This window comes from Juglans regia, chromosome 14, assembly GCF_001411555.2.
Source record: "Juglans regia cultivar Chandler chromosome 14, Walnut 2.0, whole genome shotgun sequence".
In the NCBI taxonomy this organism is placed as follows: domain Eukaryota; kingdom Viridiplantae; phylum Streptophyta; class Magnoliopsida; order Fagales; family Juglandaceae; genus Juglans; species Juglans regia.
In genome coordinates, this window is record NC_049914.1 from 18,294,450 (window position 1) to 18,438,628 (window position 144,179).

Genomic DNA, 144,179 nt, shown 5'->3' on the forward strand with positions numbered 1-144,179 from the left:
AATTGACCACATCACTCAAGATTCATTGTATAAGCATAAGCCAAAATCTTTAGAAGTGTCAAATAGAAGTTGATGAAAGAATAAAATACTAGATATGGAATAACTAGCAGCGGAAATAAAATAGCACATACCTTCTGCCATATGCCTTTTTATTGCCGTACCGATGGTGTACATAGGCCCTTTATTTATAGGCTAGGCTAGGGAACCTCTAACAGAGTTAGAATTGAACCAATCAAGGAATATGAATTATCCATTACTAGTTGTTCATTATAAATAAAACTCTTAACACTCAAGTTTAATTGAATTAAACTTGTTAACAACCTGTGGCATATGGGTCACTCTAAATAGAATTCTAACATTCTCCCACTTGACCCTCATGTCACACAAATTTCTATATAAGGTGATAGAAAAACAAATATGGCCAAACATTGTTTATTCCAACTAATTATAGAATACTGCCACTCAGATAAAGAATATTATACATGAATCATGGCAGTAAAGCCCCTTATAAAGTTAACCCATCCCTTCCATGTATCATATGTACAATACCCCTTAAATAAGTATCATATGAGCAAACAACTTTATGAATGAACTTCCAATAAGTTATTCGGGTCCTATTTTACATTATCCCCATTGATAAAAACAATATGCGCAAACCACTTTATTCTCTAAAATAAAACCAAAATGAATACTATATGTCTATAAACCAGATAAAGAGAAACTAAATATAAAATAAATTGATAAGTCCCATATTGTCCACATGACCATTGAACTGCAGTACTGGTAAACCTTTGGTCATGGGATCTGCAATCATCAACTCAGTACTTCTGTGCTCAATAAACACCTCATTCCTTTTAATGCTCTCTCTAACACTGAGGTACTTGATGTCGATATGCTTACTTCTGCTACTGCTTTTATTGTTCTTGGAGAAGAAAACTGTAACAGTGCTATCGCATAAGATCTTTAGTGGCCTTTCTACTAAATCAACAATCTTAAGACCACTGAGGAAATTCCTCAACCATAATACCTGTGTAGTAGCTTAATAGCATGCTATGAATTTTGCCTCCATAGTAGACGTAGCAACAATAGTTTGCTTATAACTTTTCCAGGATATAGCACCCCTAGCAAGTAGAAAAAATATATCCTGAAGTAGATTTTCTAGTGTCTACACATTTGACAAAATCCGAGTCTAAATAACCAACCATCTCAATTTGCATATCCCTCTTCTTTAAGCTGTGCGTTTTGCTTCCCCTCAACGACGTCGTTTAGAGTTCGCCCCTTCACTTCAACACCTATAGCTTCAGTTTTCATTCATCTCCCAATTATGTGTCTTTCAGTTAGCCCCTTTCTCTCTAGGGCTTCTAACAAGTCCTTCCCCTTTTACAACACCTTGCCCACAAGGTGTTGAAATTGTTGTTGTAGTTTCCACAAAACTTCCCATGTGTTATCTTCAACAGTTGTCCCAGCCCATTTAACAAGAACCTCGGTCACTGCCTTATTGCCGTGCTTCCTCATGTGTCGATCCACGATTACTTCATGTTCCGGTGAGACCTCACCATGTGTATCTACGGGAGGTAAACTGGCCAAAGGTTGGGTCTGAGTTCCTTTCTCTTAAAGCATGAGATGTGGAAGGTAGGGTGAGTTTTTTAAGTTACTTGTAGTTTGAGACAATATGCAACTGATCCTATTTTTTATTCCATAAAACTGTGGGGAGAGTTTCATGTTTTTGCGATGGACGACGGAATGCTGCCGATAAGGTTGCAAGCGGAGGTACACCCACTCACCCACTTCAAAACTCCTCTCAGTTCTGTGTTTATCTGCTTGATGCTTCATTCTATTTCTAGCTACCTCTAGGTTTTCTTTCAATATCTTGAGAATTTGGTCTCTTGTCTTCAATAACTGATCAACTGTGTTGTTGGCTGAGGTCTTCGGGACATAGGATAGTAGCCGGGGTGGGGGGTAACCATACAAGGCCTCGAATGGGGTAAACTTAGTTGTTGTGTGATACGTGGTATTGTACTACCACTCGGCAAATGATATCCACTGAGTCCACTTTTGTGGCTTCATTCCTGCTTAACACCGTAAATAGCCCTCCACACACGTTTGTTTAACCATCCAACTAAGGGTGGTATTCAGAACTATGATTTAGAGTTGTTCCCTGTAATGAAAACAAGTCTTTCCAAAAGGAACTTACAAAGATAGGATCTCGGTCAGTGACAATTGTCTGAGGTAAGCCATGAAATTTAAAAACATTGGTAAGAAATAAATTGGCCATGACAGAAGCGGTGTAGGGATGAAACAAAGTAATGAAATGACCAAATTTAGTCAACCTGTCAATAGCCACAAGAATAACATTTTGGCCATGAAACATAGGAAGTCCCTCTATAAAATCTATATATATGTTCGTCCATGCCTGTTAGGGATGGGCAATGGTTGTAGAAGTCTAGCTGGGCTTAGCAAGTGTCACACTCCCAGACTAGTTGTTTGATATCTTTTTTCATCCCTTGCCAATAAAAGTCTCGCTTGGCCATTTGATACGTCTTAAGGTAATCTGAATGGCCCCCAAATGGATGGTTATGAATATAATGCATCACCTTATTCTTAAACAAGGAACAGGGCACAATCACAATCCTCCCCTTCTTCAAAAGTAGACACTGATTTTCTCGATACCCTTTAGGTGCAAGTCTGTCCCCTCTTAGTTTCTCAAGGATTTCCTTTACTTCAGCTGACCCCTCATAAAATTCCTTCAACTCAGCCACCATTCGGGATTTGGAAAGGAAATCATGGCCAAATAGCCATCAATCATGGTCTCTTCTTCCATCTTTCGTGATAATGCATCGACAACGACATTTTCCTTACCCTTTTTCAATGAGATTGTAAAGTCATACCCCAATAATTTGCTAACCCACTTTTGTTGAGCAACCGTTCCCATCTTTTGTTCCAACAAGAATTTTAAGGCTTGCTGGTCCATTTTCACCACAAAAGATTGCCCCAAAATGTAAGGTCTCCACTTCCTTACCGCTGTCACTAAGGCCAACAACTCATTCTCATAGGTCGAGAGAAGGAGAGCCTTACCCTTAAGGGCCTTGCTCAAATAAGCAAGAGGCTATCCCGATTGCATCAATATTGCACCAACACTCCTTCCACTCGCATCACATTCAATAACAAACGGTTCTGAAAAATTTGGCAGTCTAGGTACGAGAGGGTTTGCCACTGCTGTTTTCAACTCCATAAAGGCCCTCATAGCCTCTTCGTTCCACACAAAAGCATGTTTTTTTTAGTAAATTTGTCAATGGTGAAGCTATCACCCCATAACCCTTGATGAACTTACGGTAGTACCCCGTCAAGCCTAAAAAGCCTTGTAGGGATTTCACAGAAACTAGGACATGCCAATCTAACATCACTGCCACCTTACCCGGGTCTGCCATTACACCCTTGTCACTTATAACATGTCCCAAATAATCCACTTTCGACACTCCAAACTTACATTTTGACAATTTCGCGTCAACTGCTTTGTTTGCAATATTTCCAGCACTATTGTCAAATGCTCCATGTGAGCTACCCAGCTCTTACTATATATTAGTATATCATAAAAAAAATACTAAGATGAACCTTCTCAACTAAGGCCTAAACACATCATTCATCAAGCCTTGAAAGGTTGACAGGGCATTGGTTAGCCTGAAAGCTATCACAAGGAACTCATAGTGCCCATCATGTGTCCTAAAGGCTGTTTTTGCCATGTCCTTGGGTACCATCTTGATTTGGTAGTATTAGGGGTAGGTAGTGGGGCCTCGCCCCTGCTGCCACGCCCCCCGTCTGCCCCACCCCATGTGGCAGGGCAGATCCCCTCGTCAGCTAGATGTGGGGGATGGGTGGCCTCACCCACATCTGGCACCCAGAGCAGGGGTGGGGCTGGGGCGAGATAAGGGTGGCTGCCCCGCCCCCGCTTATATATATATAAATAAAATTATGTATATATAAGTATTTATATATATATATATAAATCCCAAGCATGAAATAATGTCATTTTATGCCTAGGTTTTTTTTACTTAATAACAAATGACGCAATTTGGATATAGACAAAACGACGTCGTTTCATCATCTGTTAAGATTCTAAAAAGCCCCCTCCCACGACATAGCCCCTTCTCAGTTTTTGAATCTCTCTCTCTCTCTCTCTCTCTCTCTCTCTCTGTGCACGTAGCCTTCCATCTCCGTCTCCATCACCAAAGGTAAGAATCTTCGTTAAAGTTTTGATTTTTTGTTGATTTATGGTTCCAATCCGAATTAATTTAGCTTGATATTCTTATGGCTTGACGTTCTTATGGCTTCCAAATAGAAGTAACACTTGATTTCCATAAACATGTCTAGTTTATGCAATATTTTCAATCTTTGATGTTGCTCAGCATTTTAGATGCATTATGTTTTCAAACTTCGCAGTCTCATAAAACTGGCAATAGGACTTATTTGAACAACCATTATGTGTATTGTGTAGTCCTCAACCAAAACAATAGTATTTTCTGAATGGTTTTTTTTTTTTTTGAGTTCAACTTCAACTGGAACAATATTTTTTTTTCTTTTTGATTAATTTCATTTTGCAACTCAAAATTATCACTTTTTCATTTTTATCAAATTACAGTACTCCCAGTCTCCAAATTATCAAAACCAAAGAACTACTAATTTCTTCCAATTTGTACCATCTAATTTCTAATTGATCTGTTAACTGTAATACTCAATCGAGCACTTAATTATATTTCTTGTATTACTAGATTTTAATTACATGACATGTAGTATAAAAATTGAGTACTATATCATTTGTATTCGAAGAGCACGATGAAGTACTTTCATTAACATAATTAATGTTTGGATGTTAAGTTTGGCATGTTGCTATGTTTGTTATAATTTCAAATTTGTTGTTTGCTTGAGTTCATGGATATTCCGGTAGATTCTAGTGCGAGCTTCCCTTTCCAGGCCCAGGGTACCCCTACCTCTACTCCTACTCCTACTCCTGGCTCAACACCTACCTCTACGGAACCTTGCCCCATCCCTAAGCCCAACAAGAAACCTGCTTCCATAGCTTGGTCTCATTTCACCAAACTAGAGGGTGGTGACCAATGTTTTGAATACCGTACCAGACGCTGTACCGATCAAGGCACTGGAACAAAATATTTCGGTACCGGTACCATTTCGGGATAGCGTTTTGAGATAACATTTCGGAATAGTCGATATATAAATAAATTATATATAAAAATTATATTCTAAAATAATAGTCTATACATAAATAAATTATATTTAAATACATATATATAAATTATAAATAGTTTAGTCTGAATTGAGGGTTAAAAAATAAGCTTGTAGTTTAAAAAAACTAAAAAAAAAAAAAAAACACTGGCCGAAATATCGGCCGGTACGTCCGGTACTGGCCGGTATGAAATAGATATAGTACCTATATCGGCTGGACGGCCGGTATGAAAAATTTCGATCGTACCGGCCAGTACGGAACGAAATTCAAAACTATGGTGGTGACCCCAATAACCTCCAAGCCAAGTGTAACAACAGTGGAAAAATCTATGGATGCCACTATAGGAAACATGGTATCTCATAATTAAAGGTGCACTTAGAAGAGCAATGTAAAAAAAGTACAATATTAAGATCATTACAAGAGAAGAGCCAATCTAGACTAGAAATTGGACTTAAAAAAATGGCCGATAAGAGTAGTGGGGGTGCAACGTTGAGGGGGTGTACTAGGTATGATCATGATGAGTGTAGGAGACACCTAACTCCCATGGTCATCATGGATGAGCTACATTTTCAAGTTATTGATGTGAAAGGGTTCTAAGCATATTCTCACTATTTGGAACCAAGGTTTACTCTTCTTTCTCGCCACACGGTGGCAAAGGATGTAAAAAAATATTATTTTTCTGAAAAAGAGAAGTTAGGGGGTCAATTGGTGGGTCAATTTGTTTGCCTCGCCACTGATACTTGGACATCAGTCTAAAATTTTAATTATATGTCTTAACTATGTATTTTGTTGATGGTAACTGGACATTGCACAAGAAAATTAAAAAATTTTGTCGAATCACTGATCATAAGGGTGAGACAATTGGGAGGGCCTTGAAGGCCTCAATAAAGGAGTGAGGGTTGACACGAGTTGTTACAGTCATAGTTGATAATACCACGTCTGATGATGTCGCATTGGGATATCTTAAGACCTATCTTAGAGAGGCAAATAAGATAATCATGGGTGGTGAGTGTCTGCATGTGAGATATGCGGCACATATTTTGAATCTTATTCTCACTGATGTTTGAAGGATCTTCATGACTCGATTGCTCAGTTTAGGACTGCTGTGAGATGGGTGAGATCTTCTCCTTTGAGATTAGAGAAATTCAAAATTGTTGCGAGGTCTGCGGGCCTAACATCCAAGAAGGGCCTTTGTATTGATATGTCTACACGTTGGAACTCAACATTTTTTATGTTGGAGGCGGCCCAAGAATATAAGTTGGCATTTGCATTATTGGGTGATGAAGACATCCAATATGTAAAATATTTTGATGATTGGGAAGTTGTATCTATTTTCGTAAATTTTTTTAGGCTTTTCTACGAGGTCACCACGACACTATCTGACACTTTGTACCCTACATCACATCAATTTTGTCAGCAAATATGTAGGATAAAAAAAGAATTAGATGACATAATTGCTGGTGGTCACATTAGGCTGTGGGAGATGGCACTGATTATGAGGTCAAAGTACAACAAGTATTGGGGAGATTTCATTAGGGCTAATATTCAGTTATATGTAGCTGTTGTCTTTGATCCTTAGTTTAAGGAGGATGACATGGTATTTGGATTGGAAATTGTGTATGGGCAAGCATGGGTGGAACATATTGTAGTAAGCGTTAGGGAAACCCTTGGTAAATTATTTGATGAGTTTACCATCTTGCGGGGTGGTAATATTGCGGTACTTACACCTACCCCCCACTAGTTCCAGAAGTCGAGGTTGGAAAAAATATAGATTGGACTGGGGTGAGAGGTTGGAGCAGACCCCTTTCGTCCGAAGTTCTATAGAGGCTCAATCAGAGATAGACAAATACTTGGCAGCGGAGCTTCAACCATTTTCACGAGAGGTTGATATATTAAGTTGGTGGAATGTAAATGTCGTGAAGTATCCCATCTTTGGAGAGATAGTCCAGTTTTTTGGCCATCTCTATTAGCATTGTAGCCTCAGAATCGGCCTTTAGCACCGAAGGGCGAGTATTGGATTCATTCCGGATTTCATTAGCTCCTACTACTGTGGAGGCTTTGATTTGCACGCAGAATTAGATCACGGAGATTCCAATTCATATTCCAAATGTTCTTGACTATGAGGAGGCCGACGTCAAGGAGGATGGTGGTGATCAGCCTAGATCTGGTAATCGTGGGACTTGAATTTTATTTTCTTATTTTAATTAATTTATTTTCGTTTAATCGGTATTAATTTCAAATTTAATTGTTACAGTGATACATGAGACGGTGTCTACGACTACCTCTGATGCAGTATGACTTTGTGTGTATTGGACCCACCATTGCCATGGTTTGCACAATTTGTCCCTTAATTGTGTTTTGCATTTATAATTTTATATAATATTTTAGTATCTAATTATTTTGTTTGTATGTTTTTTAACTTTTATATTCTCAATATACATATGCCGAATCCTAATTCTAAGGACCCAATGATCTATGCTCATCTTCATCCCAATGACCTAATTTCATCTTAGTTAGTACTTTTAATATTTAATATTTTAAATTTTTGTTTATTGTTTACAATTTTATAATTCTAATTTGTTTTATTTTTAACTTATTAATATTGCAGGTTTGATAACTTTTATGATTTTGATTCTCTGTCTCACAACAATCGACACAACTCAGTTTCAGTGAACTCACTGCCAGGGGCGGACCTACATTGATGTAAGTATATGATTTTTTAAAGATGTCGTAATATAAAGATAATTTGCACGACAAAACATTTTCAAAAATCTTACTTAGTACTTAGTTGTCTAGGTTTCTTTTAATTTTTCAACAATTTTTCATATTCACACTTATTTTTTGTCATTAATAAAATATCACATTCTCATTTTTTTCACATCTCATAAGAGGCAAGAAAAATCTTGGTCTCTTTTTACAAGCTATTTGGTAAATCTTACAATCTCATTTTTCCTATTTACTTACACTTTTTATTTCAAGTCTTCCACTAGCTAATTTATTAATTTGGATTAGTTTTGTTAGTAAGTACATGTGTACTACCATCGAATTAACAATAAGGAGTGAAGGCAAAGATAAAACCACATACCTATTTCTTAATTTTTATCGTTTGTTTCAACAAGTCTCATATACCTATTTCTATCTTCATTTTTATCGTTCACTTGAGTCCGATGAAGCTCAAGTAAAAGGTTCAAATTGGTGGCTTGAATAATTTAGTTATTCCTAGATAACTAGCTTATATGGATAATGTTAAATGTTAGTGACACACTTTGCTACATTAAATATTAGTTACTGTTCACTCTATATACGATACACTTTGCTAATCGCCCCCCCCCCTCCTCCGGCCAACCAAATTCTAGTTCCGCCTCAGTGGTACTACCACAACCCTTTCTTTCCCATGTGCCATCTTCATCTGATCAAATGAAGTTTGATCTTAAATTTGCATATATGAGCAACCAAAGTTTGCCTCTAAATTGAGCTCAGATTTTCTCACTCATAGGGTTTCCCATGATACCCATCAATGCCCCTTCATGGGCATATGCCCGACCCCCATTCCAAACAAGAGTCGATCTTATTTTTGCCCATATGTGTTAGTATTTTTAATAATTTCTTTTCTTTCCTTTGGCTTTTGTAGCCGTTGGTTAACGGGCTTGTCTTTATTATGGCCTTCAGTTTTACTTTATTGTTTTTGATTGTTAAGCCCTTATTACATCTGGACGTTGGCGCCATTAATTCTTTTCCCCGTTATGTCCATTACGTCCATAGTCATTCTTTGTCCCATTTATATATATTTGTTTGATCTCTTGGTACGGGTGTGGCATATACTTGAAAAAAAGTGAGATAAGAAAAATAAACCTAGAGAGTATATATTTTTTAGAGTATTTCCAGATAAAAGAAATGTGTTCTTTTGGTAGAGCTTTGAGCTCAACCACTTGTGCAGAGTTAGTTTTGGCTATACGACGATCAGTTGGACTGTTGTATCCTAGAGGAGTCAAGTCAAGAAGAGTTCTGATGTACCGGTTAATTTGAGACTTCGTATACCGCAGAGGGCTTGAATCTCCTTAAAGAGAACAATATTTCCATACCTCAGTCCAAACTGGTTTCGTTTGAATGTTAATTTCATTGTAATTTTTATTATATTATTGTATATTTCACTAAAAATATGAACCATGATTGCCCCTTCGTGCGTGTGCCCCATCCTCATGCAAAAGCAGCCAATCTTATTTTCACACATGAATGGACAAAGTTAGCCAACAATTTAAGTGCACTCAAAGAGGTTTTGAATCTTGATAGAACGTACCACCAAGGCTCCATACGTATATATGCTGCATCCCCATACCGAATGAAGTTGGTCCTATTTTTGCATGTGTGAGTAAAGTTTGTCTGCTTGTCGTCAAATTATGCATCAAGTTTTTCGCTCAAAGGTGTTCCAATCGTACCATCATGCATATGCTGTATCCCAATCAAAAGGAATCATTCTATTTTTTACACATAAGAACGAGCAATGTGATCAGTTGCAAAATTGAGTTCGACTTTTTTGGATCAAAGGTATTTCGATAGTACCAGGGCTACTGCATGCATAGGCTCCATTGTCATGCCAAGTGGAGTCGATCTAGTTGAGTTTTTAGCTCGAAGGTATTTCCGATGGTACAACGATATTGTCCTCCTTCTCTATGGATACGCCCATCCCAATCCATGCAGAAATGGTCCAATTCATTTTTTACAATGTGTATACATAAAATATTGGGTTGTGAAAGAAATGGGTCAAATTATCATTATTGACAAATAGCGTGAAAGGTCTTAACACATGATTGCATGCACGGCACACGCTAAAGAGTATGTGAGGCAGCACCATGCAATTAAACATGTTGAAATATTTGAAAAATACACAAGTGGTGAGTTGACATAGAAAAACGAGTTCAGTGAAAAAACCTTTAGTGTATTTATAAAGTAAAGTATATAAGTTTTGCATACTCTTTCTAAAAGAAGAAATTAATACACGTTTAGGACCATATGAGAAAACTGTTTCTAATAGTGAATCCTACTTAAAAAAAAAAAACTGCACAAAACTTGCAGACCCTAAAATTTTATCAACTATTAATCGTACTAAAATTGAACATAGATACAAGGAGAGCCTTCAGATTCCACTGACCTCACAGCAGGTTGGAAACAAATTTGGAAACTGAATGTGGAAGGGAAAGTTAAAATATTTCTATGGAAGTTAGGCCAAGACATAACACCTATTAGGGTGAATCTGGTTAAGAAGCAGATCAATGTGGATAGACTATGTCCAATATGTGGAAGGGAAGATGAGACGTCTGTACACATCAGGGGCGGCTCAATACAAATTGAGGCCTAAGGCTAAATTTAAGTGATCCATTCGTAAAAATATAAATTATTATATGGAATAATTTTTAAAATTTTTAATAAAATAAGATTTTTTGAATTTATATTTAATACAACATCGTAAAATGAGGCCTCAATGCAAATTTAACCTCAATTTAGCAAGATCTTAAAAAAATTATTTAAAATATAAATAATTCATTGTATTAAATATTAGATTTAGTATTATGAGGCCTTGCACATTAAAAAATATAAAAATTATTTAAAATTTTATTTAATACAATGGTTTTTATTTTTATTTTTTTCAACATTTAAAAAAATACCTCATTTTTATTTTTAGAGGCCTTAATAGAGTAAGGGCCTTAGGCAATGACCTAAATGGCCTTGCCATTGAGCCGGCCCTGGTACACATTGTATGGAGTTGCCCTGCAACATTAGATGTGTGGTCTGGAATTGGTAGTCCAATACAGAAATGGGGGTGTCATGAAGTTAGATTTATGGACTTGTGGCAAAAGCTAAATGAACTGTTATGTCCAGAAGATCTAAGTGTCGTGGCATATGGTATGAGACTACTCTGGTTGAGAAGAAATTCACTCTTTGAAGACAAATTTGAGCATCCAAGAATAATTATGCACAAGGCCAGAAAATGTCAACAGGATTTTAGTGCTGCATAGGAACAACTCAATGCTAAAAGGTACCAACATGCATCTGCTCAAGTTGTCAGTCAGTGGAAAACACCAAATGGTTTCATGTGTAAGGCCAATTGGGATGTGGCACTGGATTTACAGAGAAAGAAGATTAGCTTGGGGATCATAGTCAAGAATAGTGAGGGGGATTGTCTAGCTATGTTATGCTCAACTTTGAAGGGTTTGATACAACCAGTAATTGCAGAGGCTGTGGCTTTGAGGAAGGCTTGTGAATTTTTGTGTTGATTTGAGAGTGTCACAAGTTATCTTAGAAGGGGATTGTCAATTGGTGGTCAAACATGTCAATTGTAAGGAGAACATAGATACCAGCTATGGCAGTATCATTGCAGACATTCAGAGTTTGATGTCTGAGAGGCCTCCATGGATCAGCATTTGTTTTACCTATAGAGAAGCTAATTCTATAGCACACATGTTAGCAAAGTTGGCTTTGTCTTTAAATGAGGATCGAGTTTGGATAGAAGAAGTCCTGTTCAAGTACACAGTTATGTAATGGCTGAAAAGTTTTGTAACGACTCTGAGTTCAATGAATGAACGAAAAAGTGAATGGTTTTGATTGAAAAAAAAAAAAAGACGTGAGAATGCGTGCTGCTAGGTTTTTGTAGGTGACAAATCCGATAACTTGAATTAATTGATTAGTGACTTCAAAATCGATTCTCTGGAATACAAAAAGAGATTGTTGGAGAACACGCCAAACTAGCAATTATCAATTATCTTAAAAGCTATATATATATATATACATACATATATATATATATATAATTATCTAATATTTTAAGACCCTCCATCATGTAGACTAAAGTGTTTTTAATCATTATAATTAGGTGAATGTTTATTTGTTAGTATAGTGGACATGAACTAGTATTTCTAAGTGTAAATTGTTATTGAAAACAGTACATCTAAAAAAGAAATTGGATAAATTTATCTAAAGCTCACGATCAACTTATAAAACCCAAATCATGATACAATTTCCAACGTAATTTAGGTAGTGTAGTACGTTTACATACAATGGTGGTTTGGAAGTCTAGCGAGTGGCTCTCCCTCACCAAAAAATCAGTGAAATCTTTAGCATAATCACTAGAACAAGTAAGAATCTCTGCGCTCATTTAGACCAGGACCAACATAATATCACAAATACGGTAGATGTTGAATGGCATTACGGAGGCTTGAAGGATTGCTACAACAGTTCCCCCACACCAGTTGGACGCATCTACCCTAATCTGTCTAGAGATTACTCCTTCAAGAATGCACACCCTCTGATAATAACGAACACAAAAGGACCAGCACTTTGCACATATAGATCCCCTATCTACTGCTCATCACAACTGGCATGTGATTGCAATCATCCGAGTAATACTCGTTATAATTAAGATATGCCCAAAAACAGGAGAGCCCAAACTCCCCATGTTTAGGTGACTTCAGATAACAAAGATGCAACTCATTGAGATTTTTGTTGAATGTTTGCTTTATGGCAAGCACCTGCAAACAGAAGGTCAAATGACTGTTTCTTAACAAAAGCTCAAAAAACACTTGACAGAAAACCAAAGTCGTTTCAATATTATGCATATTTTCCAAATTCATGACAAATAATGAATTCAATGTCACGAAGATGCATTGGTTCATTGTGGTAAGGATTGAGATGTGTATCACTGTTTATGCCGTTAGCATGCATGCACAAAGAAATGCATCAAACATGTGTTTAGCTACTCCATGGAGCAAGAGCTCTCTCTCTAATTCAGCAGCCTTATCCGTAGCTCTCTCATTGAAACCCTCGCTCTTGCCCAAAAAGTCAAGCTTGGAAGAGAGGGAGAAGCCCCACAGAACCCTCCCCTCTCTCATGGGGGCACTTGAGCCCCACGCACCACCACTTTCTCCTTTGCTTCTCTTTTTAACTATTTTTTCTTTGTTTTTGTCGATTTTTGAGTGTTTTCTCAGGGAACTTGGAGAATAAATCTGCACCAGGCCACCATCGAAAACCACCCTTGTGCCCACCAGGGAGATAACCAACAACCTGGCTGGCCCATCGGGCCTCCCAGTCAGATGCCTTTTTTGACCTGCGCATGTGCCACCCACACGCACTGTCAAGTTCCTCCACACTTAGCGGCCTTTTGTGTCCTGCTTTTCCATGAATGTCATGCTCCTTTTTCCGGCAACTTGAGTCTGGTGGTCTACAACATATACTTCAATTGGGATCTTCCAGAGTGCACTTCACAATAATCCCACACTGGATTGTGAAAAAAGAAAAAACCCAAGCGGTGGCATCTTCTTGGCTCCATGCCAAGAAACATGAGGCCGACTTTTCTTGGTCATTTCCTATTTGTTTGTTTCATATTTCTTGCTCTGTATTAACTTGTTTGGGGTGTTTGTTGGGATTTCCCTCAGCCATCATCTGTACCATCTTTTAGTTTAATGTTATAATTTATCTTGTCCAAAAAAGAATCCATCCAACAAGCACTTATTAGCCGAAATGGGATAAGACATGCTTAAGAACTAGCAGGGTTTCCCTGTCAATCACGAGTTCTGGGTAATATGGCGAGTGCGAGTGCGCCACCAAATTGGATGGAACTCGATTGTCCGCATGAATGAAGGAAATTATTCCCCTTCATTTATGAACCCTTAGCATTTTCAAAGCACTCAGAGCTGGATATTTAATACCGGAACAACTAAAGGATTTCCAAAATGCTAAGCGTTAATTCCTTAGCATCCTCGTCATTTAAGTAAGTTTAGTAGTGTTAGCACTATACGAATATCGCTAATGCACTAGTGGTACTGCAAAATTTATAACAGAAAATGGGTGGATTAAACACTTAGGCATGCTTTGGAATATCAAAGAAAAATACATGATTTTTCATATCTACACTTTCAAAAGAATCCAACAATGTTTAATGATGAACATAAATAGTCATGTGAGATGTGAAATATTCGACATTTTGATTTAAGCAGCCATATCAGAACATAACCAGCATAACTAATGATGGCAAATGCTTATTTTAGCAAGAGAGAGAGAGAGAGGTTACATGGTGATTAAAACAGATTGCAGTTCATGTTGTGTGCACAATATTTTCAACAAAGATGTGAGAATCACCTGGGATATATTGATTCTAGAAAATGTACCCAACAAATCTTCTTGATCCATCCCAACACCACATATGCCTCCTGTAAGACAAGACCGGAAATCCAGTGCACACTGCAAAATGTTTTCAATTATGCTGGCTACATGCCGTGTTTCATCAGAGAGGAAACATCTGCAAAGATTATTCACATCGTTACATGACATTCAAGCACACTTCAATTGTCCAGGATCCAAACATAAAATAAAAATCAATGCAGTAGAAAGAAAAAATAAGATTCATTTGGTAACTAGTTATGAAGCAAAAACATAATTGTCAGATTGAGCAAAAGACTTCACCCATGCAGAAAGCACTGTTGAGCTAGATGTCCAACCTAGGGAGACATGTGGGCAAGAAATAAAGATAGTAGTGGCATGCAGATGTTTCATTAAACTTCAGCACCCTCAAGCTCAGCACATCCAAAATATCTTATTCTTAAATTACAAAGGGGGTGTGATCATACCAGCACAATCGCACCGGATCCCATTAGAACTCCGCAATTAAGCGTGTTTTGGCGAGAGTAGTACTAGGATGGGTGACCTCCTGGGAAGTCCTCATGTTGCACCCCTTGTTTTTAAAAAAATAAAAATAAAATACGAGAGAGAAGACAAGCCGCCACCATGCAACCACCCGAGACCGGCGAGTGACCCATCACCACCGACACAAACAAGGTCGACGGGCCTCGACGACCCCACTGAGGACCGTCCGGCCTAGGTCCTGGCACCAACGACCTGATTTTTTTTGCAAGTTCATTCTATGAGAAGACATCGACCACCTGCGAGTGACACCTCACCACCAGCCCAGACAAGGTCGACGGGCCCCGGCGAACTCGCTGAGGGCCGTCTGGCATAGGTCCTAGCGCCGGCGACCTGGTTTTTTCGCATGTTTTCTCTCTGATTCTCGGAGACAACGTCAACAACTAGCGAGTGACTTCTCACCACCGGCCCAGACAAGGTTGACGGGCTCCGGTGACTCTTGTGAGGGCCATTCGACGTCGGTCCCCCTCCAATCTGGTGTCTATTATATCCTTGAGATGACGACTAGGTTCTGATATGTTTTTCTGATTTTTTCCTGACTGTCATGCCTAGTATGGGTTATCCTATGAAGTTGGTCATAGAATCTAAATCCTTTACACTGGTGAAGGAGGGAAGCATGTTGGTCATTACTAAAAGGAGTTGAAGGGTGATTTCTAAGTTGGTTCTGGGTTCAACAACAGTACAGTGGCTGGCTAAGGCCATGGATGCGTGCACAAAGGATGAGAAACAGGATGTTTTCTCCACTATCCGGGAAGGTAGTCGCAGTTTCATGGCGCATCACTACTCGAATGCTTGAGGACGTTATATGGCGGTGGAGGAGTATGGTGGTGGTGGTAGGAGGAGTTTTATTTTCTTCCTGAGGAGGGGGGCAATGGCTGGAGAAGGATGGGGGAGGTGCTGTGTGATTTTTCCTTTGGGAGTGATGGCTTGGAAGGACAAAGAGGTGCTGCCGAACATGGCTCTGTTAGGGAGTCATGTCCAACTCAGTGGCAGAGGGGCTGTAGCAGACATGTAGGTGGCGTGGAAGAGAAGGAGAACTTGGAGGTGAATCATAAATCTTATGCGGCAGCTCTAAAGACGCATGCTTTGGGGGTTCAGAGTGAGGGGGGGTCTGCCAATCACGCTGCAGAACAAGCTTGTCGAGATGCACATTTCTTTAAAGGAGATGAAAATCCAACTTGTCGAGTTGAAGGCAGCGATAGCTTTCTTGTCTACGAAAATAAACCTGCTTTCAGTGGAGGCAACAGGATTGTAAGAAACAAGATAGGCCCGAATCCTTTAAACTCAGATAAAGGAAAATGGAAAATCGGATTCGGCCTTGTCCCTATAAGTTTATAACCAGATCCAAGAGAGTATGGTGGGTCAAAAGGAAATCTGGGTTATTTGAAACGGGGTCTACATCAGGCATCAGCGTAGAGACATCATTAATGGAATCGCTAATGGAATCGTCTCATGTAACACAAGATAGACCAATAGTCAGTATTACACCCTTGGTCCCTGAAGAAACTATGGCTCCCTCGTTAGAGTTGAAGGAAAATAGTGTACTGCCAATGTCTGAAGGAGATGTAGGATCCACTATCACCCCAGAGGTAAAGGAACTTGTTGTCACCTCAGAATCTCCAATGGGGACCCTGATACCATTGGAGAGAACCAATGGAGTTGCTGGAGAACTAATAGGTTTGGCATTGGTGCCTTGTGTAGAGGAATGTCTAGAGTCGGGAGTGCTATTGGATACTGCGTCTGGGGATAATGTTGCTCCCCTGGTCTCTCTTCCTCCAATAACGAATTGTATTCTGCCTAAAGTTAACAAGATTTAGCAGTTCGTAGGAATTTCACATGGACGATGTGAAGACCAATTTAAAGAATTAATCATTGCGATTGAGGCAAGTCACGCGCTTGAAACCAAATCAAGTTTCAAGAAAAGCAAGCAGTTACATCGTCTTTCTTGGGCAATCAACTACGATGCTAAGGGTGATAGCTCAACTAGAGGGAAGTCTAAAGGGAGGGCATTGTGAAGACGGGGGAAACAAGGGGTTGAAGTTGGGTTTTCGGGTAGAATTTTAGTTCTACGGGAAACAAGGGGTTGGGGTCGGGCTTGGTGTATTTTGGGTTGTTTTTCACGGGCTTTTTAGGTCATTAAGGGTTTCTACTATGGGCAATGTGTTTTCTTGTATCCATTCAGTGTACTTGGTTACTCCTTTTGATATATATAATATTTTTACTTATAAAAAAAAATTGCAAAGGACTTTGAGATATCCCATGCACAAAGGCGCGGGGGGGGAGGGTGGGTGCCAGGCTAGGCTTTGGCCTTGCCCGAGTTTCACCCGCCCGCTCGGCCCATATATATATTATATTAAAAATAAATAAATTTTATAATGAAACGATGTCGTTTCTTTTTAGGGTAAATTCTCCCCCTGGCGTCTCAAACCCTATTTCTTCTTTTATTTGTTCTTCTCTCTCATTTCCTCTGTTCTTCTTTCTGGATTTCTCCTTTCTCTCCTCTCTTCTCTCTCCTTTCTCTTATCCTCCCTATTCTCTTCTTATTCTCCTCCTGCTCTTCACCCAACTTCTCTATCCGTTGTCGTGGGTCACAACCAAGCTGCAATCTACAAAGGAAAGACCATGGCTTGGTTGTGGGTTTCTAAGACCAAAGACCGCGGTCGCTACTGTGGATCTGTAAGTTAAAGACCCATGGGGAGTCTTATGGCCCACGGCCGCAGCCATACCCGTGGGGTAGTGCACAGATCTGAAGATCTATTCGATTTGTGCAATTTTCCTGATGTATATGCTATTTTGTTGGATTTTTTTTGTAAAAAATGTGTTGTTTGATGGGGCGGCTAGACAGTGGTGGCGTCAATCCGCACGGTTGGCAAGCAGATGCGGACAATCACCCTGCCTAGGTGTGGACAGGGTGTTGGGGTTGATTTAGGAGACGTTTGGATTCAAAGCTCATCTCAACTCATCTCATTACTATTTATTACTATTCAGAAACTTTAACTCACAAATCTCACTACTATTCACAACTCATCTCACTTCTATTCACAATCCATCTCAACTCATCTTCGAATCCAAACGTCTCCTTAGTCACCCCGCCCAGGCAAGGATGGGGTGCGGGATGGGTGGCTAAGCCCGTATAGGGCTGGTAGCACCCCCAGGATTTTCTTTCTTAATGATGTGTTCAAAGCCAGTGTGGATGGCAACAAGTAGATTGGTGTTATTTAGCCTCTATAAGGGCTTCAAGGGAGCTTTGATCATGTGGGATAAAATGGCGGTGGAGAAACTTGTGGAGTGATTGAGGGAATATATGTGGGCTTGTTCCTTCAAGAATAGCAAAAATAGTTTGTGTTCCTTGGAATTTTGCAACTGTATATGGGCCCAATTTTGATTGCAAAAGAAGGTTTTTGTGGCAATTAGCTAGACTGAGTAGTCGTGGAAGATGTGTCCATGTATTTGCAACTTGGCTTGCTTCCCAAGTGAAAGCTCAAGTGAAGCTCATCCTTGTCCCAACTCCTACGATGTAGACATTTCCTATCTTTATTTTTGGTCAAGGTCTATGGAATATCTCCTTGATAAGTGGAACATTTATGCTGTCAACCAATCGAGACTCCCTCTTACTCTAGATCAATAGATTGCTTGTATAGCTGGAGTGAGAATCTCAGTTGCTAGATTTGAGTAAAGAGGCTGCCCCAACTTTGCTCAGGCCAATTCCACATAATGCTTGATGGTGGAGGTATTCATGATGATAAAAGATACTTCAAGTTCGAAAATACGTGGCCAAAGGCTGAAGGCTTTGTTGAAAGGGTTAGAAAGGACCCCTAGCTTTGTGGATAAGTCTCTTATAGAAGATCTGCAAGACTGCAAGCAATCAATAGTGTGTACGATGTGAGGGATTTGTGTTGAAAACAAATATGAGGAATGACCAAGTAAAAAATGATATGGAGCGGGCTACATTTCAGAGGTGTTGGAGGTAGAAATCAAGGGCTCTTTGGTTAACAGCAGGTGAGAAGTGCACAAAGTTTTCCATCAAGTGACTGGTTTGAATCCCAATAATCTATTGAGATGCTATGGGTTGATGAATCAATATCTAGTCTCAATCTCTATCAATAAATCTAAGATTCAAAGTAAAATTGTATAGTTCTATGAGGGACTGTTTTTTGAACAGCTTGCTTTGGAGGCTCAGCTTAATGGCCTAGCTTTTGATTCCACTGGGGAGGAGGCCTGGTGGCTTAAGGAGGTTCTTAAAGTTGTGTAAGCTTTAAATGGTGAAAAGGCACAGGACCCGGATGGTTCTCTTTGGATTTCTTTCAAGTATGTTCACATGTGATTAAAGGAGATATTATGCAGGTGCCAATCTTCATGCCAATTGTAAGTTTTAAAAGTCTTAACGCTATCTTTATTGCTCTCGTTGAAATGAAGGGTTGTGGAGGTTAAAGAATACATAGCTATTACTTTAGTGAGTAGGGTTTACAAGATCATCTCTAAAGTACTTGTCAGCAGGTCGCATATGGCATTTGAGAAAATCATCTCACAGCCCTAGAATGCATTTGCCGAAGGAAGGAAAATTTTAGACTCATGCTTATTACTAACGAGGGCATATATTGTAGCTTTTGATCCAAAGAACCAATGCTCAACAAGTAGACATTGTGAAGGCTTATGATCATCTCAAGTGGGAGTTCTTTTTATACTTGTTGAGAAGATGTGGTATTAGACAGGAATAGCGAAATTAGATTATTTCAATTGTATTTCTATGGTGCGCTTTCCCGTTTTGCTATATGGAACTTCTTAGGTTTCTTTAGCAGCTCCTGTGACTTGCAACATAGAGAGAGATCCTATCTCTCATTTGGAAGATGATTAGGTACTCCTGGAGTACGATGACATGGTACTCTTGACCTATCACAATATGCCACATAAGCAAAATTGCTAATGTAAGAATTAATTTTAAGTCTTTGGGGAGAGATGGTGTAATTGGGTTGAGTTTTGAATCTCTAAAGTTCGCTTCTCTATCTTGGTGAATGGTTCACTAGTGGGTTTCTTTGATTCCTCCCATGGTTTGAGACAGGGGGACCCACTCTCTCCACTACTATTTATATTCGTCATGGAAGCTCTCAACAAGATGATTGTGGGCCTTGTGGAAGGTGGTTTTCTCTATGGTTTCCTGGTGGGGAATGGTGATTATGGTTCTATTGATATTTCTCACTTGCTTTTTGCAAATGATAGTCTCATCTTTTGTGGAACAAATCTCAGGCATATCCAATCTTAGATGGCTCTACTTCTTTGTTTTAAAACTGTCTCGGGGTTGAGAGTTAATCTCTCAAAGTCTGAATTGGTGCTGGTGGGGGCTGTCCTTGAAGCGGTGAATCTAGCCTCTCTCTTGGGATGTAAGGTATCTTCTTTACCCCTGAAGTATCTTGGCTTACCATTGGGTGCATCCTTTAAATCAGAGAGGATTTAGAATGTTGTGGTTGAAATGGAGCGTAGATTGGCTTATTAGAAGAGGTTGTATTTGTCTAAAGGTGGTAGGCTCGCTTTGATTAAAAGTACTCTTTCTAACCTACCCACCTATTTCTTGTATTTGTTCCCGCCCCCCACAAACGTTGCCAACCGTATTGAGAAGTTACAACGTGACTTTTTGTGGAGTGGGTTGGGGGAAGTGTTCAAATTTCATCTGGTAAATTGGTCAATATGTTTGTATTCCAATTTTTTGGGGTGGATTGGAGATTAGTAACTTGAGGAAGTTCAACCAAGCTTTATTGGGTAAATGGTTGAGGCGGTACCAACACAAAAGGGGGGCCCTATGAAAGTCTATTATAGATTCAAAGTTTGGGCAGGCTTGGCGACGATGGTGCTCAAATTAGGGTGTCTGTACTTCAGGAGTACCTAATAATGGGAGTACCACGTGTTTGTACTTCGAGAGTACCTAATAATTACTCATCTCCTTTGCTTTTTGTGGTTGTTAAAGCGACGCTCAGCAGACTGTTATCTGCATTGGTGATTTTTTCTATTAGGATCTTCTATAGGCCTAGGAACTCTAGTGTCATACTCATCAGATCTCTTTTATGGAAACACTTTTCCTTGTTTGTTTGTTCAGGTTGGTAATGTTACAAACGTGGATAGTTTGGCTGATATTTTGGTGTGCAAGGCGTCCTATTTACCAATGAAGTACCTTGGCATCCTTTAAGGGGTCACTTTCAGGCCAAGACAACTTTGGATGGTGTTATGGAGAAGATTTAGCATTCGTTGATTGCTAGAAGATGAGTATAAATCCAATGATGGAATGATCACTTTGATCAAGAACAATTCCTTCTTTGTCTATGGATGGCATGTCACCCTTTTAGCTTCCTTCTAGTATGGTAACCGCCTAGAGAAGTTGGAACAAGACTTCCTTCGGAGAGGGTTAGGCGAAGAGATTCAATTTCATCTAGTAAGATGGGCCAATATATGTTCTTTAATCTCTTAGAGTGGATTGGGAGTTTGGAACCGACTCTAAACAGCCAATATATGTTCTTTGATGGAATGATCATCACTTTGATCAAGAACACTTTCTTATTTATCTATGGATGACATGTCTCTTTTTTAGCTTCCTTCTAGTGTGGCTAACCACCGAAGTTGGAACAAGACTTCCTTCGGAGAGGGTTAGGTGAAGAGGTTAAATTTCGTCTAAAGATGGGCCAATATATGTTCTTTGATCTCTTAGGGTGGGTTGGGAGCTTGGTACCAACTCTTGTTTAGTCATGCACTCTTGGGAAAAAGACTTGGGCACTATCAAGATCAGACACACCTTGTGGAGAGCTGTAGTAGATAAATAAATACAGATGTTTGAGGGGTGGGTGGTGTTCTAGAGAGGTAAAAGGGCCTTGGGGTCAGAATTATGGAAAAACAAAAGAAAGGTTGGTAAAAATTGTCCAAGTATTCTAAATATGGCATTGGGGAAGTGATGTAGGATGGAAATTTAGAAAACACTAGAAGAGGAAGAAATAGCGGAAGAGAAGAAGCCAGAAAATTAATAGAAGAAGAAGAAGACAAAGAAAAGATGGAAGACGGCGGCAGCCTCAATTGATTAATCTCCAAAACTGAACTCTGATAAGCATTTAAATAGGAAAAATAACACAAACCCTAAATAAACCTTAGAAAGTCTATGGGCTAAGCCCAAGCCCATTAATATAAACCCAAATAAAACATAAGTAAAATGACCAAAATAACAATAATAAAAGATGTCCTCATCAACACTCCCGGGGTGGGAAAAACTCAACTCCGTTGAGTTAATAAAACCAATAAGGTTGCAATCAATCACCCAACCATAAGCTAAGTGGTTAAGCAAGCTTCTTCCGACGCCCATAAACTTGTGTGAGTGGAGGCTTGAATCTGGTTTCCCCGAAACGGGTGGATGGTGACCCGGGCAAAGGAAAATCTTGCTGACTCTGATAAAACTCCAATATATCTGGATCAAGCTGATGAAGTGTCTCTCTAGGAATCCAATACAGTCGGAATTAGGTCGATCTACCCAACGAACAAGGAAACGTTGAACCTCTCCATCATTGGCCAACACAATCTGGTCATCTAAAATAGCATCAATTTTATCTTTGTGTGCTATGATAGATGGTATTGGAGTAGGAGTGACAGAAAGGTCACGGTCAAGGTCCACAGATGGAGGTAGAAGAGGATCATTGGAGGGATTGAAATGACCTTTGTAAGCAACTAAGTCCTCAACATTGAAGTAGGGTGGCAACTAAAATGTGATAGAAGATCAATGCCATAGGTATTTGGACCAACACGCTTTAAAATTTCAAAAGGACAAGCACTACATGCCTGCAATTTGGAAGCGGATCCAGGTGGACGCTATTCCGGTCTAATTTGGATCATAACATAATCCCCAATCTTAAATCATGTCGTTTATGCAAATCAGCTCGAAGTTTATATGATGCATAACTGGTCTCAAGTTATTTATTGATCTCAATATGCAAGTCATGAAGATGTTGAACAAATGCCTCAACTGACACAAACACATTAGCATGTGGAGACATGGGAATAAGGTCTACAGGCTTCCTAGGCTTATAGCCATGAACAACTTCAGAGGGACTCATACTTATAGACCGATTCACAGAACTGTTATATGCAATCTGAGCTATAGGGAGGATCAAATCCCAATTCCTAAGATTTTCCTGTACCAGACATCTTAATAAGTTGCCAAGACTATGGTTAACAATTTCAGTTTGACCATCCGTCTGAGGGTGGTGAGCAATGTAGAATTTCAATTTAGTGCCAATCATATGCCATAGGATTCTCCAAAAATGACTAGTGAAACAAGCATTCCTATCTGAAACAATAGTCTTAGGAAGACCATACAACTTGACAATCTCATTAAAGTACAACCTAGCGACCTTTGATGCATTTGAAGTTTTGCTACAAGGGATAAAGTGAGCCATTTTCGAGAAACGGTCCAATACAACAAAAATAGAATCATGCTTCTTTGGAATGCGTGGAAGTCCCAACACAAAATCCATACTGACGTCTTGCCATGGACAACTAGGGACGGGAAGGGGTGTGTAGAGACTAATATTTTGTCGCTTTTGTGGCCAATTGACAGGTGTTATAGGTGCTAACTATCTTAGCCACATCTTTCTTCAAGCTAGACCAATAGAATTGACATTCAATCTCTTCTATGGTCTTATCACGTCCAAAATGTCCGGCCAAACCTCCGGCATGAATTTCCCAAACTATAAAGTCCCGAGCTAAAGTCCGAGGGATGCACAACTTATTGGTTCTAAAAAGATAACCAACTTCCAGTCGGAAACCATCAATGGTATCCGACTGCCCACTTTGCAAAGAGAGAAAAATATCCCTAAAATCAGGACAAGACTCATACTCTTCCTCAAGTCTTTCAAAACCTATGACCTTGACATTCATGATAGACAAAAGGGAGATGCGGCGGCTCAAGGCATTAGCTGCTTGGTTCTCAACACCTTTCCTATGCTTCAAAACAAAAGAATAAGCCTGCAAATATTCAACCCAACGGCCATGCCTAGAATTCAATATTTTCTAGTAGTTAAGGTAGCAGAGGGTCTCATGGTCCAAATAAAGAACAAACTCCTAGTGCAACAAATAATGGTGCCAATAGCGCAAAGCCTACACAACTGCATACAGTTCTTTATCATAAGTAGAGTACCATTGTTTGGTATCATTTAACTTCTCACTAAAATAAGCAACATGGTGGCGTTCCTGGCTAATGACTCCACCTATTTCTACCCCTGAGACGTTACACTCGACCTCAAAAACTTTGGAAAAGTCAAGAAGCCGCATGACAAGAGCTTCCGTCATTCGCTTCTTGACTAACTTAAAAGCCTTAGCCACTTCCGGTGTCCAACAAAACTCTCCTCTCTTCTGCACTCTGTGATTGGAGCCATAATTGTGCTAAACCCCTTAATGGAGCGACGATGAAAGGTAACTAGGCCATAAAAACTCCAGACATCATGTATAGTCTTGGGCTCTGGCCAACCAACAATGGCCTAAATCTTTGTGGAGTCAGCAGATACTCCTGTAGAGGATACAATGAATCCTAGGAAGACAACTCGATCGGTGAAGAAAGAACATTTCTTCACATTAGCATACAGACTTGTTTCACAAAGGGTAGAACAAACCTGTGTGAGATGATCTAGATGTTGTTACCTAGTTTTACTGTAAACAAGAATATCATCAAAGGAGAGGACAATGAACTTACCCATGAAAGGCTGAAGAGCTTGTGTCATCACTCTCATAAAAGTACTCAGGACATTGGTTAGTCCAAAAGGCATGACCAACCACTCATAAAGACCATCCTTCGTCTTGAAGGCAGTTTTCCACTCATCACCTGGGCGAATTAATGATACTTCATTGTGATCCTATTAATGACACGACTATCAATGCTTATCCTCCAAGAGCCATCTTTCTTAGGAGTCAAAAGGGTAGGAACTGCACAAGGGCTCAAACTCTCATGGATAAATCCTTTGTGAAGGAGTTCATCCACTTGCCTATGGAGCTCAGCATGTTCAGTGAGATTCATCCTATAATGAGGCAAGTTTGGAAGAGATGCTCTTGGGACAAGATCTATGACATGTTGAATATTCCGTAAAGGTGGTAAGTGGTCAGGGAGGTCTTTAAGGAAGACATCCCGAAACTTCTAAAGAAATGACTCGGCCTCAGCAGGGGCCACTATTGGAGATTCTGACAGAACATCCATAACAACCACAACAAACACAACAGAATCACCCATGAGTGTATGTTCAAACTCCGGAGGGTTAATGATATTTAACCCTTTCCGTTCCACAATTTTCTTTACTTGCTGTGAGCCAACAGGTGTTGGAGGTAAAGGATTAAGACGAATCTTCTTTCCATTAAACACAAAGGAACATGAATTGGATCGACCACGAATGGTCACATCCAAATCGAACAACCAAGGCCTACCAAGAATGACATGACCAACATCCATAGGAATGACGTCACACCATATACGATCCTTATACTCTAGAAACTGGATGGGCACCAAACAACGCTCTTTTACAGCTATGGAAGAAGTATCAACGCAAGAGACACTATACGGCTGAGGTGAGGAATTGGCTTCAACCCAAGACTTGACACAGTAGCCACAGAAACCGCGTTAATGCAACTACCACTATCCACAATGATTTTACAACCTTTATCATTGATTTTGATATAAGTATGAAAAATGGCATGGCGATGCCAATCATCAGCATCTTTGGGCTGGGTAAAGGTATAACGAAAACACTTAATCGGGGTGTCGAGAACAAGGGGCATAGAACCTAGATCCACTGGAAGGGTCCAGATACAACCTAAGAAGGTATCCTGATCATCACCCAAATCACCAAACTCTTCAAGCTTAGGTTCATAGACTTGAACCTCTAACGGCTCATCAAGAACACCCTCATGTTCCTCAATGACCAAGGCTCGACTAGGACAATTGGAGGAAATGTGGCCAAAACCCTTACAGTTGAAGCATTGCAAGCGGGAGAAAGTCCTAGGAATTTCAGGACCTTTACCCTTATTTTCCCGTACGGGAGGAACATCAGATGGGGGAGGCCCTAGGAGAGACTTATGGGGAAAAGTGGATGCTGGGGTGATGAACGGGCGGTTGTCTCCATGCTTTCCATACAGAGTCCTGGTAACCGACTCATAGTCTCGAACTAAAGAATAAGCGTGGTCAAGAGTAGTGACACCTCGATGGACAAGATCGTGCCTAAGATCATCTTTTAGGCCTTGTCTAAACCTACTCAAAGTCATGGTCTCATCCTCAACTACATGACATCTCAATTCATTTAGAATTCATCAAGTTGAGTGACATACTCAGTCACTGGCCGATTGTCCTGTGTAAGGGCATTCCATTGGTCCAACGAATTACCCCTATAAGATTGGGGTAAGTACTTCTCTTGAAGGCAACATTTCATTTCATTTCATCCCAACTCCCAACAGGAAGCGTATGGTGCCTCTCAAGAAGATCTTCTACACTTTCTTGGGCAGTGTCAGTTAATTTCAAGCTGGCGAATTGAACTCTCCGATCCTCAGGAACCCCATACCAAATAAAGAAACGATCCATATCCTTAATCCATGAAGTAAAAACTTGAGGATCTAAGCAACCATCAAAAGTAGGGGCATCTAACTTGATGTTTCTAAATAAGTGCTCTTCATGATGAGTAGGAGACTGAGTACCTTGACGGTAATAGTCTCGTCCTCGCTCACGACAATAATCCCTATCCCCACGATCACGTCTAAAGTGTTGTCAACCACCTCGTCGACGACGATGATCTCCATTATGGGACGCTTCAGAGTTGTTAGATGAATGAGGGGGATCCTCAAAATTGTTCAACCTAGCAGCTAGGTCCCTGTTCTCCTCACGAGTAGCAGCCATCTCAGTTTGGACAGCCGCTAATTGAGTCTGTAAATGCTGCTGTTTAGTGGCTAGTTGAGCTAATTGTCAGGTGAGGGCATCAAATTGGGAAGGGTCCATGGTAAAGGTACTAGAACTAGGGGTGACAAGACGACCACTACACAATTGCATGCAATGCAACATCCGCTAAATGAAGTACAATGGAGATATCAATGAACAATAAATGCAAGCAATGAAAATATCAACCTAAGCAATTTTTTTTTTTTTTTGGGATTAAGTAAATCGAAATACGGCAAGCAACTAATGTTGATATTTAAAATAACAAAGCAAAGACCAAATACCAATCAAGAAAATCCCATCACGTATGATTGATTTTTTTTTCTTTTTTTGGAAAAATAATGAAAAGACGAAAAGCAAAGGTACAGACTATGAAAATGATAAAATGAACTTATCAAAAAAAAAAAAAAATGATAAAATGAGAATACAAAATCCAAGGATTAAATAAATTGAGTCGTAGAAATGTGGGGTAAAATTAACCACGGAGACTAAATCAGCAAAAAGGATCCAATCAAGTGGATTTGGAAAAATTACTACGAGTAAGAGCAGCACATACAAAACAATTGATACAATTTTAAAATAAACCTATAGTATAAAACCAAAGAGAAATAGGAAACAGTGACTCCCTTTGGTCGTTGAAAAGAAACGCTTCTGATGGTGCACCCGAAGTTACAGTTCCTTTTCTTTTATTTTTTCTCTCTTTTTTTTTTTTTCCTGATTGTGTTTCCGGCACTGGGTATTTCGGCACCTCCCAAATCATAGCAAGGTCTCTTCTCAAACACTGGGTATTTCGGCACCTCTCAAATCATTTACGGCGCTTCTCAAGGTCTCAAATCACAGCAAATCTTTGGGTATTTTGGAAGAGTATTTCAGCAATAAAGGTGCAGAGAGACAAACAGATGGAGAGAGGTAAGAGAGAGAGGAGGTGGAAGGAGACGAGGGAGACGACAAGACGGGTGGCCGAATAAAATGTTTATGTCGACGGAAGGGACAAAAATGTGAGAGATCGAGGGAGAAGAAACACATACTTCAGGGGGAGGGGTTGTTGCCCAGAGGTGTTGGCGGTTTCTGGTAATTTTCGGCAGTCTAACTTGGTGGTTTTCGGCAAGGTATGAGAAGAAGATGAAGCGATTTTCAGCACTGGGTGTTTTCTCGGCGTGGTCTGGTCTGGGTTTGGAGGAAGAAGATGAAACGGGTTGGGATTGAAGGGAGTTCTTCGGTGGAGATGGATTTCGTGGATTGCAGAAGATGACGAGCAAAAAAAAATAGGGACCGAAATTAATCTATTGTTTGAGAAAACAATAGAACCGGCTCTTGATACCAAATATGATGTAGGATGGAAATTTAGAAAACACTGGAAGAGGAAGAAGTAGCAGAAGAGAAGAAAGAAGCCGGAAAATTAATAGAAGAAGAAGACAGAGAAAAGATGGAAGACGGCGGCAGCCTCAATTGATTAATCTCCAAAACTGAACTCTGATGTTCCATTACAAGCATATAAATAGGAAAAATAACATAAACACTAAATAAACCTTAGAAAGTCTGTGGGCTAAAGCCCAAGCCCATTAATACAAACCCAAATAAAGCATAAGTAAAATGACCAAAATAACAATAATAAAAGATGTCCTCATCAGGAAGGATTCAAGATTTAATTCTAGTTGGATAGGTGGTGTGGAGATAGGACTCCATCAAAGCTTTTCCTAGATGTCTATAGTATTGTTTGTGCAAAGGATGCTTCTGTGGCAAAACATTTGGAGATATTTAACGATTGGATGTTATTTAATCAATTGTACTCAACTAGTTTGAGATGAGAGGCAAAAATAAGCTTTTTTGTCCTGCTACGAGAGGGACGTTTACTATTCATTATTTCTATAATGTCCTTGTTCCCCATCATGACAACCCTTTTACTTGGAAATTTTGGTGACCATAATCCCTTGGACTTTGGAGAACTGTGTTTATAGCCTGGACAACCTCTATAGGGAAGACTATCATCATGGATAATCTAAGGAAAAGACATTTTGATTGATTGATACTCCATGTGTAAAGCAGTGAAGAATCCATTAATCATCTTCTACTCCATAGTGAGAATGCCAGTGCTTTGTGGAGTGACTTCTTCAGCCAGATTGCTTTGCCCTTGGCCATGCCCAGAAGAATAGTGAACCCCATTTTTACCCTCAAAAAGGGTTTGATGGCAGCTTACAAATTGCAGCAATGTGGAAGATGGTTCTTACTTACCTAATGTAGTGTATTTGAACATATGAAGATTCTTGAGAAGAGTGAATCAGGTTGGATAGAAATTTAACGGACAATCTTATAACTGGTAGGAGAATATGACTTGGGTGCCAATGAGACAATCTACAAAGATGAAGCACTTATAGAAGGCAGGATTTTAACTTCCAGATAATAAGGATTGTGAGTATTCTTTCAAATGAAGAGAATGAAAATAAATTGAAACAATTCTATAGGAGAGGATATGATATTGATGGTATTCTGAGGTATGACATCGATATGCATTTGATGATTGTCCTAAAATTTCAATTGTTTGATGAAATCCTAGAGAGGCCAATTTTAACAAAGATTTAGGGTAGGTTTGGAAGGTGAGATGAGAATTTTGTATTTTGTTTTGAAGTTTAAAATAATATGTTTTAATATTATTATTATTTTGGGATTTGAAAAAGTTGAATTGTTTATTATATTTTGTATGAGAATTTGAAAAAGGTGTAATGATGATATAAGATGAGATGAGAATTTTGTATTTTGTTTTGTGCCCCAAACCTGCCCTTATTACCTTTCCCAAAAAGTCAGTATTCTAATATTTCTAATGCTACTTTCTTATCACACTAGATGGCTGGTATTTGATCACATTCAATCTGAAGATCAGATCTGTTCTGATTCTTTGGATTTGGCCCAAGAACAATCAGATCTAATGAGATCTACAAATCTGTCACCTATGGATGCAATTGTTGGTTACTTTTTGGGCTTGTGTTTGGTTTTGAGACTCAGTTGTTGGTTGATTTTCAGATGTTTTTTGGTGTGTTGGACCTCCGGATCATGGACAGTGACTTCAAGAATCCACCACCCTGTTCAGTGGGGGTGGACGGGCAGTGGGTATGGGCGGGCAGTGGAAAAATAGCCACTGTGGCCAGGCGGGGCCTGGGGCTGGGGAGGGTGGCTACCCACCTGCACATGCCTCACTTGATCATAAGAAAGATATGCTGCCATATGAAGTGGCATGGATGCAACATGTATATTGCTTGTCTATCCCAACTGAATAAGGCATAGAGATTCACCAAATTCATAAAGTGATCAATATTAATTTCTCCAAGACTTCAACAGTTTACAGTAGGTGATGCGTGAATGAGTCCAGCACCAGCCACCTAGTTGTTTCTATGCATGCAAGAATGTCCAGAATAAGAAACAAAATATACAAAGGCCCATTTCTTGTCTACAAAAGACACTCTATTAGAACCTCAACTTTCATTTGTGCAATAGAACATTGCCCACCAATATGACCTGATGTGTCGGCATAGGTAATATCCCAAAACTTGGTGCAAAAGCTTTCACAAATTCAGTTTAGGGGTCTTTTGGGTTTCTTGTTCTGTTGGGCATTATTTTGTCTTGCTGGGATGGTGTCCAAGAGAAGTGTCTTGGTGGATTCAAAGATTTTCATTTTTTCTGTGGTGAAGGAAGGGTGGTTGCGTATTACTGAAAGGAGCAGAAAAGTTCATAAATTTATTAACTTTGGTAAGACGACGGCGAGATGGTTGGAGAAAACGGTTGCTGTTTGTGCTGAATCAGGAAGTAGCGAATTCTACAAGACATCGAGTGAAGGGAACCGTACTTTTCTGGCTCAGCGATGTGTAAGCTGCAATGGTCGTTACTTGGTGATAGCAGAGTATTGGCATTCCTGGGGGAGTGGATGGGAAATGATGGAGAAGGTTTGCTGAAACTCTCAAGGACGTGGTTTCTGTAAAGTCCTCTGTTCCTATCACAAATAACAGAGGAAGAGTGGAGGAGGGAAAAATTCAGCTTTGTGGTGGAGGTTGAGTCCTGTCTAAGTTGATGATGTTAGAGGACAGTTTAGGTGGTGAAAGGTCTTACAAGGCGGCGTTGTTGAGACTGACGTCTTTCCCTGATTATCAGTTCCCGGCAGAACACAATAGGGGCATTCGGGAAGGTTTTGAAGACTAGTTTATGGCCTTACTTATTGCCATTGAAGCGGGTTGTTCTTCATCCTCAAAATCAGCATTGGAAAAAGAATGAGAATTGAAGAGGCTTACCTGCACAATAAATTATGATGCCAAGGAGGGGAGTGTAAGTCAAGTAAGGAATAAGGGGAGGGGGGAGGGCTTCAAATTCAAATTAATGAAGCCCAAGATACTATCATGGAATGTTTGGGGTCTTAATAACCTTTACAAGCATCTCCATGTCAAAAACTTACTATGTCAATGGAAGGTCGATGTGATTTGTTTATAGGAAACAAAGTTTCAATTTTTTGATAGGAGGATCATCAAAAGTTTATGGGGATATTCTTATGCGGGATGGGTTGTCCTTGCCTCCAAGGGGGCTCTAGTGGAGTCATTGTAATGTGGGATAAGAGGATTGTGGAACTTATAGAGGAGTGTATTGGGGAATTCTCAGTGGCATGTTTATTCAAGAATGTGGAAGACGGATTTGAGTGGGCTTTTTCAGGCGTTTATGGGTCTAATATGAATAGTAGTAGAAGGCTTGTGTGGGATGAGATTGCTGGGGTTTATAGCTGGTGGGATGTCCCATGGTGTATTAGATGGGATCTCAATGTGACTCAATTTTCGAGTGAGAGGTCAGGGGAGACTCTGTTTGATCCGGCAATGGCTGATTTTTCTGATTTTACCTTTGATCTGGAGTTATTGGACTTGCCTTTGGTGGGGGGTGCTTTCACATGGTCTAACAACTGATCTTAGTCAAGGTTGGATAGATTTCTTGTTTCTCCTTGGGAGGCTCAAATTCCGCAAGAGAAGTGCTACATACACAAAGAGAGTACACAAAAATAAATCTACAAACTGATGTGGTTTCATATGATCTGTTAGATCTACTTTACAATAAAAGTAACTTTACAATCTGACATATTGCATCAAGCCACATCAGTTTGTGGGTTTATTTTTGTATAATCTTTTTGTGGCTAAAGTATTTTTCTTTCCGCAATGCTGCCAGAAAATAATGTCAAGGGTATGTTCGGACCATTGTCCTATCATATTAAATTGTGGGGGCATTCATGGGGTCGCAGGTATTTTAAGTTTGAAAATATGTGGTTATAAGCTTATGATTTTGTGGATATGGTGAGACAATGGTGGTCTTCTTACCAGTTTATTGCTACCCCGAGTTTTATATTGGCAAGTAAGCTTAAAGCTTTACAGAATGATTTGAAGAAGTTGCATAGGTTGGAGGAGAGGGTGAGATAGGGGCTTTATCATAAGAGGAGTTGAGTAGGAAAACTTCAGTGACTGCTGATCTTGAAAAGCTGATTTTGATGGAGATTCGTGGAGGCAAAGCCCTTGGACTGGATGGCTTTTCCATGGCATTTTTTTCAAGAGTGTTGGGATATTGTGAAGGGAGATATTATGAGAGTTTTTCAAGAATTCTTTTCTTATCAGAAATTTGAGAAATGCCTCAATCACTCAATCCTGGGAAGGGGGGGGGATGTCAAAGATTTTTGTCTCCTTAGCCTTGTAAATGGGGCGCACAAGATTATTTCAAAGGTACTTAGTCCGGTGTCCCCTTGTCTTTTTTGTGATTGTTATGGATGCACTTAGTCAAATGTTGAAGGCGATGGTTGATGTGGGATTTATATTTGGCTTATTTGTGGGAAGCACTAACAATGGTTTTATTAATGTCTCCCATCTCTTCTTTGCTGAAGACACATTACTGTTTTGTGATACAGATCCTAGTCATATTTAGGCATTGAAGGCTCTCTTGATTTGTTATGAAGCTGTTTCTGGTCTTAAGGTGAACCTTGGGAAGTCAGAGATGGCGTCGGTGGGCGAAGTTAGGGAACATTAGAAGGTTGGCAAGTATTTTGGGCTGCAAGGTTGCTTCTTTGCCAATGAAATACTTGGGTCTCCCACTTGGGGCTTCCTTCAAGGCTAAGGCTATTTGGGACAGGGTTGTGGAGAAAAATTGAGAGGAGATTGACCAGTTAGAAAAGGTTGTATTTGCCTAAAGGGGGAAGAACCACTTATGAGGACATCTCTTATTAATGCTTTATATATTTTATTAATGTCTTGTCTATTTTATTTAGGGTTTGTATTACCCTACTATTTAAAGACATCTTCTATTTTTGTTATTTTATTAATGTGTTATTTATTTCATTTAGGGTTTGTATTGCCCTACTACTTAAAGACTTGTAAGGAACATTGGAATAGTAGATTTTGAATTGAGAATTGAGCGCTTGTTACAGCCGCCTCCTTCCAACCCCTTTCTCTTTGCTTTCTTCTCCCTCTCTTTATCTTCTGGTTTCTCTTCTTCTCTTTCCGCTGTTGTCCTACTTCTTCTACTTCTTTTCTCATTTCTATCCTACATCAACCACTCTTGCTAAGAGTACACTCTCTAATCTTCCCACTTATTTTTTATCCCTTTTTCCTTTGCCGGCAAGTGTGGCTAATCGTATTGAGCAGATTTTTCAAGCTTTTTGTGGGGAGGATTGGAGAGGAAACTAAGTTCCATGTGGTTAAGTGGAATAAGATATGTACACCTATTTCTAGTGGAGGGCTGGGAACTCGAAATATGAGGATTTTTAATAAGGCAATCCTTGGGAAATGGTTATGGAGGTACCATCAGGAAGGGGAGTCTTTATGGAAGATTATTATTGAATTAAAGTATGGGAGTTTGCGAAGGGGTTGGCGTTCAAATGATGTGAGAAGTGCGTATGGTATAGGTTTGTGGAAGAACATTAGCAATGGATGGGAGGCTTTTGTTCAATTTATTAGTTTTGCAATTGGCAATGGATCCAAGATCAGATTATTGGATTGTTCTAGTGGTTCCCCCCAATGGAATGTACATTTTATTAGAGCTGTAAATGATTAGGAAATTGAAGCTATTTCTAATTTTTTTCAGTTTATTGTATACTGTACATATTATCAGTGGTGGACATGATGCTTTGGATGAAGACTGGGAGTAGGAAGTTTACTATGCGATCTTTGTATAAGGCTTTGTCTAGTCAAAATTATACTTTGTTCCCTTGGAAGTGTATTCGGAAAAGTAAGGTGCCACCTAAGATTGCTTTCTTTGGTTGAACAGCGTATCTAGGGAAAAGTTTGGCTATGGATAACTTGAGAAAGAGGGGTCTCATCGTAATGGATTGGTGTTATATGTGTAAGAGGAGTGGGGAATTAGTGGATCATCTTTACTTCACTATGAGGTGGCAATGATGTTATGGGTGGAGATCTTTAATAGAACAGGTATTGCTTGGGTAATGCCCAAGAGGGTGGTTCATTTGTTTGCTTGTTGGCAACAATGTAAGGCTAACTCACTAAATGCGGATGTTTGGAAAATGATTCCTCTATGTATCATGTGGTACCTATGGATTGAAAGGAATGGTCGGAGTTTAGAAGATAACGAGTGTTCTCCGGATGAGCTTAAAAGTTTCTTCTTCCATTCTTTATTTCTTTGGATTTCATCTTGTGTCTTTAATGGATCTTGCTTTAATGATTTTCTTGTATCTCTCTAGCTCCTGATTTTTGTAACTAGGTGTATGCTGTTTGTATACCTCCTGTGAACTTGGGTACGCCTATTTACTCTCAATACAATGTTATTTTACTTTAAAAAAATGGCATAATGGTTAACAAGAGATCCCTCATCCTGGCCCCTAAATAGATCACTAATTTTTCCATACCTATTGAACAAGGCACACTGCATAAATATAAATATCATCTTTTTAAATCAGGGAGGTGGAGGTCAACAAGAGATCCAAGTTGGTTTTATTAACAACCATTTTCAAAACACTGTTGCCATTAATGTTCAAGTAATGACATCTTTAAAAGACAGCAAAATCTGAACTTACATGTGTAAACAATCCATTAGATAAGCCATATGCAAGGACTCAAGATCCAACATATCTTTGACCTACATAAACGACAAGCAAATTCCAGATTAAAGACACTACAAGAATTAAATAAATATATTGATTTGTACCTATGAAAATGACAAAGAAAAAAGGTACTATAAAATGAAAATAATATAAGGACCATAGATGTCGATCAAATATGCACAAACAAAGAGACTGAGGGAGAATAAAGAAAGCCCAAGAGGTGGAGTTACTATACTACATCAAGACTTACACATTGATCACTGAAGCAGATAATGAATAAGGAGATAATATCTGGACAACTCTTCGAATGAAAAGAAGCAAAGGGTGGGTCTATAATCTTAAATGCAACCCATAATGTGGCCCGAACACTGGGTTTAACTCACTGAAGCCCAATCATTAAGATGACAGCATAGAACAACTTAAATGGACAGGATTCCAACAAATTGAAGACTGGAATATTAGATTGATCCCTAACTTCGGGAGGAAACACCTGAGACAAGTAGCCAAACAGGGTTCTTCCCTATCAACTCTGGCAAGTAACTTCATTGTTGACGTTCAGAAATTACCAACAACCACTGCAACTATATATAGAGAAACCCAAGAACTAATAAATTATCAAATCCTGAGACATTCTCTTTCATCCTCAAAACACAGGATATATTGGAGCCACCAAAAACAAATCAAAGGCCACTGTGATTTGATTGCAAACAATTGCAAAACACCGATCAAGCAGAGCCAACACCATATGTGAACTTTTTCATGATTTGATAATGTCAGTGATGGAGAGAGCAATACACCACATCATCTTCATACACCTCCAAACGACATTCATATGCGAAAATCTAAGAACCCAAGACAACAACTACAACTACCCAAAAAATAAGAAATAATGAAGAAAAAAATGAAAACAAACAAAAAATGAGAACATATATATAAATGAAATGTGAAGAAATCAATCTACCAAAAACAAGGGAATGCTTTAATTCCAGCTTTGACACAATGCTACTCATGATGCAAGGAAGAAAATATGTGAAAAGGGCAGTTGGTTTTCTATACAAGCCCTTACTCTTTCTTATGCATAAAAATTGTTACAAAAACATAGGAGAAAAATGACAAAGGATGACAGCTGGTGGGACATCCCACAAGGGCACCTCATCTACAGGTCCTAGAGACTCCTTTCTGTATAGAATATATAATGAACCCTAACATAGCATTCCAATAGAAATTAACCCAACTAACAATAGATTTGATGCTACAATTTTGTTTTTTTAGGTATCATATGTCCGAAAACATTTAACAGCTTTCAAGAAGTCATATGCCTCACACACACCCCAACTCTAATATCACTTCACAGGTAGGCCAGCCTACCATTAAATTAAAAGAACCCTGACCTCGATGTTTAGATAAAACATGAAAATAGTCACTGAACAAGAGACGTAAACAATTGGGTTCGCAAGGAAAAGTAGATCTCTTGCTCTAAATGCTTGAGTTCTCTTTTTTTGGATAAGTAAAAGACATTTTATTGATACTAAAAATGGAGATAGCCCAAGTACACAAGAAGTATACAAGAGAATGCACCTAATTAAGAACTAGAAATAAATACAAGGAAGACATGGAAATTGGGACAATTAAAATCAAAAGGTATGGCCCACATAAATAATGTCTTAAAGAAGAAACTTTTGAGCTCCTCCAAAGAATACTACCGATCCTCGAAGTTCTGATCATTCATTTCCCTCCAAATGCACCACAATAAGTAAATAGGTACCATCTTCCACACAGCTGCACTCTGGGGATTCCCTTAGACCTCTCCATCTAGCTAGAAGATCAACCGCCTTCCTCGGCATAATCCACGTTAATCCAACTCTGCTGAAAAAATCATTCGCTAAGGCCCTGGCAAACTCACAATGGAGGAATAAGTGATCCACTATATCACCACTATTTGTGCACATACAGTACCAATCAATTATGATAATCCCACATTTTTGTAAGTTGTATGTGGTCAGGATCTTCCCTAATAATGCAGCCCAAACAAAAATGCCACCTTAAGAGGCGCAGTGCTTCTCCAGATACTCTTCCAAGGGAAGTAATTTTTATCCTGAGTAGTAGGAGCCTCATAGAATAAGAATTTTCCTTTCCGAGACAACAAAGATCAGGGAAGTTGTTATGAACAGCCACATCGTGAGACGCTGGCCCTGTTCACCATTGTCAAATTTATCTGGAAATTCTTCATGAACAGCCGCGTTCATTGTAGATGAACTGTTGTTTCTCTCTGCTGTGTTGAGGGTTTGGGTTTGATTTGTAGGGTTATTAACAAACACTTGGGGGCTAATAGAAACCATTATATTTGGCTTAGATTTTTCATCCAACGGCACAACACTCTGGAGGAGATGACAATTCTACAGAGGTTAAATCTGAAACTCTATTTTATGTCTTGAAAGTATGATGAAGAGTCATATCTGAGGAAATCAACCTCTTCCTCTGAATATCAGAGAAGAAATCATCCTCTTCCTACTTAAACTCACTATTGTCGGTTTGCCTCCTTCCATCGCTGCCACCGCAGGGCTCGTTGTCCCTAGATCAATCACCACCGCTTTCTCATTCACCACCCTCAATTCCCAGACCTTAGCGATGGCTCCAAGTCTTAGCAACAATGTCTTATTAAGTAGCCTTTGCCAAATAAGAAGGCTTTGGAAGACGATGGCTGGGTTTCTTCCAGAAAGGAAGCGGTGGTACTGAGGCCATAAATTTGGACTTGCAGAGGACGCCAAGGAGAACTAGAAGGACTTACAAAGAAAGGGGGAAAAAAAAGAAAGAAAAAGGGTCTTGTCGATTTCATGAGCCACTAAACCGAGACTAGTCCAATATCGGCCAGTTTTGTCCAAGGCATGAACCAACCTGAACCAAAACACACTCTTTCGGTCAGGTCAGTTTGGTATGGTTGAGCGGGTCGGGCGATCAGTTTTTTTGCACAAGCTCGCACACTCTATCAGCTCTAAGCATTCACATTCAACAAAAAGTGCATACACTGAACCCTTAGGCAATGGAGTATGAAAAAACATTTTAAACACGATTGGAAATAATATATATGAAAAAACATTTTAAACACGATTGGAAATTATATATATAGAAATATGCACAAACAAACACACACATCTATATATGGACAACAAGTCTCCACAAAATCTACAATGGGTATAGAAAATAAATGAACAAAGATAAAGATAGTTTGCGTCAAACCTTATTATGAAGGGAGTCAAGAAACCTGCACCATGATACATGAGATAATTGAGCCTCCACGTATTGCTGTAATGTCGAAATAAAATGATTGACCTGATGCCTAACATGGGATGGGAGAAAGAGAATGATTAGTTTTTAGAAGGAAAAAAAAAAATGCATCATGCTAAAATTTGGCAGAATTTGAAACTTCAATGTTAGAACATTTTTTGAGATAATGATCATTGACTTTTATTTTTCCTAAGCTTTTGTTCTAGATAACTGCTACAAAAGGAAAAATTAAGATCACATCGTATACTAATTATTGATGGGCGTCAGGATTGATTTCACAAATTAGTAGACCTCTTGAAAACTCTGTTCATCAGGATATGATTAACTGTACAATAAGCTCTTCCCGTAATAAGCAGAAGAATCATACAATTCAACTTTATTCATTTTGGAACTTTTGGTAGTGGCATAAACAAGCTTTAGCCTACGGGATACTTAGCACAAAAAGAGGGCTATTTCAGATATATTTCTCTTAAAAACATACAAACAATAACCAAACAAATATATTTATCGTTGTACAAGTAACACAAGAAGATAAACAGCAAAGCAAAAATAAAATAAAACAAATTAGTTCATTTTTTTTAAGTAAAAGAGAGGAAGATTAAGTAAGAAGAAATCATTGTTAATGTGTTAGTCATTTTGAAGAAACAAAATACCATCTATCACTAGTGTTAAGTTTGCTTATTGCACAAAGGATGCAAAGATGTTCACAATTTCCTTTTGAGAACTTTTGCTGTCATGGAAAAAGGATTTCATCAGGAGATGCTTTGACAAATGAAGACTTATATGCAAGGATCCAATACTAAATTACTTTATTCTTAACTTCTACAATGACAATGCCTTAGCTTACGTATAATAATAAAATAATTTTCAAGGAGTTAGTGTATTGTACTGTACATGACACGTAAAATAAATAACAAAAAAAAATTGAAAAATGGCTTATGATATAATTCATTAGTTGATAACTGTGATTTTATCATCAAACTCAATTGAACTGAACGTTAGTCCAAACTAAATAGCAGTAAATACATGAATCATTTTCCACCAATCACTCCTGTCGAAGCATATTTTTTACACTAGGACTAAAATGACATTTTGATATAGAAACAGTGTTACCAAAACAAAAACAAGAAAAAAAAGGGAAGCAGCCAGATAAGAGTTAGTACATGCTAAGTATCCTAGCTTAACATTTTTTTATGAGTAAGATTGCATTAAAACTAAAAAGAAAGATACAAAAGGAGGGGGTGGGGAGTCCCAACAAAACACCCCATTACATTCAATACGACAAATAAAACTAAAAGAAAAAAGGGGCAATGGACCACAAAGTTGGTCTGGGCCCATGTTTTTAATGCAAAACAACAAAGGGTTTGCATTAGTGTGACTGAAAACAACAGTGCATAATCATGCACTGTGGTTGATTGCTTAAAGGCCTCCCATAGAGCTTTCTGAACCCTCGTTTGCCAATTTTGATTATACTAGAGAGGGGAGGGGGCTTATCTCAAAACCATACTGGGTATCCTAGCTTTACATAACAATGAGTATATCACCTCAACTCTTAAGTTAGTTTTTCTTCATAGTATCCATTTCCTCTATATGAATAATGTTTGTCCCATCCAAAAATCCTATATTAGACAGCTCGAGTTACAGATAATGTCCAAGAGTTGGATCTGTCTTTTTCCTAAGCTTTCTAACATTTTTTAATCCCTATCATGAAGTAGCAACATTGCTATGTTAGCATGATGGGTCCATGAAAAATAGCCATAAACCGAAGAGCCAGAGGAAATATAAATCCTACACGATGAGAAAAACATAAATCCAAATAAAATGAACCATTTTTTGGCTTACCTTAACTTCATCAATTTATGGAGATGGCTTACTTCATTTTCATGACGCTCAGAAGTAGGTTTCCGATTAATCAAGTGCACCAAATCCTGTTTGCCACAGTTGACAGCTTGTTAATACTTTAACATGATAAAGCAACTTGAATGTCTATGATTTTTCAGCATGAGTTATGACATAAAACCTAATGTTAATGTCAAAACTCCTAGAAAGTGCATCAACTCCTGCAGACACCTAACACTATATATCAGTTTCGTGATTAACAAAATAAAACAAAAAAAAATCCACGCAGGTCTAATTCTCAAAAACATTGGGTGTTTTTTTGTAGGTAAAATCAAAATTTTATTAATAAAAAGAAGGTGCAGCCTAAGTACACAGGAAGTACACAAAGAAAACACCTAACACTTAAAAATTGGGTGTTAAGCAGCCACCATTGAAATTGTTAGATTTTAGGCCCAAGAATTCATGACGACCCTTTAGTTGGTCTAACTTCTTGGAATTGTTAGAGATACTTAGGAGTATAATTTGACAAAAGGATTAGCACCACCGTTTTAGTTAGAAATTTTTGGTGCAATAAAAAGTTTGTGATGAAGTGGCGCCAAGTGGCCCAATTCGGACTTGACATGTGGCAGCCCACTTTGCCACCACATTGTTAGGGCCCTACCACCCATAGCGACCTGGACAATGTGTTATCCTAAATACATGACTAAGTCACGTATTAGTTCCTTGCATCATCATACCTTACACTTGGCAAAAAGATACTTCACAAGTTCACTTTTTCAGGTTTTGTTCCCCATGCCCTAACCAGAGCCATTCTACTCATCATTCCTACACCACACGCCACACATGATTTTTTATTTTGTTTTATTCTTGCTAAACTATATGAATTCTTCTACTCATCATCCATACACCACACATTTGGTAAGAGAAAAAAATAAAATAAAATAATCATGTGTGGTGTGTGGTGTGTGGTGTAAGGATGATGAGTAGAATTTTTCTTCCAAGCAATTTTGTTCTTTCGTTTTCTGCATTATGCCGCCCTCATCACCAATGAAGTTTGAAGCCTTTGGTCAGTTACCTAATCATTGTTAGCCAATGCAATCATTAGAAATTTCAGACCTTGTTAATAATAACAAGAAAGCTGCAATTTTGAGTGAGGAACGGGGCAAGGGGTCATAGCCGAGATTCACCAAGCAACCTCCTCTCATTCATTTTGCTATATGCTGCCCCTCTCACCAATGAGATTTAAGGATTTTGGTTGCTCGTTTTACTCAAGATCTGGTCAGTGCAATCATTAGAACCCAAGGCCACCCATTGGTCTTCCAAGATGGATAAACTTGTAGGAAAATTTGGAGGAACCATGCACCATCATTCAGATTTTGTCCATTATTTTGGTGGCTATCTATTGGGCAACAAAAGCCGAAGCAAGGGGGTATTAGTGGGCAGTTTTAATTCAAGATTTGTGCTCATTTTCTCTCATCTTCCCACCTAGAAACTGAGAGCTTCATAAGAGTGTGTTGTCTCCTTCCTTCTCTTCTTCTTCACTCTTCCAAACAACCACATTTAGATTGAGATATCAAACAAAACCTCCACACTTGTTGCATACCGAAAGATAGGAGCTAGTGAGTTATTGTGTTGAAGCTTCTTTTGTTAAGGCCGAATTCTTCAACTTTGTAAGTATTTCTCTTATCTTTCTCTTTTATAAAGGTTAGAAGGTTATATTGGTGGTTGTATGAAAGTCTTTTTCAAAGGAATAATAGCTTGTTGGTGATCATGGTTGGATGTTGGACTTGTTAGCTTCAGTTTGAACTAGATAAGAGTTGGATTTCCATGATTTGTGTGCTATGCTTAGATCTTTGTTTGGAAGTATCTATGAAATCTATCATGAAAGATTTATGATCTTGTGTAAGGATTGAGGAATGCAGGTTAGAATGTCATCTAAACCATGCATGTTTCAGTTGGAGCTTTGCTTTTGCACCTGGATCTTTTTGAGTTAATCTTCATAAAGAAAGAATGCTCATACATGATATGATGTTAGAGGACTTAGATCTAGCTTGTAAATGGAGAGTATGATCTTAAATGTCTCGGAAAAATCATCAAGATGCCTAGGTTTGTAACATAAGGGAGTAGGGTTAACAAAGTATGTTTCAGTTTCAAGCTTATGTTTGTATGTATGTGGTTTTTTCTCTAATATGTTTCGATTTATATATTTGTGAGGGATTAGTATCTAAAGGAAATGACATTGATTGTGTTATGGTTAGAACTTTTTGTGAAATAGATGATCTATGTGTTAAGGGCATAAAAAGGAGTGAGATCAATGATTCAATATGGCTAAGTTTCAGATTTGAGATAGTCATGTTTATATACATGTGTGAGCTAATATTTTCTTTGCATCTGAATATGAAGAGTATGAATCAAGAGAGTAAATGTGCTTTTAGGATCTGTTACAGGAACAAGATGAGTAATGTTTGGCTATGATGGTTTCTCTATGCTTAACTGGGTTGGAATGCAAGTTAATGATTCAAGGTCTCAGTTGTGGTTATTATTTTATTGAGACGTGTGAATGTCAATATTTTGAGGACAGAAATGAGTTTAGCATACAAGTCTTATGGTGTTTGCTAAATTTTGTGAGCTTTGGGTTAGGTTTGCAAATGTTGAAAGTCTATGGGTCATTTAGTAATTTCCGTTAGTTAAGGGGGCTGACTTGTGATTTTGTTAAAGTTTGAGTCTTGATAATTCTTCATATGATATTGAAGAAGTCCTAACATTTTTTTTTTTTGATCGGTAAGAAGAAGTCCTAGCATTAAGTACCACTTTACTTGGATAATATGAGTAGGCTTGTGAAAATGCTTCATGCATATTGTATATGTTCTAATTATTTCAAGCCATCCACATGCCATGTTTATAGTATATGTTCTAATTAATTCATGCCATACTTAAGTGTTATCATCACATGTCCATGCAAAAAAGTGTATGAGGTGCATGAAAATTGAATTTTGTCATGACCCCAATGCTAGGATGGGGGATTGTCCTAGCGGAACTCCCTTGTCCACTCTGGAGTGATTAAAAATGGAGTGGCATCCCCTAGGTTGATAAAGAACAATCAACGACTTCGAATGGGATAAAAATGGTCCCGAAGCAAAGCTAAGAGCATTCTAGATGGTGAATGAGCTAGAGTACTCATGGTGAAGGTCGTTTCACGCTGCCTGAATATTTTTGAGATGAAGCCACAAGCGGCATTATGTGATACCCCATATGATAAGGTTAAAGGTAGGTGGTGTAAGGGATACCACATTGCTTGGGAAGGAAAAGTCTTTGCCCTTTATAAGATTCCAATGGGACTCCAATTGTCATTGACTAGTCCTTTTGGAGTATAGGTCATGTAGTTTAGGCCTTCCATTGGGGTCTTACAAATGGTATCAGAGACTATCCCAACCAGAAATGTGGGACTTGAGCCATGCCACCTACGATGGACTGGCCCAGCGAAGACGTTGGGAATTGAAAGGGGGTAGATTGTGATACTCCATATGATAAAGATAATAGTAGGTGGTATATGAGATCCCACATTACTAGGGAAGGAAAAATTATTGCACTTTATAAGGTTCCAATGGGGCTCCAATTATATCATTGATTAGTCCTTTTACAGTATAGGCCATGTGGTTTAGGCCTTTCATTGGGGCATTACACATTACCCGTCTTGTGGTGAAGATAACCAATAGGTACACGCAGTTTGAGGGGAGAACCGTGAGTTATCCACATGTATGAATAAGAAAAGATGCAAGATGTTTCATGTATGTCACAATGTCATTGAGTCCACTAAATATTTTTTAAAAGGAACCTAGATGGGAGAAAAATACAATTCCATGAAATGCAAGTTCATGTCCATGCATATATGCTCATGTTTACCTTAATCATGTTTGTGTTATCTCTGCGTATATTTATGGCATAACTTACTGAGATTTCGAAGAATCTCACCGTGGTAGTCCCACTACCATTCCCACCTCGGAATGGTAGAAATTGTAATAGGCCAGAAAGAAATTGGGCAGGATGGAGAGGCGCAAACCAACTGGGTCGAAGACAGTTGAGGATGAACTTGACTTTGATAAAAGAATTGAACTGATCATTTTCTTTTTGGAGATTGTCCTACTACTGATGGTGAATGTTAGGGAAATGCTTCAGTTATGCTTTTTTTGTAATCTTATGAAGTATGATACATTATGACGGTTTTTGTGACTTTTGGATAACGGGTTAAGTTTGAAACCCGAATGATTGTATCATATTTTGGAAGACATGTTTAAATTGGGATAAGTAGTGTTCTTTTGGTACCATGACTTAGACACTTTCCACTGCAATTTATTAATACTGCTGGAAACATGTTAGGTGCATTGCATGTTAACTGTCATGAACAGGAGTATGTAACCTAGTGTTGCACGTCCTAACGCTTCGATCACTGCCAAATCCCAAGCGGGGGGTTGGGAGTGTCACACAATGCACCTGGCATGTTTCTTCAAAATGTTACAGCAAATTTCACAATCAGCAATCTCACTAACCAGAGAGAGAATTAAAGAGCAGCAATAAAAACCAACTTCTATGGCCAAATGGTAACTCAGCCCTACTAATAGTTGGAGGTTTGTGGTTCCATACTTGGGAGCGGAGGGTTTCGTGACTGAGGCTAGGAGACAAGAGATCGCATCAAAAAACTAGCTGTATCTTTCTGTTGCAATTTGATCAAATTAGGCAAGCATACCTTCAACGAGCACCATACACTAGCCAATGAAAATACGGCGAGCTTCACTTGTATCAAAAAACTGAATATCTCAGCATATATTTCCAACGCACCAGGAGTCAAAACAATGCTGATTGGCCAATCCACTCGGTAACCCAAGCCTAAAAACTTGAAGGAACGCACTCCTGCAATGGAAAGAAAAGAATTGGGAATATGCATTTCAAGATTATATTTTAATTTAGTTTAAAAAAGGAAAAATTACATCAACAGTGAAATGAGAAACAGTAAGAGGTGACCATGGGATGCACCTTTTGTGTTTTCTAATAAAGACTTCTTACTTAACAAAAAAATTTAAAAAAGAAAAAGTAAGCAATACCAATAGAAGGTGTAGAGAGAGGCATTGTTCCATGTCCTTTCATGTACACAAATAACCTATCCTTGTAGCGGTCTTGTTCACATGAAGACCTCTGAACCGATGCCTCAAGGAAGGCTTGAATGGTTGAAAGTCTTTGATCTGCCTTGGTGACACACTTCTGTGGCTTCAAGTTAAAAACAGTAATCGGATCAGAAGGTTTGGGGCCACCTGAATCACATAACTACAACATAGTATGCATTAAAGTAATAATTAGAAAAAAATACATGATCCCAAAGTGACTTGATAAACAAATCTGCCCAGTCTGCTATTTCCATAAAATGATACCGACGCAGTGCCAGAAAATGTTCTTGCAGATTAAATCCTTCTTCAAACAACTTGATAGTTAACTTGCTGATGTACTTATATCTAGCATTCTTAAGGAAGACCATTACATAAAATTATATCTCTTCCAGCAGCAACAGTTTGAGAAGGATAAATCAGTTCAGTAATGGAGATTTTACTATAAGATAGAATAGAAGAGTAGAATTATAAAGTACAAGGAACCCAATAAAATCAACCATTGTACGGCAATGAAATCATGGACTGATTCTCTAAAGGGATTAGAGAACATAAAAAAATCCTGTCCCAAAGGGGTTTGAGAGGCTATAAGCTACTCTTTCATTTATTTATGTTTTTCTAAAACAATGAAGCTTTTGTAATGATACTAATGAAACTGAATGAATACTAGGAAACCGAGATTAAAGAATAAAAACACCAATTTTTCAAATTCAACAATCTGCAACTTATAACGAGTTTACCCTTTGAGTCTCATCCACAACCTCTTTTTTATGACAAAGTCTCATCTACAGCATTGCTTATGTGAAGTGAAAGATAGTATTCGAGTTAGGTTTCTATCAGCTCTCCAATTATTGGTTTTTCCAACTGGCTTCATAAAATACCAAAGTGTGTATGATTAGCTATTTCGGTTCATAAAAATAAAATGAAACGTCAAAGATCCAATCCTCTAACATCATAAATTAGTCCCTCTCAACAATGTGCAAACATTCACATTTGTCCAGCCTTCTCAATATCCGTCTTCAACATCCCAAAACATTGAATATTATGCTGTGTAATTTTGGCTCCACAAAAACAACGTACAAATAAGATTGAGTTCCCAAAAATTAGTTGCAAGAGAAAACGTACTTAAAATCATATATAGAATGCTGCCATCCAGTTTTAAAGCAGTGTAAAACTACTGTATAGTTGTGGCAGCAGAAATGATCAAACCTTCTCACAGATAGGTTCATATTTCCTTTTCCAGATTTTTCCCTCGTCACTCTCCAACATCCCAAGACAACGAAAATTACATGGCTTTACAGTTCTGCTCCACGAAACATATTTAATGACAAAGCAGGACATAAATGATTTTGAGAAAGTAGAGTGGAAACCACAATAGAAAAAAATAAGTTGATAGATTTGTCCACCCCAGATTCCGTAGATGACATCATCATAGGTCTCATTGGTCAGTTCTCACAACTATCTTATCAAAAAATTGAATACTCTTATCAAAATGTCTTTCCCATTTATATTTGGACATGCTTGGATTGAAATTTGAAAACTTAATAGAAAACTCGAAATTTTTTGCACTCCCCAAACAAAGACTGTGCATATAGGAAACACTGAACTAGATTATTCACTTAATAGTTAATACAATGAGTATCTCGATCTATATGACATCTGTTGTGACAGACTTTATATGTCATAAATATTATGAAGCACTTATTTTTCGGTGGGAATCTAATATCACTACAGACAAAAATAAATACTTGAAGGAAATAAAATGTCAAACCAACAGCTAATAAAACCCCCAACAAAGGCGAGCACACAAGCCAGAAGTGCCTGTACATGACATTGCTGATTGGACCTAGCACCAAACACGTTATGTAAAAGAGGAAAAGAAAAATGAACAAAACAAGAAATGATTGATCGTTAGCACAAGGAAAAGGATACTGAAGCATGATTTCCTGCTGTATGCATTTTTCAATGATGAAATCGAGAGGTATCTCAAACGTGAACGACAAATTCTGTCTGTGACATTGAACACTAGAATTAAAGGCGTCACTGGAGCTTCCAAACAAAGCCTCCCAATCACTGCAACCAGATTCTATAATTTCTTGGTTGCAGCCCTTTGAATCCAACGGTGAATAAACATTGCACACTTCCATATTATCAATCAAACCATGGTCATTCTCTTGATTACAATAATGATCATTCTTACTACTGGTAGAAGAAGCATGCAAGTCTAGCGGTAGTCGAAGCTCAGATCCAAAGTCACACCCAGAATTGGCTGCTGACCGTTCTACGCATAACTTGCAAGGGTTTTCAACAGAACTAAAGTCAAAGTATGGCAAAGATTGCCCATAGGCTGTGCTGCATCTCTCTCCAGACTTGCCCATCAAGTGAAGGAAAGCATAATTTGTCAACATAGGGTTCATACTGAGAAAATTGCTATGGTAGGCAGGATTCTGCCATTGCAAGGTATAAGAATATGAAGTACTCGTGGAATTTTCAGCTTGCTCCATTGAAGCATCAAGATTGGCAAGAATTTCGCTAAAATATGAAGGACCTTCCCTTATGACTCCTACATATCTTTTCCTCAGCTTTTTCTCAGAATCTGCAGGATGAAACCTAGATTTACCTCCATACCCTTCACTAAAAGACTGTTTAGGAAGGCTTCCTTGTGGGTAAGCCTTATCAGGTAGAGTAAATGTATGCTCAATATCAGATGTACTAGACCTGTGTGACTCCCCTGAATCAAATATGTGACTTGAAAGCACTCCCTTATGATGACAACGCGCATCATGACCAAGGCCATATTTTAATTCACAAATTCGTTGTGAATCATTTTCTTTATCAGATGAGCTTCTAAACAGATGAGGCTTTTGCAAAGTAATATCCGTGGACATACTCGAAGAGAAGCTTATAGCAGATAAATACCTAGTTTCAAGCCCAACCAGATGATTAGGAGGCTCGATCAGCATTTCAGACTCAATTTGTTCATCAGATCCACTTGAGGATAAGCATTCAGATGACTCGGATGTATCCATTACAAATGACAACTCATCCATTGAACTTGAGTAATCATAGCTGACATTACAAAAACATCACTCAGAATTAGAGGAATTAATGCAGATATTAGGCAGTAAACATTTTTAAAAGGGAAAGTGGCATATAGGGAATAAGTGGAATGAAGGAGTGTACCCATGAACCACAGAGAAATATATTCACCAGCAAGCATGCATGCCCAGAAATGGTTTTACACTCATGCAGATACAGAGCGAATGACCAAGCGTGTGTGTTTGTGTGGGAGAGAGGGGGGGAGAGAGAAAAATTGATTACACATTTGATCCTCTTCTAGATGCTGCCGACGGAGCAATCAAACTCTCATCCAACAAAAATGAAACTTGGTTGTGTGAACACCTTCCATCAGTATCAAAGGATAAAGGTTCAGTGCAATGTGAAACTACCTGCACAAGGAAAATCTCATAATACAGAAATGCAACTGAACGATCAAAAGGCAGCCAAGAATAAAACCAACATGCGGATACACACAACAGGCTCCAATTTTATTCTCTCTCTCTCAACCAAGGCAAGTCAAATATTGTGGAGAACAGAGTTTAAGGGAATCAAAGAGTGTCACCCACAAACCAGAGCACTTTCAACATAATTTAATTGTCCAATATGATGTGACATCTTTGCAAACAACTCAGGGACCGTATGGAACAGATGCTGGAAAAAGTGTTGGTAATAAAATATGCTACAACAAAAATTGTAGATGGAACAAGTGAACAAAATAAGCTATAACAATAACTGCAGATGAAAAGTGTTAAAGTGAAATCTGTTGGTCCAAAGTGATGTTGGATAAGCTACTATCTAATTCATTCCTAACCGGACTTTTTTCCTTTCTTAACTTTTATGAACTTTGCTTACTAATATCGAAATCATACTAAGTTCAGGCCAACTGTATAATAGTAGAAGCAGCAGCAATGAAAACGACAAGAATAATAATATTTTTAGTATCATAGTCTCAATCATTATTTTTTTGTTGTTACTTTTCTCTAATATTTATTGATTATATATATTTGTTGGCATGCAATAACAGATTGAAGAAGTCCAATAAAACAGCTTACCAATACATTGAAAATTTAAATTGATAAACTGATTAGCAATAAATTGCCCTAGATGAAGAATAAAAATTGAAATGCTGCTACTGAGATATAGCCATCATGGACTGTCATGAGATTCATAATGAAACCATGATTTCTCTTGAATAACAGGCATCAATAGTTCTTGCACATACTGCTTGGCCAAATAACATTCAGTAAAAAAGGCCCATAAGACCATCATGTGCAATTTTCGTATGAACCTCCATAATTTTTGGGCATAGCAGGGTTTCTCATTGATTGCACTTTCTTTGCATACCACGTTAGTCACATTAGTTTAACCAGTCAAAAAAATTCTTTAACTCCAAATTAACTATAGTATTCACACTTTATCATGTTATGAAGAACTTGATGCATCCAAACTCCCAAAACCATTATGATCAAACCAAGCTTGGCCAAAGACGATCAGCTGATTCCCTCTCACTCATGTTTTTCTCCCCTTGGCCAAAGATCACCTTTAACTTTCACTCACTTTCCCAAATGCCAAACACCACTTTGAAAACTCCGAACGCTAATTTCCCCCATAGAAGAGATCAACTAGGTGAGGCTAGTGGTAAAGATTCTCAACCAATGTAAGTACTACTACAATCCTTTTCTTAGCATTATTCACTTAAGCACGTCTGAATTAAGATGTGAAATCACTTGATGCATGTCAGAATAGGGAGTAAAACATGAAAATAAGAACATGGATGTTTGGGCCAAGGCTTGTAGATGAAGTATTCATGCATGGCATGTGTGAATGAGTAGTGTCAAGCTTGAATCTTCACGTAAGAATCTTGGATTTGAAGAAATGGAACTAGGATCTTGAATTCTTAAACCTGTGCATTTTGGCCACCCCATGTATTTCAAGCTAGAACACTCGAAACAAAAATGCATGCACTAAATGACACAAGTATGATCACGAATAGACCATGCACGTGTAGAAATCAGGTCTAGGAATGAAGTGTTTAAGCATTTCGGCCATAGCTTGGATGACATGATCTCGTTCATGCACGTAAATAATGCTCTAGCATTTAAATATTGACTATAGATTTTTATCCGCTAGCCACAGAAAGAACCTTGACCGCAAGGATCGTTAACCCAAACACACGAGTGTTAGCGGTGTGTACCAAGCATGAAGTTAAAAGAGCAAAGACTGTAAAGGCATAACTAAGATGGAATGAGACTGCATGATTGAATTGTGTGACTGAGACCTTGAGAAATCAAGGGGAATGTATTTATACATATTAATGTGACTTAACGTAACTGTGAATGTTATTGCATGAATGAAAACCTATGTTCTTATATGTTTACAATATGAAGTAGTTCTAACTGAGTATTCAATACATTTTTGTTTTAATGTGTGATTGTCCCAGGTAATGCTTTAAAGTGGGGGGTTTGAGGTTGCAAGACAGGACTTGGCTCAAGGAGAAGAGTTGGAGGCCTAGATCATGTACAGAGGTTTTAATTTATGATTTTATAATACAAGACTCTAAGAAATCTTTATAAGATCTAATGCAGACTCTCTTTTAATTTTTATAAAGTACATTTTATTTTTATGAAACGGAATCTTTTGTACCTAACTCTTCGTTAAAGAAAAGTTTCTAAAGGCAAGTAGCATCCCATTCCCTCTTATTTCTAAAATTAACATTATTCTAACCCTAGGGTGATGAGGTGTAACATGGTACCTCAAAAATAAATAAAAAATAATTTTCTTTTATAAGTAATAATATTATATATATATATATATATATATCAATAGGAGTAACCAAATACACTAGACGTATACAAGAAAAAACCTAGCACATACAAGAGAACCCCTAATGACCCAAAAATCCCATGAAACCTACCCAAAATACAACAAGCCCAAATTGGAATGTAACACACCTCCCCAACCCATCCCCTTGTTTCCATAAAACTAATCCTCTACCCGAACATCCCACTATGAGATCGTCTTCACAATGCCCTCCTTTTATTTTTTCCTCGATTTGAGCTACCTCCTTAACATCGTAGTTGATTGCACATGAAAGACACTTTAAGTCTCTGCTTTTCCAGAAATGTGATTTGGTTTCAAGCGCGTGACTCGCCTCAATCGCAGTGAGTAGAGTTTTAAATTGGTCTTCATATTCTCCATGTTCTCCATATAAAAGCCCTAGGATTTGTTGAAATTTGTTAACTTTATTCAAAATCCAATCCGATGGTGAACCCGCTATAGCGTTTAACGAAGGAATAGAAACCAAGGAAACAACATTATCCCCAGCCACATTATCCAACTGCATTCCCGATTCAAAACCTTCCCCCACATGAGGCACCAACAACAAACCGCTAGTGTCCATTGTTTCTGTCATAAATAAAAAATTAAATTAAAAAAATTAAAACATGTCTGGTATGTGGTGTAGGATGATGTGTAGCAAAGCCCTTTGGCCAAACCAGACAACTAGGAGTTCTAAAGCTTGATCCTATATGCATGTACTCATTTGGGCTTACAAGTGAGGAATTCAATTGAGGACTCTTGCAAGAAATCAGCCATCACTTCGAACCTAGAGAATGTGCTTCTTATGGAGGAAATTTCATGGAGACAAAAGTCACGAGCCCTATTGTTGAAGGAAGGGGACAAATGTACTAGATTTTTTCATCAGGTGGCTAATTCTCATCGTAGAAATAATACTATCGAGGTGATTCAAGTTGAGGGCCAGGTTTACTAGGATCATGATGCTGTTAAGAACCACATTGTCAACTTTTATACAGATCTTCTTGCTGAAAAAGCCTCTTGGAGACCCAAACTCGATGGTATGCCTTTCAAGACTATTGACCAGCTAAGCTCTATGTGGTTGGAGGGACCATTTGAGTCAGAGAAAGTTTCTCGGGTGATTCGTGGGATGGCTAAGGATAAAGCCTCGAGTCCGGATGGATTTTCGATGGCTATTTATCACGATTGCTAGGATGTAGTGGGTGGAGATATTATGCTGGTTTTTCAAGAACCATACACCTTTGGTAAATTTGAAAAAAGCATTAACGCGTCTTTTATTGCTCTTATCCCTAAGAAAGTTGGTGTTGTGGATGTGAAAGAATTTCGGCCTATTAGTGTTATATATGGAGTATATAAGATTATCTCAAAGGTGCTTGCCAATCGCATGAACACAGTTATGAGCAGTATTATTTCAAAATCTGAAAATGCATTTGTGAAGGGGAGACAAATTTTGGATTTGGTATTGATAGCCAGTGAATGCTTGGATTGTAGAATCAAGGAGGGCATACCCGGGCTTTTGAGCAGGTTAGACCTGGAAAAGGCTTATGACCATATTAATTGAGATTTTTTGTGCTATTTACTTGGGAGGTGCGGATTTGGGGATCGATGGATATCACGGATTAGGCATTGTATATCTACGGTTCGTTACTCGGTTTTGGTGAATGGAGCACCGGAATGATTCTTTAACATCTCTAGGGGACTACGGCAAGGGGATCCTCTCTCCCCCTTGCTATTTGTTGTTGTTATGGGATCCTCTCTCCCCCTTGCTATTTGTTGTTGTTATGGAAGCACTAACTTGAATGTTGAGAACGGCAATGAATAGAGGTTCTCTTTGTTGATGACACACTTTTGTTTTGCAAGCCGCACAACGATTATTTGCAGTACTTGAGGGTTGTTTTATTTCGCTTCGAAGCGGTTTCAAAATTGAAGGTAAATCTCTCAAAGTCTGAAATGGTTCACGTGGGTGCTGTACAGAATATCTAGGACTTGGTGAATATATTGGCCTTTGAAATATCTTGGCCCCCAGTTGGGGGCTGCTTTCAAGACAAAAACCATTTGGGATGGTGTGTTAGAAAGAATTGAAAGAAGATTGTCATCTTAGCCACAGGAGCAAAGGTAAACATTCTACTAAACTCTGGTATGTAGACTCGGGAGCTTCTAATCACATGACAAATACGCCCACTGCTCTGTGTCATGTTCGGCCCTATGCTGATCAATCTGCTATTCAAACTGCCAATGGTAGTTCTTTACCAGTAGCTGCTGTCGGAGATGCCTCCTCTACATTTACTGATGTGTTTCTTGCTCCTCAACTTTTCACGAATCTTATTTCTGTTGGTCAATTAGTGGATAACAATTGCGCTGTTAAATTTTCTGGTGATGGTTGTGTTGTGCAGGACCAGGTAACGGGGGAGCCGATCGCAAAGGGACCTAAAGTGGGGCGTTTGTTTCCACTATTTTTACCTATTCCAGCACTTTCTCCAGTTTCTTCTATTACGTCTTTTACTTGTAATAATGTTTCTAATCTAAGTATGGTGTGGCATCGTCGTTTAGGTCATCCCAATACTCAGATTTTATCTCAAGTATTGAACTCTGCTTTGACCTTATTCATAGTGATGTTTGGGGACCTTCTCCCGTTAGTTCACATGAAAAATTTAAATACTATGTGACTTTCATTGATGATCATAGCAGATTTACTTGGGTTTATTTTCTTCGTTCTAAATCTGAGGTTTTTCGTACTTTTACTATGTTTTTAGCGTATATTGACAATCAATTTTCTGCGACTATTAAGACATTACGCACAGATTCTGGTGGTGAATATTTGTCTAATGAGTTTCAGGCTTTTTTGGCTTCTAAAGGGATTATTCATCAACGTTCATGTCCCGCTACTCCCCAACAGAATGGAGTAGCCGAACGCAAAAATCGCACTCTTCTTGACATGGTACGTACTCTCTTGTTAGAGTCCTCTGTTCCATCCATGTTCTGGGTCGAGGCTCTGAAAACTGCTACTCATTTGATTAATCGTTTACCTTCCCAAGTCTTACACATGGAGTCTCCCTATTTCCGCTTATTTGGTAAGCAACCTAGTTATGATAATCTCCGTACATTTGGTTGTGTATGCTTTGTTCATTTACCTCCTCATGAGCGACATAAATTATCTGCTCAATCTGTTAGATGTGCATTCTTGGGATATAATGTGTGTCAAAAGGGATTTGTTTGCTATGATCCAACGTTACATCGCACACGCATTTCTAGGAATGTTATTTTCTTTGAAAATCAACATTTCTTTCCTGTGTCTTCTGTGCCCTCTCCTCCCACTATGGTCCTTCCCTCCTTTGAGCAGCAATCCTCAAATCTTCCTCAAGTCAGCTCTCGGTTTAAACCAGGTATTGTGTATACAAGACGCTCCCGCCTACAGTCTCTTCCCGTGGCTCACCCGATATCTGATCCTAACATGCTCCAGAACCAGTCAGTTGCAGCACCTCCAGAGCCCTTGATACGACGCTCTCCTCGAGTGTCTGTACCTCTGGATAGGTATGGTTTTCCTTCTGGGCCCTCTATTTCAGCTCTTACTGCTACATTATCCAATTTTGATATTCCCACGTGCTACTCACAAGCTGCCAAGCATGACTGTTGACAACAAGCTATGCAGGAAGAAATTGCCGCTCTAGAGGCCAATCATACCTGGGACATTGAGCCATGTCCTCCAACGATTGTTCCTCTGGGTTGCAAATGGGTTTACTCAGTCAAGGTTCGATCTGATGGAAGTTTGGATCGTTACAAAGCTCGACTTGTTGCTCTTGGGAATAATCAGGAATATGGTGTCAATTATGAAGAGACCTTTGCTCCTGTGGCTAAGATGACTATTGTTCGTACGATTCTAGCTCTTGCTGCTTCCAATGATTGGCCACTACATCAGATGGATGTCAAGAATGCTTTTCTTCACGGGGATCTTAAAGAGTGTATTTATATGAAACCACCACCGGGATTGTTTTCTCCTTCGACTTCGCATGTGTGTAAGCTTCGTCGCTCTCTTTATGGTCTTAAACAAGCTCCGAGGGCCTGATTTGATAAATTTCGAACCACTTTATTACAATTCTCATTCAAGCAGAGCAAGTATGACACTTCCTTGTTTCTTCGGAAATCAGACGCGGGTATTGTTGTTCTTTTGGTTTATGTTGATGATATTGTGATTACTGGTTCCGATTCTATTTTACTTGGCCAGCTCAAGACTCATCTCTCTGAGTCATTCCATATGAAAGACCTTGGGTCTCTCACATATTTTCTTGGTCTCGAGGTGCGTTGTAGTTCATCTGGTATTTCACTCAATCAACATAAGTATGCTAGTGACCTGGTGGCTACAGCTGGCCTACAGGAGGCCACTCCTATTGATACTCCCATGGAATTGAATGTCAAGCTTCGCAAAGAGGAGGGTGATTTACTTGCTGATCCCAGTTTATACCGGAAGTTGGTGGGTAGTCTTGTCTATCTCACCATTACTAGACCGGACATTTCCTTTGCAGTACAACAAGTCAGCCAGTTTCTTCAGACCCCACGTCATCTTCATTTGGCTGCTGTCCGTAGGATCATACGTTATGTTCAGGGCACTTCTGCCCGTGGCTTATTCTTTCCTACAGGCAATTCTCCTCGACTTATTGCTTATAGCGACTCTGATTGGGCCGGTTGTGCTGATACATGTCGATCCATTACTGGTTGGTGTGTGTTCTTAGGTAATGCATTGATCTCCTGGAAGAGTAAGAAGCAAGACAGAGTCTCTAAGTCATCTACAGAATCTGAGTATCGGGCAATGTCTCTTGCTTGTTCAGAAATTATTTGGCTTCGAGGTTTGCTTGTTGAGCTAGATTTTTCTGAGACCGATCCTACACCTCTACATGCTGATAATACGAGTGCTATTCAAATCATGGCCAATCCTGTCTATCATGAGCGCACGAAGCATATTGAAGTCGACTGTCACTCTATCCGTGAAGCATTTGAAGCCCGTGTTATTACACTTCCACATGTTCCCACTGAACTACAAATTGCTGATATCTTCACCAAAGCTCTCACTCGCCATCGACATTGTTTCTTAAGTGGCAAATTGATGCTTGTTGATCAACCCGCATCAATTTGAGGGGGGCTGTCAATGGACAGCTTTTGCTGTCCATCATCAATCTTATTTCCTTCTATTCTTATTTCCTTATTTTACCTTTTCTTCCGTTACTTAGGCTTGTACAGAATATATAGTTTCCTTATCAAGCTAAGAATGCGAGAATCACTCGACAATTAGTTTCTTCCCATGTATAGTTCTCTTGTAAAGTTTCTATATAATATACAGATCACTCAAAGGCCATGTGATTCGGCCATTCATACATCGTATTTTGAGTTATCTTGACATAAACGGCTATATTTGTCCAAAGGTGTTCGATTAACTCTTATCAAGAGCACTCTATCTAACCTCCTACCTAATTCTTATCCCTTTTTTCCATTACGTGCAAGTGTGGCTTCTTGTATGGAGAAAATGGGAGAAGAAATTAAGTTCCATCTTGCGGGTTGGGGGTGCGCAATGTGAGGGTCTTCCATAAAGCACTTTTGGGGAAATGGTCGTGGAGATACTATAACGAAGGGGAGGGTTTATGGCGAGAAGTCATAGATGCTAAGTATGCGAGTATGATGGGGGGATGGAGTTCTAAGGAAGTTAGAGGGACACATGGTGTGGCCTTGTGGAAAAACATTAGAGCTGGATGGGGAAGATTCTCCAAGTGTTTTAGATTTGCAATTGGAAGAGGTAATAGAGTTTATTTTTGGCATGATGTCTGGTGCAGTGAAAGGGTCTTAAAGCAAGTGTTTCCCACGCTCTACCAAATTTCTTGCGACAAAGAGGTTGTTGTGGCTGACTTAGTGGTAATATCTAATGGTGTTGTCCATCAGAATGTAAGTTTCTCAAGAGCTGCTCATGATTGGGAGTTGGATATGCTTGTTGATTTCTTTGACTCGTTATATGCAATATCAATGGGCAGTGAGATGGAGGATAGGATGATTTGATATTTGAATGGAAATAACAAATTTTCAATGCGCTCTTTCTACAAGGCCCTCTTGAGAGTATCTAATGATCATAATTTTCCTAGGAATGCTATATGGCAATGTAAAGTACCTTCTAAGATCGCTTTCTTTGTATGGTTTGCATCTCTTGGGTAGATCCTCACATCGGATAATCTGAGAAAACGTTGTCTTATCATATCAGATTGGTGTTTTTTGTGCAAGAGTGATGGGGAATCAGTGGATCATCTATTGTTATATTGTGAGGTGGCCAGGTGTTTATGGAATGAGATTCTTAATAGGACAAGGGTGGCTTGGGTCATGCCCAGAAGAGTTAGGGATATTCTGGGGTGTTTGACAGGAATTAGGGGGACTACCCAAATAGAGAAATAAGAGGTGCTTTGAAGACATGGAGCGTTCTTTGGATGAGCTGAAGCGATTCTTCTACAATACTTTACTTTCTTAGGCTTCAGCCATTATTTGTAATACGGACAATTTTCATGACCTGCTTGTATCTCTTACTAGTACTTAGATGTAATTAGGCATGCTCCGTGTATACTTCCGGTGTACTTCGACAATGTCTTTATTTCAATAAAATTTTACTTTTACCTAAAAAAAAAATAAGGAATTCAAAGACAAATTCATGGCTCTTCTTATTGTCATTGAAGCTGGACAGTCCCAGTTGTACTCAACTGCTGATTCTACTTCGGCGAGAGAGAGAACTAAAAAGGCTTACCTGGTTGGTGAGCTACGAAACAAGAGAAGGGAGCACTATTCGGAAGATGACAAAGGGTCGGGTGTCGAATGTGGTTTTATGAAGCTCAAAATCATCTTATGAAATGTAAGGGGGCTAAAAAAGTTGGAAAAGTGTCTCAAAATTCATAACCAGCTTCGTGATTAGAAAGTTGACATGGTTTTTTTTTTTTTTTTTTATAATTAATAAGAAACTTTATTCCCAAGAATAAACAAAGCCCAAGTACACAGGACGTATACAAAGGAAATACCTACATCTCTCTAAAAACAAACTTAAAAGCTAATACAAATTCAGAAAGTTAACATTATCCATTACAAGAGTTTTAGCCCACAAACACAATGTACTAAAGAAAAAATCCCTAAGTTCACCCATCGATCGTTCTTTGTCTTCAAAGCATCTCTCATTCCTTTCAATCCATAGACACCACATCAAACAAGAAGAAATCATCTTCCATATATCAGAAGCACTCTTTCTTCCCTTTAATCCATACCAACCTGCATATAGATCCACTACATCCTTAGGCATCACCCAAAGCAAACCTGTCTGGTTAAAAACCTCATTCCACAAAGACAAGGCCACATCATAGAGAAGAAAGAGATGATTAACAGATTCTCCATCCTTCTTGCACATGACACACCAATCAACTATGCATATACCTCTCCTCCTAAGATTATCAGGGATCAAAACTTTGCCAAGAGATACCACCCAACTGAAAAAAGCCACCTTGGAAGGTACCTTCACTCTCCAAATATTTTTCCAAGGAAACTCACAGCTCCTGTTACAAGTTAAAATTCTGTAAAAAGAAGAAACGGAGAACTTTGAATTTCCTGCATGAACCCACAACATACTATCCTGTCCTCCCGGCATCACCTTTGAACTATAAAGTCTCCCCAAAAAAGCAGTAACATCATTCACTTCCCAATCATTGGCATTTCTAACAAAGTCAACATTCCACTGAATATTATTATCAATATATGAGAAAGAATGTTCCACGGCTGCATCTTGATCCCTATCAATCCGAAAGAGAGAAGGAAAATCCAACTTAAGCATAGAATCTATTAGTGGATTATATTTATTTGAATTAATTCCTATGTTATATCTATGTATTTCAGGTATAGACAGATTTGTACAGCTGTATAGGATTTATATGATTTGTAAGTTGAATATTTTGATTGAGTAGATAAGTATGGGAAACATATCTTATCCAAGATTTGAATCCCTTTAGGATAGGAAGTCATATCTTGAATGGCTAATTTGGTGTAATCTATTTTTGGCTACTTAATGAATGAGAAGGAATAGGAGGAGGTATTCAGTCAAAGAAATTTGTTAGAATCCCCACACCAAATGTCATGCCAAAATAGAATCATCTTCCCATCTCCCACCTTCAATTTAATACGATTAGAGAATTCCCCCAACCTTTTCGAATGAACTTCACAAACTCACCCCATATGCACTTCGTATTTCTTTTGAGATACGAGATATCTCATAGGAAGCGAAGAAATCCTGAAACCCAATGTATTAGCCAGATCTGAAATATTCTGAATGGAACCCACAGGAACAATTTCAGATTTGGATAAATTGCTTCGTTTGGACTTTAAACTCATCTCAACTCATCATTACAACTTTTTCAAATCTCAACACAAAATATAATAAATAATTCAACTTTTTCAAACCCAAAATAATAATAATATTAAAAAATAATATTCTAACAAAATTTTATCATCTCAACTCAGTTTAACATCCAAACGCAGTCTTACTCTTAACCCCAAGACAGCTTCAAAACACAGCAATAAAGCTCTTAAAGCATGAAGATTATCAGTATTTGGCTCACTAAATATTAAAGTATCATCAGCAAATAATAAATGAGATACTTTTAACCAATTTCGGGACTCATCACCCACCACAAACCCCGACATAAAGTTACCATCCACCACCTTTTCAATCATTCTACTCAAAGCATCCATAATCATAACAAAAAGGAAGGGAGAAATGGGATCACCTTGTCTCAAGCCACGTGAGCTGTTAAAGAATCCAACTGGAGAGCCATTCACCAAAATTGAAAATCTCGATGTCAAAACACATTGCTTAATCCACAAACACCAGTTTTCTCCAAATCCATATCTCCTAAGCAAACACAAAAGGAATTCCCAACTAACATGATCATAAGCCTTTTCCATGTCTAATTTAATTAAAATTCCAGCTTCCCCCATTTTAATTCTACTCTCCAAACATTCATTTGCAATTAATACAGAGTCTAGGATTTGTCTCCCCCTTACAAAAGCATCTTGAGATTTCACATTAATCCTCTCCATCACCCCTGCTCAAGCGGTTGGCCAGCACCTTAGAAATGATTTTATACACTCCATTAACCAAACTAATAGGCCTAAAATCTCTCATCTCCACAGCCCCAACCTTTTATGGAATGAGTGCAATGAAAGTCGCATTAAAACTTTTCTCAAATCTCATATAAGAATGAAATTCAACAAACACCTTCATTATATCTTCTCGCACAATGTCCCACTATTTTGACATGGTATATTTACAGGAGATGAAGCTGGAGTTCATTCTCTTAAGCATAATGAGTTTGTGGGGTTGTATTAATCAAGTAGGCTACTTATCAAAAATAAAATTAATCAAGTGGGTTGGCCCTACTTGACTTCCATTTGAGCTTTTGGGGCTTTTTTTTTTTTTTTTTTATTAGCACCGAGTGTCCAGGAACAACGTCCCGACTAATCCCGGGGGTGCATATTAGGGACATATTGGTCAAGTGGGATAAAAGGGTGGTGGAAAAGATGGTAGATTGTGTGGTGGAATTCACAATGGCTTGATTGTTCAAGAATATTGAGAATGGATATCAATGGCCCTTTGAAAGTGTTTATAGTCCTAATCTTGATCAAGCAAGAAGGCTATTATGGGATGAGTTAGTAGGGCTATGTGGCATATAGGAGTACCTTGGTTTATTAGTGATGATTTCAACATCACCCGGTTCCCAAGTGAAAGATCAAATGGTTCCAATTACAATTCAGCAATGGTAGACTTCTCTAACTTCATCTTTGTGCAAGATCTACAAGATATTCCTCTTGCAAATGGCACTTTCACTTGGTCAAGTAATCAAGGGCAGCCTTCATGGTCGAGGACCGATAGATTTGTGGTATCCTCTAATTGGGAAGCTTATCATCCATACCTTATTCAAAAGTGACTCCCCAGGATTTGTTTAGATCACTTCCCCATCCTCTTTAGAGGGCTTCATTGACAGAGTCAGGCAATGGTGGTTATCTTATCAATTCCAAGGAAACCCAAGCTATATCATGGCATGCAAATTGAAGGCGCTAAAGATAGACATGAAGGCTTGGAATGAGCAGGTGTTTGGCAATGTGGAATTCCAATATAATTCCCTCATGGAGGAACTCAAGGAATTGGAGGATGTAGAGCGGGAGAGGGACGTGCCTACGTGGAGAGGGTTCGTAAAACTCAATTGACTGCAAAACATGAGAGGATTTATTTATTAGAGGAGATATCTCAGAGACAAAGATCGCGAGCCTCAGGGTTGAAAGAGGAGGATACATGCACCAAGTTCTTCCATTGGATGGCTAATTGGAACAGGAGAAACAATGCCATACAGACGTTGATGGTGGAGAGGATGTTTACCTCAAACCAACCTAAGATGATGGATCATACTATGGGAAAATGCTTTTGGAAGAATTCTCTTGGAAACCAAATCTAGATGGACTTCTGACGCTCTTGATTCACAAGAAGCAAGTTGACTCAAGAGGCCTTTTGAAGAGGTGAAGATCCAAAAAGTGTAAAAAAGTATAGCGGGCGACAAAGCTCCAAGCCTAGATGGTTGCTCTATTACTTTCTTTCAAACTTGTTGAGAAGTGATCAAAGATAATATCATATGGGTCATACACGAGTTCCATGAAAATGAAAGGTTTGAGAAGAGTCTAAATACAACCTTCATTGCTCTCATTCCCAAAAACCTAGGTGTGACGAATGTAAAAGATTATCGTCCCGTTAGCTTGGTGAGTGGAATGTACAAAATCCTCTTGAAAGTCTTGGCGAATAGATTGAGCATGGTGGTAGAAAATGTTACGGAGATAATTTAGGATATTATGGGATTTGATTTGGGATTTTATTATAATTTATGGAGATATGATTTGGGAAATATTTATTGTATTTTTTGTGATAATTTCCTTTATAGCCAGATTAGATATTGCTGTAAATAAGGCTGTAAATACTTACCTTGTATAGCATACAATCTGGCAACAATATTGTATATTATCTTCTATATCATGAAAGCAAACCCTCAGTAAAGGGTATTCAGACCAACTTTGACAAGGTACCAAAGCCCTTACTCTGTTTTCAATCTCTGTGATCATAATCTCTGGTGTGCGATTTCCATCATTGTTCATGAGAGTTTGTGAGTTGTCGGCGGGAAAACATTTTTTCCTACTTCCGCAAGTTTTTTTTTTTCTGGTTCCTGATTAAGAGTCGGAGCTCTCTCTGGTATTCATCCTTCTGAGTTTGCCATTTCGCTGGTTTTCGGAGCTCTGTTGGCGTTGTGAGTCCTGCTTCTTGTTGCAGGCTCCCTATTTTGGTGTATATGTGGTTGTCAATGCTCTCTGTGGGTGGTTGTGGGCATGTCGGCTCTCTGTGGTAGACGGTAGGTTCTATGGTGGTGGTGACATGATCAGCAACTTCTGTTGTCGTATGTGATGGGTGCTGGGCACATATCCGATTATTTTGTGCTGGGCATTTGTCAATTATTTTTCTGTGTCCGTGGGCTTCTCTTCTTTGTATTGCATGTTTGGGCCTCTATTTCACTTGGAGTTGGAACTGATTTGATTTGGGCTTACTGTTATTTCTTTTGACTGCTTGGACTGATTTTGTTTAGTAGGCATTCATCATGTCTATTGAAAATATTATTGTACAATTTATTAGAAAGAACTTTTCTACGTGGGAATTTCAATTTAAAATGTTCTTGAAAGGGAAAGAATTATTAAATCATATTGATAATTCTGTTCGAGTTCTCACTAATGAAAATGAACTTGCCTAATGGGAGGTCAATGATGCTAAGGTGATCTCCTGTCTATTGGGGACGATTGAGCCCCATCTTGTCACAAATCTTCGATGGTTTACTACAGCTCAGACTATGTGGGACTACCTGCATCGTATTTATCACCAAGACCACAGCACTCGAAAATTTCAATTGGAGTTGGAAATTAGAAATTACAATCTAAGTAATTTGACTATTGAGCAATTTATTCTGATATTCTTAATCTTTGGAGCGAGTATTCCGCTATTGTTCATGCTAAGGTTCCCCCTGCAGCACTCGCGGCTCTTCAAGCAGTTCATGCTGAGAGTTAACGTAATCAGTTTTTTATGAAACTTCAACCTAAATTTGAGCCTATTCGAGCCGGTTTATTGAACCGTAATCCGGTTCCTTCTTTGGATATTTGTTTGGGAGATTTATTGCGTGAAGAACATCAATTATCCACTCAGATGGGTATGACTTCCAAGAAGGTCTTTTATAAGGCTGTGAATGTAGCCTATGCAACACAAGGGAGAGGAAGGAACAAGTTGCACTGTTTCAGTTGCAAGGAGTTTGGTCATATTGCTCGCAACTGTCCTAAGAAAGTTTGTAACAACTGCAAGAAAGATGTCCATATCATCAAAGACTATCGAGTGAGGCCTCAGAATTGTCAATCCCAAGCCTTTCAAGCTGTTGTTCAGTCTTCGACTTCTTCTGCACCCCCCACTGTAAGCTCTGATTTGTCTGTTCTCACACCAGCAATGGTCCAACAGATGATTGTGTTTGCTTTTACGACCTTAGGCCTGCAAGGTACGGGTGCTAACTCAACTTCTTGGATTGTTGATTCAGATGCTTCTAATCATATGACTGGTAATACGACGGGTCTCAATAGTGTTCGTAAGTATAGAGGCACGCAAAATATTCAGATTGTTGATGGCAGTACTCTTCCTATTACTGTTGTTGGTAATTTGGGTTCTTCATTTCGCGATGTTTTTGTCTCTCCTGGCTTGTCTACCAATTTGATTTCTGTTGAACAATTGGTAGATAATAACTATGATGTTCATTTTTCTCGTGGTGGTTGTCTTGTGCAGGATCAAGTGTCGGGAACGGTAATCGCGAAGGGGCCTAAAGTGAGACATTTATTTCCTTTACAGTTTTCTATTCCTAATGTTGTTTCGCTTGCTTGTACGGCTACTGCAAATAATAATGAAGTCTGGCATAAGAAATTGGGTCATCCTAATTCTGTTGTCTTGGCTCATCTTATGAAACATGGTTTTTTGGGCAATAAAGATTCTTTTTCCTCTTCTCCTATATCTTTTGATTATGCTACTTGTCGTCTTAGTAAAAGTAAAACTTTATCTTTTCCTGCGCATGGTAGTCGTGCTTTTAATTGCTTTGAGATTGTGCATACTGATGTTTGGGGTGTGAGTCCTGTTATTTCTCATGGTCAGTATCATTATTTTGTGACATTTATCGATGATTATAGTCGATTCACTTGGATATATTTTCTCCATTCTAAAGCTAACGTGTTTTCTGTCTTTCAAAAATTTGTTGCGCTTGTCGAGACACAGTTCAGTATTTGTATCAAAACTTTACATTCCAACTCAGGGGGGAGTACATGTCTCATTCTTTTCAGGCTTTTCTTCAAAAAAAGGGGATCACTTCCCAGCATTCTTGTCCTTATACCCCTCAACAAAATGGACTCGCTGAGCATAAAAATCGTCATCTCTTAGATGTCGTTTGTACTTTGTTGATTGATTCTTCTGTAGCTTCTAAGTTCTGGGTAGAAGCTTTATCTACTGCTGTCTATTTGATCAATCGTTTGCCTACTGCCACTCTAAATTATGATTCTCCCTATTTTCGATTATTTGGCATATCTCATGCGTATCAATCATTTTATACTTTTAAAAGTGTTTGTTTTGTTCATCTGCCACCTGTTGAGCGTCACAAGCTTGCTGCCCAATCTGTCACTTGTGCCTTTATGGGCAATAGTCCTACTCAAAAAGGATTTGTTTGTTATGATGCTCATGCAAACAAATTCCGGATCTCCCGGAATGTGATTTTTTTCAAAAATCAATATTTCTTTCAGTCTCAAGTCATTTCTGATCCTCCTATTACTCTTCTACCCGCTTTTGATGATGTGTCTTCTTCTACTGAGCGATTTAAACCAGGTGTGGTGTATCATAGATGTCCTCCTTCAACGCCCCTTCCAGACACTGATCCGTCATTTGATTATGCGGTTCCTATACCTCGACGCTCCACCAAGATTATACATCCACCAGAAAGGTATGGTTTTCCTCATACCTCACTTACTGCCACTCTCAACACTATTTCTGTTCCTCACTCTTATACCCAGGCAGCCCAAGCATGTTGACAGCAGGCCATGCAAGACAAAATCCAAGCTCTTCAAGACAATCACACTTGGGATCTTGTGACTTGTCCCTCTGGTGTCAAACCTATTGGTTGTAAATGGGTGTACTCAGTCAAGTTTGGTCTAATGGCTCACTGGACAGATATAAGACCCGTCTTGTAGCTCTTGGGAACCGACAAGAGTATGGTATTGATTATGAAGAGACATTTGCACATGTTGCCAAAATAACTACTGTACAGACTATATTGGCACTTGTTGCGTCGCAGGGATGGTCTCTCTAATAGATGGATGTGAAGAATGTTTTTCTACATGGGAATCTAAAGGAAGAAATCTATATGTTTCCATCTCCCGACATGTTTGCTACACCTTCCTCAGAGGTTTGTCGGCTACGTCGATCCTTGTATGGACTGAAACAGGCTCCGCATGCATGGTTTGATAAATTTCACTTTACCCTGCTTGCTTTTCATTTTACTCAGAGTCAGTTTGATTCCTCTCTTTTTCTTCGCAAGACTTATTCAGGAATTGTATTGCTTTTGGTATATGTTGATGACATTGTGATTACTGGCTGATACTAAGTTATTTAAGCAATTACAACAGCATCTCAAGGCCTCTTTTCACATGAAAGATCTTGGTCCCCTGCAGTACTTTCTTGGCCTTGAGGTGCAGATTACTCCGACTAGTACGTTGTTACACTAGCACAAATACATGCAGGAAGTGATTTCATTGGCTGGTCTCCAATCAGGTAACTTTGTTCTTACTCCCTTGGAGGTAAATCTTAAGCTTCTTCAGGAGGAAGTCGAACTTCTATCAGATTCATCCTTGTATCGACAACTCGTTGGGAGTTTGAACCACTTGACGATTACTCGTCCTGACATTTCTTTTGCTGTGCAGCAAATCAGTCAATTTATGCAAGCCCCCCGACATCTTCACTTAGCCGCTCTCCGCCGCATTATCCGATATCTGAAGGGCACCTCTACCCGCGGGTTGTTCTTTCCTAAGGAATCTTCCTTACAGTTGGTGGGGTATAGTGATGCTGATTAGGCCAGATGTGCGAATACCCGTCGCTCTGTTACTGATTGATGCATGTTTTTAGGCAATGCACTCATTTCTTGGAAGAGTAAGAAGCAAGACAGAGTTTCCAAGTCCTCCACTGAGTCTGAGTATCATGCTATGTCTTCCGCATGCTCTGAGATCACATGGCTTCGTGGGTTATTGGGTGAACTTGGTTTTCCTCAACTTCATTCCACTCCTCTTCATGCTAATAATACCAGTGCTATTCAGATCATCGCTAATCTTGTCTTCCATGAGCATACGAAACATATTGAAGTCGATTGTCATTCCATACATGAATCCTTTCACAAACATGTGATTACTCTTCCTCACATTTGCACCGAACATCAAATTGCCGACATATTCATTAAAGCTCTTTCTCGGCACCGACATCAGTTCTTGGTTGACAAATTGATGTTTCTTGATCTACCAGCATCAATTTGAGAGAGGATGTTACGGAGATAATTTAGGATATTATGGGATTTGATTATAATTTATGGAGATATGATTTGGGAAATATTTATTGTATTTTTAGTGATAATTTCCTTTCTAGCTAGATTAGATATTGCTGTAAATTAGGCTGTAAATACTTACCTTGTATAGCATAAAATCTGGCAACAATATTGTATATTCTCTTCTATATAATGAAAGCAAACCCTCAATAAAGTGTATTCAGACCAACTTTGACAAAAAAGATAAATATCAATGTCTCAGAGTGCCTTTGTAAGAGGTAGGCAATTTCTTAACTCGATGTTAATCGCTAATGAATACTTGGATAGTAGGCTAAGGTCAGAAGAGTCAAGGCTTTTATGCAAGCTAGATATGGAAGAGGCCTACAATCGAGTATATTGGAGATTCTTCCTTTATATGCTCGAGAGATGTGGCTTTGGTATGAAATGTTGCTCATGGATCAAATATTGTATCTCTATCACATACTTCTGGATTTTGATGAATGGCACACCAATGGATTTTTTTACAAGCTTCGGGAAGTTGATGCTTTTTGGAATTCTACAATCTTGTGGGTTCTACTCGAATGAGGGAGGAGATGAAGATAAAATTCCATGGCGCCCCTTCAAGAAAGGGAAATTCACCGTTTGATCTTTCTAGTTTCTACCAACCCCTTAACACACATAATGCAAATTCATTCCCGTGGAAGAGTATGAACGAAGAAACCAACCCAAGTAGAATTCCAAAGCTAACAAAGGCTCTTCTTTGTATGGACAGCTTCCTACAGGAAGATCCTCACTTTAGACAACTTTAAGAAATGCCAAGTCATTGTCATGAATTGGTGTTGCATGTACAAAAAGAGTGGGAAGTTCGTTTATCATCTACTATTTCACTGTAAGATTGACATGACCTTAAAGAATGAAATCTTTGCTAAGATGGGTTTAGATTGGGGGATACCGAGAAGGGTGATCAATCCTCAAGCTTCTTGAAGAGACATTTGGGGCAATTCACAGATTACAGCAATATGGAAGATGGTTCCAATATGTCTATGGTGGTTTCTTTCGAGGGAGAGGAACGATCAAAGCTTTGAAGATTGTGAGTAGTCTAAAAGAATTTAGAATTGTCTTTTTTATTACTTTATTCCATTAGACGATTGTAATTGATGTTAATGGCATGAACTTTCATGAATTTCTTGTATTACTAGATTATCATGCATATGTGATGCTCTGATATATGTCCCGTGCACTTGGGCTATGCGTATCTTTATTATAAATTAAAATTTGTTTACTAACTTTTACGCTACTCTCCGTAGCATGTAGTTTGTAATTAGGCTCTTTCTTGTATACTTCATGTGTACTCGGGCTTTGCCTATTTACATGGATCAATAAAACCTCTTTTACCTATCAAAAAAAAATTTAAAATTTGTTTACCAATCAAAAAAAAAATATATATATATATATATATAGCATTTTGTAGCTATGGGAAAGGGCTCTTACAAGACGTTCTCCTTGTTGACTATAGGAACTGAAACCAGTGCACAGCCTAGACACGCAAAGATGCATGTGGGCGACAATAAGTTTAAAGATTAATTACCGTATGATAAGTGTGTGATATTACATCCGATTCATATATATTGCAAAGAAAATCCAGCTTAAAAACAATTTACTGTGTGATGTACCATTTCTTGACCATTTGACACAATTTTTAGGAATTTTAAAATGTCCCAAGTAACGATGACAAAGAGTCTCCAGGCCAAAGCCAGTTCAAACATTAAGGTTTTTCCATTATTTTGGCCTGTCAAAATTATTACATTTATTACTTCAAGGTATAATAAAGTAATTGATGATTTTGTAGTTTTATAATGTTTGAACTCTTATTACCGAACTCTCTGGGAAGTGTGAAGTAATATTCCTAACCTTAGCGAAATACAATTGTCACAGACTAACAACGGAAAAGCATTAGTACAACACATAATTAAATTTTCAAAAGTGGAATATTCTTACCTATCAAAAAAAATTTAGAAGTGGAATGATAGTCTCATGCTAGGGTGATAATTAACACTCCATTGAATGAAAAATGCACTTAAAAGCATCAAACTCACCAAAATACACAATAATAGGCAGGATAATTTTATTTAGGAATAATAAGATTTCAATATTTATCACAGGGAAAATAAACCAAAGCATCACGCATGCCTGTGGATTTGCAGGAGAATTTATAATCTATAGCAAGCCCAAACCATGAATGTTAAATAAATGAATAGGTATTTGAACCAAAGTATATAGCAGACAATAACATAAGATAACAACATAAATGATGTTAGAGAATTCCAAGTTTTTGCAGCATAGTTTAGCATATATTAACATTATGCAGCAGAAAACACAAACCACTAAAAGAATCTCAAGTATTAGTGGAATTACCTGATCATATCTAAACTCTAATTTTGCCAAAAGATACTCTAGCTTTTCCTGGATCATTTTGTAGTAACTGTCTCTTGCCAGTACCATGGCTTCTACATTAGCTTTGCAGAAAGTTACAGGAGATGTATAAGACGGATAATTGCTTGAAAAACCACTCCAGCACGGAAGAAAATCCTCATAAGTATGGTCCCCAGTGGAAACAAATACATACAATTCAAGCAATTTCATTATCACTTGAACCTGCTGACCAGCTCTGACAAGCGGAATTAAGAAGTCCCTTAGAAAACAAGGAATAGCAACTGCATCTCGCTCCTGAGATTAACAGTTCCCAACAATGATAATTAACTTTTAGAATAAAACTAAAATATGGGGAAAAACAGAAAAGCTTCTCAGCTCAAGTTCAAAGTTACAATAGACAACAATACCCTGATATTTGACAATGGGAAGTCAACAGATATGCCAGCTTTACCATGTGGATTAGGCGGTATATTGTTTGCATATTCTACTATAAATTCCCCATAAGGATCACTAATCTCAGCTTTAAATATCCATGATCTGATGAAACCACAATATGGTTCACATGACCTATGAAAGAGAAACTTGAGTACTGCACGGTGCGCAGGATCAGCAACCTAAAACAACAATTTTGGTCCAAATAGTCATTAGCAAAAGCGTAAAAATATGGTTAAGAATTGTTCGTTATTTAAATGATGGAAAAGGGATATCCACAAAAAAGGGGAACAATGTCCATAGCAAAATCCCAAGTTATTCAATCAACAGAGTTTGGTACAGAAATCACTAGAACTTGTGCAAAAAATGCACAATGGTAACAGATCTCATCCAAAGGAGTCATTTCGAGGATGTTTGGACATAAGACTTTCTTCAAAATTTCTGAATCGTTTGAAAAAATTTCTAAGATGGGTTTTGTGATGATTTTGTTAAAACTGTGGGATTTTTTTAAACTATGTTTGGATTTAAAGTTTTTTGAGAGTTGCATGTTTTCTAAAATAATTAACATGAGCATGAGAGAGAAGTAACTAACAGGTAAGAAATCAGAAATCTTAAAGATGAGATTTTTATAATGGGGTAGATTTTTATCAATACTCTTCTTATGTGAGCTGTCACTATTGACTTCAATGGGCAGAACCTACTAGACTCTCTTGTATCTATTTCCTCTTCTTGACAGATGTTACACTTATAGACTTCCTGTGTACTTAGGTTCCACCTTTTGCACTTATTAATAAATTACCTATCAAAACAAATGGGGGAGAATTGTCACACACAACTTTAAAAGGAGCCATTTGGAAAATTATACATTTTGTGTATTTTACTTCTAAGTTTTCGTGGGTTTTCATAAGCTTTTAAAAAGTGTTAAAAAGGTTGTTTAAGGGCTAGGATTAAAAAGTAACAAGGCCCAACCCATATCCTATTAGGTTAACCAGAAAATAATCAATAAAACATTAGGAATTCTTTAAAAAAAAGATTTCTTTTTATGGCTAATCTGCCTTTTAGGGATAAATACTTATCAATAAACCTTTATAGGCATAAACCATAAAAATTAATACTCTTTCTTCCAAAAATACATGCTGTCAGATTTTACTAGAGGTTCTACGAGTTGTTCACAAACTTTTCTATAAGGAAACCTAGTCCAATAAAGAGTTAAACCCTGTTTTTGATGTAGCCCAGCAATAGCATAAGTTCTCTTATAAATAGGACCCTAAACCCTATCAAATCAACTCTCCCATAACTTGCCCTTTCTGCTACCCCTTTTCAGCAACACAAAAAGTTTTTCGGCTACTTTCCTTACCTTAACATAAACCATACTACATGCCTCTCCTTGGTGATTTAGGTGAGTTTTCTACAAATTTTCTAGGGGCCATCGCACTGGGGGATTATCCCCTTAAATTACCCGAGGTGCACTTGTGGGAAACTCCTTGTCGAGAGCTTATGCACCCCTGGGATTAGTTAGGATGCTATTCCTAGACACCCGGTGCCAATCAGAAAAAAAATTTCTACAAATTTTCTCAAGACTTCTCAACAAGATTTCAAGTTACCTTCATATCCTTCTTGAATGATTAGATCAGTGCAAGATTATTTCTTTTATAGAAAACTCCATCAAAATTTATACTCATCCAATCTTGGTTTTTTTCTCTTGGAAGAAAGAAAAAAGGCGACTGAATGTGGAAACTAGTGTAGGGCATTGATTGTTTACAAGTGATTGCTAGGTTAATATTTTCATTAGTTTCTGGATTTTTTTGAATCTAAAGAGTGAGGTGAGTAGTGAGGTGAGTAGATATAATCATACACTTAATTTTTCAGATTTTCAATGACATGTCTTTTGAAAAATGTGTTTTTAAGTAAATGATATATATTGACCCTTTCTTTGGAAGTCCCTTTTAATGTACCATACATGAAATGACATAAATTACTAGTTTACTCCAATGTTTTATGTTCCAGCTACCACTATAGTTGTGATATAAATGTACTGATGTTAAAAAGATGTTTATGTTAGGAAAAATGTAGGTAAAAATGCGGTTAAGTGCAAAGTATCATGGCCGAAGTACTTCGCTTACAAAAAGTAAAGCACATATACAAAAAGTTTCATTGGCTCTTTTCCCAGCAAACTTAAAGCGCAAAAAACATTTTTGTAGTTTTTTGAAAAACAACATACAAAATATCAATTTCAACCATTACCGTTTGTCTGGACCATCAATTTGAATGAAGTAGATGAGGAAGTTGATGAGGGATACAAATCTTAAAGGTAATCCTAGCTTATAACTAAGAGATACAAATCTCAATGGTAATCCTAGCTTAATAACTAAGATGATTATGTACTTTAGGATTGTATCTTATCGCCTCTATTAGCATAGAAGTCAATATCTAAAATCCTTGGGCCTTTTTCGTCATTGCCTTGGGAATAATTTGATTCAACCATGTGCTTTATTTTGATTATGGATATCGAATATCAGGGTTGTGTATATTTTGCAAAGCAAGAGTATATTATATAAAACACTGTTTAAATTTTATGCAATTAGGATCAATGATCAGTTTATGTAAGTTTTCATTGAAAAGTTCTTATATAATTGAACATAAAGGAGCATGGGAGCATTAGATGATCAGAGTATGCTTACAGTGATGACTCAATCATGAAAATTTTTTTAAGCATAAAAATATCATGTTGACAGTCTAAACGAGGAAACAGATTAAAAAACATATTGTTTTAAGATGGTGCCTTCTTCATTGTTTTGAGAAATGAAGAATTAGCTGACCACCTTCTTCTTCATTGTGATTTGGTTAAGGCTTTATGGGATGGAATTTTTACTAGGCTTGGTATTGCATGGGTAGTGCCTAGGAGGGTGGTACAATTTTTTTTTTATAATGGTGGTAGATTTATTGTCATGTTGAAGAGGAATTTGGGCCAATTGTCAAATTGCGGCTATTTGGAAGATGGTGCATTTATGTCTAATGTGGTGTACTTGGAATGAGAGGAATGGTTGCTGTTTTGATAGTAGGGAATGTTCAATGGGAGGGATTAGATATTTTTTCTTCCATACATTGTTACTTTGGGCTTCAGCTATTGTATTGAATGGGACTAGTTTTATGGTAGGTTTGGCAAGTGGGATGAGACATAAAATTCTCATCTCAACTCATCATTACAACTTTTTCAAATTCTCATACAAAATATAATAAACAATTCAACTTCTTCAAATCTCAATTCAACTTTTTCAGATCCCAAAACAATAATAATATTAAAAAATAATATTTTAAACTTTTATCTAAAACTAAAAATTCTTATCTCACTATCCAAACCTACTTGACTTTTATGCTGTTTTTCACAGCTCTTAGCTTGTAATTAGGTTTTTCTCTTGTATACTTCATGTGTACTTGGGCTTTGCCTAATTATGTGAATTCATAAATTCTTCTTACTTACAAAAACAAAACATATTGTTTTAAGCACAAGTGCAAGAAGGCCAAATAGTGGAAAATAATTTAGCAAACTTATAGTTTACAAATAAGATTGATACATTGATTTAAGGGAAGTTCTTTTTTTTTTTTGAAGCTAAGGTGTGGGGTAAGTAGATATGAGCATACCCTTATTGTTTCAACTTTGTAGTCATGACTTTAAAAAAATGACTTTAATACAAGTTATAACTTGTTACCCTTTCTTTGGAAGTCTCTTTTGACATACCTTGTATGATATGTTATCAAATACAAGTTTATTCAAATATTTTAAGTTGCATGCTTTCACTTTGTTTCATTGTTTTTTTTTTTTTTTTTTTTTTGGTGAAAAAGACAAGAATTAAAGGAATGAAAGATGGTACCGCAACAAAAAGGCGAAAGTGACCATCAATATATGGTCCAGGGAGATTTGCCCACTCAAGTGTGCAATAATTTATCGAGTGTTATTTAGGGGTGTAATCGGTCCGGTCAGTCTTGGGAGGATAATTTCAGACCAAACCGACTCTTTTGGTCCACCAAAACTCTGGACCAAACCGGACCGCTTTGGTTCCGTCCGGTCAGTCTTATCGAGGTGTTTCGATCAGGGTCATTTTTTTTCTTTTTTTCAACTTTTTGACAACAAATAATAATAAAATAATTAAGTGAATGATTTAATCTAAGTTGTCTAACTAAGTATATACTTAACTAATTTAGTATTTTAATTGAGTGTAATAAATTAATAATGTTAATAGTATGTGCATTTTCAATAATTAATAGTTAATACCTTGTCTTAAAATTCTTAACCTTTAATATGTCATATAATCTAACCATAAATAATTATGTTAGAAGAAACTTACATAATTACGTGCTTTCAATTTATATAACTACTTAAAAAATTATAAAATATCATATAAAAAATTTATTTAAAAAATTTATATATTAAAGTCAGTCGGTCCGGTCCGGGGTGAAAAAACCCCACCCCGAGACCAGACAGAAAACCGGATTTCCTTACTTCTTGGACCGAGACTGACCAGTTCTATAATCAGTCCAGTTCAGACCAATCGATCCAATCCAGACCAATTGAAACTAGTTGGTTTTTTCGGTCTAGAACAAAAAACCTTACACCCCTAGTGTTATTGGTATCTTATATGCAACTCCACTTGTTGGCCACTAGAATTTCATTGAGATTCTTATAATCACCAACGCACACAAAAGAAATAGATGTGTATTGAACACGCAAAAGTTCAAATGAAAATTGCCTTTTATGACATTTCTTCAATGTTCATATTGTGATTTTATAGAGTTTTCTCAAAAATAGTTTTCTCAAAGATATAAATATTTGATAACCTTATTTAATGCATGATATATCTATAAACAAATTACTCGACTCATTTTGTTATTATGTATTAATTATTTGTCATTGATGACAATCCTACAAGCCAAGGAAATTAGAGACAAAGTTGTTACCTAGAGGAAGCTTAATAATAACTACTTATAGAATTTTGGTCAGTTTGCTACTAAAGGCATTAAAGACAGAGTATGTTCTTTAGGTTTGTTTTTATGACATGTGACGACATGGTATGTTGCTTAAGTTCATTCATAAAGTTTGCTTAGATGTTTACTTAATAGAATCTTTGCACAATGGTATGAGCAAGTAGCATCTTGTCCCTAAGAGAAGGGGGTGTTAAAGCCCTGTAAAAGGATGCAAAAATACTAAGCCAATAAGCAAAAGAAGTATAATTTAAGCAAGCACAATGGAAAAAAATTAAGCAAACCTGTAGCAGTTTATACAAATATGTGAGTAGATCCCCTCCTTTGTAGAAGTTACAAAATGCAGAGGTTGCTTTAGCACTTAGGTGTTCGAAAGAAGTTGTCGAGAAGCAGAGAGCTACATTATGTAGGTTACAAATATTTCCCAGAGCTTCAATCCACGTCCTCAACTCCTTTGTGTGCAGGTACAACTCCAATAGTGTAATTTCAGAATGCACAACACTGGTAAAACATCCTACCATATACGACGCATGCATACCAACCTTCCTTGATGAATGTCTGAAACCTACTGATGCATATAAGGTATCCAGTGCACACATGTACCCTTCTAAAACCTTTCCAACTGCAGCAGCAAATGCCTGATTGACAAGACTGTATGGACGGCACTTTTTGTCATGCACTTCACTGTCACCATAAATTTGATTTTCTGCAGGTTCAGATATCTCTCTCTTTCCCATCAAACTTTCATCTGAATTCAAATTTGTAAAGTAGTCTACAAATTGATGGAGAAGAAAAACTAGAGAACCCGAGCAGCCAATGGAGCTCATGATCTTTCCCAAAGCATGAGTGCTTGAAGACCGGTTCCACAAACTTGGAATTTGATGGAAGGTCCTATCAGTCGGATCAGAACAAAAGGCAGCAGAAAGCTTTTCAATGCTGATCAGTGCAGATTTTACGCCTTGCAGTGCATACATGGCCAACCTCACCATACTTTCCTCCTACCCCCAGAAGTTTGCATCTATTAGTTTAGACAAGAATATACAGACCTATACTAAAAATAGCTGTACCTTTATTTTATTGTCAAATTTCTAGCTTAAAAATTCAGAATAGAAGAAAGACTCACCGAAATCCATTAATTTGACAAAAAATACATGTCTATTGAAGTCTCTAAAGAAACATGTGTAATTAATTTGTGTAAAGTGCACAAAACAAATATTTGAAAGTATAACGACAAGGAATGCCCAAACCACATCTATGCTACAAAAGGACTAGTCAATGTCAAAATTGGAGCCCCTTAAATTTCATTGTAAAGGGAAGTATAACGAGCCAAGGAATGCCCAAACCACATTTATACTCCAAAAGGACTAGTCAATGTCACAATTGGAGCCCCTTAAAATTCATTATAAAGGATGAGAACTTATCTTTCACAAGCAATGCGCAATCTCATTCGCCACCTTCATGTATATAATCTGAGGTATTACAATCTTCTCACCTTAAATTCCCTACATTCTCTTTGAGCCATTCCATTATAGGTGGCACATCTCAAGTCCCCATGCTTCTAGTTGGATTTGGATTTGATACCATCTGCAACAACCCGTTGGAATTGGCTCTAGTACTATTTATAACAACTCAAAGCCCAAGCTACAACTAAAGCCTATACTTCAAAAGGAGTACTGAATGTTACGGTTGGAGTCCCTTGAAATTCATTATATAGCCAAGAACTTCTCCTTCCCAAGTAATGCAAGATCTCATCACCACCTTCCTTTACATATTCCGAGGTATTACAGAGAGATTAGTACAAAATATTTAGATCAGAAAATTGTAGGTTGCACTAATGGTATGAAAACTAGTAGCACTAATGGCGTGTAAACTTACCTGCGTAAGATTTCTCTCAAAAAAAAGTTACTAATATGTTAGAGGTGTGTTTTTCAAATTAGCGAGGAAGCAGGGTGGCTATTTTGGGTTTCTGAATAACATTTCAACGAAAGTCCATTTGCAGGATTTACATAAATCATCTTTTTCATCAACCTTTATGGGTTACATCAAAGTAAGAAAACGACCAGGAAATGAATATATTCATCATTCAGAAAAGCATTTCGAAATGCCAATTAAATGGTGCATTTCGCACAATTTAGTAACTCAACGATGACTGATGTATGAAAGAGAAGTGGGGCTTACGGAGAGAGTCGATGCGTCGTAGAGGGGCTGAGATTGAGAGGGAGATGATAAATGGGAAAGAGAACGTGGTCCTCCGTCTCCGCTTTCGGACGGGATCGATTCCCAAGTCTTCGGAGGAAGCCATGGATCTTCAACTTTAAGCTTCTCAAACAACGACGCGAAATTTGAATCCACTGCCATTTCCCTTCACGTCTACTACGAGGTCGACCCTCTTCTTATACTTTCTAACAGATCGATTTGCCTTACGAGCGCGGCTACTCACTTGGCCCGCCTAAAACTCCAAAAGACAGCAATACTAGAGTGATAGGCAGAAACGTATTTTTCCGTTTTTCACTTTTCCGTCTCGTGGATTATTGGGTTGGAAATATTCAAATTCAAAATTCGGTGAGCAGAACATATTTAATTCTTTTTAGATATAGAAACGATTTATTTCATCTTATTATTATAATATGTTTAAATTTTTATATAAAATATAATAAATAATTTAATTTTTTTAAATCTCAAAACAATAATAATATTAAAAAATAATATTCTAACAATATTTTATTTAATTTTCATATAAAACCATTTCAATTTTCATCTCATCTCATCTCACTATCCAAACGGGACATTAGTAAAGTTTATATCTAGTATAATTTGATTAGAAACATAAATTTAAAATTTTTCAAATCAAGTATTATAATTTAAGTGATTTAGGTGGCATACTCTACACACCAACTTGAGAACAGAATAATTTGATTGGATTGAGTAGCATGTACATGTGATTATAACGTTTTAAAAAATAGTACTTGTGGTTTAAAAAGTTATAAAATAATAATACTCATGGCTATAACTAACTTCTATTTTTTTTCTTCAAACAAACAATATATTAAAAAAACAAAGAGTCTAATACAGAGAGCATAGAAAAGCTAAGGGAGATCAAACCCCGTATGGGTCCAGTATAGAGAGTCGAAGGTGACAGGATCTTGAGTGATGCTATTACACATGGGCCGGTTAGCAATCATTTGAACAAGCTCATGTGCCTTATGGTTGGCACTTTGGAGGACATAAACAAATTTCTGATCTTTGAGAAGCTTGAAATGATTTTTGCAATCTTCTATAATGGTGAAGATGGACCAATCAACTTCAGCAGAGAGATCTATAAGAGCATTGTGAGCCTGTAGGGAGTCACCTTAAGAATAATAGAGTGAGCTTTGAGCACTAGGGCTTCTTTAATCGCTAGCAAGTCAACTTTTGCTTCACCATAAAGGGGAGAGGATGTTCGAATGCATTAAACCAAGGACTTAAGTGAGAATCATTCAAAATTTCCGCAAATACCTGCAATGATTGTGAAGTTTTCTTAAATAGCAGCATCATAATTTATCTTCATGAAATTCGCCCGCCAGGGGGGGGTGGTGTTTGACCATAGCTTTGATTGGAGGATTTCGGGCTTTTTCAGCCAAGCTAGGGTGCGTTCTTTGGCTAGGCGGTTGACTTGGTTTGATATGTCTAATGTGCAGGGGATGGTTTGTGTAGAGAATGGTTCAATATTGAGAGGCCAGGGGGATTGGTGCACACAAGAGTAGTGGTAGTTTAGAAATGTGTGTTCTAAGGTGTCTGTAGAGGTTTGCCACAGGGAGCATGAGGTATTGATAGAGGTAGTGAGTTGGAGGCGGGAGGCAATGTTGCTTTTTGTAGGAAAAGAGTTATAGGAGACTTTCCAAAGGAGTTTGAGGCATGCTTGAAGTTTGAGTTTCCAAAGTTTTTTCCACTGCGTTGTGGGTTTTCTAGGGGCTAAAAGGGTAAAATAGTGTTTGGTGATTAGATTATAGGTGGATTTAATGGAAAATTTGCTAGAAGGGAAAGGGGCCCAATGGAGTTCGTCATTGTTATCATGTTGGGGAAGGTGAATCTTGAGGATAACATTGGCAATGTTGGTTTCAAAAGTGGAAAATTGTTTATATCTATCCCATTGTTTTGGATGAAGGTGGAAACTATGGTTGAGGTGTCTGGAATGAGACTGAGAGTGTTTAGAGGATGTAGAGGGATCCAATTGTCGCAGAAAGCTTCGATGGAATGACCATTCTTTACAACAAAGTGGGCTCCCTGTGAGATAATGGATTTGGTTTTTCTTAGGCCTTTCCAAAACCATGAGTCTATAGGCTTAACTTTGGAATCTAAAAATTGATCATGTTTTATACACTTGGCTTTGATGTTGATAGCCCAAAGTTTATTACTGCCTGCAATAAGCTGCCAGTTGAGTTTAGACACACGAGCAAGATTTAAGTTATGCATATTTTGTATCCCTAGGCCACCTAATGGTTTTGGGTGATAGATGGAGTCCCAACTTTTCAAGAATAAGTGCTATTCATTGTCTAATTTGAAACCACACCATAATCTCATAAACATCTTGTCAAATTCATTGCAAAACCTTTTGGAGAGAAGAAAGGAGGACTTGCCATAAGAAGGGATGGTTGATGCTACCGATGTGATAAGAGTGGTTCTTGCAGCTTGAGAGAGAAGTTTGGCTTGCCAACTTACAAGTTTTGAGGTAATGTGATTCTTTATAGCTTTGAAAGCTTCGCCTTTGTTCTTTGGAAGGAGAAGGGGTAGTCCAAGATGTTTTGTTTTGGCTAGTAATTTTGCAATTGCAGAGTGTCTAGAGGGACAAAGTTGTCAGAGGAGGAGTGGTTTTGCTAATGAAGGCAGTGGATTTGCTACTGTTAATGCTTTGGCCAGACCATGATATGTAACTGAGAATTGTGAATTGGAAAGTGTTTGCTTCTTACAAGTTTGCTTTAGCAAAGACGATGAGAACAACATCAAATGGGAGGCGAGTGATTGGAGGGCATGAAGGTGAAATCTTGATTCCATGAAAGAGGTTGGTGGATTCTACTTTGATGAGAAGTCAGGATAGAACTTTGGTTCCCATGATAAAAAGGAATGAAGATAGGAGATCCCCTTGTCAAAGTCCTTGGGATTGGAATAAAAGCTATAGGGGATATGTTAATGTCATGTTTCATACGTTTGGGCTAAGTTCCTACAACTCCGGGATATTTCTACCTGTGATCACAAAGACAAAGATGGGCTCGGTGGTGGTCTAGGGAGCCTCTAATATCAAAGTCAGTACTCCGTCTAAGAGCATAGATGGAGAATAAAGTAGTTCAGAAAGATTCATTCATAATTAGAGCATGGCTTTTATATGCGGTTTCGGAGAACATTCTCGTATCTTGTGTCAATGGTCTATGTCACGCCCATAGTTGACCCAGTCATGGCCTTTAAGGTGGTGTGGTGTCTGAGGTGGCACCATTAATGCAGTGTAGCTTCCCGGGTGGTGTCTCGATGGTCAGCGATCGGCATAGTCACTTCTTGTCTCTATTTTCAAAGAATGAAGGGTTGTTTGTGCTTTTCGTTCACTTACCGGCATGGATCCTTTAATGCTGGTCATCACAGGTGAGTGTCAGGGTCGACGTATCCCGTCTGTCCCATTTGACTCATTTTCCATGTGATTCTATTTCTGCTTACACAGTTCGTAGTTGGGCCCTTTTGATGATTTTTGGGCCATGGAGGGTAGGTTCCAGTCCGAGAGGGGCCTTAGTATTAGGCCCAGGCCCAACCCAGTGGGCTGGAAAGGGAATATCCCTTCCATTGAGGAGAATGGAGCATTTACGGGTGGTGATGCATTCTTTGATCAGGTGAAGCCATCTTTTGCTGAAGCTAAGGCATTTTTAAACATAAAGAATGAAGTCACATTCTATTATGTTAAAATCTTTCTCCATGTCCACTTTAATAGCCATGATGTTGCATTTACCTTGCTTTCGGAGAATTTAATGAAAGAGTTCATGGGCTATTTTCTTGAATCGCTCTCCCTGGGACACAGCTTGTAATGGAAAGATGAATTTGGGAAGCACAGATTTGAGCCTATTTGTAATGATTTTTTAGATGATTTTGTAGGTGACATTGCACAAACTAATAGGGCGGTAACTACTCACATTGTGTTATGGTTCTTGTAATCTAGTGTAACTTACGGTAGTTTGTGGTATTGTAATGACGGTTGGGCTTGTTGTAATGAGATGAAGCTGCTGTAGACAAAAGAAACAAGTGAATGCGGAAGAATTAAATTACAGGAAAGTTGTTTGATAGAATTACTCATAGAGTCATATGTATTGAAAATGAAGGCTTCGAGGGCTTCCCAAACCTCCAAACACAGATCAGTTTCTTCGTAAAGATTCCCAATAATTTCCACTCCCTTCCATCCGTTCCTTATGCAGAATAACAACCCACCCAATACAAGAGTGACACGTACACAGCTACAACTAACAAATAAAAGATACCCAAAAACAATTCCAGCGGTAATTTCATCTGATGCAAAACGGTACGTTAAGTATTACTTTATTTATACTGTGCGTTTAAGTAAAATCCAAAACGGTGCGCAGAGATCTCCATCTTCATGCCACGAATTCCCCTTTTCTTCACTTCATTTCTTCTTTCACTTCATAATTCTTCAGACAACTCTCTGCTCCCGACCGCAAGCTGCCCTTCACATGCCCCTTCCACTCCATCTCTCAAGAGGCCATAACACATTGACTTGAGAATCATTTTTGGGGATGGGAGCTACATGAGTGTAGTTTATCTCCGGCAGGAAATGACCGTGCTGAAAGAAATATTGCACTACTACTAAGACTTCTTTGCTAGTGATATGCTAATTTGTCTTCAAAAAATTTGTTGTCATGTCATCCAGACTAGGGACTTTGTGAGCTCCTAGAGAGAATAAAGCTTTCTTTATTTATGAGTTTTCGAGAATGCTGCAAACGAAGGAATTATTAGATATATCAATGACTGAAGGAAGGAGATTTGAAAGTTCCGGCATGAATAGGGGATTGTTGGATGTGTAAATGTATTCCTTTATCATTTCGTCCAAGAGGAAGAGTTCCTCTAATTTTATCAATTACTTAAATACGTTTGTATTGCCGGGACACACGTGCTACAATGGCCAGGAAAAGAGTTCTCCTAAGTCAGTGCATCCCAATCTCCAATTTCCTTCTTGATCCTTGAGCATTTCAATGGAGTTTCTTCATTTTCTTATAACCGTGCTAGCATGAAAATATTTTGTATTGAGATCACTTCATGAAAGCCATTGCTGATGTGACTTTTGTTTCCATAAATCTTCTTCTCTTTTGAGATGTTCCTGGATGGCAATGCAGAGTGCTTCCTCTCTTGCTTTATTAGCATCTGTGGGATCCAAATGATAGAAAGACAGCTTGGATCCCTAAACCAACAGTCTTCAAATTTGAAAGGTTTGGAGAAATTTGCTAGAGTGCCGTTTGTATTGAGGAGAAGGGGGTGATGGTCAGAGGAGGCAGCGGGTAGATGGGTTATGTTGGTGTTGGGGAAAAGAATTCTTCATTGAGCATTGATCAACCCTCTATCTAGCCTTTCACGAATATTGGTCTTTCCTTCACGTTTGTTAGACCAAGTGTATGGGAATCCTTAAAAAGCCTAAATCAATTAAGCCTTCATTATTAATAATATTACTAGAGGAGTTCACTACATCACAGTGAAAATCGGGTCCCCCACGTTTACCATCTGGAGGAGCATATTCATAAAAAAATGGAAACCTATGCTTCTAACAAGCTCAAAAGTCTTATCAATAGAGGTTTTGGTTTCACTCAAAAAACAGCATCAGGATCATATTCCCTAGTAAGAGCTTGAATAGTACTTCTGGTTGCCGAGGGGCGAGCTAAGCCTTGGCAATTCCAGGAGAGCAGCTTCATGTCTCTCATAACTTGCCCCTGCCTCCATTTAGAAGTCTCGCATTCCATTGTGGTCCCTATCTTGATAAAAATGAGCTGCAATCTTGAGTTTTCTTTGAGCTCTACGAGTATGTATTTTCTTGTTGCCACTTTTCTTCTTTGAGGAAGTTCTATTGTGGAAAAATGCTGATTTGAGAACATGGGAGCATCAATAAGAATATTACATTTAAAAAAATAAATAAATAAAAAAGCTCAATAAAAACGTTAAAACTAAAACTAAAAGATATAACAAAGTCATAAATTTCAAAAAATACAAAATAAAAAATAAAAAAACATAAAAATATAGAAAACAGAAAAAAAAAAAATGCTAAAGGAACAAATTTATAAACTAAATTTCTAAAAGACATAAGATTATAAAAAGATCATGAAACTTATTAAAAAAGTATTTTAAAACACTTAAAAAGATAAAGAGTAAATTAAAATAAGAGAGTTTTAAACAATAACATGAAAATTGATAAGTAAAACAACCCCCAGATCTGTCTCCGGTGGCCGACAGCCACTCCAAGGTTTTTTTTTTCTTTCGATTTATAGATATGTTTAATTTGTTTAATTTTACCTATTTTTTTTTAAAATTTTTATAAATATTTTAAGTGAATTTTTACTCTCTTTTTTTATTTTAATTTATTATTTTTGTTGTTCACTATTGATGTGTCATCTTCTTATTGGTAGGGGTGCTGCTTTAAAACTTTTTAAAATACCACCACTTTTAAAATAGTCAAAACCACAGGTAGCTTTTACAAAATTGAGACCTGGGTCTTCAATTTTTCAAAGTTGATGATATCTTGATATATAAATTAATTTTAAAGAACTCGCAATTAATTACTTTTGTGAAATTGAACTAGAGATTTCTACGTGTCCGTCTTTGATTAGCTAACATGGCATATTAATGACATGTGCCAGTGAATGACATGTGGCAAATCTACATTAGCTATTTTACAAGAGATTAGTGGAGATATTCTTTAACCCATCAAAAATCTATTTTCATTTTCCATTTAATCATGTGCTTGGTTTGAGTTGCAAAACATATCTCAAAATTTTTCAAAAAAAACTCGCAGAATTTCTCAAACTTTTTCTTAACCAACATGTACAAAATTCTCAAAATGTATTTTTGGTTTTTATTTCTTAAAAATCATAAAATAATAAATAAAATATAAGTCGAGTTGAGTCGAGTCTTGTGTTTGAAGTTGAAAATTGGAGCAGGGAGTTTAGGGTTTCGGCCAACACATAGAAATTAGAATTCAAAATTTTTTGCTAATAAATCATATAATTAAGGGAATAAACTAAAGGAGTTGAGGTTAATTGTGTAGATTAAATATTATTTGAGATGAAAATTGAGGATGTTAAAAATGTTAGGGATTAATATTTAGGGTTTTGAATAAGTTTTTGAATATTGTGTGATAGAATGAAGTGGATAATTAAATTTAGTAGAATGTAATTCAGCTCAAAGTTGAATTATAAAAATTTAGGAAGTACAAAATGTAACAAAAATGAAAGTGAAATAATAGGAATTTTGAAATGTGTAGGGTAGAATTCGACCCAAATGATTTTTAATAAAGATAATGTTGGTCTGACGCCCTCAATCCTCGTTTGAGATGGAACAGAGACTTAGAGCGTCGGGACATGCAACATAAGGTTACATACCCCCCGTTCATGACAGTTAATATGCAATACATCATACTACGCAACTAGAAGTAAGCAATAATCGCAGTGGAAATAAAAGGTTAAGGTGAAAATATACCTGAATAACTAAAACATTCCAACTTCATTAGATAATCATCATGTTCGAAATATTAAAGTAGCATAGACTTGTATACAAAGTCATATCGTTCTCTTAATGCGATCCAAAGCATAAAAGACTTGGGCTATGAACATAAAATTAAGTCTAGCTTCCTCTCCAGATCCGACTCATCCTCAATCATGCGAATCCAGTGCTCCATCAATCTCGTCCTGGTCAATTCCTGATATAACTTCTATCATTCCAAGTGGAATTATAGTGGTCCCATAAAAGGGTGAGATTTACTCGAAATCTCAATAAGTTAAACAACTAACTGACACAAACATAAATCAATCATGAAAAATGATAAATATGTAATGTATGAGATGCAGAAAATCAGTATGTATGTCTCCCATCCAGATTCCTCAACATCTCTAAAAAATATGGAGACACAGGGTTTTATTCCATAAATAATTACGTCAACATTTTTTTAAAAGGCATAACTTCTTCATAAAAATTTCATCATAAACTTTCATCATCATAGATTTACATCATTATCTTAATTAATAACATAACGTGTGGTAGTGTCACAGTTCCCCATATGCACTGTGAATACCTGCCGGTGACCGTAGTATAACTTACGTTGAAACTACGTTTTTTATAGACTCATTCTCAATGCATTGGTAAATATAACGTAACATCATAAAATTCATAACGTGTACACCCACCAGCGTTAGGTGTCATAACATACTGACTTCACTCCAACGTTCTTTAAAAAGAACTCATTCGAAGCATGTTGACTGTTATTTGTCAACTCAGGGGTTACCACTCCATTATTAAATACTCCAGAGTGGATAGAGGAGTTCCACCAAGATAATTTCTTATCCCGGCCTTTAGGGTCGTGACAAAATGATTTTCATGCTATGCTTTAAAAGACATATTTTTCATGACATGTGCATATATAGTAAATTTCATGCAAAAATGACATTATAAATGTAATATGCCAAAAATAGTGAAAATGTCATATGTTATGTAAGTATGCACTAAATGTGTCATATAACATGATCATTTATGCTCAAAATGATAATTGAAGAATAAATGAAGCATTTATCAATATTTCATAAGAAATTTATCAAGGTGTAAGTTAAATGCCAACTTACAAACTTCCGGAAAAATTTGAAATTAGCGTCGTAGCTGTGTAAATCGTGTGTATACTAAGTTAAGGTTAATACTCTTATGGATATGTTCAAAATCAAATGCTTCAAAAAAAGTGAGTATTTACAAAAATACCCTTAGACTTTCAAAAATTGTCATTTAGGTCCTAAATTTTCACTAATTGCAAACAAACTCCAAATTTAACCAAATTTCATGGCCATCATATTTTTGGCATTTTAAAACCATCTATGCCCTTAGTTTTCAAAATTCAAAGTGGAACTTGTCCAATTAGTCCCAACCTGTGGCATGCATCCTAGTTTATTCCTATGTGTATTTTCAACTATTGATCCCTATGAATGCATACATATGAGATTTTCTTTAATCATTAATGATCACTAACATCTTTAGGGATATTATGAAGTCTAATACTTGAGTAATCAAGTTCATCCCAACACTTAATCAAAGCTAAGAAATTCTTAATCACCAATATGTTTAAAACTGATTCATACTTGATGATTAAAACAAGATAGATTTAAAACCTATCATGAAATGCTTCTAATCACAAAATTAACCTTCCATAATCATGTTAGGATAATGATAAATCATATCAAATCATGCTTAGGATATGCCATAGCTAAATGTTCAATTAAAAACATTCAATCATTCACACCTTCTTTTAATTGACTCTGTTGTGCATTAAGCATCATAACCTTCTCAAAACTCAACCAAATTTCATACCAACATTTGGAAACAAAGCTTGGCATGCTAGCTAAGATCAAAAGGAAGAAAACTTATAAATTTCGTGGCCATCCAAGCACTCTAGACTACCTTACACAAGAACACTAAAAAACTTACCAAAACTCACTCGGTTTGCACTCTTTTGATCTCTAAGAGGGGGAAATGCTCTCAAGGCTCAAGATTATGCTTGGAGCTGTGGTGTGGGTGAAATGAGAAGGGGAGGGAAGTATTTATAGGTGGCCAATGAGTGAGGGACATTGGCTTGGGTGCTTGGTGATTGGGTGAAATGGGAGGTGCTTAAATCTGGAAAATTTTCAGATTTGCTTGAATGAGCTTAGGTCACTTGTGCAGAATGAAATAGTGCCCTAAACCACCATTATTTCCTCTCCACAGTAGCTGCAAGGGTCCTGTAGATGACTCCAGGTCGTGGGGCATCATTTGAGTGATAGAAGATCCCTCAAACCACCCTTGAAAATAAGTGGATGAAGGTGGCTTTGTGTTGGCAGAAAATCAGTTCGGTTTTGGATCTTTTTGGACAGCAAAAATGAGTCAAAATCCTTCATGATGGTCATGGGACTTCTTGGTGATTGGGTGGAGAAGGAGGTGGCATGGGGGGGTGGTGCAAATCATGGTAGGAGGCTGGTTCAAATTCAATCAAAATGGTTCCTACACAAACTAGACCAAGGTGCACCCGGTTTGGTTCTTTGAGTTGGTTGATGCAACCAATTTCGTCCAAGATTCAAACTGAGTTTTGGAGGGTCTCATGAGGTGTTTAAAGACTATATTACCCTTGAGGATAAACCACAAAAATGTTGAGCCCAAGGGCAAAGTAGTCCAAGCATTACAAAAGGCAATGCACAAAACCAATTGAAGCATGGTTTGGGCTTGTTATGTCATTTTTCTTAATGACATGTGTAATTGTTTAGTTAGGGTATTAAAATGGTATAATCATGGTTTAAGGGAGTATTAATTCAAGAAAATTTGAATTAAAAAGTTTAAGAAAATATTAAGCATGATTAAGTTTCAAAATATGGCTTAAAGTGCACTAACCTCAAGTATGAGGGTTAATAGTCTTAACCAATTTTCAAAACTTAATTTTGGTACTTTGAGTGTGATTTGGGTTTAAGGAAACTAATGGTATAATGTATTGGGTCTTTGGTCTTTGAATGGTAAAATGAGTCCAAAGATGACTTTGGACCATATGAGCTTCAAAAGGGCTAAGGGTCCAATCTACACCAAAAGCCTTATGCCTTCCTATACTTGGACCAAAACTAGCCTTCATTTCCTAAGGGCTTGGTTCAAGATTTTTCTTGGCCTAGGCCCATGAATGCACTTGGTCCTAAAAAGTCTCACCAAAATTACTAATGAGCTTACTTCTCTAATCCTTAGCTTATTAACACTAAGTACCAACATTAATGCTAATCTCACTATCAACCTTAATAAAAGTGATTAACCTAAAAATAAAAGTCTAATCTAGAGTACTTAAAGGTTAATCAAGAGTTAATTAAGCGGGGTGTTATAGTCATGGTGCACACCAAACGTGTACACAAGTGCAAATGAGTTTTTTATTTTTCTTTTATTTTTTATACATTTCTAAACATCATTAACCATTAAAAATAAATAAATAAAAATATAAATTTACTAATAGTTACTTCCTTAACCATTAAGAATAAATAAAAATATATGAGTGGACACATTTGATGGGCATATTTAGAGTCATAATTGAATAGGAAGTTAGGGTAAAATTAGAATCTCCATAATTTATAAGGTTTGAAAAGTTTCCAGATTTTAAATTGCATACTAATATTATTTACGCTATCTGCACAAGAATTGAGAAGCTCAAATATAAATAGAAAAGCTAAGGACGCACAGTAACTAGAAATTTATAAATTAGAAATGCATGTTAACGATAGAAATTGATTATTGCTTTGGGATTCTTAATGCTCAAGAGATATGAATTTATTTATTTGAAACATATATATTTTGAGTAAATGTCTGATTGATTGTAAGAATGAAAAATTTAGGTCTCGTTTGGTTACACAGATGAGATAAGATAAAATTAGAAAATTAAATAAAATATTATTAGAATATATTTTTTAATATTATTTTTTATTTTAAAATGTAAAAATATTGAGTCGTTTATTATATTTTGTGTGAAAATTTAAAAAAATTGTAACAATTATATAAGATCTTCCAACCATACAATGCATAAATGTTTTATCACGCCCTACATTTCTAGGAAGGGAAAAGTCTACGTCGAACTCTCCTAAACACTACGTAATGAGTAAACTCAAGTGGTGTCCCTAAAGTTGATGAGATAAATCAATGAATCTGAAGATTATGAGCTTTCTGGGTTGAGGGCTTACCCTTTGTTGGTGAGGACCACGGTAATGTTCTCGGATGGTGTGTAATGAGATTGAGCTCAATTCACAATTGATATGCGTGAAGTTAAGAGTGCTACTTGCACTCTATGGGGTGGGGTAGCCCCCTCCCCACCCCACATGGGCGGGGGTGATGGTTTCTCCTAGAACTCGCCCTCGCAAACAGGGGTTGGGGTACCTCATTCAGGTACTTGCAGACACACCGTTCGTCCGCAACCTCCCCTCTCCCCACCCCACATGGGCGGGGGTGATGGTTTCTCCTAGAACTCGCCCTCGCAAACAGGGGTTGGGGTACCTCATTCAGGTACCTGCAGACACACCGTTCGTCCGCAACCTCCCCTCCCCCCTGGCACGTAAATGGACCATTGGCCTAGATCACGTTTCTGGGTACAAAATGGCTCAGAAACACATGTAATATGCCAAAACTGGTCTAGAACCTGTTTCTAGGCCATTTTGGGCCTAGAAATTAACTAAAAGACAAAGAAAACAAAATTAAAAATAACAAAAAATAATTTACAATAATAGAAATTATATACTACTAAGTTGTAATTATTAACTAATAATAATTATAACTAAACTATTACAATAATACAAATTAAGAGAAAACTATTACAAAATTATAAATTCATCAAAAAATATTACATATTAGTAACATTACAATTAACTAATTAAATGAATTAACAAAAGAATAACATTTCATCGGAATTTGGAGTGACCATGGTAGTAGAAAAGTCAGTGAGTTGTGCTGACTACTATGAGATTGTGAGATCATAAAATCTAAAATATTAATAATTTAAAAGGAAAACAAATTAGAATTATAAACAAGAAAAAAATAAAAAATAAAAACATATATTAGAAATGTAAAAATTACAAACATTAAAAGTACTAATCAAGATGAGATTGAGTCATTGGAATCAAGATGAGAATAGATCATTGGGTTCTTGGGATTAGGATTGGGCATTTGACACTGAGATTATAAAAGCTAAAAAAATTACAAGAAAGTAATTAAATATAAAAAATAATTAAGGGACTAATTGTACAAATCAATGGAAAATGGTAATGATGGTCCTATACACATAAAATCATACTGCAGCGGATGTAGTAGTAAAAGCCGTCTCATGTATCGCTACAACAATTAAATTTGAAATTAATACCGATAAAATGAATATAAATAAATTAAATTAATAAAATGAAACTCACAATTACCAGATGCAGGCTGATCACCACCCTCCTCCTCGTCGGCTTCTTCAAAGTCAAGAACATATGGAACATGAATTGGGGTCCCATTGATCCAATTCCGTATGCAAATCAATGCATCCATAGTGGTAACAGATAATGAACTCCGGAATGGATCCAATATGCGCTCTCCGGTGCTAAAGTCTGACTCTGAGGCTATGGTGCTAATATGGATGACCAAAATACTGCGGGTTATCACTCTAAGGACGGGATACTTCACGACATTAGTTTTCCACCAAGTTAATATATCAAAGTCTTGTGCAAATGGTTAAATATCTAATGCCAAGTATCTGTTTATCTCTGACTGAGCCTCTGTAGAATGAAGGACTTGGAAATTGTGCTCCAACCTTTCACTCCAGTCCAACCTAAGTCTTTTCCTAACCCCTATTTTTGGAGGAGACGGGGGTAGGTGTATGTGTCGGAATATTACCACCCCTGAACATGATAAACTCATCAAACAATCTAGCAAGGGTTTCCCTAACCCTTGTCGCAATAAGCTCTGCCTATGCATTCTTATGCGCAATTTTCAATTCATATACCATGCCATCAATCTTAAATTAGGGGTTAAGATCAAGATCAACATATTACAAAATATTAGCCCTACCAAAATCTCCCCAATACTTATTATACTTTACCCTTATCATCAATGTCATATCCCACATCCTAATATGGACACTCCCGTGCATGTCATCCAATTATTCTTTTACTCTATATATTTGCTGACATAAATGGAGGGATGTAGGATAGCCTCGTTGTGACCTTGTAGAAAAGCCTAAAGAAATCTACAAAATAGCAACAAACTCCCAATCATTATCAATAGGCTTCCCCAATACCCTATGCTCATCAGAATATCTGACTTATTGAATGTCTTCATCACCCAATAATGCAAAGGCTGACTTATATTCTTGGGTCGCCTCCAACATCAAGAAGGTTGAGTTCCATCTTGTAGGAACATCAGTACAAAGGCCATTCTTAGATGTTATGCACGCAGACCTCACAACAACCTTGAATTTCTCCAATCTATCAGGAGAAGAGCTCATAAATCTCACAACAGTTATGACCCGGGCAATTGGGTCATCAAGATCTTTCAAATCATCAGTGATAATTAGATTCAGAATATGTGCAACACATCTCACATGCAAACACTCACCACTCAATATTGTCTTATTTGCCTCTCTAAGATAGGTCATAAGATGTCTCAATACAACATCGTTAGGCGAGACATTATCTACTGTAACTGTCAGAACTCGTGCTAATCTCCACTCCTTTATTATAGCCTCTAAGGTATTCCCAACCGTCTCACCCTTATGATTGAAAACTTGACAAGATTTTAAAATCTTTGAGTAATTTTCAATCACAATCAATAAAATGTACAGTCAAAGACATATAATTAAAATTTTGGGAGGATATCCAAGTATCGGTGGAGATGCAAACTATTTAACCCACCATTTGACCCCTCAACAACTCTTTTCTGATATATAATATTTTTTTTTTATCTTTTGTCACTGTGTGACAAGAATGAAGATTAAACCTAGGTTTCAAATACTTAGAATATGCTTGGAATCCTTTCCCCTCCGCAAACTGAAATGGTAGCTCATCCATGATGACCATACAAGTTAGGTATCTCCTACACTTCTCGGGATCATACTCAGTATACCCATTCAACGTTGCACCCCCACTACTCCCATCCGCCATTTTTTTAAGTCCAATCTCTCTCTAGTTTAGATTGATTCTTCTCTTGTAAAGATTTTAATATTGGACTCTTTTTGCAATGTTCTTCTAAGTGTACCTTTAATTGGGATATACCATGTCACCTATAGTGATATCCATACACTTTACCATAATGGTTACACTTAACTTGGTGGTTATTAGGGTCATCACCCTCTAGTTTGGTAAAGTGAGTTCAAACTATTGAAACATGTTTCTTGTTTTGTGGGGGCAAGGGGGCAGCGCAAGGGTCCGTAGGGATAGAAGAGCTAGTACTAAAATCTGAGGGACTAACCATTCACCAAAACTGACAAAAATTTGAAATGAAGCAACATCACTGCAACAATTAAACCCATGTAACAATCACCCAAAATAGATCGGGGTTTCGATATCGAAACCTCTAATTTAATTTATGAGTTCCAATCCAAAATTCTAAATTAGTTTAGAAACCCCTAACACAATTCAGGGTTTAGAATTGAAACCCTAAACTACTTTAGGGTTCCATTCCGAGACCCTACAAAATTTTAAATTCACAATTTAAAAATTACAAACATCAGAATACATGCACAATTCAATTATCCACAACACTTAAATCAAAATCTCATCCTCCAACTCTTTAATTTAATCCAATCCTCCATAACTCAAAAAATAAAAAATAAAAAAAAATAATCGGCGTGCAAGTGAAAGGGGAACTTACCTTCAGCGACAGACTAGGTGTGCGATGAATGAACGACAACTGAAGGACTATGGGGGGGAGATTCTGAAAATGGTGGTCACGGGAAAGGGGGGACCCGGGGTTAACCAACTTATCAAAATGACGCCGTTTTGTGATGTTTTGATGATTGGGGGACTTTTTTTATTATAATATACATATTATATATATATATATATATATGTGGGGTTGGGTCCAGCCCGCCCCCCGCCCCCGCCCCTGCTAGGGGCACTAGATGCGGACGGGGCCACTCGCCCACCACATCTGGAGGATAGGGGTCCGCCCCATCCACTAGGGGGCAAGGTAGCGAAGTGCAAGGCCCTGCTACCCAAGCATGAGTGAAGTTTCGAAAGCTGTCAAGAGTTGTAAATATGTAAAAGTTGCATTGTTTATCTTTTACCAAACAATGCTGATTTGTAGATATTTTGTCTATGTATTTCTTGGCCTTGGACAAATTGAGTGTATATCATATATGCAACTACTCAATCAATGTTGGCTTAAGTTTGAATGGAATTTTTATATTATTGGATGTACTATTGCCGAGTGTATGTTATATATATTGGATACTACTAAGCTACCGTTGTTTTGAGAATAATTCCATGATCAGGTCACCATACCTTATTTAATTCTTGTCACACTTTATGTCTGTGTATTAAATACACTATCTAGTCATTTTTGCATTGAATGGTCTCTTCCCACCAATGGGTCCACGAACGGTTATGTCACTCCTTCCTAATCCAATGTCGATTGAGTTTGTCACCTACACCTCGGAACTAGTGAGTGAAATAGTTGGCTTGAGTTTATGCAGTGAGCATTCTCGTCGCAAGAATCCTGGGGGGCAAGTACTCCTCTTGGTGAGCATGGCAATCACAAGCATTCTTACAAGAGAGCACTCCTCTTGGCCAGCATTGTTGTGATCGGGCACTCCTCTTAGTGAGCATCCTTACAAGTGAGCAATCTTCTTAGTGAGCATAGTTGTCGCAAGCATCCTCATGAGCGAACACTCCTCTCAGCAAGCATTACTGGTGAGCATTTTCATGAGTGAGCACTCCTCTCAACAAGCATTGCCGTCACTAGCATCCTCATGAGCAAAAATTCCTCTTGGCGAGCATAGCCGTCGCAAGCATCCTTATAAGTTGACACTCCTCTCAACAAGCATTTATAGTCATGAGAATCCTCACGAGTGGCAATCCTTTCAATGAGCATTATCGAGAAGCAATCACTTCTTATGAGTGAGCACTCCTTATGAGCAAGCTCCTCTTGGGAAACATAGTTGTCGCAAGCGCCCCTAGGAGCAATCACTCCTCTTGGCAAGCATCCTCATGAGTGATTACTCCTCTTGGCGAGCATTGCTCTCACGAGCATCGTTACAAGTGAACCCTTCTCTTGGTGAGCATTTGTTGTCACGAGCATCCTCACAACCAAGCGCTCCTCTGGGTGAGCATAGCCTTCGTGAGCACTCTCAGCGAGCATCTTCATGAGTGTGAACTTCTCTCAGCGAGCATTGCCTTCACGAGCACCCTCATGAGCGAGCACTCCTTTTTGCTGTGTTTCACCTCTGATTTTACTTTTGGAATTTTGGTCCTGGTAGGTGGGCTTGGTCCGAATGGGCTTTTATGAGGAGACTTTCTTTCCCCCTAACAACTTTCGTTAGCAATAGAGATACCCTCACACAAACCCATAGTTTACCCCCTATTTTCTTCATTAGAGAAAACTTTTTACTAAAGAATTAATCTTGCCATCAGCCCACTGTTCGCGTCAGCCATAACACACCTGACGTGTAGACCGGGTTCACTAACCAGTGGACCAGTTTTTTCCATTTTTCGCTTCGCATCTCTTAGCCCTCAAATTCGAATTCCCCCAACCCCCTAATTAAAATTCCCCCTCCAGAACCTCCTCATCCCTCCATCTTCTTCGATTTCAGCCCTTGAAGCCAAGTAACCACCAACCTTAGCCCTCCCCACCACGTCTTCAACCCTCCCAAGGAGATCAGTCTCCAAGCCCTCAATCCCTAAGTCCACCAAAGCGAAACCCTCGGTCCCTAGGTCCACCAACGCAAAGCCCTCAATCCATTCAGCACGAAGTCGCCCTCAGTCCATCAACGCGAAGACGCCTTCAGTCCACTGACACGAGCTCACCCTCAATCTACTGACGCGAAGCCACCCTTAGTCTATTGACGTGAAGCCCTCAAATCTGCAGGAGGGTAAATAATCTGTGATTCTAGGGCTTGGGCATACTTTATTTTTCTCTGTATACTCCATTATTTTTTCCTCCCTGTATTTGCTTGAAACTAATTGTGTGGGGCTGTAGATGTTGCTGATGTTGCCTCTCATGACATATGTTTCTCTTTGTGACAACTAATGTTGAAATATTTATCCAGCATGTCAATAATAACAGAGGTTCTTCTGTCAGCATTTTCTTTTCAGGAACTGCAAATGCTTCAAATAGAATAAACAAAAAGAATTTATTACCCGCCATCCAGGTTATAAGTTCAAGCTCCTTCATCACATACTGAAATTCTTAGATTATGCTTGATATTTGAAGTTTCTTACATTCATATGTAATTCATGATAAACCGTTACTTCATTAATAAAATACAAACACATATGGCACTTGACACGTGTATTTCTCATATATCATAATGTTTCATTTTTTTTTTTGTCTAATTTTTAACTGTTCTTTCATAATACGTCTTAGACCTCTGTTATGGTAGTTATATGTTTTAATTTTTTGAGGGTTATTAGTTTGCTCATTCTCGTGGACAAAAACAGAAAATAATTAGCTCAATCCCATTGATTACTTCTTTGTAGTACTTGATTTGGTTTTAAAAGTAAAAGAAATGTATATTTGGCTAATATGTAAACTTAGTTGTGATACTTTGTTTTAGCTTAACCCAAGAGTTGAACTCAAAATCCAACCATTTCCCTACACTTGCTGCTTATCCTTTGGCAGTAGGCTAGGATCCCTTTAACTATAACTTTTCTAGACTTGAATTTTGATTAGCTATTACAATTCTACAACCTTTTGGGCCTGACTAGTTTTGGTTTGCGTATGTTTCTGAATTAAGTAGCTTAGTTCTTGCTAAAATCATATGCCTTTTTTGTTATTTTGCACATACTGTTAACCCATTAATAAAAATTAGTGATAATAATGTTTAGTGTCTGATTTTGGTAAGATCAAATTTTAAAATAAGCTTTTACATTTTGTTTTTTGTGACAATTTTGTCAAGGTAAAGTCCTTTGGGGGGTTTTGAGATTGATTTGAAGTTTTTGAGTCTCCTTATTTTTTTTCTTGAGAAGAGAACTGAGCTTTCAACCCAATATTTAAACAATATTTACGAATATCAAAATATAGAAATAGTGTTTGATTTTATCTTTGAATTGATTCTTAAATAATATTTTTTATAATTAATTGCTTCTGTGATTTTTAATTGTGTATGTTTACATATCTTCATTTGGTTGTCTTGTTCTATGCATCTTGTTCTAGTAGAGGTATAGAAAGTTGACCTTGCTTTTACTACTTATAGCTGAAAAATGTCGGCAGCTGGTTAGGGAAGAAGCTGCTCTCCGTAGCTTTGCCAGTTAATGACAAGAAGTTATATTTTCTCCATAAGTTTGTAACAATCTATTGGAAAATGGACTAAATTTCGAGATGAATTAGAAGTAATATATATATGGCTTATAGTCTATACACTAATTGCTTTGTTCATCTTATCTTATCTATTACAATATAGATCGTTGAATTCTCATGCTTATTTCTTGGTAGAATATGGTCTTTTGAGAAGAAATGACAGTACCTTGATGATGTGTGAATGGAATATGACAGTAGAATAGCCTGCATTGAATTATATATATATGTGTGTGTGTGTGTGTGTGGTGAAATGGATGCTAATTTTGATGTTTCTGATTTTGTTTCTATACATACATTCTATGGTTTTTCAAAATCACGAATGACGTCATCCCAATCATCATCTTTAGTTGATGATTTTATTATGGAATCACCAACTTGTTGATGTGCACTAAAGACATCTCACACTAAGAAAAATCCTAGAAGGTGATTTTTTGCTTGCCCAAAGTATAATATGGTAAAATGACCTTATATTTGTTATATTTGCAAATCGATTTGCTGCTTTTGGGGTGTACTTTATTATGTTAATTGGGAGTTCGTACTGTGTGCAGGGAGATGCGATGTGTGAATTCTTCGTATGGGCGGATATACTTCAATTGCTAGAGGAGAACTTTTTCTTAAGAGAGAATAAGGCTTGAAAGATATGAGATTATGTATTACAGCGCAAGTATGATGTTCAGAAAATGGAAGATAAAATGAGAGAAAAAGCAAAAAATCTGAAAAAGGAAAAGCGAAAATTATTGTATTTGTATTGGGTTGTGACATTTGTAATAGTGTTTACTTGGTTCGGATAAACTCCATGTAAAAAGCACTTTGAATGGATTAGATGCATTTTGAATGGAAACAGATTGTGCACGTGGTTTGATGAATACATAGTATGTAAATTGTATTTTGAGGAAGTAACCTATGTAATTAAAAGAGCTTGTGCACTTCAATTGACTTTGTAAACTTAGCCACGTCTTGTGTAGTTATGTAGTTTGGAAAACACATCCAGCTTGAGTCAATCATCAAGTAATTCAAGTTGCAGTTTCAAATGTCTAAACTAACAATAGTTATATTAACAGCAAATTAACACTGTAATTATTCTTGATGCTCAATTTATTTTCACTTCTATTAATTACTTTATGTTTTTAAAGAATGAGAAATGAAAGAGAACATAAAAGCAATGTTCTAGAGGACTACTCTTTCAAGGACAAATTGTTGTCAAAATTTTTTTGAAGTGAAATATACATTGTAATAACACTTTAATAGCACCAAAAAATAACACTGCAATAATTCTTTCAAGCATAAATATACACTTTAATGAAATATACACTTTAATAACACCATTTGATATACATTGTAATAACAATATACAAGAAAACTCATCCACAAATATTGCTTGCAAAACCCATGATAGAACGTTTTTGGAGGTCAGGAGGGAGAAATGTGGGAACGCAATTAAACTCCTCCAGCAATCTTTGAGAAACTTCTTCCTGCTCTCTGCCATCGATACCAACTTTCAGAGATCCCACATAATCTCTGCAAAATCAACTTTAAACTCCTTTAGCAATGTTTGTTAAGTCGTTGAGCCTGCGTCCATAGCACCAAAATCAATTATAAAACTTCAACTCATACCAATTAACGTTAAGAGAGTATAAAAAATAGGCATGAGCTCCGACTCCGATAGAGTCAGAGTTGTCATTTCCGACCTCTAACTCTGACAGGTGTCGGAGCCAAATTTTCCCTTCGACTCCAACTCTGAACAGAGTGGAGTCCGACTCCGAATGGAGGTCGAAACTCCGATCTGAAATCAGAAATCCGACCTCCGATCGGAGTGCGACCATTTGTTTCTCTATGTTTCTTACAGGTCGAGTTGTACGTCGGCTTAGGACGTTTGTTTTGTGTATATAGGACGTTGTGGAGACAAATTAAAATGCCTTTGGGGCGCCAGTACTACCATATATATATATATATATATATCAAAAGATTCAAAACTTTACTAGCGACAAAAAAATGAAGAATCTGATACTAATAAAAGTTTTAAGCAACATGACTCAATTTCATAGAAACACTTTAAAGAGAATCTGTCTAATTTCATAGAAACATCTCTTACTCATTTTATCAAACATATTGCAAGCATACAACACAACTTACAAACACATTACACATTTTATCAAACACATTTCCTTACTACAAATTTACAAAACAAATTCATTTCAATCACAACAAAATACTCAGATGTGCATGCTATGAGTAACAGAATACATAAAATTAATTCAAGCAATTTCATTTTAGGGCTCGAAATAGGGTTCTGACTGTACGCTGAAGCTTGGATTAAAGTTGCGCACTACGGAGGAGCAAAGACTCACGGCGGCGACAGAGAGGGAACAAGGCGGCGAGGTGGAGGTTCACTGGTTTAGCCATGAAGACGTGATACTTGAGAGAGAAGGAGGAAAAATGAAGAAGGGAGAAGGGAAGGGAAGGGGGTCCTGCGTTTTGGACCCCCCGTGTAATGAAACAACGCCATTCCACATTAAGTGGAACGACGTCATTTGATTTTTCTTAAAAAAATCTATGTCATTTTAAATCTGGTTTTTTTTCTTAAAAAATGAGTTAGAGCTTTGATTCCAATTCTGACTCCCTATTCAAAGCCACTCCGCACTCCGACTCCGTTTTCTGACAACTCCGACTTCGACGGAGTCAGAATCAGAGCGGATGTCGGGCGGAATAAAAATTTTGAAATTTTGCACAGCCCTAATAAAAAATAACAAATAATTAGATACCTCAGGTGAATCAAATGGCATAATGATGAAGCACTTTAAAACAACACCTATTCATACATCCACTAACTTGTATATGGATAATGTCACTGAAATATTGCTATGGTATATAATAGAATTTATTCTCATAATTTAAAATTGCTCTGGTTTAACTTAATGGTGTAAAATAAAGATAACATGAGATTTGAAATATAAAAAAACTTTGAATAATGAAAATAAACTGAGAATGTCTATGAATGCCAATGTTGTCTATAAATGGTGCAAATTAAGTAAAATTGCGAGCATACCAAGAAGATGATCCTTCAAGGAACCAATCCGATCCCACTAATTTGAAGGTGTTACACCCCACATGTCTGACTGAAGAATTCCCTGTGCAATACAATAAACACTTAAGCAAATACATTTTATGAAGACCCATTTTATGAAGACCAAGGGTTTTAAACAACAAATTGGACATTTCTGTTTTGAGGTAGGGTTTCCATCCAAGTTTTTTTTCATGAAACAAAATCTACATACTGTGGTCTTCATTATAATGACAGAGATTTGTTCATATAATACAAGATCTTTTAAGACAATCAATTAAATCGTGTTCCTGATCAACGAATCACAATTCAAATGCAGCATTGTAGAACATAGAGCAGAAAGCTGTCTAAATGGAAGAAACTCCTTACAGAAATATGACTACTAACAAGTGATGAAGATGCCAAGTGCAAAATACATCCTTCACCCATTACCCTACACAAGCAAAACTAGCAAATGTAAACATGTGATTCATTGTTAACTTGAAATCCAAAATAAGTAGTGGTTCAATTAAGCAGCAACCCCGCAAGTCATTAAAAATATTTCTTACCAATACTGCCCCTAATCTCCGCAAAAATGAATATAATGTTCCAGCAAGGGCAACCTGTGGACAGAATCATGGGAACCATGCAAGTCAATGTACATCATTAAGTCAAATAATCTGGGCAAATTTTAAGTAATAACATTAATCTATAAGGAGGAAAAAGCTGTAACCTGGAATGCATTACCTAATAAAAAAAGGTAATGAGAGGAAGTGCACATTCCAAATAAAAAGTCAGAGTTTCTGAAAAGTTACATACTCTGAAGAATGAAATAAGATATAATTAAATGGGATCAATGAAATAAGATATATATCTATAAACACAACTTTTCTCGTTATTGCCACAACAAATGGGATTGATGCCTAATCTTTCCTTACCCTCTTTTCACTCAAATATTCATACAATAAATTTTGAAATAAGAATGGAAAGAAACCAAACATTTGCATGTTGCCCATCATCAAAGACACAGTTAACCAACGTACACAATCATGGTACCAAAACATCCCATCTCTCCAAGAGGTACAAAAAATAAGCAGTTGCATCTCCACAAAAACCTTACCTTTGGCATATTCACAAAGTACACTAAAACTATACCAAGAGATACAAAAATACATTTTGAATACCAACCCATACACTCTCAAAGAGGTACAAAAATTACACCGTAAGCATAGACAAACTACAACCTACCCTCTCCAACAGATACAAAATTTTATCACGTTTTGTATCTTCACAAACTGCACCCTACCCTTTCTAAAAGGAACAAAAATGAAATACTTTGCATATTCACAAACTACACCCAACCTTCTCCGTGAGGAACAAAAAAGAAACACTTTGCATATTCACAAACTACACCCAACCCTCTCGAAGAGGAACAAAAAAGAAACACTCTGCATATTTTCAAACTACACACAACCCTCTCCAAGAGGAACAAAAATGAAACATATCAACAGACACAAACTACACCATGACCATTACCAACAGACACAAAAACAACAACTCAATTATGGCGGCACATCTAAAAGAAAACAACTATAATGTAAACAACTTTTAAATTATGCATGCAATCTTTAATCGAAAAAAATATATTCAAAGACACATTTAACCAATAGCTGAAGACCTCCTGATTTCCTAATGGCATCGATTATGTGACAATGTTGTTTTGTGTCCCAACACCAACCCCATCATCAAATTGGTGGTGTTGAGATCCCGGGGTGTCTCCCATTGTGTTTCATCATCCAATATTTTCCTACAAGCCTAAGTTAAAAAACAAACAATAGACATAGATTAGAAAAAGAATACTAACTAGTAACTAAAATTTGGAAAGTGTACTACCTTTATCTTTTTTGCCATCTTCTCCATGGGCGGAACCTTTCTCTTACTTGGGGGTCTCCTTTTCCCTTAGACCACGTGGGGACTTAATATCTTCTTACCCTTATCTATGACTACGTTCGGTCCAACCTTTGTTGATTCAAATCTCGACCCAAATGTTACCTCATCACATTTTGAATCAAAGTCATCGACATAGCGCAGAAATGCATTGACACGCTCATCACTTGAGGATATTTTAGTTGCTAATACCATGCATCTTTTAACCACCATCTCATACCTCCGTGCATCTCCACTGGATCGCAAGTCATCGTAACTACTTTTTATCAATGTGTATCTCTTTTTCTAGTCCTTCGTCCAGCGATTCAAGACATATCTATCTGACAACACATTAATCTGGGACAACTGAAAAACTTTAAGTGCATGCTTACATAAAATTTCTCTCATCTCAAATAATGCACACGTGTATTTTAACTCGCACACCTCCTTGTTATAGTAAAGTGTATAGTGGACTATTTTGTTGCAGTCATCAATAGAGATTTTATCCAAGATATCGAAGGTTGAAATGCACACTTGCTTGCTTACCAGTGTGCAATTACAACACATTAGACCCATTAACTCTTTTTGGAACTATTTAAACTTTGCATTTGTGTATACCTTCTGAAACTGCTTCTCAAAGTTGAAAGGGGAAACACATGGGATCGTTTGGTTATTGGAGTTGAAATCAGTCGTTGTCTCTACGTCCACCGTCTTTCTTAGAGCATTATCAAATTGGTCCACGAATTCCTTCAAGGTCATACCGGAATGGACATACTTGTTCAAAAAAGCATTCATACTTTCTGACTGTTGTGTCGTGTTCATACCCGTCCAAAATACATTCTTCAAGTAAACTAAAACCCAAAAAGTCATTTCCTCATATAAGGACCATATCCAATTATTGCCTCTGAGGTCATACTTATCAAGAAGTTGACCCCACCTCTCTTTACATTTTGTGCAGGTCTGTGAATCATACAATGCAGACTGAATGGAGGTCTTTAGCACATCAGCCCTGTGCTGAAATGGGAGTGAGATCCTAACTTCTCTGGAAGTTTGTGCATTATATGCCATAGAAAATATCTATGGCGGGTTTATGGAAATACAATTGAAATTGCGTTCTTCATTACCCGGTCTTGGTCGGTTATGATGGCTTTGGGTGCTCGACCATTAATGCAAGTTATCCACATGCGGAACAACCAAACAAAAGAATGCGTGTCCTCGCTTGACAGCAACCCCGACCCTAGTAGTATGGACTGTGCATGATGATTAATACCAACAAATGGAGCGAAAGGCATCTATTGGTTTGTTAGGTACGTTATATCAGAGGTTACAACGTCTCTGAAATACTCATAGGCCGCTCGATTCCTTGCATCAGCCCAAAACACATTCCGTAACCTTCCCTCATCATTGATGTACATGGAATCCTCTAAATCTTCATCTATGTCGAATAACATTTCTAAACATGGAAACATAGGGATGAATTAGCATCAATTCAATATTAACGTCATTAAAGTGAAAGCAAAAAAAAGTGTTATACCATTAGCAGCATCAGAAAATATATTTTCGACATTTTCTTCAAATTCTACAAATTCAGAAAATTCTTGCCTAAAGTGCTCCAGATTTTTTGGTGGTAGAGGGTAGGGCATATTTACATCAAAATTATGACACAATTATGCAATTAATTAGATTAATGAGCACGTCAAACAAACTTTTTTAAAAAAATAATAATAGACATCAACCTGCATACTCACATGGTAATCGTTTGGATCTCCAAATATATTTTGAGGCGTCATTAATGGCTGTGAAGTCGAAGTCAAAGGCCTGGGTGCCATTCCATCTTCCTCTTCCCCCATCACACTAATTCTATGAATGTCTTCTGAGACTTTAAAGGGAAAGCACATGATGGAAAAATAAGAAAAATGAACATTAAATGTCTCATAATTGATAACAATAATAAATAATAAAAAAATCTGAAAAGTAAAAAAAAAAAAAAAAAAACATTTAAGCATAAGGGGACACTTTATCATTCCTGCATTCACCAACATTAACATTATTTTTTAGGGAAAGCATATCTGGACATTTGATCTGATGTTGTTTAATAGATAGGTCCAGTTTCAGGTCTGATTTGGAAGATTTATTCGACCCAATTGGTGGTGCATTCTTTTAGCTCAATGTTTAATTTATGTTATTTATCTGTTGTTGGAAGTAGTTGACTATCTATCAACAGAGTTGTAGTAGTCTTCTTGTCCCTGTCACTATTGTGTTTATTATGTTTTAGGTTGAGGCTGCATATGATATGTTGCTCATGCAAAGTCTAACTTAGCGGCGAGCATGAAAAGTTGTGAATATTAGTGTTTGTTATGCTGATGTTAAACCTTTAAGTGCTCCTGTGATGGGATCAATGCCTCAGTGGTGGTAGGCTGCTGTGAAGAATCCACCCATTTCAGTTGAAACACCATCAAGCAGTGACTTGGGCATACAAGCAGGTGTATATGGGGCTTTAATGGTCTTAACTTCTGTCAATGGAGCTTCAACATCCATTGCAGCCCCGTATGCTGGGGCTGATGTTCCTGGACTAATCTTGGCTAATAGTTTTGGAGCTTCTTTGTATTTCATGAGCGAAAAAAAATGTAAAGTTGGGTAAGCAACTTTCTTATGTCTATATGGTTCTACTTGCATAGTTTTATTTGAATACAAAGGTATGTTGTTGTCGAGAAGTTTGAGATGCCTTACAAATTTAAACTCAAGAAGTTTAGCAGAGAATGTGATGGAAACCAGGAAAGAGAAGTTAAAGAAATTCAAACAATTTCACTTATACAAATTAGCTCCATTTTGGGTGGGAGAAAACCCAATACAAGATATAGTTTACTGACCACAGATAAAGCAAACTACACCAATAAACCTGGCTTTTATAGACTCAACCTACATGGTTTTTAATCCACTCCACTTCCACAGGCATAACACACTCTCTTCTCACAGTCAAACTCTATACATGCACCCACATCACACACTCAGACTTACCCATGTTGCTCCCACACTACACGACTCAATTGACTGGTTGTGTCTCTCTCCATTAGCCACATCCCTTTGACATGGCTACATTCTCTCTTTCTTCCCTTTTGCTCCACAAATAGAGATCATGGAAGCCTCTCACATCTCCATATCTCATCCCATATAGCTTGTGTCCCTTATGGTGTATCACAGGAACAATGCCTCTATTAATATAGCATTATTTGTGCTCATAGAAAGGGCATTATCTCGCAATTGTTTGAGAGATGGATGCAGGAAGAGTACAAAAAGTCTATTGATAATGCTAATACCCTACTCAGCCCAAAAACTTAAACCTACACCAAGAACTGAATATCAAACATATCAAACAATCCGAGCAATATCAAAGGCAAGCAAGAGAAAGGGAGACCCATGTTCTCTACAGCCGTGTCTTCATTTTTAGACAGCCAAAATCATGACCCAACCCAAAATGAGAGAGTTAGCAACCTTGCAACAGAGGACACCCAAAATACCCAAAACACAAATCATGGTATGCATGAACTACAAACCACAAACTAAAAATAAAAAACAACACTCCAAACTAAAGCCCAAGCATTTTGGGTTGAAATATGCAAGACATGGAGGGACTCTAGAGCAAGAAACCACTCACCTGGCTACCAAGATGTAGATTCAGATCATTGATGTCGATTTTGAAGCAGGGAAGATGAGAGAGTTAGCAACCGTGCGACATGTATTTCCCAAAATCAATCTCAAATGCCCAAAACAGAAATGAAGTAAAGAAAATCAGGCAGAGAGAAACGCAAACACTCACCTGGGATGATGACCAAAATACTTGGAGAGGATGGGGAAAATGATGGATGATGCGGGTGGTGGTGGTGGGGGGCAATGCGGGGGCCCCATGGGGGAGATGAACAAAAGGAGATGGGCAGGCGACGAGGAGGGAGGAGAGCTGGGCGGGGAGTGGCGGCACTATGCAGACGGGCTTGGTGTCGCTTGAAAGAGAGACGGTGTCGCCGATGGCGGTAGGCAGAGGAGGTTTGACTCGGGCAGGGAGGAGATTAACGCGGGGGCTCGAATTTGAATTGGGAATAATATGAAAACACTATCGAAAACGGTGCATTTCGCAGAATAAAAAAAAAACGATTGCCACATAGGGTGTGCAAATTGCACACCACTACAGTGGCTAATCCCTATCAAAACTCTTTGCTAAACCAAGCTTCCGACATATAGAATTTAGCAAAAGTTACCATAGGTTCTAATACAACAATAAGTTTTAAAGAGTAAGTACTTACAAGACTCCTTAAATGACGCAAGGTGCTTTTATTAGCTATACGTCTTATAACATTCATAATGATTCATTTATCTTATCCTCTAAAATAAATAACTAAATTTCATTTTTTTTATTTTTGGTATTGACTTTTACAACATATCATACATCATTTTATCTATTTTTTTCATATCATTTAAATAATATTTTTTTATTCCTTTTAAACATTTAATTTCTACCAAAAAATTTGTAATATCCATATAATTTTTTATATTTACGATATATTATTATATACAATGTAATATAATTCAGTCCTATATACAAAATAAAAATATATAAGCCGAATAAAAATTAAAAATAAAATCAAAATATGAAAAGATTGGATAAATAATATTTCCAAGATATTTTTTAGAAAAAAAATAAAATAGAGGTGTTTTAAATGATGAACAATAAAAAAAAAATTGTATTGAAATGCAAAAGTAAAAAAAAAATAAGGGAGTAAATGAAGTATAAATAATTAAAAATTTGTTTGAAGGATGAACAGTACCCGCTATATGTAGCGGGTTACTGTAGTGATTTGTATTTTACATGTTCTTTTACATAATCGGATGGAACTCATTTTATGAACAATTCTTCAAATAATTTACATTTTTTGTATGGATAATGCTACTCCTCCCGCTGGGAGCTACCGCTACCATTTTTTTGCTTTTTTTGTTTTTTGTTTTTGCTTTGTGATTAATGAAGTGTTTTTTAATGATGTTGTGAATTTGTTTTTAAAAAAAAATATTTAAGTGTTAAAAAACACATGTAAGAAAAAGCCAAAAAAAAACTAAAATAACTAGCCGAATCAGCGGTGGTTGTAGTGCCGTCTTAAAAATTAAGGAAAATGATACTCTCACCACTAGTTCTTACAGCTCAGTGTTACCACTGTAATTTTTTATTTATTTTTACTTAATGATTAATGAAGTATTTTTTAATAATATTGTATTTTTTTATTTCTTTAAAAATATTTAAAAGTGTAAAAAAATACATGTAAAAAAGACAATAAAAAAAGAAGATCAATTATACCTAATGGTAGCTCCCAACTGGAGCTGGGAGCAGTAGACGTAGTACCATCCTTTTTGTATTATATACAAGCCATTGAGAACATAGTTTTAAATTTCGTACCGTATCGGCCGGTATTGCCGAAATTTTTTGTACCGGCCGGACTATATCTATTTTGTACCGGCCAAAATACCGGCCGTACCGGCCTCAATTTCCGCCAGTTTTTTATTTTTATTTTCCTTTTTTCAAACTATAAACTTATTTTTTAACCCACAATTCAGACTAGACTATTTATAATTTATATATATATGTATTTATATATAATTTATTTATATATAGACTATTATTTTGGAATATAATTTTTATATGTAATTTATTTATATATCGAGTATTCCGAAATATTATCCCGAAACGCTATCTCGAAACAGTACCGAAATATTTCGTTCCAGTGTCTTGATCGGTACAGCATTCGGTACGGTATTCAAAACATTGATTGAGAATGCTCATTCCAAACTAGGATTCTCTGCATCATGAAAAAATTTTAGTATATGATTTTGGGATAGCCCACTTACCCTTGTAACCCCTGCCCTTGCCCTTGCCACACAAGCTTCTCACTCTCTAGCAGCTGAATTCCTTAATAGCTAGTAGCTCTTCCACCAAACAGTACCAAACCCTTCTTTGCCACATTTCTTCTCTCCATTGATTCAAGATTTTTCCCGTCAATTTGTGGTAAAAAATTTTCTAAGCCATTAGGATTTCCTTTCGGAATTTTTTGTCCACTTTTTGTATTCTCTTCAGGTGGACTAATGCTTGCAATTTTTGAGTTCTATATATTTTGTTGTACATATAACATGGCAAGCCTTGCAAAATGGATAATTTGGGCATCTTTGAAATTTGCCGTCTAGATGTTGAGGTTTGAGTTTAGATTTTTCTTCTGTCTAGGTTCTTGTCGTTCGCAATTTTCTGAAGTAAGTTGATTATGGTTTAATTTCATTGATATTCTGTGATATAAAGGGTAGTGTAAGTGTGTCGCCCAGCTTTGACTGCTTGGCGTGCCCACTAGTACAAATTTCACTTTTTATTTTTAACATATTTAAATATTTTTAAAAAATAAAAAAAAATTACACCAATACATTAATAGTCACTTCATTAATCAATAAGTAAAAGAAAAAAATTAAAAAAATAAATAAATACATGAGCAATGAAAATGAGACGGTATAATAACATTATTCTTTGTGCAAATGGGTAGGATGAAGATTATTTAGTTTCTGAATCTATTTGGTGGCTTGGGTTTCTACTTTCTAAGATGGTTAGGTAATATGAAAAATTGAAGGTTTGAAATTCTAAAATCATCAGACTCATGTTGAATTCAATCAAGGACAGTAACTTTTTTGGGAGGTGGGATGGGGCAAAACCCAACAGACGTGTTGCAGCCCTATCCCTTGTCTTAATAAGTTTTAAAAATCTACGCCATTTATAATATGAAAATAGAACAGCTCATATAGTACAGAAAATACGTATAGCATAAAGAACACCACGGAGCATATTCAAATTCTAACACATATTCATTCACCTCCCAGAAAGGGAAAAGAGAAAAAAAGGATAAAGAAAAGACAGACACTTCCATCTTAACAAAACCGCATCATTTTTAAACTTTTTATTTGCTTTTCACATTCTGAACTCACTTGGAACTGGCCAGCTGTGAGCGAAGCAGCTTGGCAGCAGCAACCATGTTGCTGAGAGCTGGCTTGACTTCGGCGTACTTGCGTGTCTTGAGGCCACAATCAGGGTTGACCCAGAGGATGTTGCTCTCCAGGACTGCAAGCATCTTGTTGATTCGGTCAGCTATTTCTTCTGAAGAGGGGATCCTGGGGGAGTGGATGTCATACACTCCAGGTCCAATGCCAGCACCATATTTCACTCCCTCACGGAAGACCGAAAGAAGCTTCTCATCCGATCTAGAGTTCTCAATGGTGATCACATCAGCATCCATGTCTATTATCGAGTGAATAATGTCATTGAAATTTGAGTAGCACATGTGGGTGTGGATCTGTCCAAATACATAAGATATTAACACCTTTTCTTCTCTTTATATGCATACATAGCCCACTTTTTTTTTTTTTTCAACGTACATACATATATACACAAAAAGAGACGGACAATCTTTGAAGGTAAAAAGGAAGTCACTACATCGATTTTACGTAATTTCATACATAAAATAATTCCAGATCATAGCAGCAGATAATTCCAAAATCTCAAGAGTGTAAAATTACAGGCCTACTATTACTCAAGTTGAACCAAGAGAATCTGGGACTACTAGACTGCTAACAGACAAAAGGGAAAGAAGCAGTATGAACCTGCGTAGTGTCTTGAATGCCAGTGTTGGTGATCCTGAAGGAGTGAACAGCCCAATTTAGGTAGAAAGCCTGTTCAGACTTCCTAAGAGGCAAACCTTCTCTTAGAGCAGCCTCGTCAATCTGGATGACTGTGATACCAGCTTTCTCAAGATCCTCAACTTCGTCCTTAATGGCCAAAGCAATCTGATAGCAGGTCTCAGATCTGAAGACAGATGTCATATGGCATTAACAACTTGAAAACTCTCAGAACAAAGCACATCACATGCAAAAAAAAAAAAAAATCAGCTACTTTGTTACCTAGGCTGGTCATTTCTCACAAAGGACCAGTTCAGAATGGTAACAGGGCCAGTAAGCATTCCCTTCATAGGTCGCTTAGTATAACTTTGAGCCGTTGAAGACCAAAAGACAGTCATGGGCTTGGGGCGGCTCACATCACCATAGATGATTGGTGGCTTCACACAACGAGAACCATAAGATTGGACCCACCCATTGACAGTGAAGGCAAATCCTGATAACTGCTCTCCAAAGTACTCAACCATGTCGTTCCTCTGAATTTGTATGATATATTGGCAACAATATTAAGATTTTGAAACCTTGTATGTATGCCCTAATAGAACCACCAAACACTTCTATTAGGATGATAACTCACCTCTGGCTCTCCATGTACCAAAACATCAATGTCAAGCTCTTCCTGCAGCTTGACAACTTTGTTAATTTCTTCCTTGATAGCCTTGACATAATCTTCCTCAGAGATCCTAATATTTCAGGAAGACTATTTTAGATTAGATAAATATTCAAAATAATCACAAAAATGTTAAGACCACGTATTTATAAAAGCAGAATGCTCACTTCTTAGCCTTGTACTCCCGGCGGATTCTTCTAAGTTCCAATGTCTGGGGGAAAGATCCAATTGTTGTTGTTGGAAGAATAGGAAGGTTCAGCTTCTTCTGCTGAGCAACCAACCTGCTACTCACATCTGTGGCCCGGCGGTGGTCACAGCCCTTCAAAGCAGCAGCCTAAGCAAGAGAAAAAAGCAGTCAAAAGTAAGTGAAACTGCAGAATATTCAAAGCTTTCAGGATAAAACTGTTCATCAAACACTTACGGCTTTTTGGACAGCCTCATTTGTCACCCTTGGGGAAGATTTTCTGGAAGCCTGAGCCACAGCATTGGCAGAGAAAAATCCCTGGAGGCAAGGGAAGAATGAAATGAAAGAAAGACGATGTATGAATGTATGAAATGCTTTGACCATATTAGAGAAAAGAACCGCAATAGTCTAGATTTAAAAGGCGGAGGCAACCATCTTGTATGCATCTTGTATGGAGATTGGTTCACACCAGTGCACCACCTCTTATCGAGTGATGTCCATATCTTAGACACAATCTTACTTGAATGGAACGACGAAGCCAGAATTCTTGTGATCGTCAACTCTTATACAAGGGCCGTAAATGTATGTAGGCCACCCCAAGAGATTAAAAGAAAATTGTTTTATGAATTGTGTGCAAGGTTTTATTTCATTTTACAACATGTTTTCAAAGATGAAAGATGTTATAACTCTCTTTACTGTATGATGTATCTACTTACAAGCCAGGAAAATCAGAGTGAAAGTCTTTTACTTAGAGGATGCCTTTCAACTAGTGCTTGTAGCAAAATTGGAATTTTATGATTAGTATGTATTGAAGATTATGTTTAATATTTAAATTTCATTTTATGGATGGCAATAACGATGTGTGTTGTTTAAGTCTACTAATAAAATTAGTTTCGCTTTGGTTTTCCTGAATTCTTGAATGTTTGCACTTCAATACGTAATTATATGTAGTATCTATCCATAACATGAATAAGCGATACACTGACTGTACAAAATTATGTGTTTGTTGTATGTGTGTGTAAGCCTCAAATGGAAGAACTTGATGTAATTAATTGAGACTATATTGCAGCACCACAAGTGAAATTCTATATAAAATGGCCAAAGTTATGAACTAAATAGACCAGCGTTAGATTATACATAATTATAAAGCACTCAATAAATACAAGAAAAATTCAGTTCTAGAAGCACATTTTAGAAATTTTTTGCCATAGTCTTAGGGATAAAAAAGAAAGATAGTCAGGACTCAAGAAAATGAACAAAAGGGTACCTCATCCTCGTGTCCAGACAATGCCTTGGCCAAAGCGTTTACTTCAACAACCTTTTGTGCAGCAAATGCAAGCCATGACTTAATCTCCTTATCCAACTTTGTCTCATTCACAAGATCAACCGCAGTGTGAAGAAGAGAGCAGGATGTTGACACAACAATCCTGTCTATATAATAAATAGCATCAATTAACTCCTACACATTAAATGAATTTTGGGGGTAATTAAACTTTTCCCCCACAAACTACCACCTATTTTCACTTTGAACCATAAACTACAAAAGTTTCAATTAAACTATTTATATTTTTCAATTTGCACCCTCGATTAAGATTTGACCGTCGAGATGTATGAAAGTTTGGTCACATGACACAATCTCAATGAATATTTAAATGAAGGGTGCATAGTGAAACATATTATTGGCTTGTGGTGCAAATTGAAACTTATTTATGTTTAGGGTATCGAATGAAAAATGGGTGCAGTTTTTTGGTGAAAAGTGGGATTTACCCTAAGTTTTAGAATAATGAATAGTGCGCTCAATGATGGATACCTTTTCCAACAATGCTCTCAAGAGTCTGTAGGGTATTAAGTGAAGATGCAAAATCATTTGCCCATATATTCCTCCCATCAACCACGCCAGCAAAGAGGTACTTGCCCGAAGGAAATCCACCCTTGATCAAATCAAGGGTCTGTGGTCCACGAACTAGGTCAAAACCATAACCATCCACACCCTTCAAAGACGTAAGTGTCTTGTATGCATTGGCTGGAACATCGGCGAAGTATGTCTCAATCAAAACATGTAATCCTGCTAAAGTTGACTCTAGCTCTGAGTAGGCATGTGTAAAGGCTTGCAATTGATGAGAATCAAGATCCATTACAAGGGTAGGCTCATCAAACTGGATCCAAGTAGCACCAGATGCCTTTAGTTCAGTCACAACCTCTCTGCATAGTGTAAATCCTCAGTATAGATAACCATGGCAACACAGCTATGTAAATGTATGATCACAACAATATCGCTGAATAACAATCTTACTTATAGATGGGAAGAATCTTGTCAATTAGGGAGAGGAGGGAAAAGGATTTCTCGAGACCCTTCACTGGTTTCGATAACAGCAAGTACGAGACAGGACCTATAAGGACTGGAACAGTTTCAACTCCAAGCTGCATAGATAGGAAAACATCAGTGTACCATGAAATATATAGCGACTGATTTTAAGGTATTCTTCTATTCAAAACACACGAGTCAATTCTGTGGAAATCAACATTGAAACTCAAAATTTAACATTCTAAAAAATTAACATATTTTTTAAACATCCCATCAGCCTTTTATCTTCCTTAAATAAAATATATGTCGAAACTATCATAAGAAAAGTCCTTTATATGGACAGTTGTGAGGATAGATTCAAATGAAAAATATGCCCTTAACTTACGAAGGTTACAAATTAAGGTGATACGATAAGAGTGTGGTCATCAAGTTGGGAAGGATTGGTATGCCACATAGTGGGTTGATAAAAAATAAAATTAAAAAAAAACAACAACAACAACTGTGATTTTGTCCCATGATTATCCAATGCGCTTTATTTACCTTCAAACTTCTTTGAAGTATATGCAAAAAAATAACTTCAAACTTCTTTGAGGTTTATGCAAAAGCTAACCTAGTACGCATATCTCTGATAATACATTCCACTTGGTCGAATTTTGGAAATCCTTCGTCATTATTCTTCCATTGTGTATCAAATATAAACTAAACAATTGCACCCTACATTCAAATAAATCATAACCTAACTTTACAGCAAAATATTAATTTTAAAGATTACCTCAAATGGCAACATCTGAGGAAATGCTTATGCTCCAAACGCTAAAGCTAAACATGCAGTTATTACAACTTTGTGGAGACCACTAGTTTCCAATTTTGAAGCAAATAAGATACCATCCAAAGAATCAAATATGACAGAATTAAAATACTTACAGCTTTAGCCTCCTTGAATTCATCAACAGCCTTGTGAGATGCATAAGAAAACTTAACATCTGGTCCCAATTCCGGGACAATGTAATGGCTGCACCAACAAACATAGACGTTTCATGTTGCATGACACCGTTGACAAATATATACTTTACAAGCTTACCGACATTCTTGAAACATCAACAGAAAATACAAATTACGTACTAGTTGGTGTCAAACCACTTGGTCATTTCCATGGCAGGTACAGAGGCATTTCCCCTAGCCATAGAGAAATATACATCAAAGTCAATCTCACCGCCATTCCAACCATATCTAGGAGGAACAGCCCCAAGCATGGCTGTGGCGTCTAACACTTGATCATAATATGAGAAGGTGTTGCTAGGAATGTGCTTGATTCCAGCATCAGCCATCTGCTTCCAGATGGATGACCTGAGATCTGCAGCCACTTTTTGCAATTCCCCGGCATTGTTCTTCCCGTCCCAAAAAGATTCCAAGGCAAACTTAAGCTCTCTCTTGGGCCCCATGCGCGGATAACCAACAATGTGGGATGCCATAGCCCTGTACCACCATTTACCATGACAAATTAGATTCCCTTGTTATGTTAAAAGGACTATATCACATTTGCAAACAAACCCAATAAAATTGTTTCAACCAATAAATAATAAGAGAAAAACATAATAACATAAGTAGTTGACTTAGAAATTGGCGATCGCCAATGGTTGAAATGCATTGGCGATCATGGGGGAGAAATTGACAAAAATCTAACAGTGCTCATATATATATATATTTTTTTATCTGTAACAATGCTCATATAACATATGAACGATAATGTATAGTTCAAATCATATCAATTAAAGCTAATGTATCACTTAGTTTTTACCAATTTTAGAGTATGGTTAAAACGTTAACCCAAATCAAGAAAAAACAAATGATGAAGAGGAATCTGACAATCGAACCTTCTGCCTAGTTTACATCAAGTTTAATGCGACAAGGAGAGAGCAATAACTGTAGATAACCTGAATATTTAAGCATTAAACTACTGAATGGTAGCGAATGGAAGAGAGAGAAAAGACCAAAGACGAAAACTGTCACAATGTGACCAAAACACATTTTATTAATGAATGTGAGACTCATTAAATAAATAATACAAAGTTCCAATCTAATCCATGAATCATCCACATTTAAGATTACAAAATCAAAGCCAGAAAAAAAGAAAGAGATGATGGTCATTGAACAAGATACTACTACTACATACAGAGATGTAACACCTACACATAAGAAATCCGAAAGGTTAAAAACACTGTTAAAACACAAAGGAATAAAATGCATATCCATTGTTTGAGATAAAACCGTAAAGATGCTCTGCATTCATCTTCTGTAAAATGAATTTGTACCAGACATTAGAGCTTGGGTTTGGTGGGCAAGGCGGGATTCGTGGTTGAGAAGGAAGCTGAAAATCTGGTGGGGGGAGAGGGAATCTGGTTGAGTAGTGAGAGAGGTCTCCAGAGACTCATACTGAGTTCCAAGTCCTGCTAAAAGATAAATGGACATCTCAGAATCAGACAAAGGGTGCCCAGCAGCCCCTAAGGTTGCTGCAAGCGATTTGACTTTGTTGAAGTAGTTGGAGATAGACTCAGGGCCTTTCTTCAAGGTAGCAAGTTGACATTTGGTATGGATTAGATGAGCAGAGGATTTGGCTGCAAAGAGATTATTAAGTGTGGTCCATACCTCGCAGGAGGTGGCACAGTCAAGAACTTGTGCCAGAACCGAATCTGATAAGAGACGAATTAATAGCAGAAACTATTAATTGATCTTGTAAAAGCCATTGTGTATGGGCAAGATTTGGGTTATCACCAAGCGTGGCTGGGGGTGGAGGAAGGGTACCATCAACATACCCAAACAACTGATTCCCTTTCAGAAATGGCACTATCTGTGCCTTCCATAGAAGAAAAATTTCGATGGTAAAGTTTTATTGTAATGAAGTGTGTGGCTGAGTTAAGAAGAGAGGGATTTGTGTTTGTGTTGGTGGATTTATCGGAAGAAGCCATTGAATAGGAAGAAAGAAGAAGACGAAAAGGACGTGGGTCCATTAGTCTCTGATACCATGTTAAAACACAAAGGAATAAAATGCATATGCACTGTTTGAGATAAAACCGTAAAGATGCTCTGCATTCATCTTCTGTAATTTTCATACAACAAAACCTCAGTACAGTAGAGAATATATAGAAGCATTTCATAACAGAATTCTAAAACAAACCAATCAACTCATGACACCTAGCTAGACTATTTATCTTTTCTGTTACAAGGAGATATTCCAGAAGATTCTTTTGAGTGGAATAATTCTGCTGCCTTAACAAACACTAAGAGAGGAATCGATTTCTGGATCAGTAAAAGCCCTAACAGAGACATAAAGCACCTATACATAGAAAAACCAATAACAGAAATAATATGTAAAGAATCAAACAGCTTCTGAAGGAATTTGAATCCAAATTTGCACATACTCCATTCGGGTCATATAATAAGCACGGAATGAAACAAACAAATACTTGAAGGCTTCGCAGATCTGAGAAGGAGGCAATTGGAGTCAAAGAATAATAAAAAAAAAACTCGAAAACTTTTATGTTTCATTCCATTCGCTTCTTTTACAAAATATCTCAAAAACATCCATCCCGTAATTGAAGTCACATGCAGCTAGCGCAGATCAAAGATTGAAGCATGCATCAGGTATAAATTGGAAAACGGAAAAATTGTATCAGAGAAAGTAGATAGAAATAAAGAGAGCGTCCGTGTCTGTGAGTGTGTTACCTAGAACGGATGAAGAAGCGAAGGAAAGAGGGCCGGTTGTTTGCAGTAGAGAAAAAGAGGGATGAGGAGAGAGGGCCTTGTGACAACAGTCCCAGAGAAGTGAAGCACGGCGCGAGTCTGTGAAGGGAGAAGACTTGGTTCATTTATAGGCACTCTCCACTCACTCTCCACTCTATTGTAATTTGTACGTGAGGAGGTCCCTTTCCATGGGTTAGGAAAGAAAAGTAAAAACTAAATTTGGAGAGTAGGTTGGGCAAATTCTCAACATTTTCAAAATTTTACTAAAATATAAAATATTTTTCAATTTTAAATCTTCAATTTTTTTATTTAATCCGATTCATTATTTAAATACAAAAATAATACAATTTTTTAAAAATTTTAAAACAAAATACAAAAATCATTACAACTTTTATAAATTTCAAAATAAAAATAATATTAAAAAATAATATTCAAATAATTTTTTAATTTTATAATTTTTTTATTCAATTTTTTTTTCTCGTTTCTCAAAATTCAATAAAATATCTGAATCCAAACTATTTCACTATTATTCACAGAATTATAAAATATTTTAAGTGTCCAAACGAGTCTTAAATTTAGAGAAATGATATTTATAGTCGTGAGTGTGCAAGTGTCGTGCAGTCGCTTTGAAAAAAGTAAATAAATATGATATCCACATGAAAAGAAATTAATTTTTTTTGAGTGGACTCAACTCTTTTTCAAAACGACTGTATGACATTTGTGCATTCTACGACTGCATGTAGCATTACTCTAAATTTAATGTGTTGTTTGACTATTTGACAAATATATAATTTTTCAATGAAATGGCACGTGTCTATTTTAATATTAAGACTTTTAAAAAAAATACTTACTTATCACCTTTTTAATGATCGCTTATCAAATTGATAGATAGATTGGAGGGTTGTTCTGTCCATATAATTTTTGCCTTAATATTTTTTTTCTTTCCTTTCTTTTGAAAGGTGTTTGGATTTGTGCAGTGATCGTGTTGGATAATCAGACAAATTGTAGAATGAGCCTAAGTTAGCCAGAGAAGTATTATTATTATTTATAAATCATCTTAATTCATCTTATTTTATCTTTGAATTCAAACGAGCCTAAGTTAGCCAGAGAAGTAAGAATCTCTTGACGAATATGTCATCATTCTCGTAACGCGTACTTGAAAGTTTGAAACGATCCATGTGTGGCCACTTGGGCTTGCCAAATGGTGTGTTTTACGTAGTTATAACCATTTCTCGCCTTCATCATGTAGGCTTTCTATGCATACCTCTTTAGTTGCCTTGCAACATTTCCTCACCCCTAACGCCACTTCTACCCAACAGAATCCATATTAAATTGGTCTACATGATTTACAATTGATCAACAATTATTATAATGCCCGAAAACATGAAAAAAAAATACTCTTTTGGAGAATATTATATCCAAGTATTAACTCATGTGGTTATACATACGTCAGATAAGATAGAATGAGATCAAAACTAAATAGAATATTGTTAAAATATAATTTTTTAATATAATTTTTATTTTGTATGAAAGTTTGAAAAAATTATAATGATTAATGTTTAGATAGTGAAAGTGTTTGACAGTATTTGAGAATATTTATAAATAATAATAATAAAATAATAATAAAATATTCTGAGAGGTATCTGAATAATCAAATCTAAAATAATTTGTGTAATGAAAGAAAAGCCTGGAATGCAGCAACCGCTGAATATTGGGCGACACGTTTTGTCGGCATCATCTTCTAGACATGGAATAAGTGACAGGAGGAGGAGGGTTATGAGGTGTAAGAACTACGTGGTAGAGTCGTAAATCGGGAAAAATAATTATAAAAAGAAAAAAAAAAAAAAGGAAGGAAAGATAAAAGAAGAAATTGTTACAACTTAGGAATATAAACGAGTTGAGTGGAGTGCAAAGTTTTATTTATTTAACTTTTATTTGAACTCGAGTTAAATAGTTACACCTACACGGGTCCAAATAAAGCGGTCAATGTTCATAGGAAGTAAAATTCATTATAAAATAATCAAGAGGAGTACAAGACAGAGCTCTCGAATTGGTTACAATATATTTAATTCCCTCGTAATTAAAAAGCAACTTGTAAGGGATCCAAGTCCTTAATTATTAAATATATATATACCATTGAGCCGGCCCTAGCATTTTTTTTTTTAGAGAGAACCTCTAATCTCTCTCTAAAATCCAAATGAAACCAGCTAAGGGATGGGAGCTTCGGCTCCTCCCCCCACACTCTTTTCAGTCTAGTGTTTTGTCTCTTTTCATATTTGTATTTCTTGTTTTGCTTATTTTTTCAAGTCAAATAAAGGAGAAATGCCAACATGTGATTTTTCGGTGGCCAATGTCCTACACATGCCCAATCGTGGGTTTTCTCAATTGTCGATTTTTCAGACTACAAAATTCGACACCAAAAGGAGTGGTGCATAACACACGTACGGGTTATCGCACATGCGTGGCTTCCACATGTCCCGCGAGAAGGCTTATATTGCCGCCACGCGCGGCGTTTCTGGGGCCAGCAACTCTGGTATCCTCAAGATCGATTGTCCAGCATTCTTTTAGAATGGCGTGTGTCCCCAGCCGCCTTGGCCAGTGTATTTTCACTTTTTTTGCAGTGTTTTTAAGTGTCTGTAGTTTTATTCTTTATTTGTGTTAGGAAAAAAAAGAAATAGATTATTGGACTTTTGTCCATAACAGGAGAACCCCTCCTTTTATGGAGGAGGGGGGGTGGTCTTATCCTTCTCCTCCTTTGGAGGTGGGGGATGGTTATCTCTCTCTCTTTTTTTTTTTTTTTTTAACAGAGAGTGGTACTCTCAAACAAATAAGTTTTGTCAGTATAGAGTTTCTAAAAGTTAAGATAATGCACATCGCAAAGAAATTTGTGTGCAGAGAAGCTTTCCAAATATGAGTAATTTAGCTTGTAATCTGAGTTTTTTTTCTATATTAACCAGTCACGACTGTAACTTTGATTTCATGAATAAAATTATGTCTATTTCCTATAAAAAAAAATTCCCTCCTAATTAAACATTTTCTCTTTGTAATACTTGTCAAGAAGAAGAAAAATAGGAAGAATATTTCATAGAAGACTATCATCCCCTTATTGTAAGAACATTTCATTTTTATCTCCTTGTATGAATCTTTTACTTGTCTAACTTCATTTCTCTCTAATAATTGGTATATATAGCTGTGGAGCACGCTAATGTCATGCAATGTGGAGCGCGTTAGTGTTACGCAATTTTTTAAAAAAAATTAAATAAATATAAAATTTATATAAAAAAATTAATTTTTTAATAATAAGCATTACTATTTTTCAAAATAATTATACGGGCATACTCAACCGCAGCATTGGCTTAAAAGAAATTTACAAGCCACTCAAATAGTCCTGTCATGTCCCATATTGCTAGATAAACTTTTTGACTTTTGAGTGTCAGTGGGCAAGAGTGAAGACAGAGCCTTTATTTTATTTTTTAAATATTTCAAAGCAAACGAAATACCTAAAACTTTTTAATGGATAAGTTATTTTAATTAGAGGGCATAATTAAGAATTATTACATTAAATTTGCGAAGCAAATGTTTACCTAACCACAAGGATCATGATCATTTTTGTTCTCTTCTTTTGGAGTTAACGTTGACGTAGAGCTTTAGAGTTACATAAAAGCATGCACGCGTCTTAAGCATCATTGGGAGACATATTTGGTCAAATGTCATTTCAAGATATGGTAAGATCAGATGGCATATATTTATCACAGATGACAAAGTTCTATCCGACAAATACATTCATGCCACACAGGGAAGAACTAGACTTTGACCAATGCGTGTGAATTTTTTTTCTTTTTTTATCTTAGATTACGTTTGTATATTGAGTTAAAAAAATAGTAATTAATTGAGATGATTGAGTAAGTTTTATAGAACTCACTTAAAATAAATTTAGATGTTTATAAATTTAAATATATTTATGAGAATTTAAAAAAGATTGTGGGTTCTACATATAAAGAGGTGTTGAGTTGAAAAAAGTATTGAATCTCACGTATAAAGAAGTTTTGAATTGAGATGAATTTAATGAATAAAGAAGGGTGTTTGGATATTAGAATATGTCTAAATCTGAATCGAACTCAGCTGAATTGAATGCAGTCAAGGAACCAAACGAGCTCGTTAAATCTTCATCATTTTTTGAAAAATATGATTTTTATATTTTCTGTTTATTTTTGTTCACAGTTGACGATACAGATCTGAAAAAAATCTGAGTGATGAATATGCAATATTTTATCACCATTTTTTATATGGAATTATGTCATAAAGTTGGTGGGCAAGTAATGGGCAGGCCACTCCCCCAAACAAATTAAATTTGATCTACCGTCAAAGGCGTGCCGGGGTACAAAATCACTAGCTGCATATATAGTAAGTTGGTTCATTCGGATACATTCTTTAGAGAACTTTAAACAAATTCTAAGAAATATGAACTCAAGCTAATAGCATTGATTGAGAATTTAAGGTACGATTTGGACGGTGAGTTGAGATAAAAGTTAAAAGTTAAATAAGATATTGTTAGAATATTATTATTATTTTGATAATTGAAAAAGTTGAATTGTTTATTATATTTTTTATGTGAAAATTTGAAAAAATCATAATAATGATATGAGATGAGATGAAATAAAATATTTTTACTATCTAAACAGGACCTACTGACTGATAAATTCAAAAGAGCAGTTATAAATTATATTGTGGGGTCTTCTCTATATATCTCTCTCTTCTACTCTAAACCTTAGAATTTAGTCAAGACTCTAAGACAATCTATATCATGTTCATTTACGCAATGGAGAATATAAAGTAATGATTTTTTCTTTTCAAATATGTCGCGTGAATAATGCTATATAGCCAGATCACATGATCTAATTAATTAGACTTATACTCTAAGTCTTGCTGTTACACTAGATTAACACCTGAAAAAGCTGAATATCTATTCTGAATAATGAACAGATTTTTTTATTGATCCTCCGCCATATGATTGTATTGATTGTATTGGAGTTCCTTAGAAAATCCTCCAAATTAACATGTCGTGCATACACAGGACAGAGTTTGAGAAAATTCTCACTCTATGCGTGTGGACCAAGTGTTTCAACTCAAGTAAATTTTCTATTTTTCTCTTTGTACTTTAGCAGTTTTCATTGGGAGATGAGAGAATACTGTATCCATAAATAAATCTAGTAAAAATAAATTAATAATTATCGTAATTTTATGTAATACATTAGATTTATTTTATAATAAAATTAATTTTACAATCTAACGTATCGCATTAAATCACGTAAATTTATAAATTTACTTTTATAAAATCTCATTATAAATAAATATGAGATGACTTTAATCTCCTTGCTAATCAGAGTTCCTGTCCATTTCTTGTCAATTGCACTGTTCAGTGCCAGTTCAGGCTACTTATTTGACCTTGGAATGAAAATGAATAGTTTGAATGGTTTAGTTGAAACGGGTGGGATGTATTGGATTTGGTTGGCAACCTTTAGGTTTCAATGTTCAACACGGGAAGGTCATCTGGTGAATCACTAATCCAAATTGGTAGTTTGGACCTGGGCCAAGCACTAGGATTTTTCCGAGTCAATAATCGTAAATGGAGTTTCAATGGATTCTCGAGTCGGACTGTCATCACTAGGTACATCTATAACACCACGTCCTCCGGGGTTCACAATTATGTTAATTTTAAAAAAATAATATTATACACCATACTTTCATTCTATTTTAATTATATTAAGTGGTATGTGACATATTTATTACCATTAAATGATAAAAAAGTGGTGATACAGAAAATTCTGACACCAAGTCTCACAGCACAGGAAGGTCCTCTCTCTCTGAGGTGAGGGGTGTCTTTGCTGCTGCAAAGAGGTGCCTTTTGGACTTGGTTTGAAGAGTTTCTGTAGTGATGGAGGAAGATTTACAAAAGCATTGGGAAGCTTTTTCACTAACAGACAAAGAGGCTGACTCAGTTAACGTGAAGAAGGACGACTTAGAACAACTCGTAGAAAAAGGTAAACATTTTCTCCTTCTGTTGATCAATGCGGACAGGATGGTCAATCGACAGGCGTTCAAAACTACCATGTCAAAGATTTGGAGACCAGAAGGCTGGATCCAGTTTAAGGACGTGGGAGTCAACAGGGTGCTGGTGGAGTTCCAATATGATCGTGATAAAGAAAAAGTTCTGGCGGGACAGCCATGGTCGTTTGATAGAGCGCTGATTTGCCTAGAAGAGTTAGATGGAGAAGTCCCTCTGAAGGACATAAAGTTTGAAAAAGAGCTGTTCTGTGTGCAAGCCCACAACATGCCATTGGCATGCATGTCAAAAGAAATTGGACTGAAGCTGTTCTCGGGGATGGAAAAGGTCCTTGAGGTGGAAACAGATGACGGGGGATGCGGATGGGGTAGTATCTTAAGGGCCAAGGTGGAGGTGGACATCACCAAACCACTGATCCGAGAAAGATTATTAACAGTTGATAGGTCTCAGAAATGGATCCCATTCAAGTATGAAAGACTCCCTTCTTTCTGCTTTGAATGTGGTTCCATCTTACATTCTAAGCAATGTTCTGGTTCTACGCGTTACAATAGGTTGGAAGCAAACAATCAGTATGGCCCTTGGCTCAAGGCTAACCCTTTGAAGGGTTATGATGCGGATATTCATCGGTATGGTGGAAACAAGAACCAACAAGCCCAGCACAACCAGGAGGCAGGAAACTCAGAGGCAAGGGCAACAATGGAAACTCAGGAAGCCAGGCACTCTGCCAGAGATGAAGGGACTATGTCACGGGAGGAAAAAAGTAGAGTTGAGGAGCAGAAAGGACATTTGGCGACAGTGCTCCAAAATGATCACAAACAAACTTCCCCTTTCCCTGGCCCGATGGAGACTTGTAAAAGGTCTTTACCAAAGCAGGAATGTGTCAGTCCAAAGGTTGAGGCGCTGGGAACTGTTGAGTCTAGTCAAGCTACAAAGTCAACCTCAAAGCTGGACATCAACACCAAGTTGGACCTGGCTACTCCTGGGAGCTCCTTGGCTGGTCAAATCAGATCGATGGATAGCTTTTTCAACCAGCAAATCCAGGAATTGTCCAAAGTTAGTCGGAAATCCTCTTGGAAACATAGAGCTCGTGGTAAATCTCCCCAAGTTACCCTTCTCTCTTCCTCTGGAGGCAAGGTCCACAGTGGCACCAAAAGGCAAGTAGAACCTGAGTTTTTATTTGTGTCGAATGGAAATCCAAGCAAAGAACACAAAAACATGGATGCATTTGTCGAGGGTAAACCTGACAAGTTGGTGGTGGCTGCTTGGCAGCACCACCAACAACCATGATTTGCATAAGCTGGAACTGCCGAGGGCTTGGGAACCCTCGGACAGTTAACATCCTTAATTTTCTAATTAAGGACAAGTCCCCCAACATGTTGTTTTTTATGGAAACCAAATGTTCTAAAAATAGAATTGAAGAACTTAGTAAAATATTGCATTGTGACTCCTGTTTGGCAGTGGATAGTAGAGGCAGTAGTGGAGGGCTGACCTTGATGTGGAAGAGGAATTTGGACATCTCGATCTATAACTACTCAAGATGGCACATAAGTGCCTATGTCAAAGAGGGTTGTGACCCTTATCCATGGTTGTTTACTGGCTTTTATGGCCACCCTGAAACTGCTAAAAGGGATATGAGCTGGGATCTTTTGAAACTTATCAAACCTGAGAATCAAGTGGCTTGGTTATGCTGTGGTGATTTTAATGAAATAACTTGCCAAAAGAGATTTAGAGAGGCCATTATGGAATGCTCCTTGAAACATTTTCTGACCCGAGGCTCAAAATTTACCTGGTCCAATAATAGAAGAGGTAGAGATTTTACAAAAGAAAGACTTGATAGAGGATTGGCTAATCCTTCTTGGCTCAACAGGTTTAATGATTCATGCTGCCAAGTCCTCCCTGCAATGAAGTCTGACCACTCCCCTCTTCTCATTCGAGTGAGCACAAAAGATGTTATAAACCATGGAAAGCCTTTCCTTTTCAGATTTGAAGCTGCTTGGAATCTGAAGGCTGAATGCTCAAATATAATCAATAGGGCTTGGAACGAGATGGCAATGGGAAATGAAGGTGCTGTAGGTATGAATAGAAGACTTAAGGAGTGCAGTCTTGCTTTAAAGAAGTGGAATGTTACTAATAACATGAGAACCCCAGAAGTCATTACAGCCAAAATGAAAAGATTAGAGGAAATGCAGGATTCAAACCAAGGAAACCAAGTGGAGGCAATCCAACAGTTGCAAAAGGAAATAGAAAATGCTCTTGTAGAAGATGATCTCAAATGGAAACAGAGGGCCAAGCAACACTAGCTACAGAATGGGGATAAAAACAAAAAATTCTTCCACCTCCATGCCATCCAAAGAAGGAAAACCAGCAAGATCTCCCAAGTGTTAGATCATAATAACTGTGTGATTACTGAAAAGATAGAGATTGGGAATGTCTTTACAAGTTTCTTCTCGGATTTGTTCACCAGCTCAAACCCTTACAACATATAAGGGTGCCTTGAGAATGTGTCTCCAAAAGTCACACCTGTGATGAATGAGTTGCTTCTACAGAAGTTCACAGAAGAAGAGTTCAAGGCAACAATATTTCAAATGAAGGGTATGGGATCCCCAGGCCCTGATGGCTTTCTAGCTTTATTCTACCAATCCCATTGGGATATTCTTGGAAAGGAAGTATGCAGGTTTGCACTGAACATATTAAATTGTGGAGGCTCGTTGGAGGGGGTTAATGAGACATTCATCACACTCATTCCTAAGGTTAAAGAGCCTAAGAGGGTCCATGATTATAGACCTATAAGCTTATGCAATGTCATTTATAAAATTGTTGCTAAAATGGTCTCCAATAGATTGAAGCTTGTATTACCTGACATAATTTCATTGAATCAAAGTGCCTTTGTGCCAGGTAGAGCAATCTCTGACAATATAGTGGTGGCCTATGAAACCCTTCACACCATGGCTACTAGAATGAAGAGTAAATCAGGCTTCTTGGCTCTCAAATTAGATATTAGCAAAGCCTATGATCGTGTGGAGTGGAAGTTCCTCTCTTCTGTCTTGAGCAGTTTGGGGTTTGATCAGGCTTGGATTTCTATTGTACTGAACTGCATCTCCTCAACTTCCTACTCCATTTTACTGAATGGTGAGGCCCAAACCCCCTTCAAGCCTTCTAGAGGTTTAAGGCAGGGGGATCCCTTATCCCCCTACCTTTTTATCCTTTGTGGTGAAGCTCTCTCAGCCATGATACAGAAGGCTTATCTCATTGGCAGCATCTCGAGTGTTCCCATGGGAAAAGGCCCTCGAAGGGTCAGCCACCTTTTCTTTGCTGATGACAGCTTAATTTTTTACAAATCAAACTCTCTTGAGTGGAGTAATTTGATGAGAATCCTTAGCATCTATGAAAATGCTTCTGGGCAGGTTCTTAATAAGGAAAAGTCTTCTATCTTCTTCAGTAAGAACACTCCTCTTGAAAACCAGAAAACCATATTGAGTATTGCAGGGGTCAGATCCTCAGGCTTGTTTGAAAAGTATCTGGGCCTCCCCTCCATGGTTGGTAGAGCCAAAAAAGCTGCCTTCCATAACCTTATTGACAGAGCTTGGGCAAAGATTACAAATTGGAAGACAACTTGCATCTCAGCAGCAGGTAAAGAAATTCTACTCAAGTCAGTGTTGCAGGCCATTCCCACCTATGCTATGGGCATTTTTCTCCTCCCTCAATCCATCACCAAGAGGCTGGACCAACTTTGTAGGAAGTTCTGGTGGGGTTCTACTGAGGGGCAGTCCAAAATTCAATGGGTGAAGTGGTGTAGCATGAGTAGAGGTAAAGACCAAGGTGGTTTGGGCTTTCGAAGCTTCAGCAGTTTCAACCTTGCCCTCTTGGCAAAACAAGGATGGCACATCCTCCACAACCCAAACTCACTTTCTGCCCAAATTCTTAAGCAGAAATACTTCCCTTCATCAAACCTGTTAGAGGCCAAAGTGGGAAGTAGACCATCTCTAGTCTGGAGGAGCATGATGGCAGGTCTGAATCTGCTTAAAGAGGGCCTCATCTGGAGAATTGGAAATGGCCTTAAAGTCAAGATATGGGAGGCTAGATGGGTTCCAAAGATTTCTTTACTCTCACCTGCACACAGGGACACTAGGCTGGAATGGGTGGCAGACCTCTTTATCCCAGATCAAAAACAATGGAATGGTCCTTTACTTAAAAGCTTATTCTCCCAGCAGGAGGTGGAGCTTATCACTTCTATCCCTATCAGCTTGGGTAATAGAGAGGATAGATTAGCTTGGGAAGGAACCAGAAATGGCCTCTTCTCTGTAAGGAGTGCCTATCACCTTCATCGAGAAATTCTGGAAAGGCAAGTAGCAGGACCCTCGAGAGTTCATGGACTCAGTAGCACATGGAAATCCTTGTGGCAACTGCAGGTTCCCAATGCTGTTAGAATGTTCCTTTGGAGGGCTTGTAACGAGGCTATCCCCACTTTTGCAAACCTGAAGCAGAGAAGACTGAGAGAGTGCAATTTATGCCCAATCTGTCAACTAGAAGAGGAATCAATAGGTCATGTTTTATGGGGATGTAGTGCTGCTCAAGATGTATGGGGCCAAGCCAGTATCAAGGTAATGAAAATGGCAATGCAACATGATTTGTTTCGAGAAGTATGGGACCAATTAAGTGAAAAACTACCAAAAGCAGAACTTGAGGTAGCAGGCTCAATTGCAAGACTTATATGGAACAGAAGAAATGAGGTAGTGCATGGCAAGGAATTCAGACACCCTAACTCTAGCCTCCATAAGGCCTATGAAGACACAAGACTGTTCAAAGTTGCAAAGGCCTAGGTTAATCCTCTTGGGGTGAATTCCTGCCCTGAAGATAAGCTCTCTTGAAAAAAGCATCCTGATGGTAAGTACAAAATTAACTGGGATGCAGCTATAAATGTGTCTTTGGGTGTGCTAGGAATCGGTGCCATTATCAGAGACAGCCAAGGCATGGTCTTAGGTACTATCAGAGCGAGAAGATTTACAAGAGTCTCCCCTTTTGAAGCCGAAGCTTATGCAATGCTGATGGCAATCATCTTTTGCAAGGATACGGGAGTTACTAATATAGTGCTTGAAGGGGATTCACTGCAGGTGGTCAAACAGATGCAATAGCCTGTCAAGGATTGGAGCCAGGGTGGTCTTATAATTGAAGATGCCAAAGCTATACTGAAGTCCTTTCCTGGCTGGAGCATTGGTCACATAAGAAGGGATGCTAATATGGCAGCTCATGTGCTGGCCAAAGATGCCCTCAATAGTGTTGAAGATTTGGTTTCCCTTGAAAGCTTTCCAATATGTATTGAGCATATCATTTGTAAGGAACTCGTGTAACCGTTTGGTGTAGCAATACGAATATGACCTTTGATTTCAAAAAAAAAAGATGATAAAGAAGCATGTACTAAATGATCATTTAATAGTGATAAAAGTATCACATCATACTTAATAGGATGGAAGTGGGATAGTAGTATGGTGTATAGAATTTTCTATTTTAAAAAACAAGAGGGACTGGAATGCTACCCGGCTTTAAAAATTTTATTTTTAATGAAACACCAAGTATAAAAGATTTCCTTACATAAAAATAAATTATAATACATAAAACTAAAAAGGGTCTCCAGAAGTATTTATTAAATTTTCTCAAATCTTGTTCAATTAAAATATGAATAAAAACCTTTGTATGTGATTTGCGCCCCTGCATCTTCTCCATGAGCTAAGTCCCGTCATGCAGTTTCATCTTCACATCAACCTAGGACAATCACATATTAAAAGAAAAATAAGTTGAATACTTAAAAAGAACTACTTCATACAGTAAATACATAAGAATGTAGGTTTTTGTGAGGACCATGCCAGCGCAAGGGAACATATCACATTCTGAGGACAAGTGGAAGGCAAAGAAGAGAGCTTTACCCTAAAAAGGTGGAAGAAGAGGCGATGATGGCCAGCAAAGTGTAGCTAGTCCAAATAGGGTAAGTAGCATATAAGGTCAAGCTGATACACCTCAGCATAGGGAGAAACAAAGGACTTGTCACCCAGAATTGGTCAAGCAAGAAGAGGTTTCAACCATATGTAGGTGAGAAAGGCTGGTGCAGAGAGTGAGTTACAAGCATAAGGCGAGCAACAATCAAGGACAAGACCCATACGGATGCAAGGGCTTTTTGAATAACACGAAAATGCTCAAAAGACAACAACTTCATACGCAAAGACCCATACGCTACTTGAAATGTCACATTTGGAGTGAGTTTGCGGAAAAAAGACTACGACTTTGTAGGCTATATCATCTGAACCTAGAGGTATGGTCCAGTGTCACGTGGGAGACCCTTATTTGGGTCGGGACTCCAGATTGGACGCAAGGCAAGGCGTAAGAACGTGTGTACCTTATCCCGTCAGTTTGTCTCTATCATCCTACAGAGGGATAATCATGACTAAAGGGCTCCGATTCAAGCATGCTTAGGGTCAGAAGTGCACTAGAATGACACATGACGATCTTACCCTATAAAAGGGATTGGACGAGGGACAAAATCTCACTACTGAGATTTTAAGGGTTTGAGCTTCTTTGGAGTTGGAGTCCTTGAAGAAAGCAAGTGGCTTCAAAGGGAGCAATGGGAGAAGCAGCATCGGTGTTGCCGTAGTATTTTAGATATTGTTGAGGTAGGTTAGCATATAAGACAGTACTGAGAATGTGGGGTAAATGTTGTGGATATGTTGTACTAGCCTTGCATATTTTGTAACTTTTTCCATTTCTTTTCATGAAAAAAATATGCATCTTCTTCATTATGTTTATAGATTATCTTTACACTTTGAATTTGAGATATTGATTTTGAATGGTTTGGGTTGATGATGTTGTGGATTTTCGAGTGCATGAGTTTTACCGTGTGTCAATCATCATGGATAGGTAGAGGAGTCCCTATGCCATTCTTACGACACGCTGCCACGAGTTTTATATAGGAGAGTATGGGTTCTCATGATGATTGGGGTGGAATGCTTTTGTATTGGCCTCACTTGATAAATGAGTCGAGATATTTCCTGGGCGTATCATGTGTGGTGTCTTCGAGTCGGTTGACCGGATGGAGTGTCTCCAGGTCGATCATGTATATCTCGGTGTGTGTTGGATAATTTGAAACAAGCAAATTAGTTTGCATGTTGGCTGGGTGGGAGTCCCATAGTTGAATGGTGAATTGATTCCTGCGGGATTTGTATGATGAACTTTATGTGCTTGAGAAGAAGGTGGTTCCTCGTCTCGGTGATAAGTATGTATATTTAAGATATGCATAGAAGGTAATTCCTCAGAGGGTGATTCCTCGTTATGCTTATGTACTATTATTTTACTTAGAGGTGGTTCCTTTCCGCAACTATGAATGCATGTGTTTTTTTATTAGAGGGTGATTCCTTGCGACGCATAAATATGTGTTTATAGATCTTTATATGAAACTGTGCATTACGTCTTCACATGCATTTTGTCTCATTAGAAATTTTGTCATGGCTCTTTAACCTATATACGGTTTCTTTTATTGGAATCATAGACTTTGATACAGAAGTAACCTCATGAGAGGTTTTTGAAGAAGAAGGACTGACTCCGCTCGAGTGATACACAAAGCTCTGTCTCCATTAATAGTTGTTTGTTTTTTTGGAGATGTAGTATTTAGTCAGTGAAGAATCATGAATAGATGATACTGTGTAATATTATTTGAAAAGTGATAGTAACATATAGATATTTGTGTTTAATGGATGAACCTATTTCTGGTTTAGACCTCTAGTACAAATAGCATTTAGTTTCCGACTAAACCTTTTACTTATTTTGCTGTGATATACATATACATGTCTATTTTGTTTACACGAGCACTACCTTGTGAAAATTACATGCCTATTCCTGATCTAAATTCGGATTATTGCCGACTTGTTGGCACCCTTGGCACCACGAATCCTCGCTAGATCCTTTACCGAGGAACAGAGCCCCACAGTTTTCATTCATACAATAACATTCACATTCACATTCATCACTTTTAGTCATATTAATACATATACATACATTTCTCTTGATTTCTCATGGTCTCAATCTTACACTTCAATCATACATTAATATTTAATCATTATTTGGTCTTATTTGTGCCTTTATAGTCTTTCATCTTTTAACTTCATGATTGACTTCATGATTGGTAAACTATTATCGCTCGTGTATAAGGGTTAACGACCCTTACGGTCTGTAAGGTCTTGGTTCTCCTCAAAACCATCTAGAGAGAACCCAATCCTCCTTAGAAATGGGTATCACTAGGTGCACCACCAGTGACACATTTCGGCGCTACAATCCCTTAACCTCATGGCACAATCTTCACAGTCATGATCATTTTTAAGTATTATACCTCAAACAATAAAAAAAATGCATTTCAGTTAATTTCCTTTCTCAAGCACATTGTAATTTTAAAAGACTGAGAGTTTATTTGGGATTGCGTTAAGAGTTTTAAAAAGTACTAAAATAGCCTTAACAACTCTTTAATGAAAAAATTAAGTTTTCTTGGGTATTACATGTTAAGGTATTTTTTAGTTTCAAATGAGCTAAAAAGTAAGTTTGAATTACAACTTTTAAACTTACTTTTCCGGATAATGTGGATAATGCATTTTTTAAAAAAGATTGCCAATGAGTAAAAATACTCATATAATTTTAAGATAATTACAACTTTTAAAATTTTAAGAATTTGGTCATAATTTTTAAAAAATAAAAAATCATCTTTTCTACATTAGAAAACACGTTTTAAATTTGTTTCCAAATAAATGTAATATGTTTGAAAGTGTTTTAAACACATGATTACCAAACAATAAATAAATTTTTAATAGTAGAACTTATCATTTCAGTTATAAGCTATAAGCCCTAAAGTTATACGTTATATTTCCCACCGCAATCCAAAACATGCACTTAAAACTCACTTAATAAGTGCTTTAAACGAATAACACTCATTTAAATAATTTCTACTTGACTTCATGATAAATATTCAAATATCCAATCAATAACTACACACCCAACTCTTAACCTACGGTAATCCACCTTAAGATTGTAATAGCCGTAAATCATTAAACATTGACTCGTAATATAAAATAATCATAACCAATTTTTTCAACATTAAGCTCGTAAAATCGAATTGTGTAACATATTAACCTCAAACTCGTCAAATCGTGAGGTTACATAGTCTCCACACCCTTTGAACACATTAGGCCATAATTTGCATAAATTCATATTTTCATGCAAGTCCATAATAAAAAAAATCATCATCATGACCCAAAATAATTCATTTTCTTGAAATTTATCATTACCTAGTAACGTGAATATATACATGGAAGGCCTAATTTAATTCCACTACCCATAGTAATCAATTAGCATCAAAACAAGTCACCATGATAATCTTTGTTTAACCCGTTAAATATGACTTGTAGTTTTAAACCATAGCAATTTCTCTTCTGTAACACTACACGTCCAACCCATGACTAATTTGCAACTTGTAAGCCCATAAAAGATCTCACTGTAATATCTCTTATAAGCACGATAAACCCATGAGCTTAACTAGAAATGACAATATATGACACGACTCGACTCATGAATCTAACCCGACATGACATATATTAAGTGGGTTTCAGTTTGATATAAATGAATTTGGGTTAAAACAAGTTGACTCAATAAGATATGATTAATAAACGGGATAATTGAGGGTGAATTGCTAGTAACCTGCTAAATCCACAATCAACCCATATAACACGTATAAATATTATTTTCTAATTTTATAAATGTTTAGTTTTATTGTGCATTCTTTTGTTATTGAAATGTAATATTAATCTTAGTATTTGAATACTTAATATTTCAAACTATCAAACTTCTTTTTTGTTAATATGTAATTTTATTTTATAAGATATTAATTTTCTTATATATTATTGATTTGAATGTTGATAATAAAAGTTATATTAATTGGGTTAAAAAATAAATATACGGGTGAGTTTAACCCATTTATATGAAACAGGTTGGTTCCAAGTTAACTCTTTAAAAGTTAATTATTAAATGGGTTAAACGGGTCGTATCATGTTACCTGTTAATTTATATAGGCCATATTAGGATTCTAGGGTCTAACCTGTTTAATTAAATGAGTTGTGTTCGGGTTGATCCATATAGTCTAATACTTATAATTTGACATGACACGAACACGACCCACAAACATGAGACGTTGCTGCCCCTAGGCCTAACAACACACTCTTACCCATTTATGACTCATAACTTGCATTATATACCATACCCTTACAACTTATACCCATAACACACCACCCTTAAGATAAATATCACCACCAACCCGTGACTCATGATACATGCTATAAAATCTTGGAGAGAAATTGAACAAATTCTCATTTAAAGTGTACAATTAACATTGGAGTCTTTGTTATTTACTTAGTGAAATAGATGTGTGAATATAACTAAATATACACGTAGGAGAAATAACTAGATTATGTACATGTGTATTTTATATGATTCTTACAATCTTAATACTCCCTTCAACATGGGAAGATGTTAAAAGCAATGTTTTGAATACCGTACCGGTCAAGACACTGAAACGAAATATTTCGGTACCGATACCGTTTCGTGTACCGTTTCGGAATAGTCGATATATGAATAAATTATATATAAAAATATATATACCAATTATATTCTAAAATAATAGTTTATATATGAATAAATTATATATAAATACATACATATATATAAATTATAAATAGTCTAGTCTAAATTGTGGGTCAAAAAATGAACTTGTAGTTTCAAAAAATGGAAAAATAAATAAATAAATAAAGGCTGAAATATCAGCCGGTACAGGCCGAAATTTAGGCCGAAACGGTCGGTACTTAAGCCGGTACGAAATACAGGTAGTATCTGTACCGGCCCAGTGGCCGGTACGGTAAATATCGACCGTACCGGCCGGTACAAAATGATTTTTAAAACTTTGGTTAAAAGACCCATCTTGCAAACAAGAGTAAAGAACTGAGAAAATTTGAGAGGTTTAGCGAGGAGATTAGCTAACTCATGCATATAGTGTGAACATGTAAATGGTGCGTATCATTCTAGCTTGTAATCTCGGACAAGGTTTCAGTCAATCTCTATGTGTTTCATAAGCTTGTGAAACATGAAAATAAGTAATAATCATGTAACCGGTTTAGTAGCTATGGGGTTAGTAGCTATTTGCAAAGGGGCTTGATTGTCACAAAATAAGATAGCTAATTGTGAATGTGAAACATGAAATTCAAGCAATAATGCACGTAACCAAATTAATTCACAAAAAGCAGACACCATAGCCCGATACTCAGCCTCAGTCAAGGAATGTGAAACTATAGTTTGCTTCTTAAATTTCTAGGACAACAAAGAATCCACTAAAAACATAGAATCTAGTAATGGAACACTTGGTATCAAAGCAAGCAACCTAATTAGAATTCTTAAAGGTCTTGAGATGCAATGTATAGGAAGAAGAAAAAAACAAGCCATAGGCTGGAGAACCTTTATACAACATAAGACACAACAAGCAACATGTACATGAGATTCACGAGGTCTATCCATGAACTGAATCAATGCATGGACGATTGAGTAGGTAAGATCTGGCCGTGTAAGTTTAAAATAGAGCAATTGAACAACAAGTTGTCTGTAAGCATTAGGATCTTCAAGTAAAGGACCATCAAAATTAGAAGGATGCAATTGTTGTTCCATCAGAAAAGAGACTGGTTTTGATTGAACCTTGAATCTGAGTAAATAAAGAATAATCATTAATTTTTTATTGAACAAACCCATGCTGAGCAAGAGTGTTGGAAAATTTAGAAAACGATTGACAAGAGGTAACTTCATGCAAACCTCCTTATCCAAATCACCATGTAAGAACGCGTTAACCTCTAATTTCACCAAAGATCTAACACCCCGTCCTCCTTGGATTAAGAATAACGTTAATTTTTAGGACTTTAGGAGAACCGGTATGCTACTAACTTTAATTTAAAAAAATTTTCTTTGCAAAAGAAGGGCCAGGTACAAAAGACTCTATAAAATAAACAAAGTCGTTCCTTATTAAAATAATTAAAATAAAAAATTGAGTCTACAAAAGTACTTATTAAAATCAATAAAGTCTCATGTGCTTAACAAAACAGCTGATTCAATTGAAAATCATAAAACTGAGTAGGTCATAACTGTCTAGGCCTCTACAGGCCCCTAGGCCAACTCTTGTCTTATAGCTCTATCCTCATGAAAATCCTCACCTGGGGTGGTTAAAACATAAAAAAAGTATAAAAAATGTTCAATAAGCAATACATCATACAACAAACATAATATAAGCATAGATTTCTTGAAAAATATGCATACTCGTAGTTACATACGTAAATAACATGAACACGAATCTAAACTGTGCATGAAATGCCTTAACTTGTTTTTCACTTGTCCTCATTGGTAGGTAACCGTTGTTGACTCCCGTGAGCTAAGGTTAGTAGATTTTAGATTATGATTCTGCCTATAGCCACGGGTTGGGAATCCATATATAAGGAAGATAAAGCTGGGTGCACTATTAGTGTATACATCTTGGCAATGCAATATGGCCCTTAACCTCATGGTACTGTATTCACTATCATAACATAGGTCATTATGTAACTTAACAGTCATACCTCATCATAATCATACATGCATACTTTCTTGTCATATCTTGCCTTATCATATATTATCATATCATATATTTCAATTGAAATCATAATCTTTCATAAAATGTTGTGATACATGTTTCCTTACATATAATTACAACCTTTCATAAATATCTTGATGCAAAATTCCTTACATTAAATCATGATCTTTCATAAAATATTTTGATGCATCACTCCTCACATAAAATTATGATTTTTTGTAAATATCTTGATGCATGACTCATCATATAAAATCATGGTTTATTCAAAAAAGTCAAAATCAAGTCAATGGATGGAGAACCTAGACTCGATAAGAACTCTTTTCAAGAACCTAGATTATATTAAAATTTAGACCCATTGAAGAACCTGTCTCAAGAACCCATATTACAAAGGAGGAACGTCACAAATGTTGTGATTTACCTTTGATAAGTTTAAAAGTTCAATTAAGAATAAGAGGAGTAAAACTCAACTCACAACGAATAAATTTATCAAATTTCATAAACTTCTTAAAATGTGTCTACAAAGAGTATTTAAACTAAAACCTAATTAAAACCCTAACTAAAATAAAGTCCCTTTTACCCAAAATACTCCTAGATGAACAGTGTCGCGACTACAGTAACACTACAATAACCTTTTGAAACCCTAATTTCTTAAAAGTAACTTTCCAAATAAGTCATTGACCAAAATACAAGGTCTTTCAGAAATCCCTAATTCATATGAAATAAGACATATGTGGGCCAAGCATCTTCAAACTTAATTATTCTAGACTAATACCTATAATTAATAAAATATCTCCTTTAATGAAATAAACAAATCCAAGGCCTTCAATCACATAATCATAATAATAGGCCCTAATTTATGTTAAGCTCTTTCATAGCTTATATCACATGGATGATCATTGGATCTCCTTCTCTAAAGTCCATCTTGAATATTCGGCTTTTACTAAACTCGTCCTAAGTGGATTGCACCGATCCTTGTATTACTTTCTTGATTTTCTTAACTCTTGATTTTGTAATTGGCCCATCTGGAACTTGCAAAGGATCTTTAAGAGTAGTCCCACCTTAGTTCCCATCATTCCCCCTCTCCTCAAAAGGATTCGACCTCAAATCTCCACCTAGATCAAAGGAAAAAATGTTAGTAACATTGAAAATAATATAAACATGATACTTACCTGGAAGATCAACTTTATAAGCATTTTCATTAATTTTCTCAAGAATTTGAAAAGGTCCATCCAAGCTACTCCTGTCATCAACAAGCAAAAACATAAAATCTAAATGAGTGAATTGATTAAGTCTATAAACAATTTCAAAAGGAGAATATAAAGTAGTAGTATGCATGATCCTATTATATGCAAACTCTATAAATGGCAAACAACCGTCCCATGTTTTTAAATTCTTATGAACAACAGTGCGTAAAAGCTGAGTTAAAGTCCTATTAACTTCTTTAGTCCGACCATCAGTCTGTAGATGACAAGTAGTAGAAAATAAGAGCTTAGTACTACCCAATTTCCCCCACAACACCTTCCAAAAGTAGCTAAAGAATTTAGCATCTCTATCATAAACAATACTCCTAAATACACCATGGAGCCACACCATCTCCCTGAAAAACAAGTCAACTATGTTTGTGGCATCATCTGTTTTATGGCATGGAATGAAATGTACCATCTTATTAAATTTATTCACAACCACAAAAATAGAATCTCTACCCTTTTTTGTACTAGGCAACCCCGAAACAAAGTCCATAGATATGTCTACCCATGGCTCATTAGGAACCGGTAAGGGTGTATACAACCCATGTGGCAAAACTCTAAATTTGGCATTTCTACATGTAATGCACCTGCCACAAATACGATTGACATCTCTTTTCATCTTAAACCAAAAGAAATGTTCATGCAAAATGTTTAAAGTTTTCTTGACATCAAAATGACCACTCCAATTATATGCAAACTCAATGAAAGGTAAATAATAGTCCCGCAAACGTTCATGCAACAAGTCAATGTATGACGAATGATACTCCCACAAACGTTCATATGACACATCTAAAACATTCTTTACACTAAAATAATCACTCTAATTATATACAAATTCAATGAAAGGCAAATGATACTCTCGCAAACGTTCATGCAACAAGTCAATAAATGACAAATGATACACCCACAAACGGTCTAAAATCCTTTTTACACCATAATGACCCAACAAACCACATCCATGCATTAGCATCTCCCGCATAATACTAATAGGCTCACAAAATTTATTCTCTTTAAACAAATACCAATATAGTCTATAGCACTTACCAAACGACGCCTTCTCACACGCTCCATACACACTAGCAAAGTCATCATCATTAGCATGCAATTCCTCATCATATTTAAATCTTAATAATTTTGCATATAAAATGAAGACAAGGACATACCTTCTTGGTAAAGCATCAACTACAAAATTTTCCTTACCTTGTGTGTATTTGATTACATGAGAAAAAGTCTCAATACAATCCTGCCGCTTAGCAAGCATTCTAGTCAACAACTTACCTTGTCCCTTTAAGTTTGCCAAGGACTCATGTTCTTCAAAGAAAAGTCGGTTAGAAATTGTCGCACCTGACACAAAATCAGTGTAGTGCTCTATCTCCCTAATAGGTGGCAATCCACTAAACACACCACTAGGAAACACGACCTCATATCCCTGCAACAAAGAGACAACAATACTAGGAACAATACTAGGCAAAGATACGTCAAGTTCGTTAGTATTAAGACCCGCCTTAGCATAAATACTCACTTTTCTCTTTGTTTTTCTCTCACTTTCTTCACTCTCTCTTTTCTTTCCACTCTCTTTTTCTTTTTCACTCTCTTTTTCCTTCTGACACCCTTTTTTCTTCTTACTTTTTTTTTTTTGTCACTCTCTTTTTCTTCATCTTTTTTTGTATTCTCGGCCTCACAATTATTTTTCAACTCATTTTCTCTTTTTTTTGAGGTCTTAGTCTCACTCTCTTCTTCTTTTTTTCCTCTCTCATTTTTCTTTCTTTCTCCATTTCGGCCTCACTATTTTTTTTTCTCAATCTCACATTCACTCTTACTTTTCAGCTCAATCTCACATTCACTCTTGTTTTTTAGCTCAATCCTTTTTTCACTTTTTCTTTTTTGATCACTTCCACTTCCACTCTTTCTTTTTTTATCACTTTCATTTTCACTCTTTCTTTTTTGAGCAATTTTACTTTTCCATCTCAGTTGGTCCCCATGGACCTGTTTTGGAGTTAAAAGAACAAGTTTGATTGTTTTTCCGTTCTTTTCAAAACTGTACATGTTCCTTAACCTATCATGGAATACCTTCTTATCATACTGTCACGATTTTCCCAACAAAATATGGCCAACATGCATAGGCACTACATTACAAAGGATCATATCCTGGTATTTCCCAATTGAAAAAGAAACTAGCGCTTGCTTATTTACCCTAACCTCGCCACAATCACTCAACTACTGCAACATGTATGGTCTAGGGTGTTTCAAAGTAGGTAAATTCAATTTTTCAACTAAAGTGGTGCTAGTCAAATTAATACAACTCCTCAAATCAATAATCATACCACATACCTTGTTGTTGATGTGGCATCTAAAAATATTCTCGCTCTGCTGCTCTGTATCATCCATCTTAATTTGTGTATTGAGTGCATGCCTAGTAACAAGAGAATCATTATACTCTTCTTTCTCATACACATTTTCAACAGTAGACTCACATCGCCTCCTATCTCTCATGCCCTGTAGATTTCTAATTACCGCATCTTGATAATCCATCATATCCCTCACTTCACCCAACACCAAGTTCAACTGTTCAAACTGTTGTTGCATGACTTGTAACACAAATGATGAGTTATCTGCCATCCCCTTTAGTGATAAGTCACTCCTACGAGACATTATACTGTGCTGCACAAAAAGAATGTTTGTGAAAAAATCCTCACACACTCCCTTAAGTGTTTACACTCGAATAATGATACTTCACTCATGTTTCACTCTTAATTGACTTTTTCCCGATAATAGTCTCACACTCTCTTACATTTTACCTCAATAGTTTTCCCGCTCAAGTTATTTAAGAACTAGTTTAACTAAATCAAGAAAATACAACCTTGTATTATTCCAACTAGCAAGAGGTTCAAGCTCTTTGTTGTAACTATGTAACAACCTTTAAATATGCTACATTTTCTTTTCTTTTCCTTTTTTCAAAATTTCTTTTTCTTTTTTTTTCCTTTCTTTTCTTTTCTTTTCCTTTCTTTTCTCTATAATTCAATCACAACAACAATATTCAATTGTAAAAATCAAGCAATTGAATTCAAGCACACAAGAATTGACAATGAAATAGATGAGAATCAATGGAATGACACTCCAATCAATTGACAAATTTAGAGATGCAATAAACCTTAGAATTTTGAAACCCTAGGTGATGCAAATTTCAGCCAAACAAAAAATCCTAAGAATTTAGGCAGCCTACTTTTTGTTTCTTTTTTTTTTTGTTTTTTTTTTTTAACCCTAGAACAATGAAGTCCTAGAATCAAAATTAAAGATGCAAGAATTAAAAGATAAAATTAGACCTGATAGGAAACTTTGTTCTGAATACTAAATGATATGAACCAGCAGAAATGGAATCTCTTGAACCCACATCAATTTGAAAACTCACCCAAGAAAGCCAAAATCAAGTCAATGGATGGAGAATCTAAACCCGATGAGAACTCGTTTCAAGAACCTAGATTATATTAAAATTTAGACCCGTTGAAGAACCCGTCTCAAGAATCCAGATTACAAAGGAGGAACGCCACAAAAGTTGTGATTTACTTTTGATAAGTTCAAAAGTTCAATTAAGAATGAGAGGAGTAAAACTCAACTTACAATGAATAAATTCATCAAATTTCATAAAACTCTTAACATGAAGCAACAAATAATATTTAAACTAAAACCTAATTAAAATCCTAACCAAAATAAAGCCCCTTTTATCCAAAATGCCCTTGGATGAATAGTGCCATGGCTACAGTGTCACGACTACAGTAATGCTACAGTAACCTCTTGAAACTCTAGTTCCTAAAAAGTAACTTTCCAAATAAGCCATTGGCCAAAATACAAAGCCTTCCAAAAAATCATAGTTCATAAGAAATAATAACTTTCCCAACATGCCCTTAAATAGGTGCCCCCCTTAAGTCCTTCTCATAATAAATCTAATTATTCTAAACTAATAAAATAGGTCATTTAAATAAATTAAGCAAGTTGAAAGCCTTCAAGTGCCCAAAATCTTTAAGTCATGTTGTTGCTCTCTTCCATAGCTTGTATCAAATGAATTAAATCTAGATCTTCATCCTTCAAGCCCATCTTGAATGTTGGGCTCTTGCTAGATTTGTCCCAAGTGAATTGTATCGCCTCATTGATCTTCTTGGCTCTTGATTTTGTGATTGACCCATCTGAAACTTGCAAAAGATCTATATGACTAGACCCACTTTGGTTCGCATCATTATTGTTTATCATTCATAAGAGTAAGATTATAATTATGCTACTTACCTTGAAGCATTAATATAATATTTTTAGCAAAGTCGATTAGCTAGTATTAATTGATTAATAAAGGGTCATTGCAACATCAGGATACATCATTGATTTTGCACCTAATGATGACCATTCTTAAGGAAGGCTAGGTTCTTACCTATTAGCCTCGGGAAGAAATAGGATTGTAACGATCACTAACCCCAACACATGAGGGCACCATTGTGTACCAGCCAATGAGGAAGGAGAAAAAATGTATAGTCAATAATGAGATTAAATGTGATGATTGTGACAATAGATGACTGTGATTGCTTTTATGTGTGAATGAAAATCTATCATTTTATGTTGTTAACCATATAATGTAGTTCCTTATGGAGTATTCGATTCAGTTTATTCTAATGTGTGTATATCCTAAGTGATGATCTTTATGATGATGTTGTAGGACATAACTTGGCCCAAGGAGAAAAAAGGGAGAGGCTTAATGACTTTAGAGATTTACCATTTATGCTTTGAGTACTTGAATTATGGTAACACATGAGTTTGAATTGTTCTAAGTAAGTCCTTTCGTTGACCTCTCTTTAAATTTCAATAAACGACATATTTATGTTATGGAATCTTCAATATTTGGTGCTTAAGTAGAAGGAGAATTTTTAAAGGTTGGTAGCATTCACTCTCATATTTTAAAAAATCTACATCACTCTTAACTCTAGATGGACGAAGTGCTATAATTCTAACTCAATTAAATTAAGTTTAGAGTAGTCAAAGCAACTAATAATCATAAGAAAGACAACACCTATCATTCGAATGCACATAGAAGGCTAGAAATGAGAAACATCACAAACTACTAGAACTATGAAAGTCCATCCAGACTACTAAAACTCTTTGCATCTATGTTACAAAATGTACCGTGTTGTGCAATATGGTCAAGAGATTGTTGGTTTTGGTCACTAACTGTACAGGCTTCATATGGCAAAGTTCGAACAATGCCAAGTTTGTATTAGGTCATTAACAATCGTTACGTGCCATGTACAACTTAGCGATAATGTAGTATGACTTTTTGTCGCATGATAGGTCCTTACAATTAGACAATGAAAAGTTTACCTATGGATAGAACCTAAGTATGATATTCTATATTATGTGATGAGAAAGAGAAGCTTTGCTTTTTATAATGATTCCAATAAGGTTCATATTGTACATTCACTAATCATTTTGCAATGACTCATATGAAAGTTGGGACCCTTTAGGGGGATTACATTTGGTATTGGAGCCTACCTTAAGTTTCCGATCAGAAGTGTGGGACTTAAACTCTCCTAGCTATAACGAAATAACCCACAGGATGTTGAGAATTCAGAATGGGAGATTGTAATACTCTATATTAAGTGGAGAGTGTAGGTGACAGGGAAGGGTTTTTGGGGTTCCCAACCCTCCCTTCCAAAATCTTTTAAAAAACAAATCTGCTAGGCGTTGTTTTGGAAATCTAAAAAAAAAATTCTCCAAAAAATTTAAATAATTCCCTTATATTATCCATTTAAAATAATATTTTTACAACAATATTAAGAGTATATTAAAAATATTTACTTTTGCTTAAAAATTTAAAATCTGGCTCTAAAAAGGAATTTTTTTTTATAGGAAAACCAATATAATTAATTAATAGAAGGAAACATTACAAGTTTTTGTCAAGCCAAACAGCTTGAGGAACAAACTCAGGAATATTCTCCCACCACATTTTTAAGCTCTCAACATTCCATGCATGTCTAGCCAGTTTGTGTGCTACTTCATTCCTAAACCTATCCACATGTTGGACCAAGCAATCTACAAATAAAAGTTGAAGGTTTTTATTCTCTCTCACCAGGTTCCTAACATAGAAGAAGAATCACAGTGGCTTTGACTTCATTAACCATCATTAGGCTATCACTTTCAAGAATCAGCTTTTGTATTCCCATACTAGCACATATTTAAAGACCTCTGAACATAGCAAGCAACTTTATATCTTCTGGCTCATTAACTTCATTTTCGAATTTACTAGCTGCCATTACAATATCCCATTTTCATCTCTTAGAACAGCTCCAATTCCAGTCTTGTGCCGATTGAAAAACATTAACCCATCCACATTTAATTTCAAGTACCTTTGAGGAGGGGCTTCCAGCAGCATGATTTTCTTATCTTTGTGCTTGGCAATGCTTTGGCTCCCCTATGCAATTGTTGCAATGAAAGAGCATATTCTATTACTTGGCTTGGTTCCATAAAACTCTGCCCACTCACCATTTTATTTCTTCTATACCAAAAACTCCAAGATATGAGGAAAAGTGTAGTAAGATTATCTATACTTCCTCTTTCTATCACAGTCAGTGCAATTTCCATTATAGACATATTTCTGTCTATCTCCTGCAGTAATGGAATATATTTCTTCCAATAATCCTTGATAGCAGGACAATAAAAGAGTGCATGAGGAAGATCTTCCAACTCTTTACAAAAACAATATCTATATTAAGTGAGTACATTCTTTTTCTTAAGATTATGTTGTGTAGGCAATCCCTCCTTACATGCTCTCCATGCAAATAACTTTATTTTGTTAGGTACACACATTTTTCACAAAGCTTTCCAAAGAGCCTACTGATTGGTTGCATTTGAACACTCTCTTGGGCTTGCACCTTGCTACTATCCCTTAACAACCTATAGGCAATTTTGACACTAAACTTGTCATTTTTCTCTTGAGTCCAGGTCCATTTATCTGGTTGGTCTCCAGGATGGATAATAATCTTCATAACCTCTTCTGCTAACCTTGGATTGAATACAACTCTCACCTTATCCACATTCCACCATTTTGTTTGATTGTTGATAAGCTTGCCCATTGTCTCTTCTATATCAACTTCTTTGATGTCACCAACTTCCGACTATAGGGCTCGATGACCTGGGATCCAATGGTCTTTCTATATTTTGACAGTTTTCCCACCTCCTATCCTCCATCTGCATCCTATACTTAGCCACTTTTTAGCTTTCCAAATACCTCTCCATTCATATGAAGGATTATTGCCTAGACTTGCCTCAGACATATTCCCTTTTGGAAAACTTGGTTTTATACGCTCTCTGCAATAATGTGCCTTCCTTTCGCAATATTCTACAAGCTTGATTAGCCAATAATGCCAAGTTAAAGGTTCTTAGGTCTCTAAAGCCTAAGCCACCTCTGAACTTTGAATCACACATTTTGTCCAAGCCAACCCAGTGTATTTCCTCTCATCTTTCTTCTGCCCCCAGCAAAATCTTGCTAGCAAAGCTTCTAGTTCTGAGCAGAACCCTCTAGGCAATAAAAAATAACTCATGGAGTATGTAGGAATCAATAGAGCAACAACTTTTATTAGGATCTCCCTACCACCTTGAGATGACATTTGTTCCTTCCAATACTGTAGTTTCTACCAGACCTTGTGTTTGATGTCAGAAAAGGCTCGAGTTTGGATCTTCCTACTACTAGAGGTAAGCCAAGATAATTTTCATATTGTTGCACATGATTTACACCCCACAATGTCAAAATCTCTTTCTATACAACTTCAGGCACATTTTTATTGAACACCACTGTTGTTTTCTCTCGATTTATCTTCTGTCTAGAAGTCTTTTCATATTTATCCAATAACAAGTTGCACTTTTTTGTTTTCTTGCAAATTAGCCTTACAAAAAATTACACTATCATCTACAAACAACAGATGATTAATGTGTGGGACACCCCTGCATAGCTTTATACCCAAGAAGTGAAACTCCTTATCACTTGTTTTAACTAGGGATATGAGCCCCTTAGTGCATAGTAAAAACAGATAGGGGATAAGAGATCCCCTGCCTCAACCCTCTACTAGACATAATAGGACCTTTTGGTTCCCCATTTATTATCACAGAAAAAAGTTACTGTTTTGACACATTGCATAATCATACTTATCAACTTAGTATCAAACCGCATCTTTGTCATAATAGCCTCCAAAAAATCACATTCTAGCCTATCGTAAGCTTTACTCATATCCAGGTTTAAATACATGTAACCTTGGTTCCCTTTTCTTTTCTGTTTCAAGTAATGAATAAGCTCAAAGGCTACCAAAACATTATTAGTTATAAGTCTTCTTACTACAAAAACACTTTGTGACTCTGAGATAAGTGCAGGCAAGATTTTTTTTCCAGTTGATTAGCAATAACTTTAGAAATCAACTTGTAAAGCACATTGTATAGGCTAATTGGTCTATAATCAATCACTTTCATAGGAGAGTTTGTCTAAGGAATCAGAGTGATAAACGTGTAGAGGTTGGGAACTCACCTTGGTTTAAAGTTTGCAAAACAGTTGTAGTTGGCTTTCCAACAGAGCCACATAATTTTTGATAGAAAATTGGGGCCATGCCATCAGGTCCTGGAGCCTTGGTGGGACTCATCTGTGTAAGAGCCTCAACAACTTCCTCTTTTGTATAGGCCTTGGTTAAGTCCTCATTCATTTCCTTTGTAACCTTACCAGATAAAATGTTTAGAAACTCCGTGGTGCAAAG

General features: G+C 37.1%; 2 protein-coding genes and 1 non-coding gene across 4 annotated transcripts; 1 reads left to right on the forward strand and 2 right to left on the reverse strand.

Annotated features, from left to right (window-relative positions):
* Positions 1-12,223: 12,223 nt before the first annotated feature.
* Positions 12,224-77,081, reverse strand: LOC109014007. Of its 2 annotated transcripts, none has more exons than XM_018996305.2 (14): positions 76,793-77,081; positions 74,899-75,612; positions 69,610-69,816; positions 69,185-69,496; positions 48,525-48,652; positions 47,136-48,272; positions 45,410-45,551; positions 45,147-45,303; positions 44,792-44,955; positions 40,051-40,136; positions 38,161-38,260; positions 34,897-34,958; positions 14,369-14,528; positions 12,224-12,762 (listed from the first exon to the last, which is right to left on the reverse strand). In XM_018996305.2, exons 1-14 carry the CDS (start codon positions 76,970-76,972, stop codon positions 12,589-12,591), a joined length of 3,723 nt encoding a protein of 1,240 aa, XP_018851850.1. In that variant the 5' UTR covers positions 76,973-77,081; the 3' UTR covers positions 12,224-12,588. The 2 variants fall into 2 exon arrangements, with proteins under 2 accessions (XP_018851850.1, XP_018851849.1); XM_018996304.2 differs by having other exon boundaries at positions 45,147-45,309.
* Positions 14,843-14,961, forward strand: LOC118344610. Its single transcript, XR_004798390.1, has one exon. It is a non-coding gene; the product is annotated as a 5S ribosomal RNA (ribosomal RNA).
* Positions 77,082-107,642: 30,561 nt separating the features above from the next.
* On the reverse strand, positions 107,643-115,589 carry LOC109014008 (5-methyltetrahydropteroyltriglutamate--homocysteine methyltransferase-like). The gene is made up of 12 exons (XM_018996307.2): positions 115,392-115,589; positions 112,791-113,144; positions 112,593-112,680; positions 111,657-111,784; positions 111,174-111,565; positions 110,631-110,794; positions 109,601-109,681; positions 109,347-109,513; positions 109,147-109,252; positions 108,795-109,045; positions 108,498-108,699; positions 107,643-108,190 (listed from the first exon to the last, which is right to left on the reverse strand). The coding sequence occupies exons 1-12, from the start codon at positions 115,532-115,534 to the stop codon at positions 107,822-107,824; spliced, it is 2,445 nt and encodes an 814-aa protein (XP_018851852.1). The 5' UTR covers positions 115,535-115,589; the 3' UTR covers positions 107,643-107,821.
* Positions 115,590-144,179: the final 28,590 nt, after the last annotated feature.

Coding starts and splice junctions, on each gene's coding strand:
- LOC109014007 (XM_018996304.2), bottom strand. CDS start 76,972: ATGGCAGTGGATTCAAATTTCGCGTCGTTGTTTGAGAAGCTTAAAGTT. Junction 48,653..69,184: donor TAGAGTTTAGATATGATCAG/GTAATTCCACTA, acceptor TTCCTTGTGCAG/GTAGTTTCACATTGCACTGA. Junction 38,261..40,050: donor CATAAATTGATGAAGTTAAG/GTAAGCCAAAAA, acceptor ATCCCATGTTAG/GCATCAGGTCAATCATTTTA.
- LOC109014008 (XM_018996307.2), bottom strand. CDS start 115,534: ATGAACCAAGTCTTCTCCCTTCACAGACTCGCGCCGTGCTTCACTTCT. Junction 109,514..109,600: donor ATGAGGCTGTCCAAAAAGCC/GTAAGTGTTTGA, acceptor TCTCTTGCTTAG/GCTGCTGCTTTGAAGGGCTG. Junction 108,700..108,794: donor GTGAGAAATGACCAGCCTAG/GTAACAAAGTAG, acceptor ATCTGTCTTCAG/ATCTGAGACCTGCTATCAGA.